General features: G+C 42.0%; 10 protein-coding genes and 1 pseudogene across 10 annotated transcripts; 8 read left to right on the top strand and 3 right to left on the bottom strand.

Annotated features, from left to right (window-relative positions):
• Nucleotides 1–14001: 14001 nt before the first annotated feature.
• LOC118630014 (olfactory receptor 1G1-like) lies at nucleotides 14002–14946 on the top strand. The gene has a single exon (XM_036261719.1). The coding sequence runs from the start codon at nucleotides 14002–14004 to the stop codon at nucleotides 14944–14946; it is 945 nt and encodes a 314-aa protein (XP_036117612.1).
• A 17497-nt stretch (nucleotides 14947–32443) lies between these two features.
• On the top strand, nucleotides 32444–33397 carry LOC118630013 (olfactory receptor 1361-like). Its single transcript, XM_036261717.1, has one exon. The coding sequence runs from the start codon at nucleotides 32444–32446 to the stop codon at nucleotides 33395–33397; it is 954 nt and encodes a 317-aa protein (XP_036117610.1).
• An 8483-nt stretch (nucleotides 33398–41880) lies between these two features.
• Nucleotides 41881–42904, top strand: LOC118630259 (olfactory receptor 1Q1-like). Its single transcript, XM_036262082.1, has one exon. It carries the CDS (start codon nucleotides 41902–41904, stop codon nucleotides 42844–42846), a length of 945 nt encoding a protein of 314 aa, XP_036117975.1. The 5' UTR covers nucleotides 41881–41901; the 3' UTR covers nucleotides 42847–42904.
• A 6653-nt stretch (nucleotides 42905–49557) lies between these two features.
• LOC118630012 (olfactory receptor 1L4-like) lies at nucleotides 49558–50541 on the bottom strand. Its single transcript, XM_036261716.1, has one exon. The coding sequence runs from the start codon at nucleotides 50539–50541 to the stop codon at nucleotides 49558–49560; it is 984 nt and encodes a 327-aa protein (XP_036117609.1).
• Nucleotides 50542–58433: 7892 nt separating this feature from the next.
• Nucleotides 58434–59492, top strand: LOC118630117 (olfactory receptor 1L3-like). The gene has a single exon (XM_036261829.1). The coding sequence runs from the start codon at nucleotides 58513–58515 to the stop codon at nucleotides 59488–59490; it is 978 nt and encodes a 325-aa protein (XP_036117722.1). The 5' UTR covers nucleotides 58434–58512; the 3' UTR covers nucleotides 59491–59492.
• Nucleotides 59493–79171: 19679 nt separating this feature from the next.
• On the top strand, nucleotides 79172–85519 carry LOC118630128 (olfactory receptor 1L4). Its single transcript, XM_036261846.1, has 2 exons — nucleotides 79172–79236; nucleotides 84571–85519. Exon 2 carries the CDS (start codon nucleotides 84584–84586, stop codon nucleotides 85517–85519), a length of 936 nt encoding a protein of 311 aa, XP_036117739.1. The 5' UTR covers nucleotides 79172–79236; nucleotides 84571–84583.
• A 9011-nt stretch (nucleotides 85520–94530) lies between these two features.
• LOC118629808 (40S ribosomal protein S27-like) lies at nucleotides 94531–94839 on the bottom strand. The gene has a single exon (XM_036261451.1). The coding sequence runs from the start codon at nucleotides 94818–94820 to the stop codon at nucleotides 94566–94568; it is 255 nt and encodes an 84-aa protein (XP_036117344.1). The 5' UTR covers nucleotides 94821–94839; the 3' UTR covers nucleotides 94531–94565.
• Nucleotides 94840–97317: 2478 nt separating this feature from the next.
• On the top strand, nucleotides 97318–98109 carry LOC118630011 (annotated as a pseudogene).
• A 2707-nt stretch (nucleotides 98110–100816) lies between these two features.
• LOC118630008 (olfactory receptor-like protein OLF4) lies at nucleotides 100817–103480 on the top strand. Its single transcript, XM_036261713.1, has 3 exons — nucleotides 100817–100889; nucleotides 101438–101494; nucleotides 102543–103480. Exons 1-3 carry the CDS (start codon nucleotides 100817–100819, stop codon nucleotides 103478–103480), a joined length of 1068 nt encoding a protein of 355 aa, XP_036117606.1.
• A 12720-nt stretch (nucleotides 103481–116200) lies between these two features.
• Nucleotides 116201–117184, top strand: LOC118630007 (olfactory receptor 5C1). Its single transcript, XM_036261711.1, has one exon. It carries the CDS (start codon nucleotides 116201–116203, stop codon nucleotides 117182–117184), a length of 984 nt encoding a protein of 327 aa, XP_036117604.1.
• Nucleotides 117185–134504: 17320 nt separating this feature from the next.
• Nucleotides 134505–142391, bottom strand: PDCL (phosducin like). The gene is made up of 4 exons (XM_036262072.1): nucleotides 142207–142391; nucleotides 140660–140836; nucleotides 137557–137738; nucleotides 134505–135209 (listed from the first exon to the last, which is right to left on the bottom strand). The coding sequence occupies exons 2-4, from the start codon at nucleotides 140829–140831 to the stop codon at nucleotides 134658–134660; spliced, it is 906 nt and encodes a 301-aa protein (XP_036117965.1). The 5' UTR covers nucleotides 140832–140836; nucleotides 142207–142391; the 3' UTR covers nucleotides 134505–134657.
• Nucleotides 142392–144179: the final 1788 nt, after the last annotated feature.

Here is a 144179-nt window from a genome sequence, read left to right as displayed (position 1 = left end):
TAAATAGTGCTGCTATGAACATGGAGGTACATATATTCTTCCTGATTGGCGTTTCAGGCTTCTTAGGGTATATTCCTAGAAGTGGGATCACTGGGTCAAATGGAAGTTCAATTTTTCATTTTTTGAGGTAACACCATAATGTTTTCCATAGTGGCTGCACTAGTCTGCATTCCCACCAACAGTGCACTAGAGTTCCCTTTTCTCCACACCCTCGCCAACACTTGTTGTTTGATGATTTGCTGATGGCGGCCATTCTGACAGGTGTGAGGTGATACCTCATTGTTGTTTTAATTTGCATCTCTCTGATGATTAGTGATGATGAGCATTTCTTCATATGTCTCTTAGCCATTTGTATGTCCTGTTTGGAGAGGTGTCTATTTAGTTCCTCTGCCCATTTTTTAATTGAATTCTTTGTCTTCCTTTTGTGGAGTTGTATGAGCACTCTATATATATTGGAAATTAACCCCTTATCTGATATATCGTTGGCAATTATGCTCTCACATACAGTGGGTAGCCTTTCCATTTTGATGATTGTATCTTTCACTGTGCAGAAGCTTTTGAGTTTGATGTAGTCCCATGTGTTCATTTTCTCCTTTGTTTCTATTGCCTTAGGTGATGTATCAGTGAAATTTCTGCTGCGTATGATGTCTGAAATTTTGTTGCCTACAGTTTCTTCTAAGATTTTTATGGATTCATGAGTCACATTTAAGTCTTTTATCCATTTTGAGTTTATTCTTGTGTAGGGTGTAAGTTGATGGTCTAGTTTCATTTTTCTGCATGTAGCTGTCCAATTTTCCCAACACCATTTATTAAAGAGGCTGTCCTTACTCCACTGTATGCTCTTGCCACCTTTGTCAAATATTAATTGAGCATATTGCCTTGGGTCCATTTCTGGTTCTCTGTTCTGTTCCACTGGTCTATATGCCTGTTCTTGTGCCAGTACCAGGCTGTTTTGATTACAGTGGCTTTGTAGTATAACCTGAAATCTGGTAATGGGATCCCTCCAACTTTGTTCTTCCTTTTCAAGATTGCTGTGGCTATTCGAGGCCATTTTTGGTTCCATATGAACTTTTGAAGTACTTGTTCTAATTCTGTGAAGTATGCCATTGGTATTTTGATGGGGATCGCATTGCATCTATAGATTCCTTTGGGTGATATGGACATTTTAATGATGTTAATTCTCCCAATCCATGAACAGGGTATGTGCTTCCACTTTTTTATATCTTTCTCTATTTTTTTTTTTCAATGACCTGTAGTTTTCTGCAAATAGGTCCTTTATTTCTTTGGTTAAGTTTATTCCTAGGTATCTTAATTTTTTTGAATTGTTGGCAGTTTGATTACTATGTGTCTTGGTGTGGGCCAGTTTGGGTTCTTCTTACTTGGGGTTCTCTGTGCTTCTTGAACTTGACTGCCTCTTCCTTCACCAAATTAGGGAAGTTTTCAGACACTATTTTTTTGAATATATTCTCTAACCCTTGTTCATTTTCTTCTTCTTTTTTCCTTTTGGTTTTCTGCTTGGTTGATTTTTTCTACCCTGTCTTCTAATTTATTGATCCGGTCCTCAGCTTCCTCTATTCTGCTTTTTAACTCCTTCCAATGTGTTTTTCATTTCTGATATGTCATTTTTATCTCTTCTTGGTGGTTTTTAATTTCCAGTTTGCTTATTTTCAGCATCTCTATGTCCTTACTCATGCTGTTGATCTTCCTCAAGATCATGGCTCCGAATTCTAGTTCTGTTAACTTGCTTAACTGCATCTCATTTATCTCATCTTCACAGAGGTCTCTTGTTCTTTCATTTGGCTTTTGTTTCTGTTTTTCACCATTTTGGCTATCACAGTGGGCTTTGGAGTCTGCCAAATTTTCCCTGTGGGTGTTGGTGTTCTGCTGTTTGTGGCTCTCTCTCCTGGGTGAGTGAGGCAGGGAGGACCCACTTTAAACACCACTGTCAAGTCTTAACTTTCCTGGTTAGAGTTGCTAGCTCGGGGAATGGTAGTTATCCTCTAGCTTTTTTTGCCTGGAGGCTATTAGTAGAGGTCACCTGAAGAACCTTGGTTTCTGAGTTGCCTGAAAAACTCCCTCAGGCGCTCAGTGTAAGAGGATTTCCAGAGGGTGGGCAGATGCTGGTTGTTAATGGGCCTCAATTAGCATGTCAATGGCCACCAGGTGGGGTTGAATCTCTGAGGGAGGGGCCACCGCCTCTCCCCAGGGCCCTGGGAAGGAGTAAGATGACCACAGTCCTGCGTGGCTGCACTCAGCAAAAGCTCTGAGCACCCTCCAAATCCCGAGTGTCCCCACACAGTTTCAGTCCAGTCAGCCCTCCCTCTGCCGGGGTCCAAGGTGAGTGGCTGCTGCCAATTTAGGCTCTGTCCAGACTCTGCCTGGGAGTAAGCCTGGGACTTTTAACCCGAGGGCGTTGCTTCCAGCTAAGGGCAGCGCACCAGCCGAGAGCATAGCACTCAGCTGAGTTCGCAGGACTCAGCCATGGTCGCCTGATGCAGCAGCTTTTAGCCAAGTCCCCTGGTCCCAGCCGAGTCCGCTGGTCCCAGCCCAGGCCGCTGCGGACCGTGGGCTCCCTGCCCCCTCTGGCATCCTCGCAAACCTACCAGGATTGAGTCAGTGTCCCTGGTTATGTGGTCCTCCAGGCTGCCTTTCGGTTGCCCCTTCCTGACGATTTGTCTTTATTTTTGTTGTAAATCCAGTTTGGTCCTGGGAGATGGTCTGTGTAGCTTCCATTCACTCCACCGCCATTTTTTTCTCTGCAAAATATTTTAATAGCTGTCCGATGGCCTGGGGAACTGGCACCAGGCAAAGTGCTCGACCATTGTCTCCTTGCTCAGCCTTGTCTCCCACCCTGAACGGCCTGCCTCGAGCCTATAGATTAACTCCCATCTTATCTATTCATATTCCAGAGGCTCCATGCATAGCCCCCGCAGGGCCAAACTCTAAGAGACAAATTCCAGCTGCAACAGGCAGATATAAAAGACACAAGCCCCTACATTGAGCGCGGCTTCTAGGACTCGACCCCCGGAGTCTGTGAACCCGCCCGGAGTGCACCCAATAAAGCCTGATCCCTGTTTATTCGGCTGATTGGCTCTCCAGTCTCTTCTCTGTTTTATTCGGCGGTGCCCCCGATTCCTTACATCTGGTGCCGAAACCCGGGGGGAGGAATTGGCGACCCGGCCCACCCCAGGGCCGAGAGTCCCCCTCCTCTCCCAGCGCCGCCACCGATTTCCAGGCTCGGATCCGGAGTTGCCCTCTGAATACAACAGACTGTAAGTCATTTTTGGCTCTCTAAGGGTACTGGTTCTCCTCTCCGGGTCTCCTGTCCTAGACTTGGCCAAGCCAGGACGACCCCCGCTTCTCTCCGGGACTCCTTCGTCCCAGGGTAGAAGCTTCCCTTGGGGACGCCCATAGGGTTGCTTCTCACCCGATTCCGTCCGGGAACGAACGTTTGTCAGGGACGCCTTACAAACGTCTGCTCCCCGAGAATCAGTCCCCCTACTAAATTTGCCTCATGGGTAATTCCGAATCCAAGCCTGACCCCAAGACCCCTCTGGGATGTCTACTCCAAAATTTTTCCAAATTGGGATATTCTCAGAGTCTACACAAGGCACAGGAAAAGATTCTGAAGTCCCTTATATTCAGGCTTTGTTGGATACGCTCCGCCTCCCTCCCCCCCCAGATAATCCCCTCAGTTCCCCTGTCGCTGCCCACACCCAGGCCTGCACACCCATGGGGCCACTGTCCTTGCCTCCCACTTCATCTCCCAGTCCGCCCCTGATATCAGAAAGAAGCTCAAGAAGGTTGAGGAGGGCCCTGAAACTCCCATCCAAGACCTGGTAAAAATGGCCTTTAAGGTTTTTAATGCCCCGGAGGAGATGGCTGAAGCAGCCCCCCAGGCGAGGCTCCAGCAGAAGGTAAGCCTCCAAACCCAGGCTCTGGTAGCTGCCCTCCGGCCGGCAGGGAACCCGAAAAGACACCAGGCCCCAAAAGGGGGACCTCGCTCGCCTCCAGGCGCCTGTTTCAAATGCGGCAAGGAAGGCCACTGGGCCAAAGCCTGCCCACAGCCCAGACCACCTACCAAGCCCTGCCCCCAATGCAAACAAATGGGACACTGGAAGTCGGACTGCCCGACCCTGGCTCAATCCTCAGCACCTCAATGCTGGGGAAATGAGACCCAGGATTTCCCAGCATTGGAGCTACTAGGGCTCATGGACGACTGAGACGGCCCTGGTTCTACGACTCCAGTCACCCTCGCCGAGCCCAGGGTCACGCTCCAGGTAGCGGGTAAGTCTATTTCCTTCTTAATAGACACGGGGGCTACCTACTCTGTCCTCCCCTCCCATTCGGGCCTCACTTTTCCTTCCCAGGTCTCGGTTACGGGAATTGATGGGCTCCCTACAACTCCCAAACGAACGGCCCTGCTTAACTGCATCTTCGAAGGCCACCCGTTCTCCCATTCCTTTTTAGTAATGCCTGCCTGCCCAGTTCCACTCTTGGGAGAGATATCTCATCTAAACTCCATACTACCATCTCTTTCCTCCCCCAGCAGCCGCATCTAATAGCTTTACTCTCTGGCCCTACCCAGGCTACTGCCTCAGCTTCCGCGGTCCAGCTCTTACCGGCAGTCCACCCTGGGGTCTGGGACACAAACACCCCCTCGGTTGCCTCACATCACGCCCCCATCCTCATCAAATTAAAAAACCCATCATCTTACCCCAATCGCCCCCAATTTCCCATCTCTCAGGCTCACCAACTAGGACTCCACCCCATTATATCTAAACTCAGAAGCCAGGGCCTCCTCATTCCTACCAACTCCCCCTGTAACTCCCCCATTCTGCCTGTTAAGAAACCCTCGGGGCAGTACCGCCTTGTCCAAGACCTTCGCATAATTAATTCAGCGGTCAAATCCATCTCCCCTGTAGTCCCAAACCCCTACACCCTCCTCTCTCATATTCCCCCCCATACTACTCATTTCTCGGTTCTTGACCTAAAGGATGCTTTCTTTACCATCCCGCTACATCCTGATTCCTATTTTCTCTTTGCTTTCACCTGGGAAGATCCGGTCTCCAATATTTCCCAACAGTTAACATGGACTGTCCTCCCTCAAGGATTCCGAGACAGTCCGCACCTCTTTGGTCAGGCTCTTGCTCAGGACTTAAGGGAATGTGATCTGTCCCCATGCACTCTTCTCCAATATGTAGACGATCTTCTCATCTGCTCCCCCTCTGAAGGAGATAATATCTCAGCCACCACCACTCTCCTCAATTTTCTTTACACCAAGGGTTACCGGGTGTCTGCACAGAAAGCCCAGATCGCGACTCCCTCGGTGACCTATTTAGGGCTCCTTGTCACTCCGACACACCGGGCAATCACCTCCGACAGGTTGCAGGCCCTTAGGGACTTACAACCCCCGACCTCGGCAATGGAAATTCAGTCCTTTCTTGGGCTTATGGGGTTCTTCAGGCACTGGATCCCCAATTTTGCCCTCCTAGCCAGACCACTCTACCAGGCAGCCAGAGACACCCCCGAGGGACCCCTGACCTCCCCTAAGGAGGTCTGCCGGGCTTTCCAGACCCTCCTTGAGGCTTTGTGCTCTGTCTCAGCTCTTCTCTCCCCAATCCCCAACGACCTTTTCTCCTCTATACAGACGAAAAACATCACTTAGCCATAGGGGTCCTGGTTCATCCACTTGGCCCCACCCTGGTCCCTGTTGCTTACCTCTCAAAGCAGCTGGACCCCACTGTTCGTGGATGGCAGCCTTGCCTCCGGGCCCTCGCAGCAGCAGCAGAACTCACCACGGAGGCACTGAAGATCAACCTGCAACAGCCTCTCCAGGTTTTCACCGCCTTACCGACCTCTCAATTCTTCCAGACGCCCAAAGACTGCAAATACTGTCGGAGATCCACAAGTCTCTCCACATAGGCCCCGAAGCCCTTCACCAATTCTTATCCCCAATTCTCCACCCCGACAAACTCCGGTCGGCTATCCAGGCTGCACATGCCTCATGTTCTGTCTGTTCCAGGTCCAACAGCCAAGGAGCTTGCCAAGTGCGCAGGCCCCTACACCAAATGCGGGGTCACCTGCCAGGACAAGACTGGCAGATAGACTTCACTCATATGCCTAAACACAAACAACTAAAATATCTTTTAACCATGGTTGATACTTTTTCAGGTTGGATCGAGGCCCTCCCAACCGCCTCAGAGACTGCAGAAACCGTAGCCACTCACCTACTGAAAGACATCAGCCCTCGCTTTGGGCTGCCAAACTCCATACAATCAGACAACGGGCCAGCTTTCATCTCCAAGGTCACTGAAGCGGTCTCGGTCTCTCTTGGCATCAAATGGAAACTACATGCAGCCTATCACCCCCAGTCCTCGGGTAAGGTTGAGCGGGCCAACGGCCTCATCAAGGAACATCTAACCAAACTCAGCCTGGAACTCCGACAGTCCTGGCCTGACCTGCTACCCCTGGCCCTTACCCGTCTTCGAGCCGCGCCTCGGGGACCCTCTCACCTCAGTCCATTTGAACTTCTATACGGAAGACCCTTCCTCCTTCCTACTCCGTCTATAGACTCCCCACCCCCTCTGGCCTCATACCTGCCCTACCTCTCCCTCCTTCGCTCCCTCCTCCGAGAACATGCTAACCGTACCCTTCCTAAACCTGGACCTGACCTGGATCGGAGCTCTCCCAATCCATTTCACCTGGAGACCGGGTACTAATCAGGACCCTCTCTCCCCGACCCCTACACCCTAAATGGGAGGGACCGTACACCGTTGTTCTGACTACTCCCTCTGCAGTTAAGGTGTTGGGGATCTCTGCCTGGATCCATCTCTCTAGGATAAAGAAAGCCCCGATTCCAGAAGAGCAACCAGTCCTGGAGCCTCGCCTCACCTGCACTCCATTGGGGCCGACGAAAATCAGAATACACAAGACACCCTAATTGGATCATCCACAATAAGTCTGACTCTGGGCCTCGCCCCTCACTCTTGCCCACTCACTCTTGCCACCTTCTCTCCTTTGCTTCTGGAATCCTCCCATCTGTTTCGTACCCTGAATTTGACCCAACGCCTCCTCTATAAGGCCAACTCCACATTTGCGCCTGACTATTGTGTCTGCCTATCCCTGTCCTCCTCAGCCTACTATGCCATATGTGTGGGTCCACCTCCTATATGTGTCTCCCCACTAACTGGACCGGCACCTGCACCTTGGTATATCTCACCCCCAACATCAATATAGTCCCCCAGGACGCCTCCCTGCCTGTTCCCAATGTCACCCTGATTAAGAGCACAACGCATTTGGGAAAGGCGAGATCAATCTTGGAGCACCTGGTTCGATTCCAACTGGGCACACTGGGTTTTGCCGCTTATGGGTCCCCTAACTCTCCTTTTTCTAGCCCTAGCCTTCGGACCCTGTCTCCTGCGACTACTCTCCTCCCTACTACAAAACCGACTGAAGGCCCTCACCAGCCAGACGGTGCACGAGATCATGATGCTAAGCCATTATCAACCTCTCACCAGATCCCCAGGCCCGAATCATGCCGACATGGGCCCCCTCCCCTTACGCCGCCCCTGTCCAGCTCGAAGTAGCCAGAAAGACATCTGCGCCCCTTTGTCATTATCACAGAGTCGGGAATGTCCGATGGCCTGGGGAACTGGCACCAGGCAAAGTGCTCGACCATTGTCTCCTTGCTCAGCCTTGTCTCCCACCCTGAACGGCCTGCCTCGAGCCTATAGATTAACTCCCATCTTATCTATTCATATTCCAGAGGCTCCATGCATAACCCCCACAGGGCCAAACCCTAAGGGACAAATTCAGCTGCAACAGGCAGATATAAAAGACACAAGCCCCTACATTGAGCGCGGCTTCTAGGACTCGACCCCCGGAGTCTGTGAACCCGCCCGGAGTGCACCCAATAAAGCCTGATCCCTGTTTATTCGGCTGATTGGCTCTCCAGTCTCTTCTCTGTTTTATTCGGCGGCGCCCCCGATTCCTTACAATAGCTACTTCAAACAAGAAGATATCCCAGTGAACAATAAAACATACTAAAAGGTGTTCAAATTCAGTTGATATTAAAGAAATACAAAATAAAACCACCATGAGATATTTACACATCTACCACCAACATGGCTAAAATTTATTTACATTTTTAAATCCTCACCCAAGGATATTTTTCCATGTATCTTCAGACAGAGTGAGAGTGTGAGAGACACTCCCACACCAACTGAACCGCAACCGAGGTACGTGTCCTTGACCAAATCAAACTGGTGACTCTTTGGTCTGCAGGCCAACGCTTTAACCACTGAGCCAAACTGGCCAGGGCAACGTGGCTAAAATTTAAAAGACTAACAATCTAAAGCTTGCTGGGGATGTGGATAAACTAAAACCCCCTTACACTACAAATGGTAGTACAGTAATCCCCCCTTATCTGCGGGGGATACATTCCAACACCCCCAGTGAATGTCTGAAATCTCAGATAGTACTAAACCCTATATATACTGTTTTTTCTTATATATACATACCTATGATAATTTATAAATTAGGCACAGTGAGAGATTAACCACAGCAATAAAATAGAAGAATTCTAACAATATACGGTAATAGAAGTTGTGTAAATGTGGTCTCTCTTTCAAAATATCTTACTGCACCATACTCACTCTCCTTGTCATGATGTAAGATGATACAATGCAAACCTATTCCTGAATCTGTGCGACCAGCCCTTACTTGTCCTAAAGGGCTTGGTGTGACTTGTTTCAGGGGACCGAAGTCTTTGTACAGGTTCAATGCTTTCTGGCACGTTCCCTTCGATCAGAACAGGTTTCTGTTCATGTTTCTCACCCCTAAAGGTAATGCCTTTCCATCCTAACTAAGCACGTAACACACACTGTGGCCATAACTCTGTTTGAGATACATCAGCAAAACTAGCACAAATTACACTTTCCTTCTTCACAATTTCATGGATAGAAAATTCATTCTTACTGCAGACCTTACCAAGCTCAGCATATGATTTTTTTCTTCCCTTTTTATTTTATTTTTTTTACTGTTTATTTTTTTTAATTAACTTAGTTATTTTTGTTACAGATGTTTCTCCTTTTCTCCGCACTGATTCCCCCCTCCACCACTCTCCCCACCCTGTCCCCAGCTTTGTTGCCCATGTCCATTGTTCATGCATACATGCGTATAAGTTCTGTGGTTTATCTCCGTCCCCTACCCCTTCTGGGAATTGTCAGTGTGTACTTCCAGTTTTTCACTTAAAGGAAGCACTTATGCGTCTCTTTGGCATATCCAAATGGCCAGCATCAGTACTCTTACACTTGGGATGTAAAATTAGGGTTATTTGAACATAAGCACTGGGATACCATGACAGCATATCTGATAACCAACACAGCCACTACGTGACTAATGGGGCAGGTAGTGGATAGAGTGTGGATACATTGGACAAAGAGATGATTCACATCCCAGGTGGAGCAGAGTGGGAGGGTACAAGATTTCATTACACTACTCAGAATGGCAAGTATTTAAAACTTGTGAAATGTTTATTTCTAAAATTTTCCATTTTATATTTTCAGACCATGGTTGACCCTGGGTAACTGAAACCATGGAAACTGAAATTGCAGAAAAGAGGGTCTACTTATCAGTTTAAACCCTCTGGAGTGCCATTGGATAGTATCTGTTAATGTAGTCCCTGTGATCCAGCATTTTCATTCCTAGGTATGCACTCCAAGGAACTGCACATATATTTCTGTAATATTCTGTAAAAATTCTATAAAGGATATTTACAAGATCATCCACAGCAGCCCTATTCATAATAGTCCAAAAATTGAAATAACTTAAATGCCCATCTACATTATAATAGATTCAAAATTGTGGTGCATTTACATAATAGAACAGTATTAAAATAAATAAACAAAATATACATTAAACATTGATGAATCTCACAAACATAATGGTGAGCAAAATATATCAGACAAAATGGATAAATTGGTCTACATTAAATTTAAGAATTTCTATTCTACACAAGACACTGTAATTGTACTTGAGGATAATAATTTACAGAAGCGTTTGAATATCAGCCAAGATTATTGGACTAAGACAATGTCGAGCTCAGATGAGGAAACAGATGCCTCATTTCTGTTGTCTCCATCTATTACCCAAGTTCTTCCTTCTGATTCCCAGATGGAAGCGAATAGGGCAAGCTCAGAGCAGTGCCCACCAAGGTACTGGACAAGGGGAATACTCTCTCAGAGGATACGAGTAGAACAAGAAACCCACTTGAAAATAGCAGTGCCCTTCCCCCTCTCTTTAGGGATTCAGAAACAATTAGTTTCTGTTCCCACTAATGAGAACACTGGGACGTGCACACCTAGTAAATATCCCCAATACCAGCTACCTCCAACTCTCAGTTCCATTTATTGTGACTCCAGAAACCTGCATAGTTGCCGACATTTCATTCCATAAGGAAAAGAGGCAGAGTCTCAGGATAGGACTGTGTTGTGAATTTTCCATTATCCAAAGGGAAAGTGTGAAGGCTGCAGGATCTCACTGCTCAGTAACATCTGAGATCAGTTAGGTAAGTACTGAATCAGGGAGACCAGGGTTCTGGTCTGGGTTTTTTTACTTACCAGCTGCCTCATTTGGCACAAATCACTTCACCTCTTTATACTTCAGTTTCATAACAAAAAGAGAAAGCTCTCTCATAAGATCGTGAAAATACAATAAGACAAGGTAAGTAAATCACTTTTACCACAGTGCCTGGCAGGATGTTAACAGTCAATCCTTGTGAAATCTTCTTCTTGCTATTGTTGATATAATCATTGCAATGTTTGTGTTATTTACCCACAGTTAATAGATGACAAGGGCAGGATTGACACCTAGGTTCTCTTTTTCCAGAGTCTATACTCTTGAGCACTAAGTCATTCTGTCTCTTTTTATGGTGGGAAAGACTCAAGAGAATAAAATTACTCTGGATAATCAGGAGTCAACTACTCTGGGACTTTCTGGAATGCCATACCTCTGCACCTCCTGACTGTTCCTTTTCCAACTTTCTTCCAATGTTCTCTGTGCAGATATATCCTAGTTTCTGTTCCTCTTAAGGGTTTACATGAGGTTGTAGTGGCCAGAAGGCTGTCCAACTCTACCTGAACTTCAGTTTCTACATGAACCTTTATCTTCAGAGCCCAAAACTCATATCACTAACTCCAAGCTTGCAAAAGACAACCTACTGACTCAGTTTGAATCTGCTGATTCCATGGTTCAGTTACCTATGGTCAAGGAGCCTGGTCATACTTCATGCAATTTATCATCTTGCTCACTACTCCCCAGCTGCACTGGTCTTCCCACACCAGCCAGACCCTTTCTACTGTAAACCTTGGGGCTTTCACATATGCTGGAAGGTTTGTATTCCAACTCTTCTTTCTTCCACTCCTGGAAGAAACAAGAAATTAGCTCATTTCTAATCCAGGTCCTGAATTATATTTAACTTTCTCGAAGAAGTTTTCCCTGAGCTCTAATCTAAATTAGGCCCTCCCGTTATACTTTCTCAGAGATACCACAATCCCTATCCTTCCCAGTACTAATCAGAATTCTGACTCTGTGTTTACTTATTTAATTGTCTGTTGTCAGTCTCCTGAATTAGCTTGTAAGCACAAGGACTGTGTCTGTTTTCATTAACTTTAAATACCCTATGCCTACAGGCATTCCTAGAATAAGGTAGGCAATCAATCAATATTTGAATCAGTGAAAAATTACAAACATGGCTCCCTAGACCCACTGTGGAGGCATCTAAAGGATCTATTTCACCCTGAGTAGTTAACAAATATCTATAGCACCCATGAGAAAATATAGCACCCATGCCTGCTTCAGGAGGTGGAATTGCATAGTGGACTAAACTCCAGGTTTGGTAGAAGACAGCTCTTAGTTTGAATATTGATGTGTCCTCTTATTAGCTATGTGATCTTCGGCTAGTCAGTTGGCCTCTTGGAACTCTCTGTAAGGTAAAAAATATACTTGGCATACAGGTTGTATGGGTTAAATGATAGACATCTTTGGCACATAGTAAACACATCATAAATGATTTTTATATCTACGATCCTGAAAACAGTCCCTGAAGCCTTTGCCTTTTTGACTCTCTCATCGTCTAGGCATAACTCAGAATGATCCATACTTCTGGCTCCTCCCCTCTTAGTCTTCTTATGTTTCCAGGACATTCCCAGGATTCTGCCATTTGAGAAATATTCTAGAGATCATTTTTCTGATTCTTTTAGCTATATAATTTTTATTTATTTATTTATTTTCTATTTATTAATTTGTTTTTGTTACAGATGTTTGTCATTTTTCCCCCAGTGACACTCTCTTCCCCCCCCCCCGCCCCATCCCCAGCTTTGTTGTCTATGTTCATTGGTCATACATACATGCATGTAAGTTCTGTGGTTTATCTCTCCCACACACACACACCCTCTCCTCTGAGGATATATGTAGCCCTATGTTCATAGCAACACTATTTACAATAGCTAAGATCTGAAAACAACCCAAGTGTCCATCAGTAGATGAGTGGATTTAAAAGCTGTGGTACATATACACAATGAAATACTATGCAGCTGTAAGAAAGAAAGATTTCTTATCCTTTGAGATGGCATGGAAGGACCTGGAGAGTATTATGCTCAGCGAAATAAGCCAAGCAGAGAAAGACAAATATCACATGATCTCACTTATTTGTGGAATATAATGAACTAAACAAACTACTGAACAAAATTAACCCAGAGACATAGAGGTGGTGTACAGACTGATTAGCTATATAATTTTTAAACAGCACCTGTTGATAAAGGAAATGGCCCACTTTCCTGCTTACTTCAGAGAATTTTACTATTTGTACCTCTCAGAGTACAGAGAGGAGTGGAAACCTTTTACTCTGGAGCCCAGATCTACTTATGGTTCCTTGGGCAAGTCACTAATCTCTAGAAAACATAGCCCAGATTCACTCTGAACCCCCTATGTATTTTCTTACTCCATGTTTGTATTTTTGTCCCTACAATCCTTCTCTCCACAGTAGCTGAATGATCCTTCCATACTATGAATCAGATAGTGTCTGTCTGCTGCTTGAACACCCACCCATGTCCATGGGTCTCTGTACTGAGAATCTAATCTGTACTCCATGGTCACATGTGACCTGTCCACTTCCTCAAGCTCCTGCCCTACCACTCATCATACCTGAGCCACACTTGTTTTCTTTCTGCTTCTCCAAATGCATGTCCTCATCCAGTTTTGCATTTACTGTTCCCTGTATCCGAAACACTCTTCCACCCAATTCTTTACTTAGCTGGCTCCTTCTTATCTATGCCTTCATAGTGAGTTCTTTGCTGACAACAAGTTTAAAGTAATCTGCTGGTCATCACCATATTTTGTTTTTATTTTAGCACTTGTGTGTGTGTGTGCATGTGCACACACATGCATGTGTGTGTGTTGCATGACTTTTCTGATTAGAATACACAGCTAGGCAAAAGTAGGTTTACAGTTATTCATATGGAAAAAGACATGCAGGTTATAATTATTACAACAGCTTTATCAACTCAAAAAAATGTCACAATCCAACTGCATGAGAACAGAAGACTTGCTGTATGTTACCATTGTTTCTCTGGTCCTTGCAGCAGGGACTGACACATAGTAAGTAGAGTAGTCATTGAATGTTGCATGAACAAATGAATTTGTTTGGGTGCCTCATCAAAGCCAGGTTAATAAAGAGTTTAAGATCAATAACTCTAAAGTCATACTTTCCAGATTTGAACTTTACCTCTGACTCTTTCTAGCAGACTCAGTTCCTTCATCAATAAAAATGGGCATAATGATAACTATCTCATAGAGTCAAGCTTCAGTGAGATAATGCATAGCGATTCACACTCTGATTCCATCTTCATGTCATGCCTTTGTTTTCATCAAGATGATATTAGGACAAGAAAAGCTTGTGAAACACTATCCTCCATTTTATTCCGCAGTTACACCAACGGTATGAAACCAGGAAACCACACATTCAGTGTCTCTGAATTCCTCCTTCTGGGCCTGTCTGAGCAGCAGGGACAGCAGCCTCTCCTCTTTGGCACCTTCCTGAGTATGTATCTGGTCACGTTGGTGGGGAATTTCGTCATCATCCTGGCTATTGGATCTGATCCACACCTCTACACCCCCATGTACTTCTTCCTGGCCAACTTCTCCCTCACTGACCTCTGTTTATCATCTACCACGGTCCCTAGGATGCTGGTGAACATCCAGGCCCACAGGCACACCATCACCTATGCTGCATGCCTCTCTCAGATCTACTTCTTCCTGTGGTTCATTGGTCTAGATGTTTTCCTCCTGGCAGTGATGGCATATGACCGACTTGTGGCCATCTGCCACCCCCTTCACTACACCTTGGTCATGAGTCCTAGATGCTGTATCCTGCTGGTGGTCATGTCCCTAATCCTCACTCATTCATACGCTCTAACCCACACCATTCTCCTGGCTCAACTATCCTTCTGCACTGACAACATCATCCCTCACTTCTTTTGTGAACTTCTCCCCCTTTTAAAGCTCTCTTGTTCCAGTACTTATGCCAACCAATGTGTGCTGATATACTGGGGAGGGGCATTAACGATCTTGATCCCCTTGTTAATTATCATTTCTTATGTCCGCATCATGGCTGCCATTGTGAGAATCCCATCAGTAAGCGGGAAGTGGAAGGCCTTTTCCACCTGCAGCTCCCACCTCTCAGCAGTCTGCTTGTTCTATGTGTCTGCCATTGGGGTGTACTTCATTCCCTCCACTGATGATTCTGCCGGCAAGGACAGGATTGCAGCTGTGATGTATGCTGTGCTGACCCCCATGCTGAACCCATTCATCTACAGCCTGAGAAACAAAGACATGAAGAGTGCCTTGGGGAGACTCCTGAGCCGAAGGGCCCTGCAATCTCCATGAGTCCAAAGACATCATTTTGGTAATTTAGGGAAAATCTGCTTATAGAGTTATCTTGGTATGTACATTTAAGTGCTGCACCTGCAACTTGATAGCTTTCCAATCTGAGGCAAATTAAATAACTTTATTGAGTCCTCCCTCTTAAAAGTTGATAATAAAATATTCTTTATCACAGTGATTCTGGGAGGGTTAGAAGAAAATATCTATGTAAATATTTAAATTTACTTGTTCTAAGTCTTATGCTTAGATCTTTATTATGTTCAACAATATTCAACACATGCCTTTGAGGTAAATATTTACATTGTACAGAAGAGAAAACAAAGGCTCAAAAAGGTTTCATTATTTGCCTGAAAGGACACAGCTAATAAGAGGCAAAGCCAGAATTTGAACACAGATATCTGATTTCAAAATGCATACCCTTCATAGTCACTCTATGCCTAAATAAACATAAATCCACATATTCCTCTCAATTATTCATTTCTCCTTTCTTACTTCCCCATGCACTATTTACACACACAGTTGCAATAAAAAAAAATTTCTTCTAACACTAGTAAATGATGTGAAGATGAGGCAAGGCAAAGAAGAAGCTAGAGGATGAAGGTAAACAGCCTCAAAGATTCTGGTGCCCCCCACCAGTGAGCACGCCCCCTGCTGGAGCATAGTCTCTATTAAATATTCTGAAATGACTTAGGAATCAAACCACGCAATCAGAAAGAAGGGTGCTTGGACCATATTATTTGAGGTTCTCACTATGATTATTTTACTAAACCATCATTCTTCAGCACTAAGCCAATAGTCTATGTTTAGATCTATTTCAAAAGATAACTGTATTGACAATAGTATGGTGATTACCAGGGGGAAAGGGAGTGGAGGAGGTAAAAGATGGTAAAGGGAGCCCTGGCTGGGTAGCTCAGCTAGTTAAAGCATCATCCCATACACTAAGGTTGTGGGTTTGATCCTCAGTCAAGGCACATATAGGAATCAACCAATGAATGCATAAATAAATGGAATAACAAATAAATGTTTCTCTCTCTCTCTCTCTCTCTCTGTGTGTGTGTGTGTGTGAGTGTGCGTGCATGTGTGTGTGTGTGTACCCTTCCTCTCTCTAAAATCAATAGCTTTTTTCAATTTTTAAGAGAGTAAAGGGGGTCAAATATATGCTGATGGAAGAAGACTTAGGGTGGTGGACACACAATGGAATATGCAAATGATGTATTATAGAATTGTCCACTTGCAACCTATACAGGATGGGGCAAAAGAAGGTTTATAATTGTTCATATGGAAAATAATAAAATAATTAATAAATAATATAATAAATAATAATACGATAATAAACTCTGTTTCACATACTCACAACTATAAACCTACTTTTGCCCCACCCTGTATAGTTGTATTTATCAATGTCACCACAATAAATTAATAAAATTGTTTTAAAAGATAACTATTAATTTCATAATAGCATCTCTGCTAGGGATGCTACTAAGGATATATGCTAACAACCTACAAAGAATTTTTCAATAACACACAGGAGAAATTTTGAAAACTGCACTGTACTGCTGATTTTGTCCCTATGTAACTGTGACTCTACTGAGATCTCACTGACAAACTCAGGTTTTTAAAGTAATTTTTTATTTGTTGGTTTGCTTTTCTTAATTAATTTTTGTTACAGATGTTTCTTCTTTTCCCCCCAGATTCCCCCTCCCCCGCCCTCCCTGCTCTGTCCCCAGCTTTGTTGTCCATGTGCATTGTTCATGCATACATGCGATAAGTTCTGTGGTTCATCTCTCCCCCACCACCCCCTCCTCCGGAGATTGTCAGTCTGGACACCACGTCCACGACTCTGGGACTACCTCATTACTCAGACTGCAATGTTCATTATATTCCACAAATAAGTGAGACCATATGATACTTGTCTTTCTCTGTTTGGCTTGTTTCACTTAGGATGATACTTTCCAGGTCCCTCCATGTGGTCTCAAAGGATAAGAGATCTTTCTTTCTTATAGCTGCATAGTACTCCATTGTGTATATGTACGACAGCTATTTATCCATTCGTCTACTGATGGACACTTGGGCTGTCTGCAGATCTTAGCTATTGTGAATAGTGCTGCTACAAACATGGGGGTACATATATTCTTTCTGATTAGTGTTTCAGGCTTCTTAGGGTATATTTCTAGAAGTGGAATCACTGGGTCAAATGGAAGTTCAATTTTTAATTTTCTCAGGTAACACCATATTGTTTTCCATAGTGGCTGCAACAGTCTGCATTCCCACCAGCAGTATACTGGAGTCCCCTTTTCTCCACACCCTCACCAACACTAGTTGTTTGATGATTAGTTGATGGTGGTCATTCTGACAGGTGTGAGGTGATACTTCATTGTTGTTTTAATTTGCATCTCTCTGATGATTAGTGATGTTGAGCATTTCTTCATATGTCTCTTAGCCATTTGTATGTCCTGTTTGGAGAGATGTCTATTTAGTTCCTCTGCCCATTTTTTAATTGGGTTCTTTGTCTTCCTTTTGTGGAGTTGTATGAACACTCTATATATATTGGAAATTAACCCCTTATCTGATATATCATTCGCAATTATACTCTCCCATACAGTGGGTAGCCTTTCCGTTTTGATGATTGTATGTTTCGCTGTGCAGAAGCTTTTGAGTCTGATGTAGTCCCATGTGTTCATTTTCTCCTTTGTTTCTATTGCCTTAGGTGATGTATCAGTGAAAATTCTGCTGCGTATGCTGTCTGAAAATTTTTACCTACAGTTTCTTCTAAGATTTTTATGGATTCATGAGTCACATTTAAGTCTTTTATCTATTTTGAGTTTATTCTTGTGTAGGGTGTAAGTTGATGGTCTAGTTTCATTTTTCTGCATGTAGCTATCCAATTTTCCCAACACCATTTATTAAAGAGGCTGTCCTTACTCCACTGTATGCTCTTGCCACCTTTGTCAAATATTAATTGAGCATGTTGCCTTGGGTCCATTTCTGGGTTCTCTGTTCTGTTCCACTGGTCTATATGCCTGTTCTTGTACCAGTACCAGGCTGTTTTGATTAGAGTGGCTTTGTAGTATAACCTGAAATCTGGTAATGGGATCCCTCCAACTTTGTTCTTTCTTTTCAAGATTGCTGTGGCTATTCGAGGCCTTTTTTGGTTCCATATGAACTTTTGAAGTACTTGTTCTAATTCTGTGAAATATGTCATTGGTATTTTGATGGGGATTGCATTGAATCTATAGATTGCTTTGGGCAATATGGACATTTTAATGATGTTAATTCTCCCAATCCATGAACAGGATATGTGCTTCCACTTTTTTATATCTTCCTCTATTTCTTTTTTAATGACCTGTAGGTTTCTGTGAATAGGTCCTTTATATCTTTGGTTAAGTTTATTTCTAGGTATCTTAATTTTTTTTTGCCGCAATGGTAAATGGGATTGTTTTCTTAGTTTCTCTTTCTGTGAGTTCATCCTTGGTGTATAAGAATGCCATCGATTTCTTGACGTTAATTTTGTGTCTTGCTACTTTGCCAAGTTCATTTATTAAGTCTAGTAAATTTTTGATGGAGTCTTTGGGATTTTCTACATATAGTATCATGTCATCTGCAAATAATGACAGTTTCACTTCCTCCTTTCCAATTTGGATCCCTTTTATTTTTTCTTCCTGTCTTATTGCTGTGGCTAAGACTTCCACTACTATGTTAAATAAGAGTGGCAAAAGTGGGCATCCTTGCCTTGTTCCTGTTCTTAAGGGAAATGCTTTTAGTGTTTGCCCATTGAGTATGATGTTGGCTGTAGGTCTTTCATATATGGCCTTTATTATGTCTAGATATGATCCCTCTATTCCCACATTGCTGAGTGTTTTTATCAGAAATGGATGCTGGATTTTGTCAAAGGCTTTTTCAGCATCTATTGATATGATCATGTGGTTTTTATTCTTCATTTTATTTATGTGGTGTATCACATTTATTGCTTTGCGAATATTGTACCAGCCTTGCATCCCACTTGGTCATGGTGGATAATTTTTTTGGTGTATTGCTGGATCTGATTTGCTAGTATTTTGTTCAGGATTTTGGTGTCTATGTTCATCAGGGATATTGGCCTGTAGTTTTCTTTCTTTGTAGTGTCTTTTTATGGTTTTGGAATTAGAATTATGCTGGCTTCATAAAACGAGTTTGGAAGTTTTCCTTCTTCTTGAATTTTTTGAAATAGTTTGAGGAGAATGTGTGTTAGTTCTTCTTTGAATGTTCGGTAAAACTCCCCCATGAAGCTATCCGGGCCTGGGCTTTTGTTTGCTGGGAGAGTCTTGATTACATCTTCAATTTCTTCTTTTGTTATTGGTCTGTTCAAGTTTTCTATCTCTTCCTGGTCCAGTTTTGGGAGACTATGTGTTTCTAGAAATTTGTCCATTTCGCTTAGATTATCAAATTTGTTGCCATATAATTGTTCATAGTAGTTGTTAACGATCTTTTGTATTTCTGTGGTTTCAGTTGTTACCTCTCCTCTTTCATTTCTGATTTTGTGTATTTGGGTTCTCTCTCTTTATTTCTTGGTGAGTCTAGCTAAGGGTCCATCAATCTTCTTTATCTTTTCAAAAAACCAGCTCTTTGTTTCATTGATCCTTTGAATTGTTTTTTTGGACTCTATGTCGTTTATTTCTGCTCTGATTTTACTATTTACTTCCTTTTACTTGCTCTGGGGTTTTTTTTGTTTGTTTGTTTGCTCTCTAGTTCTTTAAGTTGTGAGGTTAGATAGTCTATTACAGATTTTTCTTGTTTTTTTGAGGTAGGCCTGTAGTTTTATTAACTTCCCTCTCAGAACTGCTTTCGCTGCATCCCACAGATTTTGTGGTGTTGTGTCTTCATTTTCATTGGTTTCCAGGAAGTTTTTAATTTCTTCCTTGATCTCCTCAGTAACCCATTCATTGTTTAATAACATGCTATTTAGCTTTCATGTGTTCAAATGTCTTTGTATGTTCTTCTTGCAATTGATTTCTAGTTTCATGCCATTGTGATCTGAGAAGATTCTTGATTCAAAAATAATTATTTGATTTTGGTAATTGCACTGTGGTAATTGGGAAAGCTGGTTATAAGGTAAGTAAGAATGCTTTTTACTATTTTTTCAATGTTTTGAAAGTCTAAAATTATTTTATAATAAACAATTAAAAACAAAAAAATGTAAAAGAAACCAAATAACACATATGTAGGAAAGCCATAAATATTTTAAATTAACCACCACACTTCTAAAAAATCACAAAAGTCAGAATAAATTACAGGGAAGTAAGCCAATATTTGGATATGTAAGATATTGAAAAAAATCACATATCCAAGTTGATGAGCTTCAGTTAAAGGAAGGCTTAAAGGGAAATTTGTTTCTCTAAATACTTACATTTAAGAAGGAAAAAGAGCATCAAACATAACATGGGTTCTATCTTAGGAGGCTGTAAAAGGAAGGACAAGATATACCAAAAGTAAGTAGGAGGAAGGAAATAACAAAGATAAATGCAGAAGCCAATGAAATATAGTACTGATAAGAAACAGAGGTAGTTAACAGAACGAAAGTTGGTTCTATGAAAATATTTAAAAATGATAAACAGCTACTAGACTAATTAGGAAAAATGAGGGCAAACAATTTGATTATATGAGGCAGGAAAGAGGATCATCGCCACTAAGTGATGATAAACTTTATTAAGTGAACAAATTTGTCAATCTGGATGAAATAGACAAATTCCTTGAAAAACACAGCTATTCAAAATGGACACAAGATTAGATAGTTCTCTGAAAACACTTATAACCATTTAATTGTACACTTTAAATGGGTGAATTGTATGACATGTGAATAATGCCTCAATAAACCAGTTACCAAAAGAAGTGGCATAATAGCAAACTGAAGACACAGGAAATAAGATTAGTGAACTCATGTCCAAATCATATAGAGAAAAAAGATTGAAGAAAAAAAAAAAATGAAGAGCTAAAAAGCCATGAGGAAAACACTCAAAGGTTTAACATACACACGAGTATTTATTTAAATTTCCACAAGAGATGATGGAATTAATGGAGCAGAGGCAATATTCAAAGTGATAGTGTCCAAGATTTTTTTCAAAACAAATGACAAACACAAGAAGTCATGTGAAATCAAAGCAGAATGAATATAAATTAAAATACAACCAGGACATTATAGTGAAACTGCTGGAAACCACAGAGAAAACTCAAAAAAATAGCAAGAGAGAAATTAGTGTGAAAGTATTAAGAACAAAGCCAGCAGATAAGAGAAGTGTAAATAAAAATCCTGCCACATTAAATCTATAGATTGCTTTGGGTAGTATGGACATTTTAATGATGTTGATTCTTCCAATCCATGAACAAGGTATATGCTACCACTTTTTTATATCTTCCTCTATTTCTTTTTTCAATGACCTGTAGTTTTCAGTGAAGAGGTCCTTTACTTCTTTGGTTAAGTTTATTCCTAGGTATCTTAATTTTTTTTTGCTGCGATGGTAAATAGGATTGTTTTTTTAGTTTCTCTTTCTATGATTTCATCACTGGTGTATAAGAATGCCTTCGATTTCTTGATGTTAATTCTGTATCCTACTACTTTGCCAAATTCATTTATTAAGTCGAGTAGATTTTTGATGGAGTCTTTAGGGTGTTCTATGTAAAAGAAACAACTATCAAAACAAAAAGGGATCCCACTATATGGGAGACCATAATTTCCAGTGATGCATCAGATAAGGGGTTAATTTCCAAAATATATAGAGTGCTCATACAACTCAACAAAAGGAACACAAAGAACCCAATTAAAAAATGGGCAGAGGACCTAAATAGATATCACTCCAAACAGGACATACAAATGGCCAAGAGACACATGAAGAAATGCTCAACATCACTAATCATCAGAGAGATGCAAATTAAAACAACAATGAGGTATCACCTCACACCTGTCAGAATGGCTGCCGTCAACAAATCATCAAACAACAGGTGTTGGCGAGGGTGTGGAGAAAAGGAGACTCTAGTACACTGCTGGTGGGAATGCAGACTAGTGCAGCCACTATGGAAAACACTATGGTGTTACCTCAAAAAGTTAAAAATTGAACTGCCACTTGACCTAGTGATCCCACTTCTAGGAATATGCCCTAAGAAACTGAAACACCAATTGGAGAGAATATATTTACCCCTTTGTTCATAGCAGCACTATTTACAATAGTTAAGATCTGGAAACAACCCAACTGTCCATCAGTAGATGAGTATATAAAAAAGCTGTGGTACATGTACACAACAGAATACTATGCAGCTGTAAGAAAGAAAGATCTCTTATCCTTTAAGATGGCATGGAAGGACCTGGAGAGTATTATGCTCAGCGAAACAAGCAAAGCAGAGAAAGACAAATATCACATGATCTCACTTATTTGTGGAATATAATGAACTAAACAAACTGCTGAACAAAATTAACCCAGAGACATAGAGGTGGGGTACAGACTGACAAGCCTCAGAGGAGGGGGTTTGTGGGGGAAGAGATAAACCACAGAACTTATATGCATGTATGCATGACCAATGAACATAGACAGTAAAGCTGGGGATGGGGCAGGGGGAAGGGGAGGAGGGTGTCAATGGGGGAAAAATGACAAACATTTGTAACAAAAACAAATTAATAAATAAAAAAATTAATAAAATAAAATAAATTATAAAGAAAATTAGAGAGTAAATCTATTATATCAGAAGTAAAATTCCTACAAATCATTATTAAAAGACTATCAACCCAATATAAATTTAGGACAGACTCTATAAAGAAAGTGTAGAAATGACCGATAGACACACAAAAATGTGCTCAACATCCTTACACATTGGGAAAATGTTCATTAAAACCACAAGATAGACTTCCAGTCAAGATGACAGCATAAGTAAACACGGTATCACGTACTCCCACAACCACATCAGAGTTACAACTAAACTACAGAACAACCATCATTCAAAACTGCTTGAAATCACACTGAATGGAAGTCCTACAACTACGGAATTAAAGAAGCAGCCACATGGAAACTGGTAGGAGGGGTTGAGGCAGACGGGCTGGTCCCACGTGGCAGATAAAAATCAGAAGGACACCTCAGCTGGGAGGTTCCTCCCTGAGGACTGAGGGGTCCCTGTTCCACACCAGATGCCCTGCTCAGGGTTCCAGTGCCAGGAAGAGAAGTCCCCATAACTTCTGGCTGGAAAAACCAGTGGGAACTGAGGGTCAGGGGGGCTGATGTGGCTGGAGCCCCAGGCAGCTCCTTAAAGGGCCCTCGCATGAACTTATTGGATTCTCTCGCTCTAAGCTTGGAGGGGAGGCAGCTCGAGGGTCACCAGAGACATACAGGGAAGAACTGAGCTGTTTTAGCACTGGAGCGAGGGCTGGAGAGGGGGCTTTCTCCGGGACAGGCGTGCTGTCAGAAGCCTTTGATCCTTTGGCGAGCCCTTCCCTGGGGTGCCAGACAGTCGCTATATCTGGGACTCCAGCAACCTGGCTCACACTGGTAGCCCCGCCCTGGTAATTCCCTGAGGCTCCGCCCCACCCAACTTTCAGGCCCACCCAAGCTGTTGCCAGTTGCTTAACCATAGGATTGGCCTGTCTTGGATCCGGCTTCAGGTTTTCCTAAATTCTTTCAAACAAGCAGCATCTGGTCTCAGATAGCCCCATACCTCTCATTAAGTAATACACAGAAACAAACATAGGGAGGCAGCCAAAATGAGGAGACAGAGAAACAGGTCTCAAATGAAAGAACAGAACAAAACCCCAAGTAAAGAACTAAGTGAAATGGAGATAAGCAACCTAACAGATGCTGAGTTCAAAATACTGCTTATAAGGATGCTCAATGAACTTATGAGGGCCTCAAGAGCATCAGAAAGGACCAGTCAGAAATTATGGATGCACAGTTAGAAATGAAGGCGGCATTAACTGAAATAAAAAATAATTTACACAGATTCAATAGTAGAGTATGTAAATCCAAGAAGCAAACCATTGATTTGGAATATAAGGAAGCAAAAAACACCCAATCAGAACAGAAAAAAAAAATTTTTTTTCAAAAAAATAAGGATAGTGTAAGGAGCCTCTGGGACAACTTCAAGCGTGCCAACATTCGCATCTTGGGGGTGCCAGAAAAAGAAGAGAGAGAACAGGAAATTGAAAACCTGTTGGAAACAATAATGGCAGAAAACTTTCCTAACTTGGTGAAGGAAACAGACATAGAAGTCCAGGAAGCACAGAGAGTCCCAAACAAGATGAACCCCAAGAAGCCCACACCAAGACACATCATCATCAAAATGCAAAAGGTTCAAGACAAAGAGAGAATCTTAAAAGCAGCAAGAGAAAAGCAAGGGAGTTACCTACAAGGGAGTTCCCATAAGGCTGTCCGCTGATATCTCAAAAGAAACTTTGCAGGCCAGAAAGGAGTGGCAAGAAATATTCAGAGTGATGAAAACCAAGAACCTACAACCAAGATTACCCTACCCTGCAAAGCTGTCATTTAGACTCAATGGCCATATAAAGAGTTTCCCAGACAAGAAAAAGTTAAAGGAGTTCCTCACCACCAAACCATTGTTATATGAAATGATGAAGGGTCTTTTTGAAGAAAAAGATAAAATATATAAACAAACAAAATGGCAATGAATACATAGCTATCGACAATGGAATCTACAAACAAAATGAACAGGCAGAGCAGAAACATTCTCATAGATACAGAGAACATTTTGTTGGTTGCCAGATGGGAGGGGTGTTGGGGGAATGGTGAAAAAGGTGAGGGGATTAAGAAGTACAAATTCATTGCTAGACTGACAAACCTCAAAGGGAAAGGGGTTGGGGGGTGGGAAGAAATAAACCAAAGAACTTATATGCATAACCAATGGACATAGACAATAGTGTGGGAAAAGGTGGGAGGGGGGCGGGATTGATGAGGAGGGAGTCAATGGGGGGGAAATGAGGAATATCTGTGATACAGTCAACAATAAAAATTTAAAAATAATAATAATAATAAAGTGAGTTTCACCATAAAAAAAAAAAAAAAACACAAGATAACACTACATACGCTTTAGAATGACAAAAATGTTAACTCTAAGATTTCTACTGTGAGAGAATATTTTGTTTTCTGACTTATTTACCTGAGAAAACCAAAGTCCAGAGAGGATATGTAAACTTCATAAAGTCACAGAGAAGACTGGGACCAGGCAATGAAGCAAGCTTTTCCCCACAATGGATACTTTAGAGACTGGTATTCCCAAATGTCTCTGCAACTTCCATCAGAGAGCTCTGGAGACTGCTAGAAACTACATGTAGATGACTTTGTTTTTCCTGGGTTCCTAATCAGGCTGGCTGGCTCAGGACATAGGATGCCCTGCTCTCGTTTCTCCTTCCTTAGAGCAGATGAGGATTCAATGTCCCAGGGGTCCTTTTTGCCTTAAACATAGGGGAAGCCGCTGTCTTTCCATTTGGCCATCAAATATGACTTCTTCAGTCTTGCCCAGTGAGGACTGAGAACAGAATGGTCAAACGTCTACCTTAACATGAAGAAATAGCAGCTCTTCTTGGCCCAGCTCAGGACTGACAGTAAGTCACTGGCCATACGTCCCCTTTTCCAGTCAGTCAAGAGAAGCAGAATGGTCCACTGGAAATTGTTTCAGGAATCTTGTTTTCATTATCAGTTATAGTGCTGAACTTGAACAAATTATAGCAGTTCTTTGAGATCTATTTACTCATTCACAAAATAAGATGGGCGTATTGGATGACTTAATGTCCATTAGCTCCTAAAAGGTGGGCAAGATAGCTCTGATCAGCAGACTATTCCCCAAGATTATGAATTTAACCTTCTGGTCCCTGAAAACATATTTTCCTAAAATCTCCATATACTCCTGAGAGGAGCTTGACATATGGATGGAGCATGTCAGGTCATGTTGGCTGTTTTCAAATGTGTAAAAGCAAGAGAATTGGGGGAACATTTCTCAGCATTGGGAAGGAGCACATGAAGATATGCTTATATTAAATATGAATTCCAAACATTAATTTTCTCTGGATTCTTTTTAAATTAAAACAAAAACAATATTTAACTCAAATATAAGATATAAACAAACCATGAATTCACTACTTGTGAAAATGTATAATTGATTACTAATTCTACATCCACAATATGATTTTTTCCATTTTCACAAATAATTTTGAATACCTTCTATGTGCTAGAACATATGCTAGACAACCTAAGATCTTCATGTAAGAGTCAGCTGTCTTATTAACTGTCTCTGTAAGAAAAAGGCAATGCTGGTAGCTAAACAATAACACCATACAGTTTCATCATAGCTTTAAATGTCATTTTGCTGCCCATCCATCCACTGATTTATTCAACAGATGAATACCAAGACATACTAAGAAGAAACAAGATGAGTAAAAATGAGTCCCTGGCACTGAGGGACATACAGTCTGATGAAAATACATAGGTAATTACAAGGCAATATGTCAAGTGTTCTACCAGAGACCCATATACAGGATTATGGGAGCACAGAGGAAAAAGCTTGAACTTCAACATCCCCCAGGGGTTGACACCTGACCTCTTGCCAGGTGGAGAGGAGGAGACCTTCAAGAAGGTAGAATAGCTAAGCAGCAAATGCATTTGGGGAGGACATGATGAGTTGTTTGAGGACTGAGTGATTCATGGACATGAACGTGCAGTGGCATGGCATTGGATAGACAGATGGAGACAGAATCACAAAGGGCTGATTATTATGATAAGAAAAAGCATCGACATTGTCCTGATGTGACTCAATAAGGAACCTCACTATGGCCTATAACATAGACTCAGTTGTCCCTCTTCACAGAGAGGGGAACTACAGTTCAGGGAAGCTAAATGAATTATTTAAACCATACTTATTAGGTTCAATATAGAAGGTGAATCAAAGTTTTCTTAGTGCAGACTAACTTTTTATTCTTTACTCTGTGCAACCCAAATGTTCTCCTTGGAAGCACATACATGAGTCTAATGCAGTGGTTTTAAGTGTATAGATATGGTGGGAATTCCACTTGGGGGCGGGGAGCATAGGAAATGCTCCCCACGTGATAGTGACACACGCCTCCAGCTTAGACCCTTGGCCAGGATATTAGACCATCTGTAATAATAATTAAGTTGAAACCAAAGGACATATTGTTTTCCCAAAAGCCAATAGTTTTATATTATATTAGTTTATTTGCCCAGACTATCAGAAGAAGTCTGATAAGATTAATTTGTGTTTGTACATATTCATTTGGAATCAGTGAAACTCTTTATGGTAGGCTGTATGCTTCTAGTAAATAATGAGATTCCTCAAGGTTAATTTACCCTGAGCAAGAAAAGTGAAAATTGGAATAAATACTCATTAATTTCTAATTCCCACTGTAAAGGTGATATAGTTGAATGAATAGAACAGACTATATCACTGTATTTCCTGCTATTTGCTAAGCTCCTAAGTCTGGATCTACTTGCATTTGGGACAGAAGAGAGAGAGACACAAGAAAAGAAGGAGTGTGGCCTCTCCTGTGAAAATCATGGTCTGAGGCCATTAGCTTTACAAGTATAGAAATTGAATCTTATCCAAGCATTAGACTGAAGTGGACTGATTCACATCAATCACACTCACAAAAGATCAATGCATAAGCCAAAGATACCAAATATCCTCATTTGCCATGAACTTGTAACTGCCTAATTGAATGAATATTAAAATTCTCTAAGGTGATGGATGTGTTAATTAACTTGATCATGGTAATCAGTTCACAATGTAGCTGTAATTATGCATTAAATATATTAAAACATCACGTTGTACCCCTTAAATATATGCACTTTTTGTCAGCTATATCTTGATAAAGTTGGAATGAATGAATGGACAGAAGAATGAATGAATTTGCTGATGGTCCATTTTCTTTTTTTTCTTTTTTTTAAATCTTTATTGTTGGATGTAAAATGTATTACAGATGTTCCACATTTTTCCCCCATTGACCCCCTCCTTCCCAATCCCACCCCCTCCCACCTTTTCCCACACTATTGTCTGTGTCCATTGGTTATGCATATAAGTTCTTTGGTTTATTTCTTCCCACCCCCCCAACCCCTTCCCTATACAGGAAGCTGAACTACAGTCTAGCAATGAATTTGTGCTTCTTAATCCCCTCACCTTTTTCACCCATTCCCCCAACCCCCTTCCCAACTGGCAACCAACAAAATGTTCTCTGTATCTATGAGAATGTTTCTGTTCTTCCTGTTCATTTTGTTTGTAGATTCCATTGTTGATAGATATGTATTCATTGCCATTTTGTTTGTTCATACATTTTATCTTTTTCTTCAAAAAGACCCTTCATCATTTCATATAATAACGGTTTGGTAGTGATGAACTCCTTTAACTTTTTCTTGTCTGGGAAAGTTTTTATATGTCCATCGATTCTAAATGACAGCTTTGCAGGATAGAGTAATTTTGGTTGTAGGTTCTTGGTTTTCATCACTCTGAATATTTCTTGCCACTCCCTTCTGGCCTGCAAAGTTTCTTTTGAGAAATCAGCTGACAGCCTAATGGGAACTCCCTTGTAGGTAACTAGCTGCCTTTCTCTTGCTGCTTTTAAGAGTCTCTCTTTGTCTTGAACCTTTTGCATTTTGATGATGATGTGTCTTGGTGTGGGCCTCTTGGGGTTCATCTTGTTTGGGACTCTCTGTGCTTCCTGGACTTGTATGTCTGTTTCCTTCACCAAGTTAGGGAAGTTTTCTGACATTATTGTTTCAAACAGGTTTTCGTTTTCTTGTTCTCTCTCTTCTCCTTCCAGCACCCCCAAGATGCGAATGTTGGCACGCTTGAAGTTGTCCCAGAGGCTCCTTACACTATCCTCATTTTTTTGGATTCTTTTTTCTTTTTGCTGTTCTGATTGGGGATTTTTTGCTTCCTTATATTCCAAATCGATGGTTTGCTCCTTGGATTTACATACTCTATTATTGAAGCTGTGTAAATTATTCTTTATTTCAGTTAATGCCTCCTTCAATTCTAACTGTGTATCCATGATTTCTAACTGGTCCTTTTTTATGCTCTTGAGGCCCTCCCTAAGTTCACTGAGGTTCTCACTAAGTTCATTGAGCATCCTTATAAGCAGTATTTTGAACTCAGCATCTGTTAGGTTGCTTATCTCCCTTTCGCTTAGTTCTTTTATTGGGGTTTTGTTCTGTTCTTTCATTTGGGACCTGTTTCTTTGTCTCCTCATTTTGGCTGCCTCCCTGTGTTTGTTTCTGTGTATTACTTAATGAGAGGTATGGGGCTCGCTGAGACCCGATGCTGCTCGTTTGAAGGAATTTAGGAAAAACCTGAAGCAGGATCCAAGACAGGACAATCCTATGGTGAAGCAAGTGGCAACAGCTTGAGTGGACTTGAAAGTTGGGTGGGGCGGGGCCTCAGGGAGTCAGCAGGGCGGGGCTACCAGTGTGAGCCAGGTTGCTGGAGTCCCAGATATGGCCACTGTCTGCCGCCCCCCGGGAAGGGCTCACCAAAGGAACAAAGGCCTCTTACAGCACGTTTGTCCCCGAGGAAGCCCCCTCTCCAGCCCTCGCTCCAGTGCCAAACAGCTTAGTTCTTCCCTGTATGACTCTGGTACCCCTCGAGCTGCCTCCCCTCCAAGCTTAGAGGGAGAGAGTCCCATAAGTCCGCGCGCGGGCCCTTTAGGGAGCTGCCTGGGGCTCCAGCCGCTTTAGCCTCCCTGAGCCTCAGTTTCCGCTGGTTTTTCCAGCCAGAAGTTATGGGGATTCTCTTCCTGGCACTGGAACCCTGAGCGGGGCACCTGGTGTGGGACGGGGACCCCTCAGTCCTCAGGAAGGACCTTCCCAGCCGCGGGAGCCTCCTGATTTTTATCCGCCACCCGTGGGTGTGGGACCAGCCCGTCCTGCCGCCCCTCCTACCAGTCTGGATGCGGCTGCTGACTTAATTCCGTAGTTGTACGACTTCCGTTCAGCTTGATTTCAGGCGGTTTTGAATGATGGTTGTTCTGTAGTTTAGTTGTAACTTTGATGTGGTTTTGGGAGGACGCGATACCGCGTTTACCTACGCCGCCATCTTGACCGGAAGTCTCTCCATTTTCTCTTTATTGGAAATATACAGGAAGCTGAACTACAGTCAGAATGCTGTTTGGTGAACAGTGAAAAGCAGCAGAACAAAGAACTTAGGCTTTTGACTCACACAATTTGACTTCAATTCCTAAATGTGTGGTCTTTGGCAAGTTTCATAATCTCTCTGATCCTCAGTTTCTACATCTTTTTTTTCTTTATTGATTTTAGAAAAAGAGAAAGGGAGAGGGAGAGAGATATTGAAATATTGATGAGAGAGAACATCAACTGGCCGCCTCCTGCATGCCCCACACTGGGGATCAGGTCCACAACCCAGGCATGTGCCCTGACCAGGACTCAAACTGGCAACCTCTTGGTGCATGGGTCAACGCTCAATCATTGTGCCACACCAGGTGGGTAGTTTCTACATCTTAATAAAGATAATCATAACACCTCAACACAGAGTTATCACTTCAGAGAATTTAGAGACCAGCACATGGCTAGTGCTCAGCCAGTGTTATTATTATTACTCTGACTTTTTCACTGAATCAGAGCAATGGATATGGATTGGATAAACTTAATGTCTAGTATTTTTTAGTTATGAGATTCCTGATGTATCCTCATTGTGGCTGCTATGGAAAATAAACATATCTGAGTCTCAAATCAAAATGTCTTCTCTGAACAGGGCTGGAAACAAACTAAGGGGTAGTCTAGGGGGGCAAACTAAGGATTTGAAACCTTCTATTTAGGTTTGCAATACATCAAGCTAATGCCTAAATACAAGAAAGCCCTGTGAGAGTAAAGGAGTCAGAATCTGGAATATACTGTCTAAACTTAGGTTTTAAAATCCAGAGGAAGAGGTTCAAACTCAGTGGAGAAGCCAGATGAGTAAGAACATCAATGTTGTCAGAGACAAAGCACAAGTGAGTCCCAGCCCTGTTGCGGGGGGGGGGGGGGGGAGCAGTATTTCATGCACTTCCAACAGCCTTTTCTTCAGGAAAGCTGGGAAGATTTAAAAGGGCCGGAATGGCCTGGCCCCTGTGGCTCAGTGGTTGAGTGTCAACCCATGCACCAAGAGGTCACTGGTTCAATTCCTGGTCAGGGCACATGCCCAGGTTGTGGGCCAAATCCCCAGTGGGGGGCATGCAGGAGGTGACCAGTCGATGTTCTCTCTCTCATCGATGTTTCTCTCTCTCCCTCACTCTCTCTCCCTTCCTCTCTCTCTAAAATCAATAAATAAAAAATAAAAGAGTACATTAAAAATTAAAACATAAAATAAAAGGGCCTGAATGGACTGGGCTACGATAAAAAATTCTTGCTCCATCACTTTTTCTTTTGTTCACACAGGGTCAGAGGCATTCCATTTTTGTTCTACTCATTCATCAGAGCTGTCTATCAGAGAGTACACCCTGGTCAACCTGTCAGAACTGCTCAGTCTCCAGATTGCCTTCTAGATGGCCACTTGGATTAATTCAATGAATCACATCCATTCATACTTTTAAAGGAATCTTTTAATTACAAAGATTATACATTCTGGTAAAACTGAGTAATGCAGAAGGTGTCACCCACAACCCTTTGACACGTACTCACTTCTCAGAAGTAAATACCTTTGATCTTTAGACTGTATTCTTTCAGTTTCCTTACTCATATACAAACATATGTTTTAATTTTATAAAAGTGAAATTATAAATACACATGCTGTCTGAAATTTTTCCTTGTTAAAAATTATTTTTAGCCCTGGCCGGTTTGGTTCAGCGGTTAGAGCGTCGGCCTGCGGTCCTGAGAGACCCGGGTTCGGTTCCTGCTAAGGGCATGTACCTCGGTTGCAGTTTGTCCCGGGCCCTGGTCGGTTGTGCAGGTGGCAGCCACTCGATGTGTCCCTTTCACATCGATGTTTCTCTCTCTCTCTCTGTTCCTCTCTCTCCCTCCCACTCTACCTGAACAAAAAATGGAAAAATGTCCTGGGCGAGGATAAAAAAAAAAAATTTTTTTTAATTGATTATATAATTATTTTATTTATAATTAAAAGTATATATTATCATGTTATATATAATATTAATTATTTGAATTCACTGTGATTAAGTAAGATGTTATTTACTTAACAACATGATTATTCAGTGAAGTGATAATCATTCCGTGTGTACTGACAGGATGCGTGCAATCCAGAGCACTTTCCATGACCCCTGCCATGTATCATGGGGACGGCCAAAATCCTTTGAAGAAGCCTTGGTGATCTGGTCAAGTGCTGACACCAAGCTATAACTTTACAAGTCATTTGATCCAAACTGTCTCTTCTAATGTGCAAGGTTATAAACTCAAGCTTTATCAAACAGAATTGTCTAACCAAAGAACTTCTTTAGGCATTGAAAAAATTTCAACACAGCAATATTTTACTGTTTTTTTGCTATTTATATTTAATAAAATGTATTCCATACAGAATTCCAGACATGGACAGAAGAAACCAGACCAGCATCTACGAGTTTCTTCTCATGGGCCTCTCTGAGCGGCCAGAGCAGCAGCATCTCCTGTTCGGGCTGTTCCTGGGCATGTACCTGGTCACCGTGCTGGGGAACCTGCTCATCATCCTGGCCATTGGCTCTGACGTGCACCTCCACACCCCCATGTACATCTTCCTGGCCAACTTGTCCTTGTCTGACATTGGTTTCATCTCTACAGTAATTCCCAAGATGTTAGATAATATTGGCTCAGGGAGTAAACTGATTTCTTATGGTGAGTGTCTTACACAACTCTATTTCTTTGGCCTCTTTGCAGATCTGGACAACTTTCTTCTGGCTGTGATGGCACTTGACCGCTATGTGGCCATCAGCCACCCCCTCCACTATTCCATGACCATGAACTCCCAACTCTGTGTCCTTTTGGTGGCAGGGTCGTGGGTGGTTACTACCTTCCATGCCCTAATACATACTCTCCTAGTAACCAGGCTTTCTTTCTGTGGCCCCAACATCATCCCCCATTTCTTCTGCGACCTGGTCCCCCTCCTGAAGCTGGCCTGCTCTAGTACTTATATCAATAACCTCATGCTCATCTTTGTGGCAGGAACACTGTTAATTGGACCCTTTGTCTGCATCCTCACATCTTACATTTACATTGCATTGGCTATTCTAAGAATTGATTCCCCAAAGGGTAAGCAAAAGGCCTTCTCCAACTGTACCTCCCACCTCTCAGTTGTGTCTCTGTTTTATAGTACTGCTATCGGGGTCTATCTCTGTCCTCCATCCTCCTCCTTAGGTGGAAAGAACAGAGTCTTCTCCATCATGTACACAGTGGTCACCCCCATGCTGAACCCTTTCATTTATAGCCTGAGGAACAAGGATATGAAGGGGGCGCTGGGAAAACTGTTCAGAAGAAAAATACTCTTAACCCTCTATTCAGGACCTTAGGGTTCTGATTCCAAGATTCAAAGCTGAGAATCAGAAATTGGCCTCCTGAAAGCCCAGCCATGGCAGCATCTCTGAACCTGGGGCTTCTTTTTCTCGTATTTATATTTCAAAGTAAAGATTGACATCTGAGGGCAGGGAGGGGACCAGTGATACAGGAACCACCAATCATCTTTATAAAGTGCCCATGCTTGGAGTAGTTTACGGTCCACTCCCACAGTGGTTCTTGTTTATTTTTACTGGGTGACTAAGAGAAGTCCACAGGTGGGGAGGCTTATATACATAGAAAATGAAAATAAAAGTCCAAATTTTTGCTTAGCTCAAGTTATAAAGGAGCTTTGGAAGATATACATCTCTACTAAAGTGAAATACAATGGAAATAATCTGATATTTTACATTAAACAGGCAGTGTTCTATAAAATAATAAGAACAAAGCTTTAATTGCAATTAAGTCCTGGGTTCCAGTGCTGGCTTTGCCATTAATGAACTGAGTGACCACTAATCACTTGATGTCTCTGAGCCTTGGTTTTCCCACTTATAAATTAAAGTAATTCGATTATGTTAGTCTAAGCCCCTCCACACATATACCCTAGTTCTAATTGTATTGTTTTAGTGACAAGAACTCAAGACTTGAAATCAGAAGTTAAAAGTCGGAACTAGAAGTCCACCACTTTCATACTGTGCAGCTTGAGGAACATTCTTTGTCTCAGTTCTGGTTTATTTTTCTGTAAAACTGGAAGAACAACTACATCATCGGATTCCTCTGAGTAATAAATGCTATGTGAACTAACTTGGGTCACAGTAAGTGATCAATAAACAACACCTATGTTGTTTCCATATCTTGACTGTCATGAAAAATGCTACAATGAACATGGGGTAACTCCTATGGTTACAGTGAGGCTTAAATGACATGAATGCATTTGAGCACTTTAAACAGAATGCCTGATGCATAGCAAACACTCAACGCATGTGCGCTATGATTATTGCCAACTACATGCCTTCGATGTTGTCTGTGCCCATATGTGTTTCGGGTTTTGAGCACTGACTGATGTGAAATCTGATAAAGAGACATCACATTTTACTTTCTAGGGGAACTAATGATTTGTGTTCTCAGAATGAACAGAGCATAAGTAAAAGAAAAAAAATGTCTGTCCAGTCAGTGTGGGTCAGTGGATTGAGCATAATCCCATGGATGGAAAGGTCCCAGTTTGATTCCTGGTCAGGGCACATGCCCAGGTTTCAGCCTTGATCTCCTGTAGGGGGCATACAGGAGACAGCCAGTCGATGTTTCTCTCTCATGTCAATGTATCTCTCTCTCCCTTCCACTCCCTCTAAAAAAAAAACAATAAAAACATATTTTAAAACAGAAAAAATGTCCATCCAAGCTGGATGCTTAGAACAGTTAAAGTTATGGGTCAGATCAAGAAGGGAAACATATGAGAATATTTCTGTACCACATTATAACCCCTATAAGTCAATAAAAAACACAACCCAGCAACCACATAGAAAAAGTGGGCCTTCTAGGAATATGCCCTAGGAAGCCTGAAATACCAATCAGAAAGAATATATGTACCCCCATGTTCATAGCAGCACTATTTACAATAGCTAAGATCTGGAAACAGCCCAAGTATCCATCAGTAGATGAATGGATAAAAAAGTTGTGGTACATATACACAATGAAGTACTATGCAGCTGTAAGAAAGAAAGATCTCGTATCCTTTGACATGACATGGAGGGACCTGGAAAGTATTATCCTAAGCGAAACAAGCCACGCAGAAAAAGACAAATACCACATGATCTCACTTATGTGTGGAATATAATGAACATAACAGTCTGAGGAAGAGGGTAGACCCAGAGACATGGAAGTAGGGTACAGACTGACAACCCTCAGAAGACGGGGTGGTGGGGGGAGGGAAGAGATAAACCACAGAACTTATATGCATGTACGCATAACCAATGGACATGGACAACAAAGCCAGGGACAGGGTGGGGGGATGGGGAGGAGGATGTCAATGGGGTAAAAAAGGAGAAACATCTGTAACAAAAATAAAATTTAAAACATAAATAAATAAATAAATAACGCTCTCTCCAAAAAAGAAAAGAAAAAGTGGGCCAGGATGTTGGTGGAAAATTCAAAGAAGAAAAACTAAAATGGTCAAAAAATTGCCCCCAGCAATTAGGAAAATAAAAAGTCAAACTCTCATAAAGTATTATTTCTTTTGTCATCATTTGGTCGGGAAACAGTAAAGAGTTTGCAAACAGTGCTGTTAGGTCGTGTGGAAAAGGGCACTCTCCTAGGCCCTTAAAGGCTGTATAAATTGGTTTTAACATTTTTTGAGGACAATCCGGTGGCACCAGTGAAATAAAAAATACACATATAGCCCTGGCTGGTTTGGCTCAGCAGTTAGAGCATTGGCCCTCGGACCAAAGGGTCTCAAGTTCGATTCCGGTCAAGGGCATGTACTTGGGTTGCAGGTTCAGTCCCTGGCCCTGGTCAAGGTTGTACGGGAAGCAACCAATCGATGTTTCTCTCTCTCTCTCCCCCTCCCTCCCACTCTATCTGAAGATAAACAAGAAAAAAAAATCAATGGAAAAATATCCTCTGGTGAGGATAAACAAAAACAAACAAATAAAAAATACACATATACTTCCATCTAGCATTTCCATGTCTAGAAAAATATATGTACACAAAGAGCCTGTAAAAGAACATCCGTGTAGTGTTACTTTTGTAATCGTCTCCCTCCCAAAAGGAGATAAGTGAGTGGCATGAGTAGGGAGATGTTTATAACTTCTGGTACATCTAATAATCTACAACATATTTTTGAAATAATGAGGTAGGCCTGATGGTGACATAGGAGAACTATGATACATTGATGAGACAAAGAAATCTCTGGAACCAATGAACTCATTTCTGGGGAAACAAAATTGCACACATGCATTTGTGCACAGGAAAGTGTGTGCATGGGTACATGTCAAAACATCAGCAGAGATCACCGCTGAGACGATGGGAAAAGCGAGAAACAGACTTAATTTTCCATACGTGTTTCACAGCTAAGTATTTTGAAAAATAAGAGTGTATCACTTAAAAGAAGGCTACATCTTCCAGGCCTCCGGCAGGGAGACACCCCATCCTTGCCATGACCATATCTAAGTTTTCCTAGGCTTTTATCTCAGTGCCAAATTTTGGAGGACACGGCAGAGAACCCTGTGTTCAGGCTGGCCTCCCAGGTCCTGGCTGCTCTCCTGGGATCAGGGGAGCCGCCAAGCCACAGCCCCTGGTTCTAACTGTGGAAGTACTGCCTCGTGGGTCCTGCTCCCCAGAGAGGCAGCGAGTCCGGCTAATGACACACTTGGGAGACTGTGCTGGGGGAACCATGGAATTCACGCAGGCACACGTGCCCCCACCTCCCAGTGCCTTTCCCAGACATGCTTTCCTGCCCCTGACGAGCAGAAGCACTCCCAGGAATCCAGCTGTTCTGCCCATCAACCCCGTCCTCATGCCTTTCTCTCTCCTGTGCTGGGCAACTTCCTCTGCCTTCTCCGAGTGGACTGCTCTGTGCTGCTGTCGACGAGACATGATGGCACGTGCTGCCTGAGGGAGGACAAGCCCAGTCCAGCCCAGCCCTGTCTAGTTGGGGTCCACGATGAGGTGAGTGCCTACACTTAGGGCCGCACACCCCACGGGTTTCTGAGCACCTCAGAGTTCCCACACTGGCTCCTAGCAAGTTCCGGAGGGAAGGCCATTTTTCTTTGACAGTATTGTGCATATTGCAGAGTTTGTCTCTGACTCCCTACGTCATCTTCGTTTTTCTCTCCTTTCCCTTCACAGTGCTTCTACCCTGCACCATCCTCAAATATGCCGTGTGTTCATGGACTCTCTCCTCTCCCCTTATTAAAACTTATCCACAAAAAAAAAATAATAATGAATAATTTAGGTAGTCAAGAGTGTTCCATTCAGGGCAGTTATCCTGATTCAAAGAGAAAATATCCGATGTAATTCCAGAGCGTGTCAATCAGCTGGGGAGGTATTATAGGTAATCAGGGTGGGTTGATCTAAAAATCGGCCCCTGCGCATGGTCGCCCACTTTGTCTTAACACCTGGCCCACATTTTTCTTTCCACATCTAGGAATTAATGACCAAGCAGAGAAAGTCAGAGAATAGGCTGCTGTCCCAGTGTCTCCTCTATTTACAAAGGTCACTTTGAAATGACAGTCTATGGCCAGACTGTCAGAAATTATGGGGACCTATCTGTGCCAGGGTACCCCAGTTCCTACAGGACTCTAATGTAAACAACTTCCCACTGCTTCGTAGGACTTGTTAAAGGGCTTGCACGTCCATAGTCTCTGGATTTTTACAAAGCCTCTGGATTGAAAGAAAGTACCACTCTTCCCATTTCCCAGATGAAGAAACTGAGGCCCTCAAGAGTAAAGTGATTTTAAGGTCTCAAAGACCTCACGGCAGACCTGAGACCAAAACCCAAATCTTCTGACTCCTGGGTCAAGACCCATTCTCACACACGACACCGCTGCTTTTTTCCATATCCTTATCTATAGCAAGATTCTTCCCTAACGGTTCCCCCTTCTCGGCTCCCTGCCCTTCTGCTGCACGCCACCTTCTTCCCCACTGCCCAGGAGCAGATGTGCTGCACTGTGGGTCAAGCAGGATAAGCTCCCGGCTACGAGGCAGATGAGGAGAACCCCAAGGTTCCAGGCAACTCGCCCTCCAGCCACTCCTGGGGCTCTCTCTAGCCTTATGGGGAGCTTTGTCACAGGAGTTACAGGGACACTTCCCAGGTAGCATCCATAGCCTGCTAACTGTCAAGCAGAGCTGAGTCCCTTTCTCAGCCCTTCCCTAGAACTGAGAGGAGACATCCCATGTTTCCTGAACCATAAACTCAGTGCCACTTGATCCGATGTGGAGAGTCTGATTACAGTGACAGACTAACAAGGGGATCAAGCTCAGGACAAGAATGAAACAAGCGTGTTAAATGGGTGAGGAGGGATAGAAAGGGCGTTGCTTCTGAGTTAGACAAATCCATGATCAATCTGGCTCTAATCCTATGCTCTGTCTTGGGGAAGTTCATTCATCCCCTGGTCCTTAATTTCATGATCTGAAAATGGGAATTATAATATCTACTCCCTAATCCTATAATAAGGATTGAACTAGAAAAAGTATGCTAGACACTTATCACTGGCCAAATGCACAAGCTAGCAAGTAGGAAAGGAAGAAACAGAGGAAATCAGGAGCTGGAATACTCAGCGGAAGCTTCAGAGGTGGCAGAGCCCAGTGGTTAAGAGCATGGAGGTTGAGGTCAGATAGAACCAAACTCAAATTCCAGTCCTAGCACCGACTCACTCTGTGACTTTGAACATGTTACAGAACCCCTCTGAGCTCCAAGCTCCTCATCTATAAATTGATATAATAGTGCCTACATCACAGAATTGCTGTGATCACCTAGTGGAAAACACACATATAAAGCTCTTAAAACAATTACTAGCTTACATTAAGTACTCAATAAATGTGGTTACAACTTTTAGTTCTCATTCATCACCATACCACAGGAAAATCAATTCAGGAGAGTTCAATTCATAATAGCATATTATGAATTTCTACACTTTTATAATTGAATAAGCAAATACTCACCCTCTTGAGTTGTACCATGGTGAGATCCTTTACTTTAAGGTGTAAAAGCAGTCAATCCCGGTGTGATGAATAAATCCATGTCCATAGGGAAGATGCTAAGTAAACTAAGGGTGTAGTATGATGTAGCCAGACACACACAGCACTCAAGTACCCAGACATAAGTGTGAAGTCCAGCCAGACCAGTTAACATTGCTTCGCCTCCCTATGCTTTGGTTTCCTCGTCCGTAAAATGAGGGTAAGTGACTGTCGCGGCTAGGAGAGTCCTGGGATTGTTGTATCATATGAAACAATGCATGTGAAAGTACCTTACATAGGGGCAGTTCTTAATTGTTTGCACTCTTTTCTCCCAACAACCTAATTGTGAAGGTTAAGTGTTCGTGGGATAGCCACGGACACAGCTCACTTGTGAACTGCCACTCTGATCTCCACCCAGGAAGCTATGACTTATGATCAGACCAAATCGTCATGATTACCCTGTGATAAGAGAGCAGACTCATTGAATGTTGCTTAGTTCTGGGAACCACATTTTAAAGACAATAACAAAGTGAAGCAATTTCAGCATAGAGAAACCTGGAGGCAAAACACTACCCTCCCAGAAAAACCTGGAGACTCTTTGTAGACAAGACTGAAAAACTGAGATGCATGGACAGGGTGCTCTCACTTAATTCTCATAACAACTCTATGAGTAATGTGCTGTTAAAATCCCCCCACTTTACAGATGAGAAAACCTAGGCTCACAGAGGGTAAGTGACTTCCTCAAGGTCATATGGCTGTTAAATGAGAGTGTCAGGGTTCTAGCCCACTGTACAATGCTGCCTCTGTTAATTGAAGTTTAGAGTTAATGTTGAAAAATAATAGACTTGCTCTTTGAGATTCCAGGAGACCACAAGCTGTCCAAGCAATATGATAGTAACTAGTGTTGCATATTATCAAAACCAATTTTTAATGATGTGCTGACAACTAGATTAGGTCTCCTTCAATTTTCTTGAGAGCATAAAATTAAAAACCCCTCGATCTAAAAATATTTGTATTCTGTTCATTAAAATCATTCATTTCCTTTGTATTTCTAATTGTCCCTTCATTTGGTTCCTTTGAGGTTTTTATATCCTGAGCCAATGCATCTAATAAGACTTAGAGGGATTAAAGTATATCTTTTATTTGTTAAGTGGTAGACAGGGTAATGCATAAGGTGACATCTTGAAGACAAAATGATTTTAGAAAAGAGAAATACAAGCCCAGCTGGTGTGGCTCAGTAGTTGAGCGTCGACCCACACACCAAAAGGTCGCTGGCTCGATTCCCGGTCAGGGCACAAGCCCAGGTTGTGGGCCCAGTCCCCAGTGGGGGGGGTGCAGGAGGCAGCCAATTGATGTTCTCTTTCATTGGTGTTTCCATCTCTCTCTCTCTCCAAATAATAAACAAAAAAATTTTTAGGGTGTCAATGGAGAAAAAAGGAAAAACATCTGTAACAAAAATAAATTAATAAAAAAAGAAAAGAGAAATACAAAAGCTGATAACCCGGAAACTGATTCTCCTAAAACCATGTCTGTATACTCTTTGAGAAGTCATTGGGTATTATCCAGGGTATGCATTCCCCAAAATAGAAACTGTTGGACCGAATGACCTCTGAAATCCCCCTCAGCAGCCAGATGCCTTGGTTATATAGCCCATCAGCAGGTTGTATTACCATGGATGAGATGCCTTGGTCTGAATTTGAGGAGTTGTGTTATATAGTCTCACTAGCATAGCCTCTAGAGCCAGATAAACATGACTGTAAGTTCAGATTTTGCCCTTTGTGAGCTTAAACTTTCTATATCTCAGTTTTCTAATTTGTAAAATAATAATAATAATAGCCTCCATAGAATTGTTATAAAAATTGAGTGTGATAATGCAGCAAAGTCCCTGGTTCAAGGTAAATGCTCTGTAAATGTTAGCTATGATGATAGTGATGGTGTTGATTATAATGAAAAATTCATACTTTGTTATTTTGGAAAATAATGATTAAGCACTCGATCCTTTTATCAACATGTGTAGTTTACATTGGAGATCAAAAGTGGCAGTAACTAAATGGCCTGCTCACAAGTCCCAGTCTATAAAAAAAAAATCCTTTTTGAAAAACAGTATAGAAGTTCCTCAAAAAATTGAAAATAGAATTACCATGTAATCCAACAATTCTACTTTTGGGTATTTATTCAAAGAAAACAAAAATGCTAATTTGAAAACATATACACAACCCCATGTTTACTGCAGCAGTATTTACAATAGCTAAAACAGGGAAACAACCTAACTGTCTGTTGATGGTTGAATGAATGAAGAAGATGTGCTATATATATAAAGGAATATCATCGAGCCATAAAAAGGAATGAAATCTTGCCGCTTGGAACAATATGGATGGATCTTGAGGACATTATGCTAAGTGAAATAAGTCAATCAGATAAAGACAAATACCATATGATCTCATTAATGTGTGGCATCTAGAGAAAAAAATTCATGACACAGAGAACAGAGGTGAAGAGTAGGGGAAGTAGGCAAAATGGGTGAAAGAGGTCTAAAAATACCAACTTCCGATTCTAAAATAAATAAGTCATGGGGATACAATGTACAGCATGGTAACTAGAGTTAATACTATATTGTATATTGGAGAGTTGCTAACAGAGTAGATTTTGAAAGTCCTCATCACAAGAAAAAAATCTGTAATCAGGTAGGCTCTTATCTTGGATGTTAACTAGACTTATCGTGGTGATCATTCCATTATGTATACAAAGATTGAATCATTATATTGTACACGTGAAACTAATATAATGTTGTGTCAATTATACCTCAATTAAAAATTAGTCATAATCACTTTTGTTCTTATGGCAACAGATGGAAGATACCAACTGGACCAGTGTATCCCACTTTGTTCTCTTGGGCATTTCTACCCACCCCAGAGAACAGATCCCACTCTTCGTCCTTTTCCTACTCATGTATGCAATCAACATGTCTGGCAACTTTGCCCTTATCACACTGATTATCTCTACTCCACACCTCCACACCCCCATGTACATCTTCCTCAGTAACCTGGCCTTGGCAGACATCTGCTTCACCTCCACCACGGTCCCCACGATGCTGCACAACATTTACTCTCCTACAAAGGCCATTTCCTACATGGGATGCTTAGCCCAGACTTATTTCTTCATATGCTTTGTAGCCATGGAAAACTTCCTCCTGGCTATAATGGCCTACGACAGATACATCGCCATCTGCCACCCTCTCCGCTATCCTGTGATTCTAACCAGAATGCTGTGTTCACAGATGGTGGCTCTGTGCCATATCCTCTCCCATCTTCATGCTCTGCTGCACACCTTTCTCATGGGCCAATTAATCTTCTGTGCAGATAACAGGATCGCTCACTTCTTCTGTGACCTCTACCCTCTGATGAAGTTATCCTGCTCCAGTACCCACCTCAACACCCTGATGATTCACACGGAAGGTGTTATTGTCATCCACGGAGCTCTGGCCTTCATCATTGCCTCCTATGCATGCATCATCTCAGTGGTCCTCCGTAGCCCCTCAGCCAAGGGCACATGGAAAGCCTTTTCTACCTGTGGCTCCCACCTCACTGTGGTGGCTGTCTTCTATGGCACCCTCACCTGGGTCTACTTCCAGCCTCTTACCAGCTATTCAGTGGCCAAAGGTCGCATCCTATCAGTCATGCACACAGTGGTGACCCCCATGCTGAACCCCTTCATTTACAGCCTGAGAAATGAGAATGTCAAGGTAGCCTTCAGGAAATGGAGGAGCCGAACACGGCTTTCTTTCTTTAGGTAAAACCCCAAAACACAGTTTAAGTTTTATCTGTGATTCTGGAGAAACAGTTTTGTCCTCACATATCTGTTTTTTTAGAACTTCTCAGACATATCTAAATTAAGTACATATCACAGATTTTATCATTGAATATTGTCCTGAGATATCTCTCAAACCCAAAGCAAATGAAACTATGTATTTAGTGTAAAACATAAGCATGACTCATTATAGGTGAGGTTGTTTTCTGAACCTGCCATTGAACGCCAGGGTTCTAACGCCCAGAGTTAGTTAGAGGCAGGCAACAGAAACCAATTCTCATTGATTCATGAAGGAAATATGTTTACTGAAAGTATATGTGGATTTTCTAAGAAGAATAAGCAACTAGTCTCAATAAAATGGGAAAGAACCACAATCAAAATCATATTCCAGAATTGGTCTGATGAGCTCACTGCCGTAGTCACCAAACTTTGTTCACTGCTACCTGTATCCCCACCAACAACCGTAACCAGCAATCGTCAATGGGCATAGCCCTTGGAGGCCTGAAAACCAGATGTGGCCACCTCCAGAAACAACTGCCCAGTTCTTATTCTTTGAACCAGTAAATGTAGATTCAAAATAAGGTGGTTTTTGCCCTGGCTGGTTTGGCTCAGCAGTTAGAGCATCGGCCGGCAGACCAGAGACACCCGGGTTCGGTTCCCACTAAGGACATATACCTCAGTTGCCATTTGTCCCCAGCCTGGCTGCGGTTGTGTGGGTAGCAACTCATTGATGTGTCTCTCTCACGTCAATGTTTCTCTCTCTCTTCCTCCTTCTCTCCCTCCCACTCTATCTGAAGATAAATGCAAAAATGTCCTTGGGTAAGGATAAAAAAATAAATAAATAAAAATAAGGTGGTAGATGCGACTGGTCAAGTCTTGGTCACTCGCCTATGCTCTAGTGCACAGGGAAACTGGAAGAACAACACAGATGCTTTTATTTTCTATAAGATAAAGGGAGGTTCTGTCTCCCATCAAGATAATTAAATGGGGGAAGTAATTCAATATGTGAGAGGGACATAATGACAAATTTCCACTGAATAAGGTCAGGAGTTAAAGATGTTCCACAATTAAGCATCATCACAGTTCTCCAACTTGCATTGCCTTAAATTCACTAGCTGTACCATTCAGAAATAACTTACACTCCTTTGTCTCAGCACACTCCTGACTTTCTACAGTTGATATATGGAACTTGTCTATGTTACTATTTGTCTGCTGGACCTGAGGAAAAGGTCCAAGAGCTATGATGTCTATTAAAATGTCAATTCTTCAGGTCCAGCCTGTGTGACTCAGTGGTTGAGCATCAACCCATGCACCAGGAGGTTGCTGGTTCGATTCCCGGTCAGGGCACATGTCCAGGTTGTGAGCCAAATCCCCAGTGGGGGCATGCAGGAGACGGCCAATTGATGTTCTCTCTCATCAAGAGAGATATTTCTATCTCTCTCTCCCTCTCCCTTCCCCTCTCTCTAAAATCAATAAAGGGGGAAAATGTTTTAATGTTAATTCTTCAGTTTCATGGGTTTAGGATCAAAGGAAAGGTGAGAGGGGCCTCCACGACATGGGGCAGAAGGTGCAAATGTGGCTGATTTAGTCCATCTGTTCAGACAAAGTTTCTATTATGAGATATGAGTGGCTATGGCACTGAGCTGAGAAGGAGTTAAAATTGTGGTAATTTTGTGTAATGAGCTAGAAGAAAATTTTCTTGTAACCTACATATAAGTGTTGGTCAAAATTTGCACCATTGAATTGGTTTAAGAAGCTATATTCCCTAAGTCTTTGACTACACTAAGATAATTAATTCTTCCAAAATATAGGGAGCCCTGGCACATATAAAATAATAATAACAAGGAAATCAAGCCTATGTTTTTGGTGTTAATCCTCAACTGAGGATATTTTTCCCATTGAATTTTAGAGAGAGTAGAAGGGGGTAGGGGAAGAGAGAAACATCTACTTGAGAGAGACACATCAATTGGTTGCCTCCTGCACACATCCCAACCAGGGGCAGGGATTGAACCTGTAACCCAGGTACATGCCCTTGACTGGGAATCAAACCAGTGACTCTTTGGTGTGTGGGTCAACACTCTATCCGCTGAGCCACACTGGCCAGGGCTCAAGCCAACCTTTGATTAGTTAGCTCTGATTTTTTTCCATTTGTCAGAAAGTATCTTATATACCTAATATTTTTCTTCTGGACTCCACCATTTCCTCTAATTTTATCTTTCCTGCCTGCTGACCCACCTCCCTCCTTTCTCTGTCTCCCCTGACTGTTACATTACTGATCCTCTTTAGTCTGAACCACCTGATTAGCCTCACCTCTTAGCACTGCAGCCTCTTCTAAGAATCCCTCCTGCTCCCATTGAAAGAACTTTCTTAAGGTAAACAAATAGTCAGAATGTAAATAAATACTTTTGAAGAGCATTTGGGCAATTCTATCAGAAAGCACTGTATTTAGATGATACCTTTCCTCTTCCAGGAGTTTATCTCACAGTTGTGAGTATACAAAACACAGAATTAGTAAAGCTGTTGTAACCATCATAATCTGCATGTCTTTTCCCATATGAACAACTGTAAACCTTCTTTTACCAACCCCTGTATATCATGAGTGATTATATATTATGTATATTTGAATATACATATATTTTATGTTAAATACACTATTGTTTATAACAGTGAAAAATTCGAAATAGCCCTCGCCGGTTTGGCTCAGCGGTTAGAGCGTCAGCCTGCGGTCCTGAGAGACCCGGGTTCGGTTCCCGCTAAGGGCATGTACCTCGGTTGCAGTTTGTCCCCGGCCCTGGTTGGTCGTGTGGGTGGCAGCCACTCGATGTGTCCCTTTCACATCGATGTTTCTCTCTCTCTCTCTCCCTCCCACTCTACCTGAACAAAAAAATGGAAAAATGTCCTCAGATGAGGATTAAAAAAAATTAGAAATAATCTTTATGCATACTAACTAAATTTTGGTTCATTATGTTGGATAGTTAGACAGATAGTATTATCTGTTCACAATTCTTCCTTCCTTTCCTATCCTAGCCATGGCTTCACTGCGGGCAAAATGTATCCCCACTGACTTTGGACTTGTTTTAGCCAGCAGTTTATGAATAGGCATAACAAATGTTACTTCCAATAAAAAAATTTTTTTTGAATGGGTTTAGACTGGTTTGCCCAATACGATACACGTACACTATGAATTGCTGTTCAGTCAATAAAAAGAATGAGGCAGATTTCCCAGCTGGTGTGGCTCAGTGGTTGAGCATCGACCCACGCACCAAGAGGTCGACGGTTCAATTCCTGGTCAGGGCACATGCCCAGGTTGTGGGCCCAATCCCCAGTGGGGGGCATGCAGGAGGCAGCCAATCAATGTTCTCTCTCCCTCTCCCTTCCTCTCTCTCTAAAATCAATAACGAAAAAATATTTAAAAAAAAAAAAGAATGAGCTCTGGCTGGTTTGGCTCAACAGTTTAGAGCATCAGACCGCGGACCAGAGAGTCCCGGGTTCAGTTCCCACTAAGGGCATGTACCTCGGTTGCAGTTTGTCCCCAACCCCAGTTGGGGTCATGTGGGTGGCAACCACTCAATGTGTCTCTCTCACATCGATGTTTCTCTCTCTCCCTTCCCCTCTCTCTCCCTCCTGCTCTATCTGAAGATAAATGCAAAAATGTCCTCAGGTGAGGATTAAAAAAAAAAAAATAGAATGAGGCAGATTAACTCCTGGCCTTACTCTCATTTCATCAATAGCCTCTAGGTACATATAGCTATCTAAATTTTTACCTAGCTTATCTCCCATGATTTCTTCATCTGTATACTATTAATAATAATAATAATAATAGAATACACATATATGGTACTTATTATGGGCTGGTCACTCTTACAAGTGCTTTATATATACAGAGTGGAACAAAAATAGAATTACCGTTGTTCATATGGAAAATAACACAATAAATAAACAATATCAAAATAAACCCTGTGTTTTGCATACTCACAACTGTAAACCTACTTTTGCCACACCCTGTATATCAAATCATCAAGTTCTAACCTTACATTTATACAATTTTTATTTTGAAAAAAGAAAATAAATTTTCTGGAGTTTCTCCCTCACTCCTTCATGACTTCAGCATCTGACTGACTCTCCACCATGATTTCATAGTCACTTTTGGAAACACTAACATCCACATAAATGGTTTTCTAACAAACAACCTGGGTTCTCAGCTCCTGGCCTGCTCAGCCTCAGCTGTCTGTTACTCTGCCCCTTCTTGCTCACTGGCTCACGTGGGCGCATCTGAGACTGCCATTCCAAATAACTGCACCACTGGTGAAATCCCAATTTTAAACTTTTCACTTCCTATCAGCTTCCATTTTTTTTTTTTTTTTTTTATCCTCACCCGAGGCTATTTTTCCATTTTTTGTACAGATAGAGTGGGAGGGAGAGAGAGGAAGGGAGACAGAGAGAGAAACATCGACGTGAAAGGGACACATCGAGTGGCTGCCACCCGCACGACCAACCAGGGCCGGGGACAAACTGCAACCGAGGTACGCGCCCTTAGCGGGAACCAAACCCGGGTCTCTCTATACCGCAGGCCAACGCTCCAACCGCTGAGCCAAACCGGCCAGGGCCATTTTTTTTTTTTTACCTCATTTAATCTACTTATCCAACTACAACAATTCTCTGATATCATTGAGAGCTATCATCCATCACCTCATTGATACCCGTTCTCCCACCTTTACAAGAATACATGTTATGGTCCAGAACTGTAAACCACGTTTTTGTAAACACCCTCAATTCTTTTGTTCCCTTTTGCTCCACCTGGCAAAATCCCAGTCCTAGGTAAATCCAACACCTTGTTTATTCATGACTGTACTGGATTACCTGATCGTCACTCCAGAACATCACCTAACCATGCTGACACGACTCACATTAAACTTGTAAATGAAATACCTAAATGAATGCTCGTATTGGCAGAGCTGAGGCTTCTCATAACACTTCCTAGTACTTCACCTTCTCAACCTCGAGCATATTTCACATAATTTCTTTCTACAGTTCTCTAAAACCACCCTGCTCCCACCACTCTCAGCTGGAGTCTTTCCAAGTGTGTGCTGTCTTCCTGCCATCACATCGGCAGCCCATCTGCACACCCTGACTTCCTCTTTGTTCCGAGGGAAGAAGTGGCTCATCTCCTAGAAAAAAATATCCCCTTGATAGATGTACATCCCATTTCAAGGATTTTATTCTTGCAATTAATTCTTTCTCTCTTGAATCCTGAATTTTTCATTATATACTAAATTATTTCGATCAGCAAAGGATGCTTAATGTCACTGGTCTTTACAAAAATTAGAAGAAACGCTCCCTTGGCTCATGTCCTCCTCAAGTTACACACCACTTTTCATCTATCATTTCAAAAATTATACTTGAGAAATGTCTATTATCACAGCCTCCACTTACTCACTTGCAATTTTATCATAAAATGACAATAATTGTCATTCTTCCCCCTAATACTTCACTTAACTGCCCTTACCAAGTTTTTCGATAATCTATAGCTTGTCAAATCTGATCATTAATTATCTGTTCTCATTGATGACTTCTCAACTGCATTTGATAGAGTGACCACTCTCATATTCTGAAAACACTCTTTCCTGGGACTCCGACATCCCAGACTTCTCCGTTCTTCCAGCTAACAGCCACTTCTCAGTCGCCTTTGCTGTCTCCGCTCCCAGACCCCTAAACGCGGGAGTGAGCAACCATCTCGGGGCTCTGTCCACAGTTCTCTTTTCTATATTCTCTCCTTCGGAGATGTTACCCCGCCCCATGGCTTCAAATATCATCTATGTTTTGTTCTGACATTTCTATCACAAGACAAGGCCTTAAGCCTCAAGAATTATATATGTAACTACCTATAAAATATCTCCACTTGAATAGATATCACAAAATTAACATGGCCTAAAACAAGTTGACTTCGCCCTCCTCCCACCATATCTACATGCCCCCCACTTCCACATCTAAATAATTACTATGTCCATTTTCACAGTCCATCCTTGATTCTCCCTCTTCCCTTATCTATTGCATTTGGTCTCTCAGTGTGTCCAGACAGCTCTACTGACCGTAGGTCCCAAATCTGACCACTTACTCCTGGTGTTAGAGCCCCCCCACTTTCTATTATCAGTGACCCACACTGTCTTTTATGGAGTGACACAAAAGCTCAGATGGAATAATTCAGTGACGGTAAGTATTGAACTGCTTATTATTACTATGAGTTGAGAATAATGAGAAATCATAAAATTATTACAATTTCAAGAGAGGTTTAGACTACTCTGGGGTGTATTGAAAAATCACTCTTCTATGTAATGGTGTTGTAACTCACGACTTCAGTACATGCCATTCCATCATTAAAGTGATTAAAGTTCTGCAGGGCATACTGATTTGTAACAATTTGGCTTAGTAATTAATCCCCCATGCCTCATATTAGATCTGACAGAGGTGAGGTTCAAGTTTGATGATTTAAAGGTATCTTTTCTGTTCCAAAGGGATGAGAGGCAAGGTCAGTCAATGGGGACAAAAGCTATTGGTTCAAAAACTCACTTCTTCCCAAACCCAAACACGAGGGAACCGACAGGAAAGATTATTCCACAGGAATGTGAACCACGCCAGTGATTAGGAGTGCAACCCATCTATTTGAGGCATTTAAAAGTTAGATCTTAACTCCTCAGACTCAGGAGATATGCTGCCATTCCCGGATGGCCTGGGAGCCAGGCTGGAAGTTTCCTGAGGGGCAGAGTTTCCTGAAAAGCCTTCGAAGAGCTCCCTTCACCTCCTGGTTCCTCAAGCTGTAGATCAGTGGGTTTAGCATAGGGGTAACTACTGTGTAAAAGATGGCGACCTGGCGATCCTGGTCCAGGTCATAGCTGGAGGACGGCCTGAGGTACATGTGGATCACAGAGCCATACAGCAGCAGCACGACCAGGATGTGGGAGCTGCACGTGGACAGGGCTTTGCGCAGGGCAGCCACTGAGTGCATGCGGGCGATGGCGACTCCGATGCGGGCATAGGAACCCAAAATGAAGAAGAAAGGGCTGACCACCACAGCTACCCCTTCAGTAAATATTAGCATTTCACTGACTACTGGTCGGGTGCAGGAGAGCTTCAGCAAGGGTGTGATGTCACAGAAGAAGTGGATGACCTGGTTGCCACAGAAGGTTAAACGGGTGACCAACACACTATAAAGGAGGCTGTTGAGGCTGACAACCACCCATGAGGTCAAGGTTATGTGCAGACAGAAGCGACGGTTGACGATGGCAGAGTATCGTAAGGGGTCACAGATGGCAACATAGCGGTCATAGGCCATGGCAGCCAACAAGTGGCCTTCCATGCTGCCCACAGTCATAAAAAAGAACAGCTGGAGCATGCAGTGGTTAAAGGAGATGGTTTTATTCACAGACAGTGTGTGGACCAGCATCTGAGGAACAGTGATGGTGGTGAGAAATATGTCAATAAAGGAAAGCTGGCAGAGCAGGAAATACATGGGGGTGTAAAGCTTGGGGTCTGAGAGGGCAACAATTACTAACAGGGCATTGCCCATAACTGCCACCAGGTACATGGCAAGGACAATCCCAAAAATAATTGGCTGTATCTCTGGCCAGCTGGACAGGCCCAATAAAACAAAGTAAGTTACTTCTGTCCTGTTCCTAGTGGCCATAAGATGCGATCCATGTTCCCTGCAACAACAAAAAAGCAAGTGTTGAGATAAAAATAATGCTGAAATTTACTCTGGGATAACTTTGAGGAAATACCTCTTCTTATATGAATGCCCCTAGTTTCCAAAAGAGTTTTTCCTTTAATTTCCCTTGATATTATCTTTCTATCCATCCACTCACTCCTCTAATCTTTAGTTTATTCCACTAAGAACCTTTCAATTTGATAGATACAAAGGACAGTAGGATGGTCCCTGCTTTTTGAAACCAGTGTATAACAAGGAAGGCATCACACTATACACAGAATGTCTTTGGTGTTTGTTATGAGCTGAAGAGCATACTAAATATCACATATTTGATTCTCACAACAATCCCATATGGTAGAAACTATAGTACTTTTAGTCCCACATTACAGATGAGAAAGCTAAGGCAAAGAGACTACGCTGTTGAAGATCTGAGCAACGAAACCTAGACTTAACCCTATCTAGTTTTGTTGGATGTAAATCCCACACTTGGCTGGCTGTCAGAGGTGGAGAAGGGGAAGGTGCCAAGGCTCTGGCCAGATGTCCAAGTCTCTACATCTTTGATGGGGGCACTGGAGTGAAGATCTGGTCCTAACTTTGTATGTCCAGAAACTTCTGTTCTTTTGGTAGGGGAGTTCATGTTCCATTAAGGCAGCTGAACTTACCTGGGATGAGAGTAGAAATGATCAATATAATCATTGGCTTTATTAATGATTAATTTTCAATGAATGATAAAATCTTACAATGGATAGACTTCTCATGTCTTTTCAGCTCAGGTTTTCCCAATAGGCAGATCTACATGATACACCAAAGAGGTAACTTTTTGAGGCTACTAAATGGATAAGAATATTTTGATGAAAATATTTTTGAAATGAAAATAATGAAATATTTTATTTTGAAGAAAATAAATTTCTTCATGAATGTGAGAAAATTAAACTTAAAATAGAGTATAAGAGAACATGTATTAAAAAGCAGAGATCTCTTATGCTAACTTTGCCCACTTCCATGTTTATTTAGGGTTTTGTTTTTTTTAACTCTTCTAGTGGTTCATACCTTTATGCCTCTAAATAATATGCTATTTGCTTATATAGCTATGTAATAATTTGATCAATTTAAGATATCTTTCAACTCTCTATTACGAAAGATGATGTTTTTGTTTGTTTGTTTTTAATCCTCACCGAGGATATTTTCCACTGCTTTTTAGATAGAGTGGAAGGGGGAGGGGGTGGGAGAGAGAGAGAGAGAGAGAGAGAGAGAGAGAGACATTGATGTGAGAGAGACACAGCAATTTTTTGCCTCCCCAATCCCCACTGGGGCCAGGGATCACACCTGCAACCCAAGTACGTGCCCTTGACTGGGAATCGAACCTGTGACCCTTTGGTCCTCAGGCTAATGTTCTAATCGCTGACTCAAACCAGCCAGGGCTGAAAGATGATGTTTTATCTTGTTTACATTATCCCCACTCTTTTCTCCTCCTCTCCCCCCTTTATAGATGATTATTTTAGTTCTCCAGTTGGTTGCTTTTTTTTGCTTTTAAGTTGTATACTTAAATCTGTATTTCTTATTCCATCAACTTCAGACTATACTTATTGTCTTCACCCCTGCACCCTCCCAAACTTTGGAAAGCTGTACCTTGATGTGTTTTTTGTCCAGATTAAAAACATATAAATTTTTCCCTGTCTGGTTTGGCTCAGCAGTTAGAGCATCGGCCCATGATCCAGAGAGACCCGGGTTTGGTTCCCACTAAGGGCACGTACCTCAGTTGCAGTTTTTCCCCAGCCCCGGTTGGGGTTGTGTGGGTGGAAGCCAGTTGATATGTCTCTCTCACATGTCACTGTTTCTCTCTCTCTTCCTCCCTCTCTCCCTCTTTATCTGAAGATGAATGCAAAAGTGTCCTCAGGTGAAGATAAAAATAATGATAAAATAAAATAAATTATGAGTTTTAACTATAGGTAAGCCTTCCAGGTAAAAGCTGAGAATCAATAGACAACTTTTATATTCATATAACTATATAAATATATTTCATTGCAGAACCAAATAAGGTGCTATAGTTGTATTTCCTCATTGATTAGTCCAGTGTTCCACCCAACTAAAGGAAAATACTCCTAACACCGAGATAAAGAACCAAAACTATTTAAGGACATCTCTCTTGGTGCTTTCTTTATAATCATCACACATGAAGCAGAAGCTTAAAATGTAAACTCATCTTTTGTCTTTATTCCTCCTTGTATCCCTCTCTGTGTCAGTGGATATAACTCAAACTATAAACTCTTGTGATCCTATTACTCATTCAAGGTAGTGGCCACATAGAGGTGTGTATATTGAGGTACAGATGAATGTGAAAGAAGAAGAGATGAGAAGAAAGGGAGACAGAATAAGTCCCTTCATGGAGAAAGGGAGGGAAAATGATCTCCAAGGGGGTGGAGGGAGTAGCAAAGTGTGCAGACTTATCCATTATGAGGGTAAGAATGTAATAAAAAGTGTATTTTTAATTAATTATATGCAATAAGAGTAGTAAGCAGCAGTAGTGCTCTGATTGGCTGACTTATGAGTCAAGATTTAGCTCTTTATCTTTCCTGTTTTCTAATATCTCAACATCACTTCCATCAGAGCCTGAGCTCTGTGGATCCTGTTGAGACAATTTTGAGGGATCAAGGATGCTGATGCCAGAGAGAAAAGTAATTTGTTAGAAGAGGTATGAAGGTATGCACATGTACAGATTTGAATATCTCAAGGTAGTAACCTAAACTGAAATCTGGGAAACAAAAAACGAAAGGAAGAATCCCTGAAATGAGACTGAGAAGTATCTCAGGTTTCCTAGTCCCCGCCTGGTGCTTCAGGGACATCTAGAGTCGTGGAGAAGGGAGGCAGCTAGAGTGTCAAGGCCGAACCCTGCTTGTTCTTGTCTTTTTCTTCTTTGATGAAAGCACAAAAGGGCATGAGTCTTCGCTGTTTTATCAATATCTAAATCTTAGGAATATGCACTAATGAATGTCTTCTTGGTCTAAATTCTATTTCAAGCCTCTACCTTGTGTTGATGAAAAAAATACTGGATCTGAGATATATAAATCAGAACTTCCTTTTTCTCTGTTTCAAGAATATATCTTCCATATCCTCACAAAATAAATGAGATCCTTCATCACACATTTCTTGTACCAGAAAGTTATGATTGCATGACTATATTCTCCATCTAAACCTTCATATTTTCATTCAAACACCTACCTTTCTATGTTATTATTGACAATTCCTCCATCACATTGCTTCCCTTGAGTATAATACTTGTACTTCATTCTATTCACTGGTCTTCTCGGTATAAACATCATACTATTTTCTACAAGAGGATTACAATGTCTTATTTTCTATTCCTTTCTATTTACCACTAGGGTAGAGTGTAACCTTATTCTCACCTTTTCTCTGTATCTAACGTCATACACTCAAGTCAGAAAATCTGGGTGGAGCTCTTAGCCACACTCTCACAATCTCACATTAGGGATTACCTTTGTGTAATTCTCCATAAAAGCCTTCTCTAGGGCAGCATATCCTAGAGAAGCAGCCTCACTTACATGTACACAGTCTGAGACTCCACCAACCCCAGAAGACTCCAAATGTGTTCGGATGAAATATTGATTAGAATGGGCAGAGCCCCTCTATCTTTCTTTACTAAGACTGTAGCTCAGAAGTCTGCTCCTTCTCCTTCCTTATACCTAGATCTCACTGAGGCAAAACCATAACGCTTCTGAAAACAATACTATCTGTAGGGAAGGTCTATCCTTTGGGGATCACCACAGCCTTGCACAATGTCAACAGTTGGGCAAGAAGAAACCTTAAGGGGAAATTAATTCTCATGTCATCACCTGAAGAAACCATCTTTCCTATACTTTCTGTAATGTCTTAACTCAGCTGCATTACTTGCAAGGCATGGGGCTGTATGAGATAGCAATAGGAGAGCTCTGACCACTGTCATGTTTCGTCCTGCTCACCAGTGACTTCCTCATTTCCTGCCCTCACCCAGTTGTATCCTTTAGCTGGATCTCATCTAGCCATCTTGCTTATCTATTTTAGAACTATCATCCTCAGAATACTTGATTTAAACAAGTCTTTGAGTATCAAAAAAAAAAGCAGAAGGTGAAACACCACATCAAAAAATCTGAGACTATATGCAAACTGGAGAGATTTTTGGTCTCATTTTAAAATATAATAATAATGACATATGGCTTATTGATAGGGGTTATGTATTATGGAAATGGTCGCAAATCGAGTACATACCAGTATTTTCCACCACGGACCTGCACAGAAGCAGCTCGGTCCTGTGCTAAAAAACCAAACTACTAATTGGTAAATGTGATCAAAATTCAGTGGGAACAGAAAAATATTCTAATCAATCAAAATGTAATCAATTTCCTTAAAATAATAAAATGCATTTATTTTTGTTTGCAGAGCAGCTATTTTACTTTCTAACCATCCTACTTACTTTGAGGAAGTGACTTCTTCCCTTAATGGGTAAAGGCTGATGGTATTGTCTAGTGCCCTCCCACTCCAGAATTTGAGGAAGGAGATAAGGGGAATGAAAACGGTTGAATGAGATTCATTTCTACCAGTCTCACCCTAAGTAGACAGTCCTGGACTTTAGGCTGTATTTTTTTTCTCCTTCCACCTGACTACTTACCCCTTCCTATGCATGTACACATCTATTACTTTAATTATTGCTCTAATAGACTTAGACATTAAATAGCAACAGCTGCTAATGTCGATGAAAAGTAACACAAATAGGCAGTTTGTCTACCACTAACGGAAGAACACACCACCACCTATGAAGAAGTCTCCCCTTTCCAAAAGTCAAGCATGAATCTGATTAAGCTTCTACATTCAACTTCAAATTTGTGGAAAATACAGAGTACAGAAGAACATGTAGTGACACAATGTAGTGATAAAATAAGACAAATCCAGACAGTAGGAAATTCCACAAGAAAACCACGCAATGTCTTCCACAAATAAACTATCAGAGCTAATAAACAAATAGAGCTTAAAAAAAAAAAATTCAGTAAATTTGTAGAATACAAGATCAACAAGAAAAATCATACACACACACACACACACACACACACACACACAAAACAATATTTGGGAAAAAAAATGTTAGAGGACTCATGCATCCCTCTTTCAAAACTTACTACAAAGTGACCACAATCAAAAGAATGTGGTACTTGCAAAAGGATAGACATACAGATCAATGGAATATAATTGAGAGTCTAGAAATAAACCCATTTATCTTTGTCAATTGATCTTTTGTTGCTGTTGACACTATTATAAATGTCTCCCATTATCCCCCCTTTGCCACCTCTACACAGCCCCCACACTCCCTTCCCTGGCCTTTACCACACTATTGTCTGTATCCATGGGCTATATGCATATATGTTCTTTGGCAATCCCTTCACCTTCATTTATCCATCCCCACCCACCTCACCTTTTTGACAAGAAAATAGCTAGTGAAGTTGAGCATAAGATGCATTTTTGTAATGTACCATTGAGGAAAAAATGCTGCCAATTATTTGTGACATGCCACAGATTTAAATTTATTCCATATAAAAGGTGGGAAAATATGATTCTCAGATATCAGCTATCAATAAAATATGAGAGCTGGATCATAGAAAATACATAGTTTCTGGAATTATGCCTGCATTTGAATCAGTGCTTCAAAGAAAAGTAGTCCTTATGCTAAAAGTATATGCTTTCAAGTTTAATCTGGCAAAGAAAAAAGTAAGGCAACATTTTGGCTCCTTTAGTCATTTGAAAGCTGTTCCTTAATATAAAATGTTAACTCTGTCGAAACAAAACAAAGATGCCTTTTAGTGTAGTGGTTCAACGACATGCTTTGGCTTCAAACAGCCTTTGGTTCAATGTATGTTTAACAGTTGCCCTGTTTTTCTAAGTCATTATAAAAATAGAGACATAAGTACACGTTATGAGGCTGTTGGGTGGTTAGCATGAAAAATAAATAAAGCACTGAGGAATAAATGTTAGTTGTCTTCCTTCAAGTGAAAATGATTTGACAATGAAAGTGATTTGTGTTTAATGACAATTCACATACTAAGGGAGCAGAGAAGACATTCCATTAGTCATCAAAAAATGTTTTTTGTAGGAAGCTTCATTTGAGCCTAGAGACCCAGGTGAAGGGAGAAATATATGAAAGTGAGGTGAGTGAATTATAAGATGTGATCAGAAATCAGTGACAGGAAGTGGGCACTCTACATCTGGCAGGGCATGTTGGGACCCTGATGTATGAATTCTGTGTGCTTTCATGAATTAAGAAGAGTAAAGATCTGAAGATGGTGGCTTCCCTAGTTGTAACCACAAGGAATGGGGGTTGACTAATAATGGAAGGGAGACCTGAGGTTGGGTTCAAAGGTTATGACACTCCCTTTTGTTGGAGGATAGAGTCATAAAGCCACAGCTACTAAACTAGCAGAATGTATCTGAACTTGGAAGGGGTTGAGCAGAAGGTGCCAATGTTGGGATACTCTGAGTAGTTGTCCTTCAGAGAAATGGAGGCACCAAGGGGAGGCCTAAGCAAAGCTCTATAGGTTCAAGGGGAAAATGGGACCCCGATGTCCTGCCTGGTACTCTGTCCTCAGTGTTACATGGGAATGACATCTCCTAGATAAGCCCCCAGAAAGGTTGGAAGAGCCAGGGACAGAAAAGTATTATCTATCTCCAACACCCATGCCAGGCTGAGCAGATGCTGCACTATACCCCGAGTCAAGGAGAGGGATGCGGGCCACTTAGAAAGGGAGAACACATAATTCCTCTGGATCCTTGGAGACAATCTTGCACTAAGTTAATAGATATTTTTTTTCTTGCTCTCTCCCTCCTCAAGCACCAGAGACTGAGTGACACGGTCTCAGAAGATACAGTCCCATGAGGGAAGCAGGGGATATGAGTATCTGTATCTGTGAAAGGGGATAAGAATCCAGGGAAGGAAGCATTCGGATTCAAGAAACAGAGATTTTCATCAGGTACCTTTTCTTCATGCTGTCTCTTGGCAGAGTTTTGTCTTCTTTTTGAGTAATCATTCCATGGAACACAAACGAGGGGAGTAAATGAATAAAATACATGAGGCAAGAACTCAATGTCCTTTCCAGGTAAGACATCAACTTTGAGAACGCCTGATGAGAAGGTAGGAATATCTGATCTCAGAGGGGTGATTAGTCCCCACTGGACACTAAATAAGAGAGCTAACTTATGTTCATGCTAAATGTTGATGTTTTTTCTATACTCGAAGGTTGAATCTTCCTTTAGCCTAGTTTACTTGTGAGGCACAGGCCTCAGGCCTCAGGATATAAAATACCAGCCAAAAAGCACAGAAGTTTGGGAGAGAACCTTCTCACACAAGTTCCCTCCCTTTCTCACTTTCCCTTCCTCTATCTTTCTTTGCCCTAAACTGTTTACGTTCAATTCAATGTTCTTTAAATGACTTTCTTGCTTCCATTGTAGAAGATGTGGAAAGAAACATCCTGACTTAAACTGATGGTTCTTCATCAATCACAAGCTAGGTGAGAGAGCTATCTCATGATTATCTGATGGGGGTTAGCCACCGATGATCCCTGCTCTGAAGCGGACCTGAACCTGATTCACAGCCCACATCTGTGGTGCCTGTGACTACTGGACCAGAGTAAAGAAGCAGAAAAGAAAATCAAGCTCTCCATTCTAGTCTCTCTTTTTCTCCACCCTCCCCCCTACCTCGAATCTGTTTCTCTATATCTCTATCTCAAAGATTTAAACAGAACAATTTAAAACACACTTTCAGCTCTGATTTTTCCATATTCAGGAAGAAGAACATTAAAGTAAATGCTCTATTAATAACAGCTCAGTGTAAGAACAAGATGGAAAGATGCTTGTTCCAGATAACAAGAATTATTTATTGACAGTGTTGTTTATCTGTAGGTGTATGTGTCCATGAAGATGTGTAACCTGACAAGACTCCCCGAATTCATCCTTTTGGGACTCTCCTCTCGCCCCGAGGACCAGAAGCCACTCTTTGCCCTCTTTTTTATCATGTACCTGGTCACCTTGGTGGGAAATCTGCTCATCATCGTGACTATCCGCTCTGATCCTCAACTCCAAAACCCCATGTATTTTTTCCTGAGCGTCTTGTCCTTTGCTGATATTTGCTACACAACAGTCATAGTCCCCAAAATGTTAGTGAACTTCTTATCAGACACAAAGACCATTTCCTATGCTGACTGTCTGGCACAGATGTATTTCTTCCTGGTCTTTGGAAATGTGGACAGTTATCTTCTGGCAGCTATGGCCATTGACCACTATGTAGCCATTTGTAACGCTTTCCACTATGTCACTATTATGAACCACAGATGCTGTATGTTGCTACTGGTCTTCTCGATAGCTTTCTCCTGCCTCCACTCCCTCCTCCATGTTCTCCTGGTGAATCGACTCACCTTTTGTGCATCAAACATTATCCATCACTTTTTTTGTGATGTCAACCCTGTTCTGAAACTGGCCTCCTCTTCTACCTCTGTCAATGAAGTTGTGGCCATGACAGAAGGGCTGGCCTCTGTGATGGCCCCATTTGCCTGCATCATCATTTCTTACCTGAGGATCCTCATTGCCATCCTCAATATCCCCTCAGCTGCTGGAAAACGCAAAGCCTCCTCCACCTGCAGCTCCCATCTCACTGTGGTGACTCTGTTTTATGGGAGTATTAGCTATGTCTATTTCCAGCCGTTGTCAAGCTATACCGTCAAGGACCGAATAGCAACAATCATCTACACGGTACTGACATCAATGTTGAACCCATTTATCTACAGTTTAAGAAACAAAGACATGAAACGGGGCTTAGGGAAACTGATAAGTAGGATTAAGTCTGAAATGGATAGGCTTTCTACTGCAACAACCAACAAAATTAATGGACCCTAACTGCAAGGGATGGGTGTGTGTGTTTGCACACAGACAGATACATGCACCAGCACCTAAGGCAAGTCTTTGGTGGAGAAATGCTCAGTCATCGTAGCTGAACCCTGTGGTTTTCCAACCTGTGGTCTCTGTCACGCCATGGCAGGACAGTTCCACTCATGTCTTAGTACCTAGACTGTGACTGCAGACTCACCCCATAGTATCTCTCCATTCCATAAAATCACATTCTCTTTACTCCTTCCATCTTTATTTGGAACCTCCCATATTTCCATCTACTTATAAATTCAGCTGAGTTTGGTCACTGAATATCCAGAACATTTTTGTACCTATCTATATAGAAATCTATATATGTGCAGAGATGTTTTTGCACACACAACCACTCTATTCACCTTGAAACTGCTAGAAATTTTTTGCAGGGGTGTGTGTGTGTGTGTGTGTGTGTGTGTGTGTGTGTGTGACTTTCCTATCAAACTAGCAGTTTCCCAATGTAGAGCCTGTTCCCAGATCATGGCATCATAGAACTACAGTCCTTTTCTTTGCATTCTCCCAACAGCTGGATATCCTGGGCTCTGGGTATTAGATCCCCAACAACTGACATCAATTACCCAACTGACTGTTAGTGAGCCAGCCTCTACACATGTTTTGGTCTCTACTCTTCCTCCCCTTCCTGTGCTCCAGGTTCATTCATCGCCTGACTCTCCCTGGGATACTTGCCTGTGTGCTCTTCTCTCTCAAGATGCCTGTGTTTCCATGTCTCTTCTGTCTTTTTTTTTCTTAAGAATAAAGATTTATTCCATATAATCAGAAATGTTTCCTATGGCCACTGGAGTAGAGTAAAAGAAAATAGATGTCAACTACTAGTAAGAAGCTTTGTTTAGAATGCCTGGTGAAAAAGAGGCTTCCGTTTCGTTGGAGAATGAATTATATGGCAATTATATACTAGTCTGATGAATCACTTTACCTTGTGCTGTGAAGAAAAACAGCAGTTTAATGTGATTCTCTCTCTCTCTTTCTCTCTTGGTGTTTGTATTTTAATAGATGGAAATGTCTAAGTCAAACAAATGAATCGTATTTTATAGTTTTTTTTCCTTATTGATTTTAGAGAGAGAGGAAGGGAGAGGGAAAGAGAGACAGAAACATCGATGAGACAGAACATCGATTGGCCGCCTCCTGCATGTCCCCCACTGGGGATTTGGCCCACAACCCGGGCATGTGCCCTGACCAGGAATTGAACCAGCGACCTCTTGGTGCATGGGTTGATGCTCAACCACTGAGCCACATCAGCCGGGCTCTCTTGTGGTATTTTAGACAAGAAATAAATGGATGATTTTAAAGTTTTTAAATGATGGAATAAAGAGTCTTTAACCTCCTTTGATTTTGCCTCAATCATCACTCATCTAGGGCAAGGCAAAGTCTGGGTAAGTATATGTTGCTGAATTTCATTTCTTTTTTTTTTATTTATTAATTTATTTCATTACAGATGTTTCTCCTTTTTCCCTGCAGATGCCCTCATCCCTATCACACCCCCTTTCATTTCTTTATTACATTAATGGCAAATTAGTTTTCACTTCCATGCCTACTCTGATCATTTAATAAGAACTATACAGTGAAAAATATTTTCCCTATCTCTGGGCTGAATGGAGAAGGATGAAAAAAGATGGACTACAATGTCTGCTATGTGCATGGGAGCAAAAAGTACTAGTACATATTACAAGCGAACTTTACAGTTCCCATAAGTCTCAAGAACAATAAAAATGAGCGTAAAAAAAAAAGGATTGAGTAGCTACTCAATAAAAATTTGTTAAAAGAAAAAAAAACAAATTGGGCATGCAGACATGCAACTTTATTTCTGTAAGTTCATTTCTACAGTTTAATTTTATTTTTGGTTTTGAGCCCTCAGTCTACCTAATGTAACTCAATTCTGACTTTTCTCAACCCAGTCAAATAATGTTGCAGTGACTTTAGATTTATAAATTAGCCCCATTCTTCATTCCCCACCTCTCACAGTTATCAGTGCTTCTTCCAAGTCCTGTTTCTAACTCTCAGGGCTTATGCAACTTCCCCCTGATGTCTCCAAAGACAGAGCAGTTCTTGTTTTAGAGTAGTCTATATTTTGACCCTATACTGAAACCTATTTCTGATATCTGACCTTACTCCATTCATTTGGCACCATGGATGATGGGTAGGGCTTGCTTTTGAGATTGGTGACTGGCTTTCATTACTCCTTCTATTCTGCAATGATGATCCAATGGAGATAGCATCCTTAGCCATCATGAAGTAGTTTTTGCCATATCCCTTCGATGTTAGTCTCCTCTCTTCTCCCCACCAACCTGGCTTTTGTCTCTCTCAATCATCTAAATTGAATGAGCCACTCTAGTCCCTTGGAAAACCTTTGGATTACCTCCAGGAAAACCCCAAGGGCAATATCCAGTCCTCTTGATGTCTACAAATCCAATGCCACTGTTTTCTATTGTCCTTTCTAATTCTAATAGCATAAGGAGCACCAAACCAGCACAGCCTCATCTGGGGCACAAGGCACACATCCAATCACTCTCAGATTCGCTGACTTAAAAGTCCTTCCACGAGCTTCTCACGCATTATCGAAACGGGTTCCTTTGCTTTGATTTCTCTTTCAAGTCTTCTCTGGGTTATGTGTGGGCCTCAAGTGATGACTCTGAAAAAATAGAATTTGCTTTCCAACACCTTGGTGTAAGACTGAATTGTAGCCTCTTCCCCCACAAAAAAAAAAAATTATAATTTAAATCCTAACCCCCAGTATCACACAATGTGACTCATTTGAAGATAGGGTCTTTTAAAAGGTAATTAAGTTAAAACTATTTCATTAGGGTGGGCCCTAATCCAAATAGCTGGTATCCTTATAAAAAGAGGTTAGGTCACAGGCACACAGAGAAAAGACCATATGAAGACACAGGGGCAACAAAGTCTAAGAGAGGCCTCGGAGAAAACCAACCCTGCAATACTTTGGTCTCACGCTTCCAGCCTCCAGAATTGTGAGAAAATAAATTGCTGTTGTTTAAGTGACCATTCTGTAGTACTCTGTCATGGCAGCCCTAGAAAGCTAACATAACATCTTTGATACTTTTCCTGGTAAGAAATAAAAAGTAAATGGTGCTTAATGTCTCAAATGTCTAATTTACAACATATGCTAGCCACCTATCTTCAATTCTGGCTGTAAAATAAGTTCTGAAAACCTGAAAGTCTGATTCATAGAAGGGAATATAAAATGGGAGACTTTAGCCCTGGCCGGTTTGGCTCAGCGGTTAGAGCGTCGGCCTGCGGTCCTGAGAGACCCGGGTTCGGTTCCCGCTAAGGGCGCGTACCTCGGTTGCAGTTTGTCCCCGGACCCTGGTCGGTTGTGCGGGTGGCAGCCACTCGATGTGTACCTTTCGCATCGATGTTTCTCTCTCTCTCTGTTCCTTTCTCTCCTTCCCACTCTACCTGAACAAAAAATGGAAAAAAGTCCTCAGGTGAGGATTAAAAAAAAAAAAAAAAAATGGGAGACTTTAGCAAAACTTCTAGCTTGCCTAGAAATAAGACCTAGAACTCAACTAGTGAGACATTGGGGTGCAAAGGTCAACATTAGAACAGGAAGAAAAGGGAACCATAATTTAAACTGAAGCCTCAAGTTGGTTAAAAAAAAAAAAAAACCCTGGTACCACAGGACCTTTGAAGCTGTCCCTGCCATCAATCCCATGTGTTATGTGGGAAATATGAGAGGGTCTTTCCTAGACCTTCCTGCCAAGCTCTGTCAGGGCAGAAGCTGTAATAGCTCCTGATTTCAACACAGGGGAGAGTAAGGCTGAGTACTCAGTCTCCTCCTGATAACATTTTACTTTTGAATCTAACTAAATTGCTTTTCCATTTCTTTCTAACATTTGTAATTAGTCTACTGCCTATGAGAGCCTATTTTAAAATGTTATTCAGCCCTGGCCGGTTTGGCTCAGCGGTTAGAGCGTCGGCCTGCGGTCCTGAGGGACCCGGGTTCGGTTCCCGCTAAGGGCACGTAACTTGGTTGCAATTTGTCCCCGGCCCTGGTCGGTTGTGCGGGTGGCAGCCACTCGATGTGTTCCTTTCACATCGATGTTTCTCTCTCTTTCTCTGTTCCTCTCTCTCCCTCCCACTCTACCTGAACAAAAAATGAAAAAATGTCCTTGGGTAAGGATAAAAAAAAAAAAAGATGTTATTCAAAGAAAAACAAAGATAAGAACTTCGGATGCACTGCTAGGATGGACCAAAAAAATGGGGGGGGGGGGGAACCAAGTACAACCAAGACTGAAAAAGAAATTTAGGAATAGCAAATTATTCTGGATCAATCTGGCTACAACATCTGGCTGTTGGTCAGCCTCCGTACTTGGGTCATACAAGAGGGATCATGGGTGCCGTGTATAAGTTTCTGCATATGGTTTCTCTCTCTGCTGGGTATGTCAGGCAGGGTCATTCTGCTCAGAAGAAACTGTGGGTAACTGAGGGGCCCAGACTTATCCTCAATGCCCCTCGATGAGTTTTAAAGGAAAGAGGAGTCATGAGATGACATATGGCTGGGGACTATGAGGATGAAGGTACCCATGGAATTCCCTGCTCTGGGCTGACCAACGTGCACCTGGTAACAGGACTTCCAGCGGAAAACATCCTGTTGTGCCAGAATGGCAACTAAATTCCAAAGCCAAGGAAGAAGGTTGTCATCCCTACGTTCTAAAGGGTGCTTGAGCACTTGGAATCTAGCCCCCACTCCTCGGGGCTTTGGGGAAGGTGTCAGCACAAGCTCTGCTAACACCAGCCGCCACTCTGCCTCCTGCTTCCCCAGCCAGTGTATGAAGAGGGACAGAGACAGGAAGGACATCAGCCTTTCGAAGTGAGAGGGATTGTTTGCCTTCCCCAAACCAAGAAAGAAAGCTCCTTAAAAATCATTTGAGACATTAGGGATGAATGCTCGATGGGAACACTGGCATGGACCCCTCAACTGGATGGTTTCCAGTTACTAAACTTACAGATCTGCCTGTGGCCATCTCCACCCAGTAGTGCAGTACTCTGAGGCCACAAGTAACAAATACATTACACACAATAAATCTTAGCCCAGAAAACTGAAAGAAATGTGAAAAAACCGATGCATCTTGGGGGAAGCTTGGGAGGAGTTAAAGAATGAGTAATATTTGAGGAACAAATAAAAGGGCATAAGGGCAGATTCAAAGTAGAGGTCTCACCAGTTTGGTGTATTGCAGGCCGGTGGGGATTGGCCAACATTCAATCAGCTGGTTGACATCACATTTATGATCACTGTTTTGTCTATAACATAGGCTGTGCAAAGTCAAAGAATTCTCTTGATGACCTGCAGAAAGTCTTTTTTAATTCAGTTTTGTCCTTCACATCAGCTACTCTATGCCCCACTCCACGACTTTATTCCTGAGACTATAGGTAAATGGGTTCACCAAGGAAGCCAATATGGCTTAGATCACTGTCACAACCTATCCCCAATCGTGTGGCCAAACAGTAGCTTGAAAAGGACATAAGTGATACTCCCACAGAACATCTTGCAATTCTGATATGGGAGTCATAAGTAGAGATGCTTTGCATTTCCCTACAGCTAAAGAAATCTTGGACCTCTTTAATAAATGGTGTTGGGAAAATTGGACAGCTACATGCAAAAAAATGAAACAAGACCATCAACTTACACCATACACAAAAATAAACTCAAAATGGATAAAAGACTTAAATGTGACCCGTGAATCCATAAAAATTCTAGAAGAAAATGTAGGCAACAAAATTTCGGACATCATACGGAGCAGAATTTTCACTGATACATCACCTAAGGCAACAGAAATAAAGGAGAAAATGAACACATGGGACTACATCAAACTAAAAAGCTTCTGCACAGCAAAAGAAACAATCATCAAAATGGAAAGGCAACCCACTGTATGGGAGAACATCATTGCCAATGATGTATCAGATAAGGGGTTAATTTCCAATATATATAGAGTACTCATGCAACTCCACAAAAGGAAGACAAAGAACCCAATTAAAAAATGGGTAGAGGAACTAAATAGACACCTCTCCAAACAGGACATACAAATGGCCAAGAGACATATGAAGAAATGCTCAACATCACTAATCATCAGAGAGATGCAAATTAAAACAACAATGAGGTATCACCTCACACCTGTCAGAATGGCCGCCATCAACAAATCATCAAACAACAAGTGTTGGCGAGGGTGTGGAGAAAAGGGGACTCTAGTACACTGCTGGTGGGAATGCAGACTGGTGCAGCCGCTATGGAAAACAATATGGTGCTACCTCAAAAAATTAAAAATTGAACTTCCATTTGACCCAGTGATCCCACTGCTGGGAATATACCCTAAGAAGCCTGAAACACCAATCAGGAAGAATATATGTACCCCCATGTTCATAGCAGCACTATTTACAATAGCTAAGATCTGGAAACAGCCCAAGTGTCCACCAGTAGACGAATGGATAAAAAAGCTGTGGTACATATACACAATGGAGTACTATGCAGCGGTAAGAAAGAAAGATCTCTTATCCTTTGAGACGACATGGAGGGACCTGGAGAGTATTATCCTAAGTGAAAGAAGCCAAGCAGAAAAAGACAAATACCACATGATCTCACTTATATACGGAATATAATGAACATAACAGTCTGAGGAATACAGTAGACCCAGACACATGGAAGTAGGGCACAGACTGACATCCCTCAGAAGAGGGGATGGGGGGTGGGGGGTGGGAAGAGATAAACCACAGAACTTATATGCATGTATACATGACCAATGGACATGGACAACTAAGCCGGGACAGGGTGGAGGGGGTGGGGGTGGGGGGTGCCAATGGGGTAAAAAGGTAAAATATCTGTAACAAAAAAATAAATAAAAATTCATAAATAAATAAATAAATAAATAAATAAAATAAAATAAAAAAAACAAAAAGAAATCTTGGAAAGAGCAATGAGGATTCACAGATCAGAAATGATGATGCAGGTAAAGGGGTCATCACAGCAGCTTGAACCTATGTCATTCCCACAATTTCACTGATACAGGTGGAAGAGTAAGGCAGTGTCCACACTGGATTGACATCACATAAAAAATGATAAATGAGGGAGGGGAAAGGGAGACATCAGAAATACTTTCAACAATAAAAAAAAAAAGTGAAAACAAACAAATTTTACCATGGGAAAACAAATAGAAAATATTCACCTCATTTCTCCCTTCCAGCTTTCAGAACTTAATAAATAAATGTCTGTTATTTATTTTAAAATGATAAATGAGACTGGAAGTGCAGAAGGTAAATCAACACACCAGAAGGAACTGCAGGAAAGTGTGGAGCTTAGAGACGGAGCAAGAGATGGCCCAGCAGAAGGATGTACTGGTGGTGAATGTGATGGTGATGTGATGGGAAGACTCACATATAGACACACTGCAATCAATGGCCATGACTGTCAGGTGATAACTGTTTGTGTCTCCAAAAGCCAAGAAGAAATATATCGATATCAAATACTCAGTATAGGAAATGAATGGTCTTTGTCTCTAATAAAAAATGTACTTGCATCTTGGGGGTCATGGTTATCATGTAATAAAGAGCAAATGACTGGATGCTCAAGAAGAAAATATGGGGGGTCTGGAGTCAAGAGTCAGAGGGAGTGGCCAGAACGATTAACAGGTTCCCCACTGAAGCAATGAGGTATGTAATTAGAGAAAGGGCAGAGAGTGGCTTCTCGTCCTCAAACCAAAAGGAGGATCTCTGGAGGATGAATTCAAAGTGGATGATTAAGTTGCTCCTTCCCATTGGCTTGAATTCACTTGTAGATATGTAAACACTTTTAAAATGGTGCCAGATTAAATTCTTAGCAATTCAGTCCCAAAAAACACATGTAAGACTACACATTTCTCTATTTCCCCACCAACACTGTATAATCTCAGTCAATCTGATGTTGGACAGGAGCATTTTGGCGCATTTCTCCCTACTGCTGCAGCAAAGCATCTTTGACTATCTTTACTGGGCATTTACATCTGCTCTCCCTTAAATTGCTTACTTAAGTATTTGACCCTTCCGGGGAGGTATTTGTTGACATTTTCTTAACAAATGGTAGTATCTCTATAAATTGAAGATATTAGTCATTTGTTTTCTATATGTATTTGCAAGTATTTTCTCCAAATAAACTATCTGCCATCAGCTTCAATTATAAAATCAACATTTTTTTTTTACTTTCCATATGGTCTAATTTGCTCATCTTTTCTTTCATGTTCTCTCTCATCGATATTTCTATCTCTTTCTCCCTCTCCCTTCCTCTCTATAATCAATAAAGAAAAAAAAATATTTTTTAAAAAGTGATAAAAAATCTTTATTTTTTTCTATCAATTATTCTTATATGCGGTACCATACATAAATTACGGGATTAAATGGACTGTGTATAGCCCTGGCTGGTTTGTCTCAGCTGTCAGAGCATCAGCCCGAGGACCAAAGAGTCACAGGTTCAATTCCCTATCAAGGACACATACCTCAGTTGGGGGTTAAATATACAGCCCTGTCAGGGTCGTGCGGGAGGCAATCAATCAATGTGTCTCACATCAATGTTTCTCTCCCTCTCCCTCACTCCTTCCCTTCCACTCTATCTAAAAATCAATGAAAAAACATCCTCGGGGGAGGATTTTAAATAAATAAATAAATAAATAAATAAATAAATAAATAAATAAATAAATAAACTGTGTATAAAGTTCTGAGACCAGCACCTGGCTTGTAATAAGCATCCACTAAATATTGTTATTTTTGTTGTTGCTGCTACTTATATGTCCCTTTCATATGCATAACGTGATAAGATAGAAGACTTGGATTTGATCATAAAAAGATAAGTTAGAGTTGCTTCATCCAGAGCTTGCTTTGTTGAAAGCTATTTAAACATAACTAGTTTAGAAACAGAAAGAATCTTCTGCTAGCTCTCCAGACTTCTCTGCTTTCGAAGTCTGTGTCCAAAGACAGATAACAATTAAATGTTGCTTTGCTTTCACTTTGCCAATTTTTCTTGGGCAGCTGAATCTTAGAGTGAGATCCAAATTTTCCTGAATTCTCTGGCCATAATGCCCTCTCATAATTCCCATCATGTGGTGAGCCAGCATATACCACTGTCCCCTGAAATCTGCATGGGATTGCTTCCTGGACCTCCCAAGAATACCAGCATCCTTGGATGCTCAAGTCCCTTATATAAAGTGGTGTAGTATTTGTATATAACCTATGCACATCCTCCCATATACTTTAAATCATCTCTAGATTACTTATGATACCTAATACAATGGAAATGTTATGCAAATGATGTTATACTAGTTATACTGTTATACTAGTATTGTTTGGGGAATGACAAGAAAAAAAGTGTGTATAAATTCAGTACAGGCACAACTATTGTAGGCCTCACTACATAGTACACATCATTAACAAGGTAACATTTCTTTTTAATATATTCAATTCAGTTGGTTGAATTTGTGGATACAGAACCCATGAATACAGAGGCCCAACTGTACTTTTTATCATACATTTTAATAAATTTAAAGATGCCAACACATGTACACGAGGTTATCATGGTAACTGATTTGACAGCACAAATCAACCATCTACAATTTTGACTGATGGAAATTAATGACCTCATTTTAACGATGAGGAAAATGAAGTTCAAAGGGGTGAAGTGACTTATCCAAAGTCACCAGCAGGTAAGTTGTCAACAGAATTCAAACTCAAATTTAACTAACTTTAAATCAGAAATGCCTGATATATGTACCCTAACACCATGGGGAGAAGCAGGAGCTGTCTGAGGCTATATCTTAACCTGTGTGAGGATGTCACCAAGGACAGCCATAACCTTCCCCACAGTCCCTTCTTGGCTACTATTTCAGAATTCTGAGCCAGATGGGCCCATGTTCTCTGACTAGGAGATGACACTTTTGCTCTCAAGATAAAGCATGCTTCTCTGAGTAGTCTGCTTCTCTGACCAGGGGCTGTGTTGAGATCAGTTGTGACCATGGTTACGTTGAGATTGACTTAATGTGCTAGGGAACAACAGGCTTAATTCCCAAAGAGAAGCCAAACTTTTGCCCCTGGATTCTATTAAATTCATCTGTAAAAGCTGCCCTGAGTGGTTAATTATCATCAAAGTAAATGAGCCTGGAGGTTCACCAGCAAGAGCTCCCCAGAGCCTCATTAAGAAAGTTGAAATTGGACCTTATCCCTCTGAGAGACCTTCTGCAGTGACAGTGGCTCAGAAACTTTTCAACAGATTTCATGAGTAAGGTCCCCTCATTTTCCCCCTGGGCTAGTCTCAAGGGGCTACATTCTGCTTTAATTATAGAAAGAGGAAAGAGGATGCCATAACTCAGGCTTTGCTTGCCTCATCTGAGGCCAATCCTCCAAGGAAAGCATTGGAGGAAGCTACTAAGGAACCAATTTTAGAGGGAGGGGATTTTTTTTTTAATTAAATGTATTGGGATGACATTGGTTAACAAGATTATACGGGTTTCAACTGTATTTTTTTTTTTTTGAGGGGGGAATGAAAGAAAGTTTAAATGGTTTATTTTCTGTCAGTATTCTCTGACTCTTTAATATGCTAATATGCATTGTGAATATACAGTACACAATATATATTTTTTGTGGCATTTTTTAAAGGTACTTAACCAGAGCACTATTGCTCAACTGTACATTTCTATGATACATAATCTATTGCATTGGGTGCCCACCACTCAAAGTCAAATCATCTACCATCACCAGATATATGACCCCCTTTATCATATCTTCCCACACCTCTTCCGTTTGGTAAACACCCTACTGTTGCCTGTGTCTACAAGTTTTTGTTTGCTTATTTGTTCATTTGTTGCTTTCAATTTTATATCCCACATATTAGTGAAATCATTTGGTTCTTAACTTTTTCTGTGACTTGTTTCATTTAGCATAATATTCTCAAGGTCCATCCATGTTGTCACAAATGGCAATATTTCATTTTTTCTTATGGCTAAGTAGTATTCTAGGTTTTTAAACCAGTTCTAGCCAGAGACTTTTTCCTTGTATTCTTTGAATAATATTATCCTTGAAGCATACAAATCAATTCCTTAATTCCTTTTGGTCTCCTAATTCAAAATCTTTGTGATAGTGTCTACTTTCGCTAAGAAGTGGTTCTTGACCTCCTCCATGGATTTAGCACATAAGAAGATCCTGCCCTGGCCAATGTGGCTCATTGGTTAGAGAGTCAGCACATGCACCCAAGGGTCACAGGTTTGATTCCCAATCAATGGTACAAACTTGGGTTACAAGTTCGATCCCCAGCCCTGCATGTGGGAAGCAACCAATGTGTCTCTCTCAAATTGACATATCAATTGTGTCAATTTCTCTCTGTGTGTGTCTCTCTGTCTGTCTCTCTCTTTCTCTCTCTCTCTTCCTCTCTGCCACCTCTCTCTTCCTTCCTTTCCTTCCACTCTCTCTAAAAATCAGTGAAAAAAAATATCAAATATCCTCAGCTGAGGATTAACCAAAAAAAAAAAGATGATGATGACGATGATGACCTGGCCTGGCTGATGTGGCTCAGTTGATTGAGCATTGTCCCAAGCACCTGGAGGTTGACTCCTGATTGGGGCACATGCCCGGATTGCAGGCTTAATCCCCAGTGGGAGATGTACAGGAGCAGCCGATTTCTATCTCTCTCCCTCTCCCTTCCTCTCTCTGGAATCAATAAAAACATATCTTTTTTTAAAAAGCAGATCCTGCTGCCCAGGACCACACCCCAGATTAATTAAATCAGAATCTCTGAGATGTGCCCTAGGTATCAGTAGTTTTAAAGCACCCACATGATTTCAGCGAACAGTCAAGGTTGAGACCACTGATCTCTTTGGAGGACCCCAGTTGGCTTGTGAAATTTGTTAGAGCTGGTATTGTCATTTTAGGTCTCAGTAAATTTATTAAATTCTTCCCCTGTCTTCCAGGTATGTTTTTATATAACATAAAAGTTTTTTGTGTGTCAAAGGAAGACAAAGAACCCAATTTAAAAATGGGCAGAGGAACTAAATAGACACCTCTCCAAACAGGACATACAAATGGCTAAGAGACATATGAAGAAATGCTCAACATCACTAATCATCAGAGAGATGCAATTTAAAACAACAATGAGGTATCACCTCACACCTGTCAGAATGGCCGCCATCAACAAATCATCAAACAAGAAGTGTTGGCGAGGGTGTGGAGAAAAGGGGACTCTGATACACTGCTGGTGGGAATGCAGACTGGTGCAGCCACTATGGAAAACAATATGGTGTTACCTCAAAAAATTTTTTTAAAAAAATTAAAAATTGAACTTTCATTTGACCCAGTGATCCCACTTCTAGGACTATACCCTAAGAAGCCTGAAACACCAATCAGAAAGAATATATGTACCCCCATGTTTGTAGCAGCACTATTCACAATAGCTAAGATCTGGAAACAGCCCAAGTGTCCATCAGTAGACGAATATATAAAAAAGCTGTGGTACAAATACACAATGGAGTACTATGCAGCTGTAAGAAAGAAAGATCTTGTATCCTTTGACATGACATGGAGGGACCTGGAAAGTATCATCCTAAATGAAACAAGCCAAACAGAAAGACAAGTATCATATGATCTCACTTATTTGTGGAATATAATGAACATAACAGTCTGAGGAATGGGGTAGTCCCAGAGACATGGAAGTGGGGTACAGACTGACAAACCCCAGAAGAGGGGATGGTGGGGAAGAGACAAACCACAGAACTTATATGCATGTATGCATGAACAATGGACATGGACAACAAAGCTGAGGACAGGGCAGGGAGGGAGGGGGAGGGGGGAATCAATGGGAGGGAGAAACATCTGTAACAAAAATTAATTAATAAAAATAAATAAATAAATAAATAAATAAAAGTTTTTTGTGTGTCAATACTTGATGGCAAGAAGACACAAAGAAGACACTAAGTTAAAAATACTTTAATTCTACTTTTCTGGTCTTTTATATTTGTTTTCTATTTTCTATTTCTTCAGTACAGAAATAACACATGAATACAGTATAGTTGTGAAATTTAAATGGAAGTTATAAAGTAAAAACGGAAAATCTCTCAATCCCACCTGAAAAACTATTATTTATAAAAATATATCTTTACATATGCAAATATAAGGATTAACAGTACTGCCCTGGCTTAGTGGCTCAATTGGTTCGAGCATCATCCCCTACATCAAAGGGTTGCAGGTTCAATTACCAGTCAGGGTACATACCTAGGTTGTAGGTTCAATTCCCAGTTGGAGTGCCTACAGGAGGCAATTGATTGGTGTTTCTCTCTCACATCAATATTTCTCTCTCTCCCTTCCTCTCTCTAAAATCAATAAAAACATATACTCAGGTGAGGATTTAAAAAAAAAAAAAAGAATGTTCAATGAATTTAGGGGAAGAATAGACGAACTTAATGAGAACTTCAACAAAGAGGAAACATAAAAACAAAACTAGAAAACATAAAAGAACCAGTCAGAAATGAAGAATACATTAACTGAAATGAAGAATACATTACAGGCCCTAGCCAGTGTGACTCAGTTGGTTGGGCATCGTCCTGTGCACTGTAAAATTGTTGGTTTGATTCCGGGTCAGGACACACCCAGTTGTGGGCTCCATCCCTGGTAGGAGGCATGCAGGAGGTAGCTGATTAGCGTTTCATTTTCACATCAATATTCTCTGTCTCTCTCCGTCTCCCTTCCTCTCTCTCTAAAAAGCAATTTTAAAATATTTTTTTTAAAAAGAATACATCATAGGGAATCAACAGTGCAGTGGATGAAGCAGAGGATCAAGTCAAAGATTTGGAATATAAGGAAGCAGAAAACACCCAATCAAAACAGCAAAAAGAAAAAAGAATCCAAAAAAATGAGGGTAGTATAAACAACCTCTAGGACAACTTCAAGTGCACCAATTCGCATCATGGGGACACCAGAAGGAGAAGAGAGAGAGCAAGGAATTGAAAACCTATGTAAAAGAAATAAAATTGGAAAACTTCCCTAACCTGGTGAAGGAATATTTCTTGCCAATCCCTTTTGGCCTGCAAAGTTTCTGTTGCGATAAGAGCTGACTGTCTTATGGTGAGTGATGTTCATGGAGGAAGCCATGTATGTGTTGGGTTAGGAGATATGTGGGATCTTTGTACCTTACTCTCAGTTTAATTGTAAACCTAAAACTCTAAAAACTAAAGTCTATTTTTTTTAAGGTCTCTTTCCCTCAAGCCAATGAGAAGTACTCGTAGGAGATCCAAAGTAAGGAAAAAGAGTAAAATAAGGCTATTTATTCCACTAACTTGCTTTCTGCTGGTCACTGTAGTTTACCTGTGTCTATATACTAGAGGCCACAGCTCTTGTGAAGGGATACTCTACATACAGCATCCCTGTTCAGGTTCTGAACCACTCCCTGTCATTGCCCCTTCATACCTACAGTTAGAGTGGCTCCTGGCTGTTGCTAGGCTAACTCACTACATTATCCCTTGACAATTTCCTTAAAGTCTACCCCTACCTTTGAAAATAATCCCTTCATTAGTCTCTTCTGTCTTGGAGTGTTCCATCTATTTCTTGCTAGGACTGACTGACTGACATAAGGAAAAAGATACTAGAGGCAAATAGACTTACTAGGGGTTTGATGTAATATGCCAAGTGAGAAACAGTAAGTCCTGAGCTAGGGCACTGGCAATGGAGACAGAGAAGAGAGATCGTTTTGGAAAATGGTGAGGAGGACGTTTTAACCAGACTTGGTGGTCAGTTAAATGGGGAAGGAAAAAGGTGTCCATAAGAGGGAGGAATTAAAAGCTATTCCCAGTTCCTGGCTTTGACAGCCTGATGGATGGCCATACCGGGCCTGGGAAAGGAAACAGTTTGGGTGTGGGAGTGGTAACGGGTATATCCAGTAGCTAGATATAAATATAAAGCTTTTGCTAAAAGAGGATTGCTTGGAAATGTGTGTGGGGAGGTAGAAGACCGAGTAAAAGCAGCTGCAGTTCAGAAAAAGCAGCTTTTCCTGTCTATCATCAGAAGTCCACAAAGCCCTTGTGTACGGCTGTCCCTTACTGACAAAATCCTGTCTCCAATCATAGAGAATTTATGCCGGAAAGAGGACATTTCTGAGGAAATATTTCATAATTCCCACTACATCCATGAATATCTAATTCCCTAACAACTTTGCTCCCTTCTTATCTTCTCAGCCTCCACATAAACCCAGCCCACCTCAAAGGCAAAAGAATGGAGTAAAGATTGTCTTCAAAAAATGGTGTCGGAACAACTGGACATCCACATGCAAAAAACAAAAAATGAATGTAGGCACAGACTTCACATCCTTCACAAAAATTAACTCAAAAATATAAAACTCCTAGAATATAATATAGGAGGTGACCTTGAATGTGGAGATAACTTTTCAGACATAACATCAAAGACATGATTCATGAAAGAAATAATCGAGAAGCTAGACTTCATTAAAATTCAGAACTGCAGCTCTGCAAAAGACTCTCAAAAGAATGAGAACACAATCCACAGACTGTGAGAAAATAGTTGCAAAAGAAATATTCGATAAAGAATTGTTATCTAATGAACTCACAGAAAGAGAAACTAAAAAACAATACCATTTACCATTGCGGCCAAAAAATTAAGATACCTAGGAATAAACTTAACCAAAGAAATAAAGGACCTATTCGCAGAAAACTACAGGTCATTGAAAAAAGAAATAGAGGAAGATATAAAAAAGTGGAAGCACATACCCTGTTCATGGATTGGAAGAATTAACATCATTAAAATGTCCATACTACCCAAAGGAATCTAGATGCAATGCGATCCCCATCAAAATACCAACGGCATACTTCACAGAATTAGAACAAGTACTTCAAAGTTCATATGGAACCAAAAAAGACCTCGAATAGCCACAGCAATCTTGAAAAGGAAGAATAAAGTTGGAGGAATCCCATTACCAGATTTCAGGTTATACTACAAAGCCACTGTAATCAAAACAGCCTGGTACTGGCACAAGAACAGGCATATAGACCAATGGAACAGAACAGAGAACCCAGAAATGGACCCAAGGCAATATGTTCAATTAATTTTTTTTATTTTTTATCCTCACCCGAGGACATTTTTCAATATTTTGTTCAGATAGAGTGGGAGGGAGAGAGAGAGAGGGAGAAACATCGACGTGAAAGCGACACATCGAGTGGTTGCCACCCACACGACCCAACCAGGGCTGGGGACAAACTGCAACCAAGGTACGTGCCCTTAACGGGAAATGAACCCAGGTCTCTCTGGACCGCAGACCGATGCTCTAACAGCTGAGCCAAACCGGCCAGGGCTCAATTAATATTTGACAAAGGTGGCAAGAACATACAGTGGAGTAAATGTCTTTAATAAATGGTGTTGGGAAAATTGGACAGCTACATGCAGAAAAATGAAACTAGACCATCAACTTACACCATACACAAAAATAAACTCAAAATGGATAAAAGACTTAAATGTGACTCATGAATCCATAAAAATCCTAGAAGAAACTGTAGGCAACAAAATTTCAGACATCATACAAAGCAGAATTTTCACTGATACTTCACCTAAGGCAATAGAAACAAAGGAGAAAATGAACACATAGGACTACATCAAACTCAAAAGCTTCTGCACAGCGAAAGATACAATCATCAAAAGGAAAAGGCTACCCACTGTATGGGAAAGCATAATTGCCAATGATATATCAGATAAGGGGTTAATTTCCAATATATATAGAGTGCTCATACAACTCCACAAAAGGAAGACAAAGAACCCAATTAAAAAATGGGTAGAGGAACTAAATAGACACCTCTCCAAACAGGATATACAAATGGCTAAGAGACATATGAAGAAATGCTCAACATCACTAATCATCAGAGAGATGCAAATTAAAACAACAATGAGGTATCACCTCACACCTGTCAGAATGTCCACCATCAACAAATCATTAAACAACAAGGGTTGGCGAGGGTGTGGAGAAAAGGGGACTCTAGTACACTGCTGGTGGGAATGCAGACTGGTGCAGCCACTATGGAAAACATGGTGTTACCTCAAAAAATTAAAAATTGACCTTCCATTTGACCCAGTGATCCCACTTCTAGGACTATACCCTAAGAAGCCTGAAACACCAATCAGAAAGAATATATGGACCCCCATGTTTGTAGCAGCACTATTTACAATAGCTAAGATCTGGAAACAGCCCAAGTGTCCATCAGTAGACGAATGGATAAAAAAGCAGTGGTACATATACACAATGGAGTACTATGCAGCTGTAAGAAAGAAAGATCTCTTATCCTTTGAGACGACATGGAGGGACCTGGAAAGTATCATCCTAAATGAAACAAGCCAAACAGAGAAAGACAAGCATCATATGATCTCACTTATTTGTGGAATATAATGAACATAACAGTCTGAGGAATGGGGTAGTCCCAGAGACGTGGAAGTGGGGTACAGACTGACAAACCCCAGAAGAGGGGATTGTGGGGGAGAGACAAACCACAGAACTTATATGCATGTATGCATGAACAGTGGACATGGACAACAAACTGGGGACAGGGCAGGGAAGGAAGGGAAGGGGAATCAGTGGGGGGGGAGAGAAATATCTGTAACAAAAATTAATTAATTTAAAAAAAGAATTGTTATCTAAAATGCTCACAAAAAGCTCTTAAAACTCAACAACAAGAAAACAAATAACTTGACTAAAAAAAAAAAAAGGGAAAAACCTGAACAGACCAAAGATAATATTAAAAGATGGCAAATAAGCATATGAAAAGATGCTCAACATCATATGTCATCAAGAAAACGCAAATTAAAACCACAATGAGATATCAGTACATACCTATTATAATAGCCAAAATCCAACCCACTGACAACCCCAAATGCTGACAAGGATGTGGAGCAACAGGAACTCTCATTCTTTTCTGGTGGGAGTACAAAATGGTATGGTTTGGCAGTTACTTGCAAAACTAACCCTATTCTTACCATATGACCCAGCAATCACACTCTGGTATTTACCCAAAGGAGTTGAAAATTTATTTTCACACAAAAAGCTACAGTTGAGGTTTAAAGATGCTTTATTCATAATTGCCAAAGCTTGGAAGCAGCCAAGATGTCTTTTAGTAGGTAAATAGATAAATAAAGTATAGTATATCTAGACAATGGACTATGATACAGCACTAAAAAGGAATAAGCTATTAAGCCATAAAAACACATGGAGGAAACTTAAATGCATATTCCTAAATGTCCCAATAAGCCAATACAAAAAGTCCACATGCTATATAATTTCAACTACACGACATTCTAGAAAAGGTGAAACTAATAACACAGTAAAGAGATCAGTGGTTACCAGGGGCTAGAAGGAAAGGAGGAATGAATAGGTGGAGCACAGAGGATTTTTAGAGCAGTGAAACTATTCTCCATGATACTACAATATACATTTGTCAAAATCCACACACAAGGTACAATGCCAAGGGTGAACTCTATGTGAACTATGGACCTTGGGTGATGATATGCCAAAGTAGATTCATCAGTTCTAACAATGTATCATTCTGGTGGGGATGTTGATAATGGAGGAGGCCATATGTGTATAGGGGCAGCAGGTATATGGGAAATCTCAGTACTGTCTGATCAATTTTGCTATGAACCTATAAAAAGGGCTCTAAAAAAATAAAATATTTAAAAGAAAAAATTGAAGAAAAATATATATCTAAAAGTTGTGCTTGCTATGCCATTTGTACATGAGAACAATATGAGTTAGTGAGGCTAAATATCATGCTCAAATTCACCCATTTAGTAATTGGTGGAATGGTATTTATTTCCTTTTTTCTAAATTTTATTTAATAATTTGAGAGAGAGAAACATCGGTTTGTTGTTCCACTTATGCATTCATTAGTTGCTTCTTGTATGTGCCCTGACCAGAGACAGAACCCACAACCTTGGTGCATGGGAAGACACCCTAACCAACTGAACTACCCAAGTAGTCAGGACCTGGAACTGGTATTTAAAAACAAGTAGTCAGGCTTAAGAAATTGAAGCAATAAAATATTTGAGAAAGGCAAACAAAAACAACAAAGCAAAATGAGGTTAAGTATTGCAAAAGCTCACACAGCCTATAAGAGGCAGAGTCAGCATCCAAAGTTGTCCTGTCTGCCCCCAGAGCCAGTACCTTAATCCCTTCCCCCTTAACACTACATCTGCAGTGAGATAGCCCTACATGCAGACATAGAGCCTCAGGGATGTCAGAAGTCATCACCTCTCCTTCCAGGTTGGTACACATAAGCCTACACACAGACATGCACAGGAGTGCATGCATGTACAGACAGGACACACGAACACACATGTGCATGGACACAGATCCAACCCTGCTGTTGCATGGCTCTAATTCCCTTCCTGGGTATGAGGCTACACCTCTGGAGCCCAGGTTCCCCACAAGCTCCTGAACACAGAACTCAGTGAGGGCATCAGTAATGTTCTCTCCTAGGAAGTCTACAGGGCCGACACCCCCAGGGCTCTGGCGTACTGGGAGGACAGGCCCCTGGGTCCCCCTTTCTAACATCAATTCCCACAGTAGAGAGAAGAACCAGCACATTTCTGAAGCTAAATGAGCACTTCCAGCAGCCTCCAACCTCAGAGATTCAGAGCCTGATCGTAACCCCTTGGCAGGCCCCAAGTTCAGGACCCCGAATTTCCTCCGTCAGGCCACAGGTAGGCAGGCTGAGGGGCTTGGGGATCGGAAACTGTGGGAGCAACATATTCATGTGATCTTCCTCCCTTTTCCTCATCCTGTCTTCTCTCCTCCATCTCAAAAGCCAGGAAACAAATGAACAAGAAAGTTAGGATAATGCAGGGCTTCAAAGCACACACTCTGAAGCTGGACTCCACCCTCATCTAGCTGTGTGGACTTAGGCAAGTCACTTCAATTCCCTGTGCCTCACTTTCATGATCTATACAGTGGGGGGCCGTAAGGACTAAATGGCCTAATGCATGTCAAGTTCTTAGAGCAGTGTCTGGCATGTGTACGCACTACAAGAATACACAGGGGAGGGGCTGCAATGAAGTGGGCATCTCCAAAAAGAATCTGGGTGAGGTGCCTCCAGCTCAGCAGAGGAACACCAGACATTGCTTTCCAGCATAAGTCCCACTCTAAGCACCTCTGGTTGATCAGATGGAGACTAAAGGTATCTTGAGACTGAGGGAGAGGGGTATTCACAAAAAGAATTCCCATGAGCATATTTTAAACGTTCAATTCCTTGGAATCTAGAACAGCTGGGAAAAAAGAGATAAATCTCTAATCTGATATAGTTGTAAAAACTAGACAGAAAGGAGAGGTCTCAGAGAGCTGAAAAGAGAAGAACCCAGCCTTAAAAGGGCCCTGCACAGTCCCTAAACTGGTCAGTCATACCTGTTGTAATGCAAACAATATAATATAAAGTTAAATATGGAAAGAACTCCTCACTCATGCCTCTAGTCTCACCTCAGAATGAAGTCACACACACCACAACACATACAAATATAAAGAATTTTTTTACCCAAATGGGATTACTCTATATACATCGTTCTGCAACTAGCTTCTATTACTTAACTAGCTTTTATCACTTAAATATTATAGACAGTTGTGTAATGGTTACATAATATAGCTTAGGAATGAGCAGCTTCCACTCTGCCATCAGATGCCTTGAATGAAAATCCCAGTTCTAACATTTCCACACTGTGCGATCTGGTGAGTTACTTAACTCTACTAAATTCTATTTCTTTATCTGTAAAACAGAGATAATGATAGTATCTATCTCTTAGGATTTGGAGGAAATAAAAAGACAAAAGACATGCAAAGCACTTAGTTCAGTGTGTGGCACATATTGAGTGCTAATTAATGTTGGCTAACGTTAGCCATTATTTCTTTAGAGATTGTGTGATATTGAATAACAAGAATATTGAATACTCTGAATTGTTTAATAATTCGCCTACTTGTGGATATTTAGGTTGTTTCCTCTGTGAGTTGCTTTGTTCATTTGTTTGCATTGTTAGTTTGGTATTATAAGCAATGCTATAATAAAAATGTGTGCACATCTCTGCGCTACACATATATGACTAATTTTAACAGATAGATTTCTTTAAGAGGAATTACTGGATAAGTAGATACATATTTTCAATTCTAGTAGAGACTACCAAAAAGTCTATACTGATTACCCTCTCATTACCAGTGTATGCAAGGGGTTTTTCCCTTTAAATATTGTCCAAAAACTGTATTGATAATCTGATGGGTGAAAATTGTATCTCAGTGTAATTTATGTTTTCTGATTGCCATCAGGATTAAATATTTCATGTTTTCTCTGATAAATGTGCTGCAGATATTTTCTTTAAGTCAATAGTTTATATTTCAGCTTTACTTATTACAGCTTTGGTGTAATTTTCACATTTTTTTATACAATATCGTGTCTTTGTTGCCTCTACATTTTATGTCTTGCTTGGAGTGGCATCCCCATACTGAGACCATTAAAATATGCTCCTTCTTTTTTGCTAAAACTGACTTTATAGTTAGAAATTTTTACTTTTAGATTGTTCATTTATATGGGTTTTATTTTTAGGTGTGGGATATATAGAAATCTAGCCTTCTTTTTCCAAAGATTCACCAATTGTCATAAATATTACTTATTTAATAGTCTATCCTTCCTACATTGCTATGAAATAAATCTTTATTATATATTGAGTTCCATATAGTTTATAAGATATGTATGTATATAGGTATAAATAATGATACACAAAATTTATTTATGTTGGTCCACTGATTTTTCTCTGTGTTTTTCTTATTGTTTTTCATTATTTGTGTCCTTAGGTTTTTAGGTTAGAAAAGTTCTCTGCTATTTTTTTTTTTCTTTCAAAATCATCTTGTCTTTCTTTAGCCATTTACTTCTCTAGATGAATTTTAGAATGACCTCAAGTCACATTAAAAATCCCGTTGGAGCCCTGGCCAGTTTGGCTCAGCGGTTGGAGCATCAGTTCCCGCTAGGGGCATGTACCAAAAAAAAAAAAAATCCCATTGGGGTACCATTGTTTCACATTGCTTAGATGTATATATGAAGGAGCAATGATGTGCAAAATACTGTATTTCAAATTGATTAGTAATGTCTAAAATATGGTATTGTTTTACCAAAGCTGGATAAATCAGTATAAACTTTTATTACCTGAGATATAGCAAGTTTTTTGTTCAATTTATTTTGTAATCAATTCTGAGTTCTTGTGAACAGAAATAAAGTTTAAGGTGTAGATGCTCAACAGGCAGTAAAGGGTGTTTTAAAGAATTAATCTAAAACATTCTGATCTAGTAAAATAATCAACACACAAAAAATTCCCTTGGGGTATTATTACAGATGCACTGAATTTTATAATTTAAGAAAAGTTGACATTTTTCCAGTTTTGCTGAGATATAACTGACATACAACATTACATAATTAAGGTATACAACATGATGATTTGATACACTAATTTATTGCAAAATGATTAGCACAGTAGAGTTAGTTAACACCTCTAACAACTTACATAATTTCTTTTATGTGATGAGAACATTTTTAGATCTACTCTCTTAAGTAGAAATTATGGTTAGCAGGAGCTGGGAAGGGTGGGTAGAGGATATGGGGAAATGTTATTTTGAAGTACAAACTTCTAACCAGTAGATAAATTAATTCTAGATATCTAGTGCACAGCATAGTGACTATAGACTAATGTACTATGAACTTCAAAGTTCCTAAAAGAGTAGATATTACTTGTTCCAACCACAAAAAAATTATAATTATGTGACGTGATATATGTGTTGCTAATGCTACACTGGTAATTATACAGCAATATATAAATATATCAAATCAGCCCTGGCCAGTTCGGCTGAGCAGTTAGAGCACTGGCCCTCAGAGTGAAGGGTCATGGGTTCGATTCTTGGTCAAGGGCACGTACCTGGGTTGCAGGTTTGATCTCCAGCCCCAGTTGGGATCATGCAGAAGGCAACCAGTTGATGTGTGTCTCTCACATCAATGTTTCTCTCTCTCTCCTTCTCCCTCCCTTCTACTCTACCTAAAAATCAATGGGAAAATATCCTCAGGTGAGGATTAACAAAAAATATAAATAAAAAATTGAATAAATAAGTGTATCGCCTTGGCCAGTTTGGCTCAGCGGTTAGAGGGTCGGCCTGCGGTCCGGAGAGACCCAGGTTCAGTTCCCGCTAAGGGCACGTACTTCGGTTGCAGTTTGTCCCCGGCCCTGGTTGGTTGTGCGGGTGGCAGCCACTCGATGTGTCCCTTCACGTCGATGTTTCTCTCTCTCTCTCCCTCCCACTCTATCTGTACAAAAAAATGGAAAAATATCCTCGGGTGAGGATTAAAAAATAATAATAATAAAAATAAAAAAATAAGTGTATCAAATCAACATGTTGCACTCCTTTAAACTTGCACAATATTATATGTCAATTATATTTTAATAAAAGTAAATAAATACCTATCTACTATCAGAAAATTTCAAGTATGTAATATAGTAGTGTTTACTTTATTCACCATGCCCTACAATAGATCCCCAGAAATTAATCATCTTATAACTGGAAAACTATACCTTTCGTCCAGCGTCTCCTCATGTCACTCAACTCCCAGTCCCTGGCAACCACCATTCTACAATCTGTTTCTGTGAGTTGGTCTTTTTTAGATTCAGTCATGAGAAAGAAGGGAATCCTGCCATTTGCAACAACATGGATGGATTTCTACAGCATTGTGCTAAGTCAAATAAGTCAAAAAGAAAAAGACAACCACGATATCATAGTATCTATATGTATAATCTATAAATTGACAGTCTTTAATATTGAATCCTCCTGTTTTAGGAATAGAATATCTCCATTTATTCAGATTGTATCTTTGTATTCTGTTATAGTTTCTTCAGCTAGAACTTTCACATTTCTTTTTACTTTTCCTTTTAGGGTTATTCCTAGGTATTTTTTTAGACTTTCCATTGTCAATTAAAATTTTTTCTCCATATGCTTTCCTAATATAAGAAAAGTATTATATTTGTATATTTGTCTTGTATCTGGCCACTTTGATGAAATGTTCATTTGTTTAAGGTCTTCAGACCTTTCTAGATATACAAGTCACTTAAAAATAATGACAGTTTTCTCTAATCAAATGTTTATGGCTCCTATTTCTTTAATTTTGCCTTTTCATTGGCTTAGACTACTATCTGAGCAATACAATTCAATAATGGTAACAGAGGCCATCCTGACTTGTCTTTTCCGTAATATTGGTAGGAATCAGACTTCTTTATTCTGGTATTTTGAATGTTTAGAATAAGGACTTCATAGTTTTTTACTCAGAAAACTAATATATTTCAATAACTAATCTCAGTAACATAGGCTATTTCTGATAACATTCCTATTTTGAGTGGCATCTCTGAACCAAAAACTTACAACTTAAGTGGTCAGATTTTATTAGCCAAACAGAAATATTTAAATACATATTAAGCAAATTTTTCTCTGAAGAGTTAAAAATTCTCCTCTGACTTCTGTGGATACCAAGGAGCATTGATTAAATCTGATGCTCACTTTTGTCCTATCCCAACTACTACAACCTCTGGAACTATCAGTAGAAGAGGATCCTAATGAGAGGCTCTCATTCACTCAAACCCTGTCTTTGAAAGCACTCTGATTAAAGGTGGGACCCAGCAGCCTCTTCCCCTGGGATAAAAAAAAATTTAAAAGGCTAATAAGTTGGTCAGGAAACAACCTAAGAAGAATCTTTAAAAAGAGAATTGAGAAAAACTCAGACAAATTAGGCTACATAGAAGGTCCTAAGAACACATCTTTAGTTTCTCATATAGGAAGCAACTTGGAATTTTTAAACTTTTCCCTTGTGAGATTTTACTCCCCATTTATCTGTAATTTCTTGAAGTAAATAATCCCTAAAATCCCAACAAATAGCAGTGGGTTTTTTTTTAAGGCTGGAGGTTAGGGAAGAAGGTATCTTGATCAAATTGCCACTCATATCTCTCCCACTCATCTCCAACCCTGTCCAGGAAGGCAAGAGACATGGAGATAAAGAACTACAGTAGCAGCACTTCAGGCTTTATCCTCCTGGGCCTATCTTCCAACCCTCAACTGCAGAAACCCCTCTTTGCCATCTTCTTCATCATGTACCTGGTCACTCTGGTGGGAAATATACTCATCATCCTGGTCATCTACTCTAACTCCCAGCTCCATACACCTATGTACTTTTTTCTCAGCAACCTATCCTTTATGGATATCTGCTTCATAACAGTCATTGTGCCCAAGATGTTGGCGAATTTTCTATCAGAGACAAAGTCTATCTCCTACGTGGGATGCCTAGTCCAGATGTACTTTTTCATGGCGTTTGTGAACACTGACAGCTACCTGCTGGCCTCTATGGCCATAGACCGGCTGATAGCCATCTGCAACCCCTTCCATTATGATGTGGTTATGAACCCACGTCGCTGCCTCCACCTGCTGCTGGGTTCTTCCACCATCTCCCACCTGCACGCGCTGTTCCGTGTGCTACTCATGTCCCGCCTGTCTTTCTGTGCCTCTCATGTCATTAAGCACTTTTTTTGTGATACTCAGCCTGTGCTAAAGTTATCCTGCTCTGACACTTCCTCCAGCCAGATTGTCGTCATGACCGAGACACTGACAGTCATTATGACTCCCTGCCTGTGCATACTCTTCTCCTACCTGCGAATCATCATCACTGTCCTCAGAATCCCCTCTGCCGCTGGGAAGTGGAAGGCCTTCTCTACCTGTGGCTCCCACCTCACTGTAGTAATCTTGTTCTATGGGAGTGCCATCTATGTCTATTTTAGGCCCCTGTCCATGTACTCAGTGGTGAAGGATCGGGTAGCCACAGTTATGTATACAGTAGTGACACCCATGCTGAACCCTTTTATCTATAGCCTTAGGAACAAAGATATGAAGAACGGTTTGAGGAAATTAAGGGACAGGATTCACTCATAGACAGAACAACACGATGGAATGTCATAATTGGGAAGTGACCTCAGAGATGATAGGTTATCCTCCTTCCTAACTATTTTTCACATGGCACCCAAGAGGTCATGACCGGTGGTGTTGAATGGCAGTAAGAGCATTGACCTGGAAGCTAGAACACTTGCTGTCTACCAGTCACCTTTACCAAATATATGCTTAATCCCAGACTAGGTACTGCTAGGAATCCAGATTTCAGGAAAACATTTTCTTCTACCCAGCTGGTGGGATAAAGCTATCTCCAAATGTGTTTTCTATAAATTTGACATCAGCTAGTCCTCAAGGAATTATACAATTCAATTAGTTTTTAGAATAAGACATTACATGGATTTGGTAGGGGATAGGCAAAGAGTCTTTGAGGAATGACCTAAGATCGTCCTTAAGGCTGGGTTGAATTTTGACAGATGAGAGCTCATTAGATGAGGAAATGGGCAGAGCACTTCACACAGTGGGAATCACCGAAGCAAGCAGAGGCAATAAACACATGGAATGTGTCTGGCATACAGTGAATAGCCCTGTGAGGCTTGTTCAATTCAAGAACAAAGAGAGTAACACCGGAAAGATAAAATGATCTGCAAAGCAGATGTACACCCTACCAACGCCAAAGTATTATCACAGTGTGAATTTTCAGTACTCAATTTATTTTCCCTTCTTCAGTCTTCCTTTCTCCACATGGACAAAATTCTCACTGAAATGCCCTTTATAACCTGAGATAAGCAATGTGGATCAGTCAGGATAAGCCAGCTTATACTGTGGAGACAATCAAAATTCTTTGGAACTTAAAACCAAAAGTCTATTTCTTATTCACACTGCAGGTCCACCATTTTTTTTTAAAAAGCATACAAATGCTGCTCATTTTATACAAAGTCCAAAGCTGATGGATCAGTCACCATTCCAACATTAATCATCACTGTCAGAAGCTGAGAAAGACTCTTGAAGATTTTGCTCTAACAAATAAATACTCAGATTCAGACGTGACTCACCACTTCTGACCACTTATTGTCCACAACTAATCTCATGACCCCACAACATGGAGCCCAAGGCACAATCCAACAATGTATTTGTACAATGGAGAGCCAAAAGTACTTGTTGATCAACATTAATAACCATTACTCAATCCTAACAACTCACAAATACATAAAAGTGTAAATGTGTTGCTTAATCAATCTTTCCCTGATTATGTTATTGTCAATAACAACAGTAATGCAAGATATATACACTCTCTGGGATTCTTTTTTTTTTAATCCTTACCCGAGGACGTTTTTCCATTTCTTGTTCAGATAGAGTGGGAGGGAGAGAGAGGAAGAGAGAGAGAGAGGGAAACATCGATGTGAAAGGGACACATCGAGTGGCTGCCACCCACACAACCAACCAGGACCTGGGACAAACTGCAACCAAGGTACATGCCCTTAGCAGGAACTGAACCCAGGTCTCTCTGGACCGCAAGCTGACACTCTAACCGCTGAGCCAAACCAGCCAGGGCTTTTTTTTTAACCCTCACCTGAGGATGTTTTTCCATTGATTTTTAGAGAGAGTAGAAAGAAGGTAGGGAAAGAAAGAGAGAGAGAAACATGGTTGTGAGAGAGACAGATCGATTGGTTGCCTCCCACATGACCCTGACTGGGGCCAGGGATCAAACCTCCAACCCTTCAGTCCCAGGCCACTGCTCTAACCACTGAGAAAACTGGCCAGAGACACACTCTGGGATTCTTTTGCCTCAATTATTTCATCAACTTATTACAACCAGCAGATTTTGTGGATCAATAGGACCTAAAGTTGAATACAACTTTAGTGGCCTAAAGGAACTCTAGAAGTTTACAGAGGCCTAATGGAACTCAGGGACACCTAAGGCTCAAAATCAAGGTCTCTACAATTGCTGTCACTAGGTCCTCTTCTAATTGTCATGAAGCAACCAGCAATTCAGGCAACAAACTTAATTTGTAGTAGCCTTCATATCTGCACAGGCACATTCGACTTTCACCACTATCTCCCATGAACCACTTGATTTAGGGATGCTGGTCTAGCAGGTCTGTACCCTTTCCACTTCCTCTATTTATGTGCTATAGTTTTCTCAGGCTTAACCACGTGCCATACACACTTTAGAATATGAAGAATGCCTGGCACATACTAAATAAATAAATTCATTAATTATAGCTTCTAGTAACTTATAAAGCTAAATAAGTCCTTTGGTCCCAGGAAACATTTGTTACTTCTGTCCTCTCTCAGCAACACATGATTACTAAGAAATCAAGATCTTTTATGTATAAGTCTACAGATATTCCAAAAAGTTCACACTAAACTTTAATAAAAGTTTTTCGATCCAAACTAGGGTGCCCAGAAGTTAACTTGGGAAAATGCTAATAAGTTTTTGGTAAGAATAAAGTAAATTCCAAATGGAATTTTTAACAGAAGTAGATAAATAAATTCTAAAATTCTTATGGATCTAAAAAGAACCCAACATAGCAAAAACAATCTTAATAATAAAGAACAAAGCTGAAGGCTTTGTACTTTATGATTTTGAAATATATTACAAGGTAGCTATAATCAAAATAGTACTATACTGGCATAGAGACCAATGGAACAGAAGAGAGAGCCAAGAAATAAACCCAAGTATACATGGACACCTAATTTTCAACAAAGGCAGCAAGAATACAAAACGAGAAAAGGATAACGGTGCTGGAAAAACTGGATATATCCACATGCAAAAGAATGAAATTAAACTCTTCTAACACTATTTCTAAAAATCAATTCAAAACTGATTAAAGACTAAAATGTGAGGCTTGAAACTATAAAACTCTTAGAATAAAACAAAGGAAAAGATTATTGACATTGGTCTAGGCAAGTATTTCTTGGATATGACACCAAAAACACAGGCAACAAAAGCAAAAATAGACACATGAGACTACATCAAACTAAAAAGCTTCTACAATGCAAATTAAATAATCCATGTAGTGGGGAAAGAAAACAACCTAGAGAATAGGAGAAAGTATTTACAAACCATGTATTCAATATGAGGTTAATCTACCAAATATAAAAGGAGTGAAAGTGACTGGAGATGAGAAGAAAGAGGAAAGTCTATGCATGTAAATTCAGACCATCAGTTCTAAAGGCTGGAAAGTCCAAGATTAAGGGACCAGGAGATTTGGTGTTTGGTGAGAGTACAAAGTCTCATCTAAATATCATCTAAATCAGATGTATGTGAGACTAGAGATATGATTCATCCTGAGGCAAAATTTCTCTCCAGCTGTGAAACCAGAAATGTGGTAATGGAGAGACCATGATGGCAGTAGATTAGGTGGAAACTACACTAACCTCCTCCCATGACCAAACTGGAATTACAACTAAATTATAAAAAATTATCCTGAATATCCAGTGGAAGACAAGCTGGAGAGAAGCCTCATAACCATGGTTTACAGAAGAAACTACACCGAGACTGTTAGGAAGTGTGGAGGCATGAGAGGGAAGGCTGGGTTATCACAGGTGGCAGCTGAAGTTCCAGAGGGATATCTCAGCTGTGGGGGTGGAGAGGAGATTTTCCCTGAGAAGTGCGGGGTCTAAACCCTAAGCTGAGCTCCCAAGACTAAAGCAACAGAATGGGGAAAGGCAACCACATAACATCTGGCTTTGAAAAGTGGTGGGGTTTCGGTCCACCAGAGAAAGATGGCATAAAGACACAGATACCCTCTTAAAGGGCCAACACACAAAATTTCATTCACAGCCACTCACCCTGGACTCCAGCACAAGGAGGGCAGAGCAGACTAGAACCACATGAGGAGAATCTTGGGTTGGTGGTTCTAGGAAAAGAGCTGAATGGTCAGCTGCCAGATCCCTGTGCTGAGTCATTCTCCCATACAGCAGAAGCCGTCTTTCTCAGGCAGAGCTTTCCCCTCCTTGCAGCTTCAGTCTGGAGAGAAGCAACAGCCCCACCCACTGGAATGCCTCTTAACCCACCCTGTGGAGTTTACACCCTGTGGAGCTTACACCCTGCTGAGAAGTAAAGCTCTTCTAGTGAGTTACCCTAACAGGCAGCCTGCAAGAGAAGGCAGATCTCTGGGTGCTTTGAAACTTTTGCTGACTTGCCCCGAGCCTTGTGCCTATAAAAGCCAGCCTTAGTGCACAGCTTGGTGCTTTCTGCATACACCCAGGCCCAGCAGAGAGAGCCCTAAGTTGTGGATCCATGATAGCTCCAAACAGGTTGCCCAGGACCAGTCACAGGCAGTGTCTGACATAACCCTGCACTGGAGTCCCTCTGAACAGGCCCAAAACCAATACATCCTGTGGCTAGTTTCAGACAACAACAAAGCAGGATCCAATAGCTTCATAAGCAACATATCCACAGGGAGATCTCAGCAGGCACCAAACCCTGCTGAGGTGAATTCCAGTTCATGTGATCAGCATCTGCACAGCAGCTTGCATGCTGCAGTGGTAGTTTAGCCTCACAGTCAGCCAGCCCTAGAATCGATCCCACACATGAATGGGCCAATCGCAATCAAGACTCAATTACAACAGGAGGGCCCAGGTAACATAGACAATGGATATTTCTATAGCATCCAGCTCAGGTGATCAGGGAGACTGTGCCACTGAGTCCCAAAGGACACCTCATACTAAGGCCACCTTACCAAGACTGGAAGGCATAGCAAATCTACCTAACACATAGAAACAAACACAAAGGGGCAGCCAAAATGGGGAGGCAAAGAAACAAGCCCCAAATGAAAGAACAAGAGAAGTCTCCTGAAGAAGAGGCAATTGATTTATCAGATATAAAATTCAAAGTAACAATTATAAGGATGCTCAACAGCATAAAAAAGACATAGAAACCATAAAAAAGGACCAGTTAGAATTGAAGAATGCAGTATCTAAAATAAAGAATGCACTGGGAGAAATAAACAGTAGGTTGGATGAAGCAGAGGTTTGAAAAAGCAATTTGGAAGGCAAGGTAGAAAAAACACCCTATCAGAGCAGCAGAAAGAAAAAATATTTTTTTTAATCCTCACCCAAGTATATTTCTCCATTTATATTCAGACAGAGTGGGAGAGAGAGAGAGAGAAACATTAATGTGAGAGAGATACATCGATTGGTTGCCTTCCTCACAACCCCAACCAGGGCTGGGGACCGAACCACAACTGAGGTACGTGCCTTTGACCGGAATTAGACCCATGACTCTTTGGTCCATAGGCTGATGCTCTAACCACTGATCCAAACCAGCGAGGGCAAGAAAAAATAATTTTAAAATTGAGAATAGCTTAAGGGACATTTGGGATATGAAGTGTAAAAACTTCCGCATCATAGGGGTACCAGAAGAACAGAGATAGCAAGGAATCAAGAAACTATTTGAAGAAATAATGACCAAAACCTTCCCTAATCTGTGCAGGAAAAAGACACACAAGTCCAGGAAGCACAGAACCCCAAAGAGGCCCACACAGAAATACAAAGGATTGTAAAAATATATTATGAATAGCTATATGCCAACAAATTGGACAATTCCTAGAAACATACAACCTTTCAAAATTAAATCAGGAAAAAGTCAGAAAATATGAATAGACAAATTAAAACTAGTGAAATTGAAGCAGTAATTTTAAAAACTCCCAACAAACAAAAGCCCTGGACCAAGCTTCACAGGTTAATTTTTACCAAACATTGAGAGAAGAACTAATACCTATCCTTCTCAACCTATTCCAGAAACTTCAAAAGGAGGGATAACTCCCAAGTTCATTTTATGAGGCCAGCATTATCCTAATTCCAAAATGAGATAAATACACAACAAAGAAAGAAAATGATAACCATACATCCTTGATGAATATAGAGGCTAAAATCCTCAACAAAATATTAGCAAACTGAATCCAGCAATACATTAAAAAGATCAGCCCTGGCCAGTTTGGCTCAGCGGTTGAGCGTCAGCCTGCGGACCAGAGAATCCCGAGTTCAGTTCCTGCTAGGGGCACATACCACAAAACAAATAAAAATAAAATAAATAAAAATATCATACACCATGATCAAGCAGGACATATTCTGGGGATGCATGGTTGGTACAATATCCACAAATCAATAAACGTGATACACCACATAAACAAAATGAAAGTAAAAACCACATGATCATATCAATAGATGCAGAAAAGCAATTGATAAAATCCAGCACCTGTTTATGATAAAATCTCTCAGCAAAAAAAGGAATAAAGGGAACTTCCCTCAACATAATAAAGGCCATATATGACAAACCCGCAGCCACCATCATACTGGGCAAAAACTACAAGCATTCCCCCTTAAGATCAGGAACAAGACCGGAATGTCCATTTTCACCACTCTTATTCAACATAGTACTGAAGTCCTAGCCATAGCAATCAGACAAAAAGAAGAAATAAAAGGCATCCAAATTGAAAAGGAAGAAGTAAAACTCTCATTATTTGCAGATGACATACCAAATATAGCGAACCCTAAAGATTTCACCAAAATACTACTAGAACTGATAAGTGATTTCAGTAAAGTAGCAGGATACAAAATAAATATCCAGAAATCAGTTACATTTTTATACACCAATAATGAACTATCAGAAAGGGAAACTAAAAAAACAAAAATCCCATTCACAATTGCTTCAAAATGAATAAAATACCTAGGAATAAATTTAACCAAGGATGTAAAAGACCTGTACTCAGAAAAGGATTAGACGCTTATGGAAGAAATTGAAGAAAATACAAATAAGTGGAAGCATATACTATGCTCATGGATAGGAAGAATTAACATAATTAAAATGCCCATGCTACCCAAAGCAATCTATAGATTCAACACAATTCCTATCAAGATACCAAGGGAGCCCTGGCGGGTTTGGCTCAGCGGTTAGAGTGTCCGCCTGCGGTACGGAGAGACCCGGGTTCGGTTTCCGCTAAGGGCATGTACCTTGGTTGCAGTTTGTCCCTGGCCCTGGTTGGTCGTGCGGGTAGCAGCCACTCGATGTGTCCCTTTCACATCGATGTTTCCCTCTCTCTCTTCCTCTCTTTCCCTCCCACTCTGCCTGTACAAAAAATGGAAAAATGTCCTCGGGTAGGAAAAAATAAATAAATAAAAAAGATACCAAGGGAGCATTTCACATGAACTAGAACAAATTTTTATGGAACCACAAAAGACCCCGAATAGCAACAACAACCTTGAGAAAGAAGAACAAAGTTAGAGGAATCATGCTACTTAATATCAAATTGTACTATAAGGCCATAGTTATCAAAACCGCGTGGTATTGGCATAAAAACAGACATATAGATCAATGGAACTGAATAGAGTCCAGAAATAAACCCACACTTTTATGGTCAATTAATATTTGACAAAGAGGCAAAAACATACAATAGGATAAAGATACTCTCTTCAATAAATGGTGATGGGAAAACTTGACAAGTATGTGCAAAAAAAATGAAATTAGACCACCTTCTGACACCATATACAATAATAAACTCAAAATGGATTAAATACTTAAATGTTAGACTTGAAACCATAAAAATCCTAGAAGAAAACACAGGCAGTAAAGAAAACACAGACATTTCTCATAGCAATATTTTTTTCTCATGTATCTCTTCAGGTAAGGGAAACAAAAGAAAAAATAAACAAATGGGACTACGTCAAACTAAAAAGTTTTTGCACAACAAAGAAAACCATGAACAAAATAGAGAGGCAACCCACTGAAAGGAAGAACATATTCATCAACACATCTGATAAGGGGTTAATATCCAAAATTTATAAAGAATTTATCAAACTCAACAATAAAAAAATTCCAATATAAAATGGGCAAAGGACCTGAATAGACAGTTCTCCAAAGACGGCAAACAAATGGCCCACTGACATATGAAAAGATGTTCACTGTCACTAATCATCAAAAAAATGCAAATTAAAACTACAGTGAGATATCACCTCACACCTGTCAGAATGGCTATCATCAATAAATCAACAAACAACAAGTGTTGGCATGGATGTGGAGAAAGGGGAATCCCTGTGCATGTTGGTGAGAATGCAGATTGGTACAGCCACTGTGGGAAAGCAGTCTGGCAATACCTCAAAATTTAAAAATGGAACTGCCTTATGACACAATTTTACTTCTGGGAATTTATCTGAAGAATCCCAAAACACTAATTCAAAAGAATATATGCACCCACATGTTCATTGCAGAATTATTTATAGTAGCTAAGATTTGAAAGGCAGCCCAAGTGTCCATCAGTAGATGGGTAGATAAAAAAGCTGTGATACATTTACACAATGGAATACTACTTGGCCATAAAAAAAGAAAATTTTACCCTTTGCAACAGCATAAATGGACCTGAAGAATGTTATGCTAAGTGAAATAAGCCAGTCAGAGAAAGACAAGTACCATATGATTTCACTCATATGTGGAATGTAATGAACAAACTGAACTACCAAGCAAAATAGATAGAGACTCACAGATAAAGAGCAAGCTGACAGCTCTGGGTGGGGGGTGCTGGAATGGTGATGGAAGGATTGAGCAAAAAAAGAAAAAATAAGAGAAAGAACTCATGGACACAGACAACAGTGTGGTGATTGTGGGGGTGGAGAGGGAGTAGATGGAGATGGAGGAGGGTGTAGGGGGATAAATGGTAATGAGAAAAAAATAAAGAAATTTAAAAATATATATATATATGATATTTCTACAACTCAATAGCAAAAAATAAAACAAAACTAACAACAAACAAGTAAAACCTGACTAAAAAATGAGCAAAGGACTTGAATAGATATTTCGCCAAAGAAAACTTGCAAATGATCAATTGCTGCATGAAAAGATGCTCAGTATCATTAATCATAAGGAAAATGAAAATCAAAACCACAATGAGATGCCCCGGAGAGTGCCAAAGACCCTCTCAGGGGATTTGGGACTTCAAAATTAATTTTATAGTATTACTAAAATGTTATTTGACTTTTTCACTCTCATTATCCTATGAGCATACAGTGAAATTCTTTTTTTTTATTTTTTTTTATCCAAAATGTGTTTATTGGGATGGTTCCCCACTCATCTTGATTTGAGGTGTGTTTAGTGCTGTTTCCTTCTGAAGGCGCATCCTTCTGTAAGCCTTGCTTTTCCTCCTGTTGGCTGACAGAGAACAGTGGAACAACCAACACACAAAACTACTGTTTGTGCATGGCTAAAGATGGTGGTGATTTTATAGCACCCTGGGCATTTTACATCCATGAAGTAGGAATTGGGGCTCTGCACCAAACGCTTCTTCTTGAGTTTCCTCTTCTCCTCTTCTGGAGAGGGATGAAGGAGATCCTTAGCGAGAGGCATATTGTCGTGGGGAGGTCGTCACCGCCGGAAAAGGCAGTGAAATTCTTTAAAGGCCACATGATGTATGACAACATGGTTCTGATGGCTAATAGAATTTGTAATGTATATTCTTGTAATTTTTAGAAATCCTAAGTTAACAGTTTTAGTATATAAATATGTGCTTTTACAGAGATTAACTCAATTTGATATCAGTACTTCTGTGATTTCATGAACTTTATTTGCTTATACCTGCTATAATCTATATGACCTCATTATCATCCACAAATTGTTAATTTGAAATCTAGTATTTTTCCTGTGTTTACATGGAAACTCAGTAAGAAGAAAGTATACTTCGTTATCTTGTTTTACAGTATTAATACTTTTAATTTAAAAAAAAAAAAAACTCAAATAAAAGTGTATAGAAGTGCCAAGGCCACTTCTAGGAATATACCCTAAGAAGCCTGAAACACCAGTCAGAAAGAATATATGTACCCTCATGTTTGTAGCAGCACTATTTACAATAGCTAAGATCTGGAAACAGCCCAAATGTTCATCAGTAGACGAATGGATAAAAAAAAGTAGTGGTACATATACACAATGGAGTACTATGCAGCTGTAAGAATGAAAGATCTCTTATCCTTTGAGATGACATGGAGGGACCTGGAAAGTATTATCCTAAGCGAAACAAGCCAAACAGAGAAAGACAAGCATCATATGATCTCACTTATTTGTGGAATATAATGAACATAACAGTCTGAGGAATGGGGTAGTCCCAGGGACGTGGAAGTGGGTACAGACTGACAATCCCCAGAAAAGAGGGTGGGGGGGGGAGATAAACCACCGAACTTATATGCATGTATGCATGAACAGTGGACATGGACACCAAAGCTGGGAACAGGGCGGGGAGGGAAGAGAAGGGGGAATCAGTGGGGGGGAAAGGAGAAACATCTATAACAAAAATTAATTAATTAATTAATAAAAAATAAAACTGTTAAAATGTAAAAAAAAACATTTAAATTTTATTTAAACCTCTTAATAGTTTATAATTTAAATTTCTTTAAGATTTTTAAATTATAATTTTTCCATTGTGTATATGTACCACAGCTTTTTTATCCATTCATCTACTGATGGACACTTGGGCTGTTTCCAGATCTTAGCTATTGTAAATAGCGCTGCTACAAACATGGGGGTACATATATTCTTTCTGATTGGTGTTTCAGGCTTCTTAGGGTATATTCCTAGAAGTGGGATCACTGGGTCAAATGGAAGTTCAATTTTTAATTTTCTCAGGTAACACCATATTGTTTTCCATAGTGGCTGCACCAGTCTGCATTCCCACCAGCAGTGTACTAGAGTCCCCTTTTCTCCACACCCTCGCCAACACTTGTTTGATGATTTGTTGATGGCGGCCATTTTAATAGGTGTGAGGTGATACCTCATTGTTGTTTTAATTTGCATCTCTCTTGCCCTGGCCAGTTTGGCTCAGTGGTAGAGCGTCGGCCTGTGGTCCAGAGAGACCCAGGTTTGGTTCCCGCTAAGGGCACGTACCTCAGTTGCCATTTGTCCCTGGCCCTGGTTGGGTCATGCGGGTGGCAGCCACTCGATGTGTCCCTTTCACGTCGATGTCTCTCTCTCTCTCTCTCCCTCCCCTTCTATCTGAACAAAAAAATGGAAAAACGTCCTTGGGTGAGGATAAAAAAGAAAAAAAAAATTTGCATCTCTCTGATGATTAGTGATGTTGAGCATTTCTTCATATGTCTCTTAGCCATTTGTATGTCCTGTTTGGAGAGGTGTCTATTTAGTTCCTGACAAAGTTATCTTATCCTCGGCTTTATTTTTTTTTTATCCTCACCCGAGGACATTTTTTTGATATTTTGTTCAGATAGAGTGGGAGGGAGAGAGAGAGAGAGAAACATCAATGTGAAAGGAACACATCAAGTGGTTGCCACCCACACGACCCAACCGGGGCCGAGGACAAACTGCAACTGAGGTACATGCTCTTAGCGGAAACCGAACCCGGGTCTCTCCAGACCACAGGCCGACGCTCTAACCGCTGAGCCAAACCGGCCAGGGCATCCTTGGCTTTATTAATGTTAATAACTTACCAATTGTGCCATGTGAAACAGAGTACTGAGTAAGTGTGGTGAAAGTGGACATCCCTGTCTTGTTCTTAATCTTAAGGGACATGCTTTTAGTTTTTGCTCATTGAGTGTGATGTTGGCTGTGGGTCTGTCAAATAAGGCTTTTATTATGTTGAGGTATGATCCTCCCCTCTGTTCCTACTATGTTATATATTTTTTACATAATTAGTACTTACATAGCACCTATTCATTTACAAAGTACTTTTCAGACATGTTTATTCAGTAACAGAGCCAGAAGGGAAAGCCAGACCTCTGTGACACCAAAATCCATTCTCCTGTCAACTACACCAACCACTCATGTAAGTTGTAACGACTGGATACTCCAAGACAGAACGCATGCATAACATGCCTTCCCATTTTCTACTTTCAGGACACCAATGCAAAGGGGAAACCAGAGTCATATCACTGAATTCCTCCTTCTGGGACTGACAGGTGACCTCGAACAGCAGGTGTGGCTCTTTGCCTGCTTCCTGGCCATGTACCTGGTCAATGTGTCTGGCAACTCAGTCATCATTGCAGCCATCACAGGGGATGCCCGCCTCCACACTCTCATGTACTTCTTCCTCTCCAACCTGTCCCTAGTGGACACCTGCTTTACAACTGTCGTTATGCCACGAATGTTAGTGAACATGCTGACTCAGACAAAGACCATCCTGTTTGCCCCTTGTCTTACCCAGATGTATTTCTTTGTGGCCTTCGGGATCACTGACAGCCTCCACCTGGCTACCATGTCCACTGACTGCTACATGGTCATTTGTAACCCACTGCATTACACCACAACCATGAATCCCAAGCGCGGTCTCCTGCTAGCGATAGCATCCTGGGTGATCCAACTCCACTCTCTTCACTCACCCACATGATTCTCATGGCCTGCCCCTCCTTCTGTGGGACCAACATCATCCACCACTTCCTTTGTGACATCCAGCCGCTGCTAACACTCTCTTGTCCTGACACCTCTATCAATGAGCTTTTGGCCTTCACAGAAGATTCCCTTGTGATCATGAGTCCCTTTATCTTCATTATTGTCTCTTACGTCTACATCACCTGTGCTGTTCTGAGGGTAACCTTCTGGGAAAGGGAGGTACAAGGTCTTCTCCACCTGTAGATAACACCTCACCAATGTGACACTATTCTATGGGACCGTAACATCTATGCATGATACATGGTGATGGAAAAAGACTTGACCTTGAATGGTGAACACACAATACAATATACAAATGATGTATTATAAAACTGTGTACTTGAAACCTATATAATTGTATTAATCATTGTGACTGAAAAAATTCAATAAAATGGTTTTAATGACTCTTGCACAGAGAAGTCCCTATTACTTCAGCAGATTTATGTAGATGAGTCATACCCTCTCAAGTCACAGGGAAAAAGTTAGTTCACTTTTTCTTTTAAAAAATTATTTTTTCTTTATTGATTTTAGAGAGAGAGGAAGGGAGAGAGAGAAAGATAGAAACATTGATGAAAGAGAACATGGATTGGCTGCCTCCTGCATGCCCCCCACTGGGGATCAGGCCCACAACCTGGGCATTTGTCCTGATGAGGAACCAAACCAGTGACCTCTTGGTGCATGGGTCGACACTCAATCACTGAGTCACACCAGCTGGGCTGTTCACTTTTTCTACATAGAAAACTGTAGAAATTTGAAGACAATGGTTGTATGGCCCACCTACACCAAATCTGTTCAATGTATTTATTTCTATTTATTTGCTGGGAAATGATACGTTTTCTTCTTTTTTTGATTACAGTCTACTTCCTTTTTTTTAATCCTTACCCAAGGACATCTTTGCATTAATGTTCAGATAGAGAAGGAGGGAGAGAGAAAGAGAAATATTGATGTGAGAGAGACACATCGAGTAGCCACCACCCACACAACCGCAACCAGGGCCGGGGACAAACAGCAATGGAAGTACGTACACTTAGCAGGAACCGAACCCGGGTCCCTTAGGTCCATGGGCCGATGCTCTAATTGCTGAGCCAAACCGGCCAGGGCTCAATTACAGTCTACTTGCAATATTATTTTATATTGGTTTCAGGTGTACAGTGTAGTCATTAAACTGGAAATATCAAGGGGAAAACTTTGCAAAGTATATGACTGTCTAACCACTATGATAGATTTTTTTTTAATTTTCTGATTTGTTTTTACTTTATTATTATTTTTTTTTTATCCTCACCCGAGGACATTTTTTCATTTTTTGTTTATATAGAGTGGGAGGAAGAGAGAGAGAGAGAAACATCGATGTGAAAGGGACACATCGAGTGGCTGCCACCCACACGACCCAACCAGGGCCGGGGACAAACTGCCACCGAGGTACGCGCCCTTAGCGGGAACCAAACCTGGGTCTCTCCGGACCACAGGCCGACGCTCTAATCGCTGAGCCAAACCGGCCAGGGTGTTTTTACTTTAAATAATGTTTTTCAATTGCAGCTGACATACAATATTATATTAGTTTCAGGTGTACAACCCAGTGATTAGACGTTATGTATAATGTACTAAGTGATCATCCCTATAAATCTCATACCTATCTAATACCATACACAGGTTTTCTTTATGAGGACTGGAATCTGATTTAGAGAGTATGGCCTGCATAGCAGATTAGGGTAGGGGGAGATAAAGCCCTCCCACTCCTGTGCCTAGGAAAGGGGTACCAGGAGCAGTGCTCCCAGAATTCCCAGGCCTCGTCACTCAAACTGCTAGGACTCAAGAACCCAGGGCCCAGAGGGCATAGCTGGGGTTGGACACTTGCCCCATTTTGTCTCTAACTAGGAGTCTGGGACTGAGTCCCAGGAGACACTGCCTGTGAAAAGTCCACGGCTCTTTCTGGCTCCTATGCCTGAGCACAGGTTTCTCCAGCCCGAGTCTTTAGTCCGTGCTGCTGTTACAGGGAAGAGAGAACCCCAAGGTACCAGCAAGTCATCTTGCAGAGAAGTAGGAATGGAAAACCAGAGAGAGGAGGCCGACCCAACACCTGGTGATGGTGATGGGATCTGAGGATGGTCAGAATTTCCAGGTAAGACCTGAAGGAAGTAAGAAAGTAGACATGGAACATACTGGTCTCTATACTGGTCTCCGTCTCTCTCTCTCTCTCTCTCTCTCTCTCTCTCTCTCTCTCTCTTTCTCTCTCTCTCACACACATCTCCTCCCCGATTTCTTCCTCCCTTCCTGCTCCTTCTTCACTCTCAGCCAAATACAACCTGGCTCTCTTAACCACCATGAGGAGGGCCTAGATTTAATATTCATGAACTCCCTGAGAATTCAGCCTGAAGTCAATGCTGATCGGCCATCCCCAAGCCCCAAACAATGGCCGATACATTAAAACTGAGCAACAACAGCCCTGGCCGGTTTGGTTCAGCGGTTAGAGCATCGGCCTGCAGTCCAGAGAGACCCAGGTTCAGTTCCCGCTAAGGGCACGTACCTCGGTTGCAGTTTGTCCCTGGCCCTGGTTGGGCCCTACAGGAGGCAGCCACTCAATGTGCCCCTTTCACATTGATGTTTCTCACTCTCTCTCTCTCCCCTTCCCACTCTATCTGAACAAAAAATGGAAAAATGTCCTCAGGTGAGGATAAAAAAAAAAACTGAGCAACAACAGTGCCCAGGACCTTTGTGCTATGCACGGACAGTCCACTCAGCCCATTTGCTCATGAGTGGCATTCAGTTTCATTCCATGCCACCGCCCAAGAAGAGGACAATCCCCATAAAGATCAATAGTTCAGCAAGCCCTATTCCATGTTTTTAACTTGAGTCTCAGAATTATTTGAGGTAGATTTATTTAAGCTCATTTTACAATTGGGATTTTTAGAAGTAAAGTGATTTGATCAAGGTGGCACAGCTAGGACTCAAACCAGTATCTGCAAATATCAAAGAGGATGCTTTATCTTGGTGCAACTAGGTCAGAGCCTCTGCCACCCAAGCATTATGATGATGATATTGATGACAATGGTATTTCCAACTCTACATATGAAACAAGTTTTCAAAGCCCAATTTCCCACAGATGGTGACCGAGGAGTCCAGTTTACCCAGGGCTGAGGGATGTTCAGTTTTAAAAACAGCAGAGTCCTGGGCAAACACAGGGGACTAGTTGGTCACTCCAGAAAGCACCCTGCTTTTGTTAACACCATCAAGAGAAAACAATTATGACACGAAAAGCTAGTATTGGGCCAGCTTTTGATATAGGCCAATCATTGTTCTAGTTTTGTACAATCCTCAACTAATTTAATCCTCACAACAACGTTACAAGTTAGGTATTGTTTTTATCCCCTTCAAGCAGATACAGAAACTGAGGCCAGAAACACTGAGCAAACTTGTTCAATGTCACAGCACACAAGCGGGCTGGTGGCCAAATGAAGTTTTGTCAGACCCAGAGGGAGTGTGCTTCATCAGTGTGTCAGAGTGTGCCATTAGCACAGGCTGGCACTGCCTGTGTGTTCATCCTTCCACACCACCCCAATGCATAAGATACAATCCCTCACTCTGTTTTTATATTCCAGGTCCTGGAGAAACCTTCAGCTCATTCTGCATTTTGATGTTTTCATCAGCCCTGTATGGTAGGTTTATGTCCACATCTTACAAATGAAGAAAATGAGGAATAAATAATTTACCCAAAATATAACGAGCAGTGAGGGTCTAGAGCTGGGAGGCGTGTTCTCTGGCAGTGTCCAGTGCATCGGGAAGCCCAGGTTCCACTTTATCCAATACTACCAGCAATATTAGTCACTGTTATCGCAATTTATTGAAGGCCTGCTCTGTGCTAATGCTTTAAATATGTCATCTCCTTTACTATCTACAATAAGTATACAAAGTGTGCACATAATTCACAAACTGAAGCTCAGAGAGGGTAAGAGGATATGTAAGCTGCTGAGGATAACACAGCCAGAAAGTGTTCCCATCTATTCTACAGGACACCAAAGTCAACATTCCAAAGGGATGATGATGATGATGATGATGATGATGGGAACTTTCATTTGCAAAATGCCTTTGAGTTTATAAAGTAACTTTATCCACATTAGCTCATTTCATGGGTCTTCAAAAGAAAAAGAGGGTAGATATCCCATCATACCCAAAATTCCTAAGTCTCAGGAATTTTGTAGTTAGTTATTAGTTATTGCTGTGTAATTAGTTATTAATTTTCTAACCTTATATACACATTCACATGAGAGAGAGAGAGAGAGAGAGAGAGAGAGAGAGAGAGCTGTGTTTAATAATTTTCTAGTAAATACACATTCCCAAAATATCTCATTCAGATTTCACAAGCCTATGAAGCTGATAGCCTATTAGAAAAGGGGGAGGAGAGTGAACTAAGATTTAGGAAGTTTCTTCCCATCTAATCTCCAGTTCGACCTCATCCAGGAGGTCTACCGGACAATGTACTAGATGACTAAAATGTGAAAGTCAACCCAACAAGATCTCCCATTATCATTGTCCATAGTTCTCACCTCTACCCATTTCCACGCCTGCTGCCAAGAGATACCAGTGTTATCTCTGTGACCTCTGAAAAGAATGCAGAAAACAGATGAAAGGCTTTGAATGATATAACTGCTTGGAGTCTATGTATATTTAAGCAAGATTTTCTTCCAAATGTTTTACTTTAAATAGGAATCAGAAATCAAACCAGTGTCTCTAACTTCCTGCTCCTGGGCTTCTCTGAACACTCAGAGCAGCAGCCCCTGCTGTTTGGGCTGTTCCTGGGCATGTACCTGGTCACCCTGGTGGGAAACTTGCTCATCATCCTGGCCATAGCTTCTGACCAGCACCTCCACACTCCCATGTACTTCTTCCTGGCCAACTTGTCCTTCATCGACACATGCTTCTCCTGCACCATTGTCCCCAAGGTGCTGGTGAACATCCAGACCCAGCAACACACCATCTCCCATGCTGGGTGCCTTGTGCAGATGTTTTTCTTCATGGCACTGGCCCTGCTGGATGACTTCCTGCTGGCTGTGATGGCATATGACCGCTATGTGGCCATCTGTCTTCCTCTCCACTACACCACAATCATGTGTCCCCAACGCTGCCTGGGACTGGTTGCTGCATCCTGGCTCTGCTCCCACCTCCTGGCCTTCTCACTCACTCTGCTGATGTCTCGGTTCTCCTTCTGTGCCTCCCATTCCGTCCCACACTTCTTCTGTGATCTTCTCCCACTCCTCAAACTAGCCTGTTCAGACACCCAGATCTTTCAGGTCATGATGTTTACTGAAGCAGCCCTTGCAGGTGTGGTCCCTCTCACCTGTGTCCTGGTCTCTTATGGCCACATCATCCATACCGTCCTTGGGGTCTCCTCTGCTGGTAGAAAGCACAAAATCTTTTCTACCTGTGGCTCTCACCTGTCAGTGGTCATGCTCTTCTATGGTACAGTCTTTCTGGTGTATTTTCAGCCCTCATCCTCCTACTCAGCCAACACTGGAATGGTGGCATCTGTGGTATACACAATGGTGACCCCCATGCTGAACCCCTTTATCTATAGCCTGAGGAACAGGGATATGAAGGGGGCTTTGTGGAGACTCTTTGGCTGGGAAAGATGTTCCACCCCATAAAAACCCTTCCCCAGAGTAGAAGCCCAGACTTTTCAACAGGCCTTCTTTCCTGGACTTGATCATTATAAATTTGAAAGACTCATATTCAAGACAGGATGGCTGCTTAGCCTTACAAGGATATGCAAGAAAATGAAGATTCTGATTTTGCAGGACTGGAATTGGGCCAACTGAGTGACGAGCACTCCCTGCAGAGTGACCTGATGAGAGGGTACATGGATCCAAGCAGATTTTGTCCAGAGCTGGGAACATCAAAAATATCAGCAAACAATTGACTTTTAGGAGGAAACCCAATGGGAACATAGTGTAGGACTGTAAATTCTTCCCCAGCCACAAGAAATGATGGCAAGACTAGGCAGGTCAGGACTTCAGTCAAGTTACTGGGCTTTGGGGACCAATTCTGATCTGCTTTGAAAGAAACTCATTCATAGGTCTTAACATGGAGAATATGACACCAAGTAAGCAGAATTTATGTGAGGCCTGAAAGGTCAAGAATATTCTAGAAAAGGATCCTAGGCATAGAAAGAGTATGAGATTTGTCTACTGTCACATATCTGGGACTAGATATTTGTCTCTGACAGATGATTTCATTTCTTATTTGTTAGTTGTGACCAGTCTTTATTCTTTATTCTTTACTTTTTAATCTTTGTTTTATTTTTTCTCCAACTGAGAAACCATTCGTGTCACTACAGTAAATATCTAAAATATAAAAAAAAAAAATTTAAATCCCTTTTAAAAAGAAACCACTGTGAATACTTTACACAAACCCTTTCTCTGTATGTTTATCTGATATTGTGAAGAGGCTGGTTTTGCCACATGATCTTATAAGATGAATATTTTCCACATTATTATCATTAAATCATCATAAACTGTTTTATAATTAATATTATAGCAGAAGCAGGTGCCATATTTATATATAGTCTTCCATTTGGGGATCATTCAATTTTTTCTAATTATTCTTACTACTATAAGTAATAACACAATGAAAATCATTGTACATAAACCATCTATATAGATTTCCCCAGGTCCTTACAATAAATTTTCAGACTCGAAGTTGCTGAGTGGAACATTTCTCTGGCTCATGATACACATAGCCAAAAGAGCTTACAAAATTGTTTATGATCTGCATTCCAGCTACATTTTGTGAGAGTCCTCCTTTCTCTGAGCCTACCAGTACGGTTGACTTAATTGCTGCAAATATAATTAGCAAAAAATTTTACCTCTTTTTTTTGTTTAATTGTTTTTGCTTACTAACTGATTGTTATCTGTTAATAAATTTTATTTATTCTTTTGTTAGTTACTTCTTCATGTCATTTGATTATTTTAGAGAATTGTCTAAGTCTTTTCTGTATTAAAGTGTTAAGCTTTACACTTTCTTAACACATAATACAAACTACACCATCACCTTTCATCCCTCAGTTTTCTTTTTGACTTTTTGACATACATGAGTTTTCCATTTACATAGATGAAACCAGTTTTAAAAGCTCCTAGTGACTCTCCCACCAGTGTTATTAGAAAATCCTTCTCTATGCAGAGTTCATATGAATTGTTTTTTCCTTTCAGTGTGATGTGTTATTTTTCATGTTTCACTGAGATATAATTCATATACCATAAAATTCATCCTTTTAAAGTATACAACTCAGGAGTTTTTGGTATATAATGTGTTACACTTTTACTGAAACATATATGACTTTTAGAATAATATCAAATAGTTAAGTGAATCTCTCCCTCACATCTCTCATTTTCTACAAGAGTTTCCTCCCGATTTCATGTCACATAATTATTTAAAAATGGAATGTGGCCTGGTTGGTGTGGCTCAGTGGTTAAGCATCGATCCATGCACCAAGAGATCGCCAGTTTGATTCCCGGTCAGGGCACACGCCCAGGTTGTGGGCCCGATCTCCAGTGTGGGCATGCAGAAGGCGGCCAATTGATGTTCTCTCTCATTGATGTTTCTATCTCTCTCTCCTTCTCCCTTCCTTCCTCTCTAAAATCAATAAAGAAAAAATAATTTTTTTTTAATCCTCACCCGAGGACATTTTTCCATTTTTTTATTCAGATAGAGTGGAAAGGAGAAAGAGTAAGAGAGAGAGAGAAACATCGACATGAAAGGTACACATGGAGTGACTGCCTCCCACACACCCAACCAGGGCTGGGAACAAACTGCAACCGAGGTACGTGCCCTTAGCGGGAACCGAACCCAGGTCTCTCTGGACCTCAGGCCAACACTCTAACCACTGAGAAACCGGCCAGGGCAAGAAAAAATAATTTTTTAAGGGGATGTTGACTATATTTGAACTCTTATTCACTCATATATACCATACACATTTCTCCTCAGACCCTTTTATTTGAATATTTTTCCCTCTGTGGCACCTTCCTTTACTCCAGGCCCACCCTGTTTAAGTCCCACATCATCTGCAAAAAAAGGTAACCTCTGCCCTGGCCGGTTTGGCTCAGCGGTTAGAGCGTCAGCCTGTGGTCCAGAGAGACCCGGGTTCAGTTCCCGCTAAGGGCACGTACCTCGGTTGCAGTTTGTTCCCAGCCCTGGTTGGTTGTGCGGGTGGCAACCTCTCGATGTGTCCCCTTCACGTCGATGTTTCTCTCTCTCTCTCTCTTCCTCTCTCTCCCTCCTGCTCTGTCTGAACAAAAAATGGGAAAATGTCCTCCAGTGAGGATAAAAAAAAAAAAGTAGCCTCTCATGCCAGACCACTCCAGTCACCTGGATATGATCTGCTTTTCTTGTGAGCTCCTCTATTCCTTTATCTAGCCTTCCTATTCCTGCTCTTCTAAGAACAAGAATAACATAAAGATGACCATTCTTGTGTGTGTGTGTGTGTGTGTGTGTGTATTTTACACATTTTATTTATATATATTACATATATATATATATATATTCCATTAGCAATAAAAAGAATGAAATCTTGCCATTTGCAACAACATGGATGACACTGAAGGTATTATGCTAAGAGAAACAAGTCAGAAAAAGACAAATACTGTATGATTTCACTTATATGTGGAATTTTAAAACAAAATAAACGAATAAGTAAAACAAAAATAGACCCATAGTTATAAACAGCAAGCTGATAGTTGCCAAAGGGGAGGGGGTGGGGGAATAAAATTTTTTTAAAAACAATTGAAAAAATAAAATGTGGTATTACATTTTAAAGTAACTCAGTTATTTTTTTAAAAAAAGATAATAAGGACATAAAATAAAATAAACATGTCCACTCTTGCCACTTCTATTCAACATTGTACTAGAGGTTCCAATCAGAACAGTTAAGTTTGAAAAACAAATAGAAGGCATCCAGATTGTAAAGAAAGAAGTAAAACTATCTCTATTTGTAAATGACAGACGTTATATTTTTAAAGATTTCTAAGAAGCCCAGCTGGTGTGGTTCAGTGGTTGAGCGTCGACCCATGCACCAAGAGGTCACCAGTTCAATTCCTGGTCAGGGCACATGCCCAGGTTGTAGGCTAAACCCCCAGTGAGGGACATGCAGGAGGCGGCCAACCAAGTTCTCTCTCGTTGATGTTTCTATCTCTGTGTCCCTCTCCCTTTCTCTCTCTCTCAAAATAAATAAAGAAAAAAAATTTTTTTAAAAGACATCCATGTCAAAAAAAAAAAAAAAGATTCCTAAGAATCCACACGCACACACACACAAAAAAAACTATTAGAACTAATAAACAATTTAGATTGAATGCAAGCTCCATCAAAATCTCAGCTGTTTTTTGATCCTTAAAATTCACTTAGAGATGCAAGGCACTCAGAATAGCCAAAATATTCTTGAGAATGATAGCAAAATTAGAAGATTCACACTTCCTGATCTCAAAACTTACTGCTAAACTGTAGTAATTAAGACAATGCTATCCTGGCAAAAGGCCAGACATAGAGTTCAAGGGGATTGAATTGAGAGTCTACAAATTAACTTTCACATTTATAGTCGATTTATTTTCAACAAGGCTGTCAGGACAACTCAATGGAGAAAGAGCAGTGTCTTCAACAATGGTGCTGAGACAGCTGGTTATCCAAATGCAGAGGAATGAAGCTGGATCTTTACTTCATACCACATGCAAAAAATAACTCAAAATGCCCTGGCTGGTGTGGTTCAGTGGTTAGAGTGCCAATCTTTTGACCAAAAGGGTCTCAGGTTCAATTCTTGGCCAAGGGCACATACCTTGGTTGCAGCTATGATTCCTGGCCCTGGTCAGGACATATGTGGGAGGCAAACAATCAATATGTCTCTCTCACATCAATGTTTCTCTCTCTTTCTCTTTCTCTGTCTCTCTATCTCTATGTCTCTCCCTCTCCTTCTGTCTCCCCCTCTCCCTCCCTCTCCTCCACTCTTTCTAAAAATCAATGGAAAAAATAACCTCCAGTGAGGGTTAAAAGTAAATAAATAAAATTAATTCAAAATGGATCATATGTAAGTTTTATGTAAACTTATAAAACTTAGAAGAAAGCATGGGAGTGAATCTTTGTGACCTGTACTGCACAATGGCTTCTTAGGTATGTCACATAAGAAAGTACAAGCAGTAATAGAAAAAAGCGGATAAATGGGACTTCATCAAAATCAAAAGGTTCTGTGCTTCAAAGATACCATTAAAGGAATGAATATCAACCCACTGAAAGGGACAAAATATGTACAAATCAAATATCTGATCATATATTTGTATTAAGAATATATAAAAACTCTTACAATTCAACAAGAAGACAAATACTCCAATTTAAAAATGGACAAAGGGAAAAAAAGTCTCTATGATGCTTGCCAGTGCCAGAGAAATGGATGTTAAGCATAAATCTATTAAATAAATAGATATCATGGATTAAATGATTCTTGTTTTATAAAATCAAAATAAATAAATATGGACAAAGGATTTGCATTTGTCAAATTTCTCCAAATAAAAAATACAAATGGCCAATTAGCACATGAAAAATGTGCTAGGGGAGCCCTGGCCGGGTGGCCCCGTCGGCTGGCGCGTCCTCCCTGGACGCCCAAAGGTTTGATCCAGGTCCGGGTGCACACAGGAGGCAACTGATTGACGTTTCTCTCTCACATCGATGTTTCTCTCCCTTCCTCCCTCTCTCCCTCCCGCTCCATCTGAAGACAAATGCAAACATGTCCTCTGGGGAGGCTACAAAATCATAAATAAATCAGAAGGGAAACAGGAAAGCCACCCACACAGGCCCGTCCGTGGGCACAAGGCTGCCCCAGAGGCGAGGGGCGGGAGCCCACCTGCTGGCTCGGACCCAGCGCAGGGAGAGGGCAGGGGGCCGGCGCCCCAGACTGCTGGCCGGGCCACAAGCAGGGAACTGACCTCCGAGCCTGGTCTCCGGGCGCAGGACCGCAGGACGAGCGGGTCTCCGCGCCCACCGCCAGGCTGGAGCTCACAGAGGCCGCAAGGGGTCGGTCGCGTCCGGCTTCCCACGTTCTCAACACCAGCTCGCTGCTCTCCCGAGGCTGCGTCCTTGGAAGTCACTGCCCCCAGGGAACCCCTGGAGAACTTCCCGTCCAAGGCCAGGGGGAGGGGAGGAGCCTCCGATTGCCCGGATGGAGCTCCCAGGTCAGCCTGCGGTCACGTCCTCCCCATGACCTCTCCCAACACTTCGTCCCCGTTGACGGACTCTTACTGTCTTGTGCGCCCCCCCACTTCCACAACGTGCCCTGGGTGTCAGCCAGGGGTGTCACTAGCACGAAGGGGGGCCGTTTGGTGGCATTCTGGCTGCATTGGAGGGAGATACAACAGCAATCGTAAAGGCACCTTCAAGAGAAAACACAGATTAAGGTAATAATGCCCAAAGTAAGCAACAGTTTTTTTTCCAAGAGCCCCATGATCTGAACCACTGATTTATCAAGTCCCGTTGGCTGGGGGTCAGATGGCTCAGGGGTTCACCTGTGTCCCCATGTGACCTTACTAAAGAGGATGCATGAGCAGACCCAGCAGGTCTGCACACAACAGCCTGCTGGGATCCTGGCACAGGGACGTCCTATTTTGCAGGACGCTATTCTCAGGAGAGATACCAGTAAAGGCTTTGCTGGTTATCACATAACACCTGGCAGGTGACTTCTGGAAGGGCTTCAGCGTGTCCTATGACTTCAAAGCCAATGGAGAGAACAAAGATGGCAGCCAAATGATCGTACATGGAAGCCAGAATGTGTCCATCTGGCCTTGAGGAGAGGGAGGTTGGCAATGTGTTACCATGGGGTGAATTCTTCTCTGTGCCCAGAGGAAACCCAGGGTGCAGCGGCCCAACCACCCAGGTAGAAGCCACAACCAGGGGTTGGTGCCATACAACTACTGATCACCTTTGCAGCTCCCCAGTATATGCCTGGGCAACACGACCAGTCATGCCAGACCAGTCACTGTCCCTTCATGTGACAGATGGCTACACAGTTCTGACAATATCCAACCATATCCCTGGTGCAACTGGGTTGGTTTTGTTGAGAGTGATTTTTTTTTCTGTTCTCATCATAGGGGTACCCAGGTGCTCAAACGTCCATAACCCAGGGTGAACAACATGAACCCAACACAAATCTAAGCAGAGCCACGCACGGCTCTGATGGCAGTATTTTTAGGAGCCTCCTGGTCAGCGGTTTGATGAGCTGCCTGTGTAAGTTTGAGTGACCGTATAAGAAGACCCAGGCCCAGGTATTGATAGTGTGCCAAAGGCCAGGTTTCTGGATCGGTATTGATAATATCGATGAATTAAGAGTACTGGTCACCACTGGCTGTTCCACTTCATTCCTGTCCCCATCCAGGTGGTGTCAGTGTTGGCTGAATAGTGACCGCAATGTAAGTGGGTGGGTTGCCCCAACTAGACCCATCTGTATAGCAGGCATCATCAAGAATGTCCCCCATTCCCTCTCTACAAGCCACAAAAATAGAGGCAGCGGGATCTGGAGGATCCACAGGCTTAGTAGCACCCATGTTTCTAGGGAGAGTGGACAGGGTGCTCCTTTGCTGCAAATAAGCATGGCACTTAGTCAACATGGGGGTCTGAGCCATAGCAAAAGTGCGTGGACAGGACACCCTACCCTTGACAGGAAGAAAGTTCTCACCAGCATATGCTGTTCCTTTGTGAAAGGCCTACCTGGAGGAGCACTTCGGTCACTGTTAGGAGCTGTTGCTCTATGGGAGTATATCAGATTTCTGCCCCCTTCCAGAGCTGGGACCAAAATCCTAGAGGTACTCTCTCTTTCTGTTGTCTCTGCCACAGTACCCACCTCATGCCTTCTAGAGCCACAGCCACATCTAACTCAATGGCAGCCCTGCCTGGGAGATGCCCAGGGTTTTCGTCTGCTTCACTAGTTTGTGGCTCTGATCTCCAGACCCACAGGTGCCCTTTCTTCAAATCACCATCATCTCTATCTTGGACTATGACCACACTCCTGGCTGGTCTCCCCTCCAATCCCTTCTGCTCACAGCAATCAGAGTGATGTTTTGAAATGAAAATTTCATCATGTCTCAGCCCTTCCTTAAACCTCTCAGTAGCAACTCACTGCTTTTAGGATTAAAAAAAATAAAAACTTAGCGTGGCCTTTAGGCCTTCACTCTTTGGCCTCTACCTACCTCTCTGGCTCAGTCACACCTCTCTCTCCATCATTCTCTGAGCTCCAGCCCATTGGCCTATCCATTTGCCAAATGTGCCATTTGCATTCCCACCTCCAGGCCTTTGCACATGCCATTGCTCCAGCCTGAAACACTCTTCCCTGTGTTTTTTTTTAATTAATTCTGACTCTTTCTCCTTATAAGATCCATGGGGAAAAAAGAGACCATGGCTATTTGGTTCATCATTAAGATCTTAAATTTAAGCCTAGGGCGTGGTAGAGTGCAAACATTAGTTATGTCAACTAACAAACACTCTGCTAACATGAATGACAGGTTGGCTATAAGATACACACAGGAATGAGGTTGCAGCTTCCCGCTCCATAACCATCTATTCCCCAGAGGCTAAGCCGCTCAGCTCTAACTTCAGGCTCAACCCCATCCCCATCTTTCAGGGAGTGGTTCTCAATCCCAGACAGACATCCCAAGTGGTTTTCAACCCTGGAAGATTTTTTAAAAATCACCTATGTCTGGGCCCACTCCCAAGCATTCTGATTTAATTTCCTGAGCGCTGACTTCATGCCTGGCCCTGACCCTGGCCTCAGGTTGCTGCCAGTCTGCTGCAGCATCTAGCACAACCATGTCTCCTTGTCTGTGTTGGATTCATGCTCTGTATGTAACATGCATGTCCAAGATGCAGACAGGGACAGAGTGGCTCTGTCGTAGAGGCAGGAAGCCTTCAAGCAGAAGGTGATATTTGAGCTGGTTCTGCAACAAACATGAAGAGTTTTCCAGACAAGGAAGAAGTTGGACATTTCAGGCAAGAGAAGCTATGTGAAGGATTAGGAGAAACACAAGAAGAATATGTGTTTGTGTAGAAGATCATAAGGCATCATAAAAACACTGATCCCCAAAGAATGGGTGGAGAAAGTGAGCCTCGGGGGCTCCTCTCATCAAGTAGCATGACTGTCTTCCCCATGCAGAGCCTGGGGACCCACTCAGCCAAACTTTTCCAATCTCTCCAAGCACCAAAGAGTGAGTCATCCCTGGCATTCCCCTGCCACTAGCTGTCACAGAGTCCCCAAAGGATGTGGAGAGAGAATCTCCATGGCGTCCAGGACAGAGAGAGGGAAGGAGGAGTCAGGAGTCAAACAGAAAGAGGCTATTCCCTGAGGGGCCAAGAACAGTATAAGACCCCCGATCCTACCTCTGGGATGAGGCATGTCCCTCATATCTCCCCCTGCCATTCTCACCGCAGGCTGGCCTGGAGCTGCTCTGCCAGAAGAACTACCCACCCACCTCCGTCCTCTAGGTATGTCCTGCCAACCCAATAACCACACACCATCACAGTGACAGCAGCTGGTGTCTGGACCAAGATATATCAAATGTCTGTGTGCTGGGGAAGAATGAGCTAAGAACGCAAACTTGACAGGAAATGGGCAAGCCGCATATTGAGAAATGCCAGGCCAGCCTTGCCAGACTTAAATGTGCTCGTGAGTATAGTCTGGAAAGAAAGAAAGACTCAAAAATTTCAGCAGAGAGAAAGGAGCTAGCAGTAAGCAGCTAAGAGAACCCTCCAGACAGCTAGAATCTTAAGATATCAGAGCTGAAAATGCTGCCCAGTTTGACCTAGGGTCTTGCTACTCACACTGTAGTGCTCAAACCAGCAGCCTCACCTAGGAGTTTGTTAGACATGCAGACTCCCCAGTCCTTCTGTTGAACGGCAGACTCCCCAGTCCTTCTGTTGAACGGCATTCAACAACAGCCTTGCGTGATTCCTATGCACAGTGAAGATCGCGACGCTCTGCTGCTCGGGGTCTCAAATCAAGATGCATTACAGAATTATCTTGGGACAAGTCTCCTTCCTTCGTTGGAACTGTTTTTTTACTTTCAAGAAAAGATACACTAGAATATCAGGATCACTCCTCATGGACAAAAAGAAAACAGAGAAATTAGTGGAGAATTAACTCTATATGTTTTGTACACACACACACACACTCAATAACAGCTACTTAACTGAACTTTGGGGATCCTTGTGTTCAAATTTTTCAAAGCAACTTAAAAGCCCTGAAGTCTCGCTGTTCCCATTTTACGGATGGAGAAATGGAGAGGCACTGGGAGCACCTCCACGCCTCACTTTGTGAAGGTGAGTAGTGTTTGCTTTCCATGTTGACAGACAGAAACACACAGGGATTTGCCACCAGCTGGGTTCTGGATGCAGAATTCCAGCCAGTCAGCTGACTGCATTCATGGAGAACATGTGTTGGGTAGACTGGAACCCCACAGTTTTCTCTTCCCCGAGAGACTATCTGACCTCCACCAGTAACCCCAACAAGGAAGAGGGGGAAGATCTCTAACATTCTGTATCCCTAAGAATAGAGAGAAGAATTAGGGATAGCCCAAAATGCTCGGTGAGGGGAGACACACAGACACTAAAACAGAGCATTATAAAACAATGGAGTAGGGCTACAGTACTGAGTCCAGTGTGCGGGGTCCCAGCCTGAAAGGTTAGGTTGTTGGGTGTTCAGATAAAGCTTCCTGGGAAAATGACCCCTGAATGAGTCTTAAACGGTAAGAAGAATCAGCTCTGGATATGGGGATGGGTAAAATGATGAAACCCTCTGAAATGCCCTGGGCCCGTTAGTGGGGCCCTATCTTTGGTTGGAACAACAGCTGTATGTTATATATACATATACATAAAACGTATTATTGTTTTGTGATTTTTCATCCAATTGTCTATTTTTTCTGCAAATTATGGTTTTAATCTCAATATGTTTTTGAGATTTATCCACATTGATACATGTAAGTAGAACCCATTCCTGTTTAATGCTCATGAGCCTTTAATTAACATTTAGGTTTGACTAGTGTTTGGCCATTGCAGACAGATCAAGAGTGCATGCACCCCTGGATGTGTCTTCTTATGTACATGTGTGAGAGTTTTCAAAAGTAAACACCGAGAAGTGGAATTACTAGGCATTATAAACTGAATTCCCCCCCCCCGGCCCCCATTTATATGTTGAAGCCCTAAACCCCAATGTGACGATATCTGGCAGTGGGCCTTTGGGAAGTAACTGGGTTGTCATGAGGTCATGAGGGTGAAGAACTCGTGATGCGGATTAGTGCCCTTGGAGGAAGAGACCACACAGCTTGCTCTCTCTCTCGCTCTGCCATGTGAGAATGCAGCAAGAAGGCAGCCATCGGCAGCCATCAGGAAGAGGCCTCCACCAGAACACAGCCATCCTGGAACCCTGACCTCAGACTTTCCAGCCTCCAGAACTGCAAGAAATCAATGTCTGTTGTTTAAACCACCCAGCCTGTGGTACCTGTGATAACAGCACAGGCCAAGGGAGTCACTAGGGTATGCACAGTTGGGGGTAGCAACTGCTCAATTGTCCTCCAAATGTCCTGATTTACATTTCCACCAGCACAATCTCACCAACATGTGACACTGTCAAATTTTATCATCCCAGCTGAGCTTCGTAGGAAGACTTTCATCATCCTCACCAGGCACATTCGGTCCCAAACATCTAAACTTGTAAAGGAAGAGAAAGAACATGTGCTCGCCTCTAGCCCCTGTGCTACACACCTGTTCTCTCGAAGGCCCTCCAACAGTTGTCCATATGAGAAATAATAATAATTAATAATTAATAATACTATAATCAACTCTGTTTTGCAAACTCACAACTGTAAACCTACTTTTGCCACACCCTGTATGTTTTCTACTTTACAATGAGAAAACAGGCAGAGAGGTGACGTGACTTTCCGGAAGCTGCACCCCAGAAGGTGACAGAACCCATGCTCAAAACCAAGTCTGCATGCTGCTGATGTTCATGCTCTTCTTACCGTTTCATACGTTCAACTAGTCTTTATTGAGTACTGCTTACGTACCAAGATCAAGTGCAGGGCTACTCTTAGCACACAGCAGTGCTCATTGTTTGTTGAATAAATATTGAATCAAGGAGCTCAGAGCCCACAGGAGAAACAGACACACACACAAAAGTTCAATAGAATGATGAAGGGCTGGGATCCCCAGTGCAGCGGGGAAAAGCTGAGTTTTCTTTGAGTACATTTTTACACCATAGTTAGTTTCTGTCAAACACAGAAAGAGGAAATGGGTTCTAGGCAGAGCGAACAAGAGGAAAAAGCACAGAGATGTGAAACAACATTACATTTTCTGGAGGTTACAATACTTTTTTAAAAAGATGTTTTTATTGATTTTAGTCGGAGGAGGGAGAGGGAGAGGAACGATTGGCTGCCTCCTGCAGGCTGGAGCCCCGCAACCCCGGCATGTGCCCTGACCAGGAATCGAACTGGTGCATGGGACCATGCTCAACCAACTGAGCCGCACCAGCCAGGGCTGGACGTCAGTTACACTGCTTTTGATCACCTTAAAGTTGCTTCCTTCCCGTATTGAGGCAAGACATCTGGTTCCATTCAGTTCGAGTCGCTGGACCTCTGTTAAACACCAGCGGTGTGCCAGGGCCTGGGTGAGATGCTTCTCAAGCATTATCTCATGGAATCCTTGCAGTTTCTTTTTCTCCTGACACAGGTGAGAAAATTGAGGCTCAGAGAGATGAGAAGTCTGGCCCATGAACACTTTCAGATCTTTCTTTCCACTCCTGGCTGTCTCCCGAAGATACCAGCCACTGCTGCGCTCTCCTTTCCCAGGTCTTCCGCCAGTGACAGGTGTCCTTCCAGCACACACTGAGACCCACAGGAGTGACCCTTTAGATCAGGAGACTCTCTGCCCCTTCCATGGTCTCCTTTCCTCCTTGGGAAACTGGAGAGGAGACTGCCTATGTAGCCATGGAGTTTTCAGTCCGTGTCCACACACTATCATCCCAGCCGTCACTCATTCACTTAACAAGTATTTACTGAGCACATACTATGTGCCAGGCAATGCTTTCAGAACTAATTCACTATTGAATACAAAGTGAATTGGACAGACAAGACTCCTGGGCTTGTGAAGATTAAAGTGTGTGATGCCTCAGAGTTAAAAACAAAGGTTTAAAAGGTTTTATCGCTTGTCCAAGGTCACAGCAAACTTGCTACCCGGTTAAGACTGAAACTCAAGTATAGCTGATTCCCAAAACAAATCGCTTTCTTCTCCCAGTTGATCACGACCTTTCTCTCATCTCCCTCTTGCTTTGTTTCTCCCCTCAGTCTCTGTTCAGCAGGATGCCTCCAGAGAACGTCACCTGGGCCCGGGGGGTCCCGGCTGAATTCATCCTCCTGGGCATCACGGATCGCTGGGACCTGCGCCTGACCCTCTTCCTGATCTTCCTGCCCGTCTACCTGGTGGACCTGCTGGGAAATGTGGGCATGGTGCTGCTGATCTGCGTGGATGCCCGGCTCCACACGCCTATGTACTTCTTCCTGGCCAGCCTCTCCCTGCTGGACGCCTGCTATTCCTCGGCCATCGGCCCCAAGATGCTGGCGGACCTGCTGCGGCCCCAGGCCACCATCCCTTACGCAGCCTGTGCCCTGCAGCTGTTTGTGTTCGCCGGGCTGGCCGATGCCGAGTGCTGCCTGCTGGCAGCCATGGCCTACGACCGCTACGTGGCCATCAGAAACCCGCTTCTCTACGCAACGGCCATGTCGCCGCGGCTGTGCCTGACTTTGCTGGGCGCGGCAGGCCTGGGTGGCGCAGTGAGTGCCACTGTCCACACGACCTTCACCTTCCGCCTGAGCTTCTGCCGCTCCCGGGAGGTCAACAGCTTCTTCTGCGACATCCCCCCACTGCTGGCCATCTCGTGCGACGACACCCGCCTCAACGAGCTGCTCGTCTGCGCCCTCTGCGGCTTCATCCAGACGGCCACGGTGCTGGCGATCGGCGTGTCCTACGGCTTCATCGCCGCGGCCGTGATCCGCGTGCGCTCGGCCGCGGGCCGCCGCCGGGCCGCTTCCACCTGTGGCTCCCACCTGGCGGCTGTGGCCATGCTGTACGGCACCCTCATATTCATGTACCTGCGGCCCAGCTCCAGCTACGCCCTGGACTCCGACAAGATGGCATCTGTGTTCTACACCCTTGTCATCCCAGCCCTCAACCCGCTCGTTTACAGCCTGCGCAACAAGGAGGTCAAGGAGGCCCTCGGGAGGGCCTGGCGCCGGCTCTGCGGTCCGGCAGGGGGCGCCCGTGCCAGGTCGGAGCGGGCTGATTAGGACTCACTGTCACTAGGGGTGAAAGTAAATGTTCCTTTGGCTTGAGTGTCCCTTGTCATTATTTGAGGGACTGCAAAGAGGAAGAAAAGAAAGCTTGCGGAAGGGAGGCAGGAAGCTGGGGATAGTCTAGGGCTGGACTAGAGTCCAGGGAGTGCTGCTACCGGGCTACCTCGGGCTCCCAATGTTCCCAAGCTCCCAGAGGTCACCGGGTGCAGGAACAGGTTTACTTGCCACTGACCTTGTAAGAGGCTGAGTCCAAGAAATACTAGGCGAGAACTGGGTTGGCTGTAGGTGTTTATAGGTTCTTGTCCTGTTAAGGTTCTTTGGGACCAGTGAGTCTGCTCCTGCTCTCCTTGACCCCAAGAAAACATCTTCAGAACCCACTTGTGCCCAAGAATGGGACTGACTGCACCCAGGCAGACTCCCTCCTGGTCAGCCTGTGTCTGCTTCTCGCTGGGAAATGCCTGAACAGCACCAAACACACAAGCTCACTCCTAAAATCCCAACACTTAGGTTAAGATGTGGCCAAGGTTACATTAGTTCAGGGCTACGACAGAGGTCAGGAAAGTGTTAGAGCTATGGGCATAGTTAGAATAGGGTTAGGATTAGGGTTCAGATTATGGCTACAACTGGGGTTAGGGTTAGGAGAGAGCCAGGGTTAGGTTTAGAATTTAAAAGCAGCTGGGAAAATTTAGGGTTGAATTAAAATTATGTAACTGTTAAGATCTGGGTTGATTTTAATTAGTAGTAGATTTGGGGGTACATTTAGGAGTCGCAGTTTGGATCAACTTGAACTCCTATTAGAAATATTTTAGGGTCAGTGTTAGAGTGCGGGACTAGTTACAACTGGAGTTCGGGTGTTCTTTTTATTGCTAGATTAACTTTCAGTGAGAGTTTAGTTAGGTTTGAGTTCTGTTAGATGTAGGTTTTACGTTGGTGTGGCTAACAGCTGTGAAAGGTTTGAATCGGAGTCTAGTTATTATGACAGTTGCCCTAGTTCAGCAGTAGATGAGAGATGGGCATACAAATAGCATTTAAACTATCAAAAGGACACATTTGGAGTCTTAATTTAAGAATTATTTAAAAGTATGGATAGTGGTCCATGTTTCTTCAAGCGTCAGGTAGGAGTTGGTTGCTGGTGGCTGGGCGTTTCAGCGTCCTGAGTATGCTGACACCACATGTGCTCAGGTGGGACACACTGTGTGTGTTGGGATGACAGCTCCAGAGGCAGAGCTGGAGTTAGGACAGGGACTGTCACAGCACTGACCTCTTGGGCAAAGATAACCACAGTGCTCCAAACCTGGGGTCGCACTGGAACTTCAGACCAATGCTCTTGGGCCTTTGTTCTCCCCCCTCCCCACCCCCACCTCGAGTTTACAATTTTGACAGATTGTCTCTCTGACTCAGTTACCTATGGGCCCTTCCGTGCAGGATAGGATGAACCCTGGGAGTTATGGCAGGCATTCTGGGGATATGGCCAGAATCAAATATCAGCTCTGGCCTGAAGCTCTTTCCAGATCTCCCAATTGTAACTGAGTTGAGGCCGATTCTGGTAAGCATTTCTCTTTTAAACCTCCTACAGCACTGTTTCCTAAGACCAGCGATCAAAACAAAAGCATTTTGGGTGTGGAAGACAGGAGTCTGCTTTTGGGACCCTTGGTGGCATTGAGGGAAAGGAGCATTCCACGGGCAAAGGACAACGCACACAGGGCCAGGAGGGCAGATGAGCGCGGAGTGAGCAGGAGACTCAGGAAACCCACCTACGTGGCTGGAGAGGGAAAGAAGTGGAGGGAACTTGAAGACGGAGGATCTGGGATGAGAGGGCAGCCATGGGTTGGATAGCAAGTAGTGGAACTTGGACCTTATTCAGTAGGCAATAGGGAATCAGGGGAAGTTCACGTGTTCAAGGTCAGCCTCACGCTTGTTCCGACACCGGAACAAGGCTACACGCAGGCACATCCCTTATGCCACAATTCACTCACAGCAATGCCCCCGCAACGCAGACCGGCCCCTACTGGAAACGGTCATGCACAGAGACACCCGCTCATAGGGCTGGCCCCCACAGACACACAGACGCTCACTCGTGGACACATTTGGTTGCACAGAAACACGATCACTCCTCTCTCTACACCCTGGTTTACAATCTTACAAACACATTCACACACACGCACACACACACACACAGTCACATACATAGTCACAGTCATACCCACACAGTCACAGCCACACAGGCGTATGTATTGCCACTGTCACCAGAGGAACAATCCCTCCTACACCCCTACACTTCCTACAAGAGGCCAGCAGAAGCTGAGGGACAGGAGGGTTGGCCCCAGAAGCTACTGCTATAGACTCTGGGCTCCCCTGATCCCAGTCCCTGTGCTGGGGGTTCAGGAGTCAGCCTGACTCTCTCTCTGCCCTTCACACGGTCTGAGGAGCTGCAGCTTCGCCATGCACAGGGCTCCTAAATATCCCCTGAGTTGGAAGCAGCACACACACACCCCCCCATCAAGCTGGGCCCTAGGGAGGAAGGATAACAAGCCCCAGACCTGAGCCACCTCCTGCCCCAGGGATGAGGGCCAGGGGAAGAGGGTGTTGCCCCTGGAGAGAAGGTAAGGTGCTCCCTGGGCCCCAAAACCTGCAAGTGTGGCCTCCTCAGACCCTCCAGTGACAAGTGATGCCTGGCCCTTGCTGCTGTTCCTTCCTGTGATGTGAAGAGGCCACAGGATACACTTAGAGCCAGGGGCCAGACTGAAAAGTCTGCAGATTTCTGAGCATGCGTCATAAGTGTGAGAGCATGTGCTGTTTGTGTGAGGCTGGGATTGCACAATACCATCACTGTGCAATGATGTCATTGAGGGGGTAGGACAGTGTATCTATGTATGTGCCCTCTAGGGTGGCACATCTCTGCTGTGACCCATCATGAGCTGGTGTGAGTGTAGCCACGTGCGTGAAGGTGCGAGGCTGTGGTCCCCCCAGGCCATGCACAAAAATGTGATTTTGTGACCAGTGAGAGGATTGGGCATGACTGGTGTGCATAGAAAGGTATGGAGAGAGTGTTTAACAGACTAGGTGGTCACTGAAATCATGAATGTGCACGGCAGGTCCCGGTAGCTGTCTTGGTGCCGTGAGCCTCCTTGAACAGCGGTACATGAATGATCATCGCCCTCTGACCTCCGGGCTATTTGGTGCTTGCATTTCACCATCTGCTTATGTGTGTGATGATCTGGGTCTGTGGGTCTCTGGTTATGCTGTCTGCTTACTTAGGGGTGAATGCATGTACTGGGTCCACATTTCTGTAAATGATGCGTTTGCCCATGTATTTGCAGAGACCAGCTTGAGGCTGCACCGGTTTGCATGTCCACACAGATGTGTTTGTGATTACACAGGAATTTCTGCAAATAGCTCAGGGAATTCTAATGCGTATTGGAACCAATTCAAACTGAGTCAGAGCAGGTCCAGTTTCCCTAAAGTCATTTTATAAGCAGGCTTCCTCCGTGTATCCACCCACTCACCCTGGTCTTCCTCCCCACCTGGAAGGTGGAACAGGATTGGAAGTTTCAGAAAATGTGTTCTACTGGGAGTCCAAGTCAGAGGATTCTTCTTACCCAACTGAGGAAGAAAAGGAAGACACTAGTGTAGAAAAGGTATTTATTTGATTTTTGATTTTTTATATTTTTTAATAGAGAAGGACATAGAAAGAAATTAAGAGAGTATTCCCTTGCAGGGAGGGCCTCAGTATAGCCTTTAGCAAATCTGTGTCATAAAACCCATCTCCTTTTAAAACCCCTCTTGGAGAATTGTGCAAGATTTCTGCAGCCCTGGCTGGTTTGGCTCAGCGGTTGAAGCGTCAGCCCACAGACCAAAGAGCTGCGGGTTTGATTCTGGTCAAGGGCACTTACCTTGGTTGCGGTTTGGTCCCTGGCCCTGGTCAGGGTCGTGCGGGAGGCAACCAAGCGATGTGTCCCTCTCATATCGATGTTTCTCTCTTTCTCTCTCTCTCTCCCTCCCACACTGTCTGAGGATAAATGAAAAAATATCCTTGGGTGGAGATTTTAAAAAACGATTTCTGCAAGGAGATCCAGACAGGATAAAATGAAGGCGTTGACACAGCCTCTGTGCTTGGGAAGTATATCTGTCTATCTGTCCACATCAGTTTCTCACAAAGGGTTGTACATCTGCTTGAGCTCAGTCAGAGTTTGATTTCATGGGGGAAGTTTTTCCAGGATATGGGGAGTCATCCAGATTCTTTTGTTCTTTTTAGTCTTTTTTTTTTTTTTTAGCAAGTCTGAGAATACCCAGTTCACCCATCCTTGAATCCTTGTCCTCGGCCACCTAACTTTGCCCTCCATCTGGACTCTGGGTTCAGCCGTGCATCTTGCTTTGGTCAGTAGGGTGTTGAGAGGCTTGAAAAGCAGCTGCCAAGCAGGACTGAGATCCTGACTTCCGGTGTCACGGTCTCGGGGTTCAGGTCCTGACCTTACTATTCACTAGCTAATTGACCCTGGGCAAACTGCTTAACTATAAACTGAGAATAAGCCTGGCCAGTGTGGCTCAGTGGTTGAGCGTCGACCCATGCACCAACAGGTCATGGGTTCGATTCCCGGTCAGGACACATGCCCAGGTTGTGGGCCCAGGCCCCAGTAGGAGGCAACCAATCGATGTTCTCTTTCATCGATGTTTCTAGCTCTCTTGCCCTCTCCCTTCCTTTCTAGAAATCAATAAAGAAAAAGAAAAAAAAAACTTTTTTAACTGAGGATAATCATATCTCTCTAGGATTGCTATGAGAATTATCTCAATATATGTTAGTCACTCTCACTAGTTCAGGCAGGTGAGAAAGAGACAAATGATGGGACTTTTAACTGACCATACTGTAAAAGTACGTACATGTTGTATTTATCCAATAATATTTGTTTCCTTTTGTTACTCATTATTTAAAGTGAGGGAATATATTACTTTCTGGTTCCCTAAAAACAAAGTCTCTAAAATGACTCTCACATGTTGCGAGACATCAATCATCCTCAGACCCAAATCCAGTCTGAGGCGCCTCTTATTTAACAAAACTATTCGTTCCCTTTCCTTTGCTGCCACCATGTGGTCACGTCAGGTTATAACCAGCACTTTCACATGTTTTGCCAGGGCTCCAGATTGAACTTGAACTTGTGATTTGGTTCTCAGTGAACATGGGTATGTAGCACTACTCTGATCAAAGATATGTAACATTCAGGGAAAAGCACTATAACAGTCTCCTCCCTGTTGTGGTGAATTCCAGTCTACTTGGGATTTTCCCCATGTAAGCAGCAAACATTCACTTATGTCAACTTAGATCAGAGACCAGAAATGACACAGTCCCTATCCCCAAGGACTTTATAATCTGCTATTATACAAACAATTACAAATCAACTTTGGCAACCACACATGCTGAAGATGGGATTACTCGACATGAAAGGGAGACCAGGTCGTTCAAGTCACCAGGATGCAGACATCTCACACTTAGGGAAAACGACGTTTCCCATTAAATTAAATACAAAATGATAGCATGAGGACAACCGTAGATAACTTATTGAGATGTTTCTCTGTGTTAAGCAAAGTGCTAAGTGCTTTACTGGTGTAACTCATGGACCTGTCTTCCAACCTATTCTCATACCCACTGTCCAGGTAGGTAAACCAAGGCACAGCCAGTACTAGAACCAGGCTTTGAGCCCTCAAGACTTTCTTAACCAATGTCACCATAATCTGCAGGAGCACACACCATGATGTGACTGCTTCTTTCTGCAGAGGTGAGCAGAAAGACTTCAGTGTCCAGAGAGGATGTGAGGTTAGATAGGCGTGAGCCTTCTTTGTGAATACCTTTCAATACAGCGGTGGCTTTCAAACTAGGTACATGTTCCATGTTCAAATGAGTTAAATTTAAAAAATAAATAGCCCTGGCCAGTTTGGCTCAGCGGTTAAAGCATCGGCCTGCGGTCCAGAGAGACCCGGGGTTCAGTTCCCGCTAGGGGTGTGTACTTTGGTTGCAGTTTGTCCCTGGCCCTGGTTGGGTTGTGCAGGTGGCAGCCACTCGATGTGTCCCTTTCACGTCGATGTTTCTCTCTCTCTCTCTCCCTCTCTCTCCCTCCCACTCTATCTCAAGAGAAATGCAAAAAAAAAAAAAAATTTAACTGCAAAGAAATCTTGAAATATTTACAGAGTTGTTCATAATTATGAAACTACTATGTGTGCATTTTATGAAAATAAAAATTAGTAAATATATAGATGTTGAGAATTGTGTTTCCATTGGTAATATCAATATGAACTCACACTTTTTGTTGTTGTTGTTGTTAATCTTCACCCGAGGATATTTTTCCATTGATTTTTAGATAAAGTGGAAGGGAAGGAAGGAGAGAGAGACAGATCGATTGGTTGCCTCCCGCACAACCCTGACCAGGGCCGGGGATTGAACTTGCAACCCATGTATGTGCCCTTGACCAGGAATCGAACCCACAACCCTCTGGTGCCCAGACCAACACTCTAACCACTGAGTCAAACCGACCAGGGCCAGACTCATACTTTAAAAGATATTTTTTCCTTCTTTGTCCACTGAAAGGGCCTCGAAGCAATGACATCCGATAGCAATGAGCACACACAGCGCCTACATTTTAGTTCTAAATGCCATTCTCCACAAGAGGACCCAGAGCTTCTTGGAAAATAGCTAATTCCAAGCCCTAAGCAAAGAAAGGAAAACCACATGATCCTGGAACATCTTGGGCCAGAAAGAAAGGAAGAACCTGAAGACTAATCAAAAGTATATAGAAATTGGCTCTCGAAAAGACTACCTCTGGCCAAAAGCACCCCTAAAGAAATGATGATAATAGACATTGAATTTATAAAAATCTGTAAGTCCATAGAGATGCTGAGAGAAAGAGAAAGAGAAAGAAGGTAGGTAGGACTGTACTTTGCAGAAGATTGCCAGGTAATAAATGCAAAAGAAACGACAGGATTAGAAAATCACTAAGGTGCCCTGGCCGGTTTGGCTCAGCGGTTAGAGCATCCGCCTGCGGTCCAGAGAGACCCGGGTTCGGTTCCCGCTAAGGGCATGTACCTCAGTTGCAGTTTGTCCCCGGACCTGGTTGGGTCATGAGGGTGGCAACCACTTGATATGTTCCTTTCACATCAATGTTTCTCTATATATATCTCTTCCTCTCTCTCCCTCCTGCTTTATCTGATCAAAAAATGAAAAAATGTCCTTGGGTGAGGATAAAAAAAAAATCACTAATGTAATAATTTGGTTCAAGCAAGGATCCTCAGTAGATACTAAAACTATTAGGTGAAAGTTTGTTGAGGGCAAAGATATTTACACAGTCTCAAAGTGTCAACATCACAGATTACTATTTACAGAGGAAAATCATTTTACAACATGGAGATCGGATATTCACCACCTTAGGTGATTAAATGTACGATCACCGAGCTGACATCAGGTACCCCCTAATTTGAAGCAAAAGAACTACATAACATCACTTCTGGGCACACTATTGTCAGAAATGGGGGTGGGGAAGAAATCAGAATGTGGGCATTCTGTAAGACAATGGGCCTCGACTCTTCAAAAAGCCACTGACCTGAAACAAGAACAAAAATAAGAGGACTGTTCTGGGTTTAAAGTAACAAAAATGCAATGTGTATGAACCTTGATTGGATCTGGTTTTTAAAAATTATTAAAGAGATTTTGATAATAAGTAGGAAAAGTTGAATATAATCTGTATTTTGGATAGTGTTGAATTATTATTAATTTTCTTGGGTGTAATGATGATACTGTGGTTATGAGTGAGAGTGACCTTATTCTTAGGAGACCCAGTGAAATTTTGGAGGCAAAGTCAAGATGTCTGCAACTTAGTTTCAAAAGACACCACACACACAAAAAAAAACAGAGATTCAACAAATGTAGCAAAATGTTAACTATTGGTAAAACTATATGAAGGGTATACAGGTGTTCATTGAAATTAATACTCTTCTAATTTTCCTGTAGGTTTTCTAAATAAAAGGCAAATGTTTACAAATTTGTTGATTCATAAAACTAGACACCCCAAAGCATCTTAAAAGATCATCTAATTCAACTTCTCATTTTACAAATGGGAACTGAGGAAGATGCTTGTCCGAGGGCACACAGCTGGACAGCTGGTGACAGAGAGAGCCAGAGTTCACGTTCACTGTTCTCCCTGCACCTGCATGGGGATGTAGATGGCAGTGTGGTTGGGGGGATAGGAGGGTTTGGAAGAAAAGACTTGGTGGAGTCATGGCAGGGAGGGGGCACCCTTCAACAGGACACGTGGGTCATAGTCACAGTCCAGACAGGAAGAGGTTGTGACAAAACACAGGCAGACCCAGAAGACTCATGGCTCCACCCAGATCAACTCCTTTTTTCTCTTCTTAAAATGTTCTCCCAATTTTCTTCCTCCAACCTATTCTCTCTATTCCTTTCTTTTAAAAAAATTTTTTTAATTATCTCTTTATTGCATTGTCACTTGATCATTTCGCTTTCCCCAAGAACATGACATCACAGAAATATGAATTTTGGAACTAGACAGACCTGCTTTCAAATCCTGGCCCTGCCCACTGATTCTGCAACGTCAAATAATCACCCCCAAGTCTTGGTTTCTTCATCTTTGCAAAGTTACTGCTTCCAACCTTGAAAGGATGTGGCATTCAACGAGCCAATATGTTCATTATTAAATTGTTGATTTCTTACCAAGTGCCAGGCAGTTGTGGACACTGGGGACAATGAAAACAGACAGCACTTACTTGAAGGCGAGCTGTGTTCTAAGTACTAGAGATAAGGACTCATGTTACTCGTCCCCATTTCACACATGAGGAAACTGGGGCATGGAGGGGGAGGGTTTCTTGCCCACAGAGCTAGTACAGCCTATTCCCAGAATGAACATTGATCATGCCACACAAGGCAGAAAACAAAGGCCCTGTCTCGGGGCGGGGAGGGGGTTCCATGCCAGTGGAAAGTGAGATCTGGAAAACTACTGAGACAGTTTGTAATAGACATATCTTGGTTTCTTTCCTTCCCCCAGCTCTATGGCTAGAAAGGAGAATCGTGTTAAAAGAAGTGGTCGGGCCCTGGCCGGTTTGGCTCAGCGGTTAGAGCGTCGGCCTGCAGTACAGAGAGACCCGGGTTCGGTTCCCGCTAAGGGCATGTACCTCGGTTGCAGTTTGTCCCCGGCCCTGGTTGGTCGTGCGGGTGGCAGCCACTCGATGTGTCCCTTTCACATCGATGTTTCCCTCTCTCTCTCTCTTCCTCTCTCTCCCTCCCACTCTATCTGTACAAAAAATGGAAAAATGTCCTCAGGTGAGGATTAAAAATAAAAATAAAAAAATAAAAAAAAGAAGTGGTCGGAGCGCTCTCCTTTCCCAATCCTTCTTCTGTGACAGAGGCCGGCACTCACCTTAATCCACAGGTCCGGGATTCTCAAACCTGATCCCACCTCCTAATCACCCGGAGGGCTTGTGAAAAGGGTGCTGGGCCACTCCCAGTTTCTGATGCCGTAGATCCAGAGAGAGGCCTGAGAATTTGCATTTCTAACAAGCTCCCCAGGGAAGCGGCTGCCTGGGCTCTGGGACCACGCCTTGAGAAACAGGGTCACAGAATCACCCACAGAACAGGTATTGTTCCCGTTGCACAGGTGAGGAAGCTCAGCTTAAGGAAGGCTACTTCCTCATGGGATGCCATTCTGTTAGTGAGTGACAGCAGGAGCTGAACTCTGGTCTGACTCCCAAACCTGTACTGTTTGCACTACACCTGAGTTGGAGATTTAATGCTAGGATTTCAACGCCATGTATGTTCATTTTATTTTAGAATTTCCATTCTTGAAAGGCAAAGTCAAGATTCTTTGAGAGCATAATATATCTCCATTTCCAATGAGAACAGAAGATGGATTGTGAAAGCTATTTCTTTTTTTTTTTTTAGAAAGAGAAACATCCATGTCAGAAACATCAGTTGGTTGACTCCCTCGTGTGCCCTGACCAGGAATGTAACCCACAACCCAGGAATGCGCCCTGAGCCACCCAGACAGGGCAGCAAGCTGTTTTTAAACATTCCTGTTCATTATCCAATAATTCCTCTTCTAGAAATCTATACTAAGATAATGGTCTAAAATATAGCCCAAAATACAAAGATGCTAAAGTACTTTAGCAAAAAACTGGGACTCTAGCCCTGGTTCAGCGGTTGGAGCGTCGGCCTGCAGTCCGGAGAGACCCGGGTTCGGTTCCCGCTAAGGGCACGTACCTCGGTTGCAGTTTGTCCCCGGCCCTGGTTGGTTGTGCGGGTGGCAGGCACTCGATGTGTCCCTTTCACGTTGACGTTTCCCTCTTTTTCTCTCTTTCTCTCTCTCCCTCCTACTCTATCTGAACAAAAAATGGAAAAAATGTCCTCGGGTGAGGATTAAAAAAATAAATAAATAATTAAAAACTGCGACTCTAAATATCCAATGTTAAGGGACTGGTTAATCAATTGTGTTATCAATCAGAAAACCAAAAGGAAAAACAATTAAAAAACAGGAAGACAGCGTAAGAGAACTGTGGGACAACTGGAAACATAATAATATTCTCATCACAGGAGTCCCCGAAGAACAAAACGAGCAAGGGTTAGAAAATATATTTGAAGATATAGTGACAGAAAACTTCCCTAATTTGGTGAAGGAAGAAGGCGTTCAAATTCAATAAGCACAAAGAGCCCCAAGTAAGAAGAACCCAAACAGGACCACATCAAGACACATAATAATTAAAATGCCAAAAATTAAAGACAAAGAGAGAATCCTAAAAGCAGCAAGAGATAAGCAACAGGTTACCTACAAAGGAAACCCCATAAGGCTCTCAGCTGACTTCTCAACAGAAACACTACAGGCGAGAAGGGAATGACATGAAGTAATCAAGATCATGAAAAACAAAGATTCTGAATCCAAGACTACTCTACCCAGCAAGGCTATCATTTAAAATAGAAGGTCAAATAAAGAGCTTCCCACACAAAAAAAGGCTACGGGAATACATCAACACCAAACCAGCACTGCAAGAAATGTTAAAAGGACTGCTGTAATTAGTAGAAGAAATAGAAAGAAAAATATAACCACACTAAACAAAAATAGCAATATATAAGTACATATCAATAATCACCTTAAATATAAATGGATTGAATGTGCCAATTAAATGACACAGAGTAGCTGATTGGATAACAAAGCATGACTCATATATATGTTGTTTACAAGAGACCCACCTCACAACAAAAGACTCACATAGGATGAAAGTCAAGGAATGGAAAAAGTCAAGCAAACAGAAAACTAAAAAAAAGCTGGGGTAGTAATACTCATATCTGATAAAATAGATTTCAAAATGAAGGCCATAACTAGAGACAAAGAAGACCACTATATAATATTGAAAGAATCTATCCAACAGTAAAATATAGCCTTGGTAAACATATATGCACCCAATATAGGAGCACCAAAATATAATTAAAATCTTCTGGAGGACTTCAAAGGAGAAATCGACAACAATGCAATCATAGCAGGGGACTTCAACACCCCACTGACATCACTGGATAGATCCTCTAGACAAAAAATTAACAAAGCAACAGACACTAGACCAAATAAAGCACTAGACCAAATGGATTTAATAGATATCTACAGAGAATTACACCCCAAAACTACAGAATTCACATTCTTCTCAAGTGTACATGGGACATTCTCAAAGATAGACCACATGTTAGGACACAAACTAAGTCTCTACAAGTTCAAAAAGACTGAAATCATATCAAGCATCTTCTCAGATCACAATAGCATAAAACTAGAAATCATTTGCAACAAGAACATGCAAAGACATTTGAACACATGGAGGCTAGAAAGCATATTATTAAGCAATGAATGGGTTACTGAGGAGATCAAGGAAGAAATTTAAAAATTCCTGGAAACCAATGAAAATGAACACACAACAACACAAAATCTATGGGATGCAGTGAAAGCAGTTCTAAGAGGGAAGTTCATAGCACTACAAGCCTACTTTAAGAAACAAGAAAAATTTCTAATAGAATATCTAACCTCACAACTTACAGAACTAGAAAGCAAACAGAAAGAAAACCCCAGAGCAAGTAGAAGGAAAGAAATAGTAAAGATCAGAGCAGAAATAAATGACATAGAGATCAAAAAAATTCAAAGGATCAATGAAACAAAGAGCTGGTTTTTCGAGAAGATAAATGAGATTGATGGACCCTCAGCTAGACTCACCAAGAAACAAAGAAAGAGAACCCAATTACACAAAACCAGAAATGAAAGAGGAGAAGTAACAACTGACATCACAGAAATACAAAGGATCATTAACAAATACGAAGAACAATTATATGGCAACAAATTCGACAATCTAAGCGAAACGGACAAATTTCTAGAGACACACAGTCTCCCAAAACTGGACAGAGAAGAGATACAAAATTTGAATAAACCAATAACAACTAAGGAAATTGAAGATGTAATCAAGACTCTCCCAGCAAACAAAAGCCCAGGCCTGGAAAGGGGAATTTTAATGAACATTCAAAGAAGAACTAATACCCATTCTCCTCAAACTATTTCAAAAAATTCAAGAAGAAGGAAGACTTCCAAACTCATTTTATGAGGCCAGCATAATTCTAATTCCAAATACAGAAAAAGACACTACAAAGAAAGGAAACTACAGGCCAATATTCCTGATGAACATAGATGCCAAAATCCTTAACAAAATACTAGCAAATCGAATCCAGCAATACATTAAAAAAAGTATTCACCATGACCCAGTGGAATTAACCCCAGGATGCAAGGATGGTCCAGTATTCACAAATCAATAAATGTGATACACCACATAAACAAAATGAAAGATAAAAACCACATGACCATATCAATAGACGCTGAAAAAGCATTCGAAAAAACCCAGCACCCATTTCTGATAAAAGCTCTCAGCAATGTGGAAATATAGGGATCATATCTCGACATAATAAAGGCCATATATGAAAGACCTACAGCCAACATCATACTCAATGGGCAAAAACTAAAAGCATTTCCCTTAAGAACAGGAACAAGACAGGAATGCCCACTTTTGTCACTCTTATTTAACATAGTACTGGAAGTTTTAGCCACAGCAATCAGACATGAAGAAAAAATAAAAGGGATCCAAACTGAAAAGGAGAAAGTGAAACTGTCATTATTCGCAGATGACATGATATTATACATAGAAAACCCTAAAGACTCCATCAAAAACCTGCTAGACTTAGTTTGTCCCGGCCCTGGTTGGTCATGCGGGTGGCAGCCACTCAATGTGTCCCTTTCACATCCATATTTCTTTCTCTCTCTCTCTCTCTCTCTCTCTCTCTCTCTCTCTCTCTCTCTCCCTCCCTCCCTCCCTTTTCCTCTCTCTCCCTCCCACTCTATCTGAACAAAAAATGGGAAAATGTCCTCGGGTGAGGATAAAAAAAAAAAAATCTGCTAGACTTAATAAATGAATAAGTAGCAGGATACAAAATTAATGTCAAGAAATCGATGGCATTCTTATACACCAATGATGAATTTACAGAAAGAGAAACTAAAAAAACAATCCCATTTACCATCATGGCAAAAAATTTAAAATACCTACGAATAAACTTAACCAAAGAAGTAAAGGACCTATTGGCAGAAAACTATAGGACATTGAATAAAAAAATAGAGAAAGATATAAAAAAGTGGAAACACATACCTTGTTCATGGATTGGAAGAATTAACATCATTAAAATGTCCATATTACCCAAAGCAATCTACAGATTCAATGCAATCCCCATCAAAATACCAATGACATATTTCACAGAACTAGAACAAATACTTCAAAAGTTCACATGGAACCAAAAAAAGACCCCGAATAGCCACAGCAATCTTGAAAAAGAAGGACAAAAAAGGTGGGATCACAATACCGGATATCAGGGAATACTACAAAGCTACTGTAATCAAAACAGCCTGGTACTGGCACAAGAACAGGCACATAGACCAGTGGAACAGAACAGAAAACCGGGAAATTGACCCAAGACATTATGCTCAATTAATATTTGACAAAGGTGGCAAGAGCATACAGTGGAGTAAAGACAGCCTCTTTAATAAATGGTGCTGGGAAAATTGGACAGCTACATGCAGAAAAATTAAACTAGACCATCAACTTACACCATACACAAGAATAAACTCAAAATGGATAAAAGACTTAAATGTGATTCATGAATCCATAAAAATCCTAGAAGAAAATGTTGGCAACAAAATTTCCAACATCATACACAGCAGAATTTTCACTGATGCATCACCTAAGGCAACAGTAACAAAGGAAAAAATGGGACTACATCAAACTCAAAAGCTTCTGCACAGCAAAAGAAACAACAATCAAAATGGAAAGGGAACCCACTGTATGGGAGAGCATAACTGCCAATGATACATCAGATAAGGGGTTAATTTCCAAAATATATAGAGTACTCATACAACTCAACAAAAGACAAAGAACCCTATTAAAAAGTGGGTGAAGGAACTAGACACTTCTCCAAACAGGACATTCAAATGGTCAAGAGACATATGAAGAAATGCTCAACATCACTAATCAGCAGAGATGCAAATTAAAACAACAATGAGGTATCACCTCACACCTGTCAGAATGGCCGCCATCAACAAATCATCAAACAACAAGTGTTGGCGAGGGTGTGGAGAAAAGGGGACTCTAGTACACTGCTGGTGGAAATGCAGACTGGTGCAGCCACTATGGAAAACAATATGGTGTTACCTGAGAAAATTAAAAATTGAACTTCCATTTGACCCAGTGATCCCACTTCTAGAAATATACTCGAAGAAGCCTGACACAGCAATCAGAAAAAAATATATGTACTCTCATGTTCATAGCAGCCCTATTTACAATACCTAAGATCTGGAAACAGCCCAAGTGTCCATCAGTAGACGAATAGATTAAAAAGCTGGGTACATATACACAATGGAGTACTATGCAGCTATAAGAAAGAAAGATCTCTTATCCTTTGAGACAACATGGAGGGACTGGAGAGTATTATCCTAAGCAAAACAAGCCAAGCCAAGAAAGACAAATATTACATTATCTCACTTATTTGTAGAATATAATTAACATAATAGTCTGAGGAAAAGAGTAGACCCAGAGACATGGAAGTAGGGTACAGACTGACAAACCTCAGAGGAGGTGGGGAGACAAAGAGATGAACCGCAGAACTTATATGCATGTGTGCATGAACAATGGACATCGACGACAAAGCTGGGGACAGGGTGGGGGAGATGGGGAGGAGAGTGTCAATGGGAAAAAAGGAGGAACATCTGTAACAAAAATAAATAAATAAATAAAAATAAATTGTGTTATATTCAAATGATGGAATATTATGAAGCCATTAAAAATTTATTTAGAATTTTTATAACATGTCAAAGTATTTATCATATAATATTAAATAAAACATAAGTAAATTCAGTTAAGTTCTCAATGTTATTAAAAACAATGAAAAAAAATTGAAAGGAAATAAACCACAGCATTCACAACAGGTATTGCTGATTCTAATAATTTCTGTACTTTCCACACTTTTACAATGAGCTTTATAATCAGAAAAACCAAGCACTTATTTTTTGTTGATTAACTACAACAGGTATTTTCAACACCCATCGCATAGTCAATTCCTAAACAGACAGCAAAAGCAAAATTGAGAATTTTAAAGGTTATATTTAATTCTAGATTACATTTTCCCTGACCCTAAAATGTACATTTTTTTTAAAGCAAAAAACAAGAGGAAAACACACAAATAAGTCCGGCTGGTGTGGCTCAGTGGTTGAGCATCAACTCATGCACCAAGAGGTCACCGGTTTGATTCCCGGTCAGGGCACATACCCAGGTTGTGAGCCAAATCACCAGTCAGGGGCGTGCAGGAGGTGACCAATTGATATTCTCTCTCATCGATGAGAGAATGTTTTGTTTCTATCTCTCACTCCCTCTCTTTTCCTCTCTAAAAATCAATAAACAAAAAAAACCACACAAATGACAATCATTATTATACATACACACAAAGAAGACTAGAAAGATACATGTAGCCCTGGCCGGTTTGGCTCAGCGGTTAGAGCGTCGGCCTGCGGTCCAGAGAGACCCGGGTTCGGTTCCTGCTAAGGGCGTGTACCTTGGTTGCAGTTTGTCCCCGGCCCTGGTTGGTCGTGTGGGAAGAAAGATACATGTAAAATAATAACGGGTATTTTTTGGCTGGTGAAATTATAAGGCTTTTAAAATCTCTCTTTAGCTTAATAATTTTTATAACGTTTTCTACAATGAACATCTATTACTTTTGTAATAAAAAGTCTGTGATGTTTTTCTTTTAGAGACTACCAACCAGCAAATTATAGCGCATCCATGCATGGAATATCATCGGCCAGTTAAAAAATGTTGAAGAACAATAACATGAAAAAAAATCTGCTCTATTGACTGACCATGCTACAAACAATACATTCAGAATGATCCCACTGTTTTATCAACAAAGAAAATGTCTATAAAGAAAACACCTTGGGAGGGAAATTTTTTAAAAATCCACATTAAACAAAGAAATTAATTTGTTAAATAAAAGAGACAGAAAGATGAGCAGGAGTGTTATTGAAAGGTCCTCCCTTAGAAAGGCTTTCCAGCTCCACCAGCTCTCATTTGTAAGTCAAACTGGTCTTCCAGCGTCAGCAGGGCAGTCAGTATGGATCCTGCCTCCTCCTCTACACTTAATGCTTGAGGGGGCACATGGAGTCCAGCAGCAGAGGTCACCCCTCTTTTTTAATTTTTAATTTTTTTTTTATTTATTTTTTTTTTGGTATGTGCCCCTAGCGGGAACCGAACCCAAGACTCTCTGGTCCTCAGGCCAACACTCCAATTGATGAGCCAAACTGGCCAGAGCTAAGGTCACCCCTCTTGAAAGGACAAACACACATCGTCTGGGACCTTAAAATAAGATCCCAATAGAGAAAGGTTCTCAGGGGAAATATTAAACTGCCTTCTTGGACTATGGATCTGATTACAATTAAATATAATTTATAATCATTAGATGAAGAAAATGTACTATTTATGTTACAAATAACATACTAACTATAGAATTATACTCCCAGAGCTGGTGCAGGCCTGAGATCATCTGAAAACAACTCCCAGGACACTGTCTTCAGGATGCCATGTAAATACTGACTGGAAATATGGATGTCACGCTGGAGAATCTTAAGTAAACAGTTCAAAAGCCTGGCTTCCTGCTCATACAACTTTAAGTCACTTTATTGCTAGTTATGAGATTATTCGGCATTCCGATTTAATCTAAGAATTTCTTGACTTTACATATAATAAAAGGGACTACAAAGAATAGCTGCAAAGCCAGAAGACACACGAAGGAATAAAAATAAACACAGAGCTGTGTCTTCCAGCCCAAACAATGAGAAATCTATGCCACCGGATTATCAGTTCAATCTATCTCCAGATCGCTATCCTCACTGTGACAGGTGGCAGAGTTATGCACAGATGTCAGAACCAAGATTTCCTTTTCTGGGAGCAATCCAAATTCCTGTAGAAAAGCTTCAAGGTCCACAGCAAAGAAATCTTCACCCAGCTGGTCAGTGACACGAACAAAATTGCCAATCAGTTCGCCCCCCTTATAGATCAGCAAGGCAGGAAGGGCATTCCTGGTGAACCGACTGCTGGCCCCAATCACTGAGCTCTTCACCCGGCAGAATTTGACAGCTGGGTACTCCTCAGCAAGGCAGATCATGCAACCATGCATGGCCTCTGTCCCTGGAATGCCGTCCTCATAGATATGGACCATGATGAGGGTGCTTTTCTGTTCTTTATCGATCATGTCTAAAAACGCTTCTCCACTGGGGATCTCAAACACCTGTCTGAACTGGGGCCCTTTGTGAAGCTGCTGCCGCATCTCTTCCATTCTCTGCCTCCGGTACTGCTGAAGAAACTCTTCATCGTCTTGGTCCTCATCCATCATGGCAAACTCCTTCAGAGTCATCTGCAGGAGGACCAGCAAGTGAGCATCAGAAACAAACTGAACACCTGTGATAACCACTCATCTGCACTGCGTGCTTGTGACTCAGGAGGCACCTTTCTCAGAGCCCCACCTGTGCTACACCTCACTGAATTCTTATGCTGACCCCATTGGAAAAGGACCTTTGTTTCCCCCACTTTAGAAATGAAGTTCCAGGACTTGAGGTCATTTGCACAAATTCACAGAGGTAACAAGTGTAAGGCCAGAATTCAGACCAGGTTATTTTAAAACCCAGGCTTTTCACTACTGTATCAGTATTGCTTCTCGATCCAAATACGCAGCATCAGATAATATTACTTCACCAGCTTCTTCCTTATTGTCAGTCCTGACAATGGATTAATTACTTTATGCACAGTTTTGTTTTTGTTGAATAGACAATAGGACATTAAGGAACTTTAAAAAGAACACTCATGCCCTGGCTGGTTTAGCTCAGCAGTTAGATCATTGGTCGGCCCTTGAACCGAAGGGTCACAGGTTCAATTCCCAGTCAAGGGCACATACCTGGGTTGCAGGTTTGATTCCCAGCCCTGGTCAGGGTTGTGCAGGAGGCAACCAATCAATGCATCTCTCTTACATCAATGTTTCTCTCTCTCCCCACCTCTTCCACTCTATCTAAAAAAATCAATGGAAAAATATCCTCAGGTGAGGATTAACAGAAAAAAGAAAAGAAAAGAACACTCATAACCCCTGCCTTGCACAAAATGCAGTCACATGCTGAAATGGCTTTTGCTTTTATAATAGCAGTTGTGGGTGGTCAAAATTAAGCTATAACCTGCTTTGCCACTTAGCATTATTGTATCATAAACATTTCATGTTTCCAAATTTGTATATATAATACATCCTGTGCCATATTTTGCTTTACCACTCCCCTATTTCTGGCATCCAGGCAGATTCTAGTTCTGTTCTACCACAGACAACTCAGCAGGGCAGGGACAGCCTCTCTCAAGACTGTCCCACGTGACCACGTGACGAGCCGTTTCCTCAGTATAAGGAAACACACTGCCTTCAGCAGCCGGCTGAAGTTACCAAAGCATCTCCCTTCTCCTGCCCTAGAGCAGCAAGACAGTCCTGCCCCCCTAACACAGCCTAGCTCTACCTAACCCAGCATGGATTAGAGTGGAGGCTGAGGGGCCAGGCTAGGTCAGAACAGATGTTACTGCATCGCAGCCAGTGCCATTCTAAATTCACTGTTTTACTTCTTCCCAATCTTCATCCCATCTCAGAGCTCTCCACTCTACCTCAGCCTACCTATTAGGGTCTTTGAGTGTAATGCCCTGAAATCATGCCTCTAGTCAAGGTGAAGGGCCCCTCATTTAATCCTCTTAACTGCTTCCAGATCCTGGCTGGTACAACCAGCCAAGAGCTGCTTTGGGTCATAGCCAAATGACCTCAGGCCCGCCTAGACATTCATCTGTGGTCACAGGGCATGGGGTGAAATATAGTCCCTTTGATACTGGGAAGAGAGAGTCAGTGACCTGGTTCCATATATCTTCTATTGTATTGCCTCATTAGCATAAATGCTCACGAATAGGCTCCCGGTGAAACAGAGCAACAACATGAAAAGAGCAGGAAAGTCTGGCCTAGAATCCTAGTTCCTGTTAGCTTTTACTAGTTGCATGACCCTGAGCAAGTCCCCTCCCATCTCCAAGCACCAGCTTCATCATCTATAAAATGGGGATAATACCACCAACCTCAGAGGGTTATTTCTGGCCCAAGGTCAGAGTTCAAAAAAGGACAGGAAACTCACATTTACTGAGCACTTTCTTTTTTATCCTCACCCGAGGACATTTTTCCATTTTTTGTTCAGGTAGAGTGGGAGGGAGAGAGAGAGAGAAACATCGATGTGAAGGGACACATCAAGTGGCTGCCCCCGGCACGACCAACCAGGGCCGGGGACAAACTGCAACCGAGGTACGTGCCCTTAGCAGGAACCGAACCCGGGTCTCTCTGTACCGCAGGCCGACGCTCCAACCGCTGAGCCAAACCGGCCAGGGCTTACTGAGCACTTTCAAAGGACCAGGCACTGTGATGGGGACTGTACCCACATGACCCTGTGAGGTAGGGATAATGCTCTCATTTAATCAATGAAAAGCCTGACTCAGAATGAAAGAGATGTCCCCACGGTCACAAATGGCTGAGCTGAGATTCGAACCCAGGTGTGTCCGAGTTATGACATGACTCTCTCTATACTTTCCCTGGCATTGCACAGCTTCTTGGAGGCCAAATCAAATATCCTATACCGCCTGAGTCACTGGCCCCAGTCGCAGCAGCCAGGCCAGCTTCTGAGAAAAGCCTGGGTGCCACGAATTACCTTCCCACTGATCTTCTCCTGGAGGTCCTTCTGTTTCTGTTGCTCCTCCTCTTCATCCAGATGGGACCTGCAGCTCATTGACAGCTTCTTGATCAGCCTTTCCATCTCCCGACACTGCTCCTCCCTTTGCTCCGTCTCCAACTGTTTGAAGCGGCGCCAGTCATTGATCACACCTTTTGGACCTGGGTTGGGGGTGAACATGGAGGTAACCAAGAAGAATGGGCAATGACCTATGGACCAGACCACATCTATCTAAAGCTCACTCCACTGACTCCACAGTGACGCTTATACAGGGCAGCATGGTCTATACACCATGATGTCCACTGCAGTATGGTTTGCAATACTTAAAGGGCCAAGCTAAGGGTTCGACGTTAGGAGATGAGTTATTTAATTAATGTTAAATAAATCATGATCCATCTACTTAAAGGAAAATACAGAAACTCTTAGAAAGAGGTAGCTCTGCCCTGGCCGGTTTGGCTCAGCGGTTGGAGCGCCAGCCTGCAGACCAGAGAGTCCCGGGTTCAGTTCCCACTAGGGGCACGTACAAAAAAAACAAAAAACAAAGAAAAGAGGTAGCTCTGTTTCCTGCCATGAAAGATGTTCAAATATATAAGGTAAAAAAAGAGAGCAAAATGCAGAACAATACAGAAAAAAAAATGTATATATATATATAAATATTTATGGATGATCATATATGTGTGTGTACATTTGTATGTTCAAAGTAAAAGGGCTAGAAGGATGTGTAAGCTATTAACAGTGGTTGTCTCTAGGTGACAGAACCTAATGGGTCTGGGGATAGAAAACTTTCACTTTTTTCTTTCTACACTTCTGTATGATCTGAATTTTTATAACACTACGGCAGATTGTTCTGTTAGTCAAGCCACCCCCCACACCTCCCTGCCCCCAACTATATATCCCTGCCCCTTGCCATGTGACTTGTAGTACCTCCTGTGGGATGAGTACATGTATCCCCAGCCAGCTGATATGTGCTTGGTCATGTGACTTTCTTTGGCCAATGGATTCTGAGCAAAAATGAGCCATTACATGTCCCCAGCAGCCCCCTCTTGCTCCCTGCACGTGGTCATGAAAGAGGCATATCTTTCAAGTGGTTCCTAGAATTGGAAGACACGTGAAACAGGAGCAGAGCTGCTGCTGACCCACACAAGGAGCACTAACACGACTAAGAAATAAACCTTTGCTGTCACAAGCCACTGAGATAAGAACTACGTGATGCCTGGCTGGTGTGGCTCAGTGGATTGAGCATTGTCCCATGGACTGAGAGGTCCGGTTCAATTCTCGGTCAGGGCACATGCCCAGGTTGTGGGCTCAATCCCCAGTAGTTGGTGCGCAGGAGGCGGCCGATCGGTATTTCTCTCACATCACTGGTTCTATCTCTCTCTCCCTTCCTCTCCCTCTAAAAAACCAATAAAAACACACTTTTTTAAAAAAAAGAATCTATATGAAGAAAATCCTTTGAAATGAAAATCCAAAAAATGCTAAGACAGACCTGAATAAATGGAAAGGCTGTGCCATATTCCCAACCAGAAAGACCCGACACCACACAAGGGTACCAATAACCCCTAAATTAATCTACTCATTTAATGCATCCCCAGTGAAAATACATGATTACACATAGGAGTACATCCTCTTGAATTTGCTTTGGAAAAATAAAAAGGTTAAAGTTAGGAAAATAATGACATAGACAAGTACTAAAGAGGGACTAGCCTTACCACACTAAAACATGTCATAATACTGTATTTGAAACCAGTGTGATAGAGTATAGTGAAAGACAAATCAATGGATAAATATATATTTAAGTGTAAAAAAAAATAAATAAAATCATAGAAACACTAAGAAAAAGCATGGGAGAGTTTTTTATAAACCTAGAGTGAATACCCGGCCAGTAAGGCTCAGTGGATTGAGTGTCATCCCATGGACTGAGAAGTCCTGGTTTGATTCCCAGTCAGGGAACATGCCAGAGTTTCGGGCTCAATCCTCAGTGAAGGGCATGCAAGAGGCAGCCAATCGATGTTTCTCACACTGATGTTTCTCTCTCTCCCTCCTCTCTCTCTAAAAAAATCAATAAAAACATATTCTTTAAAAAAATCCTAGAGTGAAAAAAAGGCCTTTTAAGAAAGAAAGAAAATTAAGAAACTATAAAATAATGCTTTTAAGTACATAAAAATAAATATTTCTTGCCAGGAAAAAACACAAGGTCAAAACACAAACAATATTTACACCTCATACCATAGATTAATTTCCTTAATATACAGCTCCCTAAGAATAAAAAGACCAACCACTCAATTTTAAAAGGAGCAAAGAATATGAAAATATCTTTAATGCTATGAAAAGAGGTTCAACATCACTCTTAAAAATAGAAAAAATAAAACTACAAGGAGTTACTATTTGTCATCCATTGAGTTGGCAAAGATCAAAAAGTGATGCCCTGGCTGGTTTGGCTCAGCGGTTAGAGCACAGCCTGCAGACCAGAGAGTCCCAGGTTCGGTTCCCGCTAAGGGCACGTACCTTGGTTGCAATATGTACCCAGCCCCAATTGGGGTAGTGTGGGTGGCAACCAGTCGATGTGTCTCTCTCACATCGATGTTTCTCTCTCCCTCTTTCCCCCTCTCTCCCTCCCGCTCTAACTGAGGATAAATGCAAAAATGTCCTCGGGTGAGGATAAAAAAAAGTGTGAGAACACAGTAGGAGGGCAAGCGTATGGAGAAACATCATCCTGCTGGTTAAACTGTAAAACAGTGCTACCTCAACAGCAATTAGGATTACTAAACTGTAAAAATGTAAATATGCCATTTCTAGGAATTTATACTAACATACTCATACTTATGATTTATGTGTTATCAAACAAATACTAAGTTGAGAAGCAGGACGCAAACCCAGGCCAGTCTGTGTTCATTACCATGTTGCTATGCATACATATTTGTATTGTACAGTGACATGGCTAGAATCATATACAGTGAAATGACACCAGGTTATCTCTGGAAGTGGGACTCGAATTACAGGGACGTAATCAGGAGACTTCCACCTGATACACATTTAAGTGACATTTTTAAACCTGTTACCAGAGCTCAGGGATTTCCAGTACCTGTGTTAACGGAGATGCCTTCGCCTGCCAACTCGGCGTCTACAGGCAGCGAACTGCTGGCCAGGGCACCCCTGCCTCCATCCTTGTCCTCGTGGTCACTGTCTTCATCCTCACTGCTGCTGTAATAGTACTGCAGTTTCTCCCCGAGTAACTTATCATCCAGGGTGGTCATGGTGCCTACGAGAGGGCAACAACCATATCAGGCCCTTTGCTGGTTGAACTGGACAGACTTGAATCTGAAGAGTAGGAGTTCACTTGTGCTGAGATTGCACTATTTAGAGGACCCTAAAAATGATTTTTCTCACCAGCAGGATCTCAACAAATCCATACCATGACCCTGTGTGATAGGGTTAATCATGTGTTTTTGTAGAAGGTAAAACTGAAGCTCAGCTAAAGGAAGTTTCTTTGCCAAATTTCACAGCAAATGGTGGAGCTGGAGCCAGGCCCCAGGGAGGCCTGACTACAAGAGACTGAAGGTGTCAGTCCCCATCTTCTGAATAAGGGACATAAGTACTTATAACAAGTGCAAGTAGAAGTCTACTTACTGAGAGGAGGTTTTATCTACACGTACATTTAGGTTTTCCTATCAATTAAGACTGCTGGGTAATTGAAATATTGGGTAAGAATCGTTAGGAAAAATGCCAAAAAGAACCATCAAGAGGATGATGCTGAGTCACTAAGTCAATCACTTGCCTGCCTGTTGCCTTCAGCCCAGCCAGCACACTGAGGGTTTGGGTGGATGGGGATGAAGCCCTACCACCTTTGGTTAAAAGAAGGGCCCATGAAAAGATTTTACCACTTTCCAAGTGTAAAGAACAACAGTTAGCGCCAATATTCTTCATCAGAAGAAACTGGGACATTTTGAGAGAAAGATACAGTTAAGACCCTCACAGCCCTGCTAGCAGATTCAGCAGGGCGGGTGAAAACAGTAGCACCCCTTCCTGGAAACCCAGGAATGCTATGCTTCCTTCCTTAAACTGCCTCGCCCACAGGGCAGGGAGCTCCAGAAAGCAGGGACCTCCAACGCCCAGCAGCAGGCCTCTGCACAATTTGAGCCCAAATGAAGACAGCCAGGATCGGTGAAATCTGGGCACCTCTGCAGTCACATGGGAAGAGGGATGCACAGGAGGCAGGGTTGACGGAGAGGAAGGAGAGGGTCTAAGGGGAGGAACAGAACCAAACAAGAGGCGTGGAGGGGCCAAGGCTGTACACTGTGGAGCAGAGCAACTGGGCGAGGGCGGTGCCCGCGGAGGGGTTCCCAGAGCAGGCGGGGCAGCTGAAGGGAGCTTGGTGAGGGCGGGGCCAGCAGACCGGTTGGAGAAGGGGGCGGGGCCTGCAGGAGGGCTGGCGGAGGGGGTGGGGCCAGTGGAGGGGCTCCCCGGGGGGCACGAAAACCTTTGTGGGGGCCCGATGGGGGTGGAGCCAGCGGAGGAGGCGGGTCAGGGGAATCTCGGGGACCCGGGGGGTCGAACGGACGCGCAGACAAAGCGGCCTCGCCCAACATCGGAATTTACCCGCTTCTTCCCCGCTGACCTCAGGGCAGTTACCTGGCCTAGCGCGGTCCGGATCCCTTCCACTGGCAGCCCCGGGCACTTGGGAAGAAAGGGAGCGCTCTGTTGGAGGAAGAGAAGTGGGTCAGCGCTTTAAGCACTAGAGAAAAGACGGCGGAGCGCCGACTGCGCGGACCAATGAGAAGGCCTTCCTGCGTCAGGGCCGATACACGCCGCCCAATTAGAGGAAGCTGCTCTCGGCCGGGAGAAGCCACGGGTCGGACTTGGGGACAAAACACCTCGACGATAGTAACACGCTCCTGTTTGCTTTTTTTTTTTTTTTTTTTTTTATTGCAATGAAGCGCTGCATTCTATATGCCCAGCTCTGAAAATTTTTTAAAAAGTAGTTACCTTTGAAGTTTTCGATACTATTCCTTGTATGTATAATTTTTAATCCTCACACAAGGATATGTCTTTACTGATTTGAGAGAACCATGATGTGGGAGACAAACATTTCGGTTGCCTCCCATACACGCCCCACCCCTCTGGAACTGCAACCTAGGTTTGTGCCCTGAGCAGGAGTCCTGCAGGACGAGGCTCCAAACAACTGAGCCTCCCGGGCCAGGGCGATATATATATACATATATATATACATATGTATATATGTATATATACAAATATATATATACATATATATATTTATATATATGTATATATATTTAACTTTAATTTTTTTTTTTTTTTTTTTTTACTGTTCTTAATCACATCACGTTTATTAGACAGAATGTGAGACAGTAAGTACTTTGTCCAAGAACACACAGCTCTTGGATTAAAAAAAAAAAAAAAAAAAAAGGCCAGGTCCATAACTAAACCGTGTGAAATCCTAGATTGTATCCTAGGACAGGAAAAGTACTTGATGGCACAACTGACAAATTTGAACAAGGTCTATCAACTAATAATCGTCTTGTATCAATCGTTTTGATAATTGTACTGCAGGTTATGTAAAATGTTAACCTTTGGGGGCTTTAGGTTAAAATCACAGGGGAATTTTACACTATTTTTGCAACTTTTCCAAAACCTAAAATGATTTCTGAGTTTTTACTGAGGTATCCAATTCACATCAGGAAGTAATTCATAGGAAGTTTTGGGTAGCCCTGGCCGGTTTGGCTCAGCAGTTACAGACCCTTGGCCTGCCTTCTGGAGAGACCCGGGTTTGGTTTCCACTGAGGGCACATACCTGGGTTGCAGTTTGTCCCTGGCCCTGGTTGGGTCGTGTGGGTGGCAACCACTCGGTGTGACCCTTTCACGTTGATGTTTCTCTCTCTCTCTCTCCCTCCCATTCTATCTGAACAAAATATCGAAAAATGTCCTCAGGTAAGGATAAAAAAAAAAAAGAAAGTTTTGTGTAAGTACAGAACTTATATGCATGTATGTGTGAACAGTGGACATAGACAATAAAGCTGGGGACGGGGGGGGGGGAGATCAGTGGGGGGGAAAGGAGAAACATCTGTAACAAAAATAATTAATTTTTAAAAAGAAAGTTTTGTGTAAATAGAATCATTTAAAATATACTAAAAGGAGCCCAGCCGGTGTGGCTCAGTGGATTGAGTGTCTTCCCATGGACTGAGAGATCTGGGTTGGATTCCCAGTCAGGGCACAAGCCCGGATTGCTGGCTCAGTGGTTCTTTCTCACATCAGTGTTTCTCTCTCCCTTCCTCTCTCTCTAAAAAAATCAATAAAATATATTTAAATCAATAAATAAAATATACTAAAAGAATACACTGTTTAATACAGGGCTCTTAAGAGAGAGATTCTTTTTTTTAAAAAACTTATCTTTATGGTTGAATGTATTACAGGTGCTCCCCGTATTTTTCCCCAAATGACCCCCTCCTCCCCAATCCTGCCCACCTCCTGCCTTCCCACACTACTGTTTGTGTCCATTGGTTATGCATATATGCATAGAAGTTCTTTGGTTTACCTCTTCCCACCCTCCTTCCCCACTTCCTTTTGAGGTTTATCAGTCTAACAAC

This window comes from Molossus molossus, unplaced genomic scaffold (genome assembly GCF_014108415.1).
Source record: "Molossus molossus isolate mMolMol1 unplaced genomic scaffold, mMolMol1.p scaffold_m16_p_14, whole genome shotgun sequence".
Lineage (NCBI taxonomy): Eukaryota > Metazoa > Chordata > Mammalia > Chiroptera > Molossidae > Molossus > Molossus molossus.
The sequence above is the reverse complement of the archived record's forward strand: the minus strand, read 5'-3'. Positions and strand labels throughout refer to the sequence as shown.

What these genes read in the sequence shown, in the direction of transcription:
- PDCL (XM_036262072.1), bottom strand. Translation starts at nt 140,831, where the DNA reads ATGACCACCCTGGATGATAAGTTACTCGGGGAGAAACTGCAGTACTAT. An exon ending in AGGCATCTCCGTTAACACAG is followed by an intron (nt 137,739 to 140,659) that starts GTACTGGAAATC and finishes CCCCCAACCCAG; the next exon opens with GTCCAAAAGGTGTGATCAAT. An exon ending in AGGAGAAGATCAGTGGGAAG is followed by an intron (nt 135,210 to 137,556) that starts GTAATTCGTGGC and finishes GTCCTCCTGCAG; the next exon opens with ATGACTCTGAAGGAGTTTGC.
- LOC118630014 (XM_036261719.1), top strand. Translation starts at nt 14,002, where the DNA reads ATGAAACCAGGAAACCACACATTCAGTGTCTCTGAATTCCTCCTTCTG.
- LOC118630128 (XM_036261846.1), top strand. Translation starts at nt 84,584, where the DNA reads ATGGAGATAAAGAACTACAGTAGCAGCACTTCAGGCTTTATCCTCCTG.
- LOC118630259 (XM_036262082.1), top strand. Translation starts at nt 41,902, where the DNA reads ATGGAAGATACCAACTGGACCAGTGTATCCCACTTTGTTCTCTTGGGC.
- LOC118630008 (XM_036261713.1), top strand. Translation starts at nt 100,817, where the DNA reads ATGCTTTATCTTGGTGCAACTAGGTCAGAGCCTCTGCCACCCAAGCAT. An exon ending in TGATGATATTGATGACAATG is followed by an intron (nt 100,890 to 101,437) that starts GTATTTCCAACT and finishes TTTATATTCCAG; the next exon opens with GTCCTGGAGAAACCTTCAGC. An exon ending in GTTTTCATCAGCCCTGTATG is followed by an intron (nt 101,495 to 102,542) that starts GTAGGTTTATGT and finishes TACTTTAAATAG; the next exon opens with GAATCAGAAATCAAACCAGT.
- LOC118630007 (XM_036261711.1), top strand. Translation starts at nt 116,201, where the DNA reads ATGCCTCCAGAGAACGTCACCTGGGCCCGGGGGGTCCCGGCTGAATTC.
- LOC118629808 (XM_036261451.1), bottom strand. Translation starts at nt 94,820, where the DNA reads ATGCCTCTCGCTAAGGATCTCCTTCATCCCTCTCCAGAAGAGGAGAAG.
- LOC118630012 (XM_036261716.1), bottom strand. Translation starts at nt 50,541, where the DNA reads ATGGCCACTAGGAACAGGACAGAAGTAACTTACTTTGTTTTATTGGGC.
- LOC118630117 (XM_036261829.1), top strand. Translation starts at nt 58,513, where the DNA reads ATGAAGATGTGTAACCTGACAAGACTCCCCGAATTCATCCTTTTGGGA.
- LOC118630013 (XM_036261717.1), top strand. Translation starts at nt 32,444, where the DNA reads ATGGACAGAAGAAACCAGACCAGCATCTACGAGTTTCTTCTCATGGGC.